Genomic DNA, 113,562 nt, shown 5'->3' on the forward strand with positions numbered 1-113,562 from the left:
AATCCTTCCCTTGTTGCTTGTATTTTAAACACTGTTACAAGTGATTTGCAGTGGCTACTGGGAGATTTTTTAAAAAATGACCAGTTCTCCAAAAAAAAAGTTTTTCCTGACATAGGTGTGGTCCTGCACATTCCCCTTTCCAACTTCCTCTAACCCCTGTGATCTCTCCACATGCAATCTTATAAACCACTGTGAGACATCATGGCGTGCAATTGCTCACTGCAGGCGACGGACAGGAAACAGCAAACACTTAAAACGCAGCTTTCTGTTACAAAGAAAACTAATCTTGAGGAAAAGAAACACAGATTGCTGAGCTGCAATCCTCTTGACAGTGGACAGATATTGTGCCTATATCAGTATTGTCTTGCCTGGATCGCATTTCCATGTTAGTGCTCTGTGTGAGTGGGTCCAGGGATCTTTCTTGTGACTAACTCCCCTGAGCTGAAACTCAGCATTTCGATTGTGGTTTTCCTGCAGCACCGGAAGACATTGGAGTAGCATTTCTTTCTTTCTGTATCATCGCTCAACAAATTGCAACTGTGACTGGGGTCTCATCTCACTCTTTCAATCTGCGCCCGCTATCTTGTGGTTTGGGAACGCTTAAGTATGTGAAGACACCATCTGCAACCCTCGGTGAATGCAAGTTTGCGCATTTTCTGCTACCCACCCCCCCTCGTCCCTCCTTCCCACAACATCACTTCCCCTCTATCCCTCCACACCACTTAACACCCTCCGGGAGCTGATCTATCAAAGGATCCTCCTCCCTGGTTAACGCTCGGAGCCTTCAGGGTTGCTCGAGATTCAGGGAGGCTCCTCTGAGAGTGACTTTGATGGAAGCTGTTGCTAAGTACGAGTTTACTGGGGCTGGTGAGAGTGAGCTGAGCTTCAGGAAGGATGACATCCTTAAGGTAAGGCAGTTCTAATTCACATGTCATTATCCTGCTTTGTTAAATTCCAAAAGAAAAATATCTTAGACTCAAAGCAGAAGGAAACACAACAGTAGAACAAGGGCTTTGGTTGATCTGGTCAATCTTAATAGGCTGGATTTATTTTGCCTTGGGAGGCTGTGATGTCTTTCAGACAGGAACCTGTGTGGAAAATATAAGCTTGGACGCATATCCTGTGTTGAAGTTGAACCGAGTTAAAAAGATTGCTTGAGTTAATGTTGGTGCGAATTCCTCTCCCAGCCGGCACTGTCTGAATTCTGAGACTTTCTGGCTAATCTTACTTATTCATCGAGGAAGGGCTCAGTCCCGAAACGTCAGTAATAGCTCTTGGCACTGAAAAGACTGGCTTAGTTTCTCCAGCATTTCGGTGTGCTTTCACAACAATCACAGCGTCCGCAGACTTTTGTGTTTCATTGAGTTAAAGTTTGCACAGCTGAATGACTAATGGTCAACGATTGAAATGTTTAATCTGTTGCCCTAATGACCTAATGTAACAGTACCATCACCAAAGAAAAAAATTCAACAAAACGTTTGAACAGAAGAATAACATGATAGAAGGTCAAATGCTTGGCCCTAGATAAAGCACAGGTCGTGGAGCATTTGTGGAAAGAGACTTCCATTAAATCAAATAGAATCAGAATCAGATTCAGAATTTATTCTCCTGAACATATCACGAAATGTGTTGGTTTGCAACAGCGTCGCAAAATGAAATAAGTAAAAATAGTGCAAGAAAAAGGCAAAGTAAGGCATTTATTGTTCAGGAATTTGACGGCGGAGGGGAAGTTCTTGTGCCGCTGAGTCCTCATCTTCAGGCTCCTGTACCTTTTCCCTGATGGTTGCAGGGTGAAGCGGGCCCGGCCTGGGTGGTGGGGGACGTCGTTGAGGATAGAGGTCGCTTTCTTAAGGCATTGCCTCATGTTGATGGGGTGAAGTCTGGTGGCCGTGATATCACAGAGCGAGTTAACAACCCTCTGGAGATCTTTTTCTTGTCCTGAGAGTTGGCGCCTCCACACCAGACAGTGAAGCAACCAGCCAGAATGCTCTCCAGGGTACATCTGTAGAAGTTTACAAGCATCTTCGGAGACATACCAAACCTCCTCAAACTGGCTTTGGAGACGGTCCAGAGAAGCGTTGATTCCTGGGATGAAGAGGTTGACTTATGATGAAAGATTAAATCATCTAGAATTGTATTCGCTCGAGTTCAGAAGAATGAAAGGAGATCTTATAGAAACATATAGGATTATGAAGGGTATGGATAGGATAGATGTAGGAAGGTTTTTTGAGCTGGCCGGGGAAACGAAAACGAGAGGACACAGTCTCAAGATTTGGGGGAGTAGATTTAGGACAGAGATGAGGAAAAATAGTTTTTCCCAGAGAGTAGTGAATGTTTGGAATTCTCTAACCAGGGAAGTGGTTGAGGCTGCCTCATTAAACATATTTAAAATTCGGTTAGATAAATTTTTACATGATAGAAGAATTAGGGGATATGGGGAGAAGGCAGGTAGATGGAGTTAGGTCATAAATTAGATCAGCCATGATCGTATTGAACGGTGGAGCAGGCTCGATGGGCCATTTTTGGCCTACTCCTGTTCCTACTTCCTATGTTCCTATGTTCCTCACAGGTATAGGCACTGACAAGCCTGCTTTGTGATTGCATCGACATGAGGCCCCAGGACAGATCCTTGGAGATGTTAACTCTCAGGAATGTGAAATTCTTGACCTTCTGCACTGCTGACCCCTCGATGAGGACTGGGTCATGTTCCCCTGACTTCCTCCTGAAGTCCACAATCATCGCCTTGGTTTTGCTAACGTTGAGTACAAGAATGTTGGTGTGACATCACTCAACTGGTTAATAGTTAGGCTCCTTGTGCTTCCAGCCTCTACGTTTTTTTTTTGCCTTTCAGCTTGGTTCAAAAGATTTTAAAGAGGGAGAGATTTAGGGATGGAACTCTAGAGCTTGGGACCCAGGCAATTAAGTCAGGGGAGCACCAGTGACTATCTGTTTTCGAATGGGCCATAATTTCACTCGATTTCTCTTTTCACTGGTGAAATTGGATGTCTGCGCCAGAGAGCCTTCAGCCTAAAAATTAACCAAGGGAAATTTTACTCCGTGATTTTGGGTGAGGTATCAGAATTAAGGATTGTGAGAAGGCACTGAAGAACAACTTATTTAAACATCTTCTCCATGCTCGTCATTTATCATTAATGGTTAGTATGTGCCTTTACAGCGGCAGCGATTGGGGCTGGATCAGGGTTCGAATCCAGCGCTGTCTGTAAGGAGTTTGTACGTCTCCCTGGGTCTGCGTGGGTTTCCTCCGGTGGCTCCAGTTTCCTCCCACCCTTCAAAAAACATACCAGGGTGGAGGTTAACGGGGTAGCATGGACTCGTAGCGCCGAACTGGCCTGTTACCGTGCTGTATGTCTATATTTTTTAAAAATTAAAATTATGATTCTCACTCAGGGCCACTAACTAGGCTCCACTTTGAAAGTGGAAGAAGCAGTACGCTAAATCAACCATTCACAATGCTCAAAGTTTACGGGTTTTGCAGTCAAGTTTAGTTGGTTCCTTCCATTCATACATTAAAAAAATAGTTGATGATCTTAGACCACAGCCCCCCCCACCCGTCCCCGAAATGTGCTGTGTGTGTGCCCCCCCCCCCCCCCAGGAGACCATGGAGAATGGCTATGCTAAATCGTTAATGAAAACAATGGAAATGCTCATCAGCTCAGGCGATATCAGTTAAAAGAACTGGCTGGAGATGGCTCTCATCACAGAGTGTTCCTCCTCTGTGGATGCTGCCTACCATCGAGGTTCCTCAACATTTCTTGATTTTATTTGAGATTTCCATTACCTGCAGATATTTAATTTTTAAAAAATTAAATCGAAAACAGGCCCTGATTTTCATTTGACTTCGTCTGAACCCCTCCAAGTCTTCGCTATCCTCTGTCTTTTGAGTTACGGCGCACCACTGACCCACCTCTCCTCTTCTCCTCTTCTCCGTATATTCGAGTCGACCCAAAACACAGAGCTCAAACTTGCCCCAGGTCCTGTTCGAGTCAAATTTATTGTCATCTGATTGCACAAGTACAACCCGACGAAACAGCGTCCTCCGGTCCTCAGTGCAGAACGTGCAAACATACAGACAAACAATATACATACAGGACAGGTATCCACATCTACAAATAAATAATTTTTTTTATGCCTATGAATAGTCTCGGAGGGTCAGTGCGAGCAGTTCCTTTGGTTTTTGTTGCTCGTTGGCAGAAGCTGTTCCTCAGCCTGTTAGGGCTGGCTCTGATCCTCCTATATCTCTTCCCTGACGGGAACAGCTCAAGATGCTGTGCACCGGGTGGAAGGGGTCCTCAATGATTTTACACCTCCTCTTCAGACAATGATCCTGGGGGGGGGGGCGGTGGTGGTGGGGAGGGAGACCCCAGTGATCCTCTCTGCTGCTCTTGTGGTCTTGTGGATTGACCTCCGATCCATTTCTCTACAGCCACCGCACACCACACGGTGATGCAGCCTGCCAGGACGTTCTCGATAGAGCTCCTGAAGAAGGTTGGCATGATGGTGGCCGGTAGTCTTGCCCGCATCAGGAGGTGCAGTCACTGTTGCGCCTTCCTGACAAGTGAGTTTCCATGATAGATCTCTAGTTAAGTGAACTCCAAGGATCTTGGTGCTCTCCACTCTCTCCACCCATCACCTCCTGCACTGATTGACCATCACTGTCTCCTGATTAAACAATATCCTTTCCATCCCAAGATCTTTCTGCTCTGCTAATTCCATCCACCTGATCATCCCCAAGCCTAATCTCTCTGTTACTGGGTATCAGAGCTCTGTAACGCACTTCTTTTCCTTTAAAGTCGCTCCTTTCCCCTTGAACGTGCTTGTGGTAATGTGTCTCAGTATCTTCTAGTGTAGCTGGGTGTCAACATTTTGTTTCCTACAATCAAAAGGGGCATCTCATTGGGCAGCATGGTTGCGGCTGCGGTTAGCGCAATGCTGTTATAGCACAAGCATCCGGGACCAAAGTTTGAATCCTGTACTGTGTCTGTACATCTCTACCCATGCCTGTGTGGGTTTTCCCCAGGGGCTCTGGTTTCTTCTCACCCTTCAAACTGTCAACTGGGCAAAATTGGGCTGCGTGTCTAAATTTATAAATTAAATTTAAGTTTAAAAAATATTAAAGGTGCTATGTAGATGCAAGTTGTTCTCATCACTGTACCGAACTCAAGATCCAGTGTGGCAATCTGAATCTAACATCTCCTCTCCCTCTGGTGTGAATAGTGGATGGGATTCGGCTTGAGACTCTTAGATCATTCTCTCTCTGACTCATTGACCAACATCCCACCAATTTTTAGTGGTCAGTGTGCGCATACATCTTCCGTGTGCAAATTTTTTTCCTGTGACAAAAGTCTGGGCTCACTGAGTGCTTGTGCAAATGTAAACTTGAAATTGTTTTAAGGCCATTTTGGCCTAGCCGGTCAATAAAGCTGTATTGGCATATTTGAATACAATACAACTATGATTGCATTCTACGAAGTAAGGTATTAAGTTAAAGATTTTATTCTATACTTTGAACTACTTTGTGTGCACATTCATTTCCTTTGTGCACTGGCTGCAAATCGTGTGTGCACAGCTTAGAGAGAACAGCGCCCATGACCTCTAGTTTCCCCTCATCCACAGGGACAATGGAATCACTGCTAATAATCTCTGGCAACTTCTTGTGGTCCAAGGCCACAATGTAAGGAAGTGCTTGGTATGAATCTGTTTGGACGCGGAGATTTTATTAGATTAATCTAACAGATCATGTTATATGGTGAGCTCTCCACTGGCCACCAAGACAGAGGTGCACCAAAGAAGAGGTACAAGGACTGCCTAAAGAAATTTCTTGGTGCCTGCCACATTGACCACCGCCAGTGGGCTGATCTCGCCTCCAACTGTGCATCTTGGCGCCTCACAGTTCGGCGGGCAGCAACCTCGTTTGAAGAAGACCACAGAGCCCACCTCACTGACAAAATTCAAAGGAGGAAAAACCCAACACCCAACCCCAACCCACCAATTTTCCCTTGCAACCGCTGCAATCGTGCCTGCCTGTCCCGCATCGGACTTGTCAGTCACCAACGAGCCTGCAGCAGACGTGAACATACCCCTCCATAAATCTTCGTCTGCGAAGCCAAGCCAAAGAAAAGAAAGAATCTAACGGAGATGGAGTCTTCATTCCATCGAGGACATCTACGAGAGGCAGTGCCTTAAGAAAGCAGGATAAACCTTCCCTTTCCCCCACCACCCAGGAAATAGTAGAAATTGAATCAGTTGTGACATTCAGAAGATATTTATGCAGGTACATGGATTGGGGAGGTTTAGAGGGACAGGCATTTGGGGATAAAAAGCAGCAATATACCAGAGCTGCTCGAAGCAAGGGGAATGTCGAGGGGAAGGACCTTTGTGGCAGGTTCGGGTAATGGCGCTGGGCCACCTTGCCAAATGTTCAGAGGAACAGACCAGAGGACGGGTTAGGAATCTACTGATCTAACAGCAAAGATGAGAATTGCCAGCCCATTTTAGCCAAACAGAATCCAGGGAAGATTCTGTTGATGATGTCCATCAACAACCCGTCAACAACACAAAGGAGCCAGGTAAAGCATCACAAGAGTATCAGCGGAATTACTTTTCTCATTACAACTTCCAAAGGTGCGGGGATGGGCCAAACCGGGAGACCCAAGAGCGCCTCGCCCACCACCCTCCATGATCAGATTCTTCCTTGTTATTGAAAGAGAAACCCAGGGGTCGCTGGGTGCTGTAAGGATGAGGAGGTTATTACCATTTGTTGCTCATCCATGATTTCTCTTTTACCTGAAAAAGAAGTGAAGAGTTGAAATCTTTGGGTGGGTTACAATTAATTTGAAAAATGTTAATAACAGCAAGTCTTATTTACAATAACCATCAACCTACGTAGTTATTTTATAAACTCATCGGGTTTGCAAAAACCTAACTATCATAGATTTGTGGTAAACATGACTGAGTGACTTGAGATCCAACAAATCCATCAGTTAAAATTTAATTAATTCGATAAATAAATGTGGAAATTAGAAAGTCTGCAGCAGATGATTGTGAAATTTTTGAATTATTGTTAGAAAAAGTTTACTCATTCATGGAACCAAAAACTGCTCTTACCTGTCCAGCCTAGATGTGATGCCAGACCCCAGCAATGTCTAACCCTTAACTATCTATCCCCTGAAATGTCTCAACAAAGAACAATATTCTATGAATCAATTAAAGGAATTCAATGTTCAGTTTAGTGTTTTTTTTCAAATAGAGATAAGGATTTGCAGAATTTCCAACTCAAAATTGCTCCAGTTTATGTGAGGCTGTGTCTTCCAGGATACAAAGATTTAGATTTGGAGGGTTGTTTCCCTATTGCCCAACAGTTTAGTCTGGAATAAATATAAAATTATAGACATGGTGATCAAAAGTTTAATCAAAGAGAGAGAGAGGGGAGTGGTAGAGTAGGGAGGGAGAGGGAGGAAGGAGGGGGGAGAGAAATGAGAGGGAGGAGAGAGAGAGAAAGAGAGAGGAGTGGGGAGAGGAAAGAAAGATAGTGGAGAGAGAGAGAGAGAGAGAGAGTGAGAGAGAGAGAGAGAGAGAGAGAGAGAGAGCGAGTTCAGAGACAAGTGAAGGCTACCAGTACTGGGATGATTTAAATAGCAGGGCAAGATTGTGGCATGGAGGTCTTGTGGGATTGTAGAACGAGAAGAGACAGGAAGGGACAAGTCCGTAGAGGGGTTAGGGTTTTTGTTTTGAAACAAATCTCTTGCATTGTATGAGGAATCGAAAGGGATAATGTGCAAAGCTAGAATCTAAGTGCCTAGGACAGAAACGTTGGAAAGACTCAACAGGTTGGGCACAACTGCGGAAGATGAAACCGTTAAGGTTCAGTGTCATTGCCAGAACTGGGAAGGAGAGAAATATACATCGCACATCTAGAAGTTGGAAGTCTGATCGATTTATCACCGGTAAGCTGTGTGTCTGGGTTTCTGATGGGTCTGTGCTTCGAGGTATATCACAGACTGCTGGTGAAGCAGCGGAGATGAGGGGTAAGCTCCTCAGAAAGACCCTCTCCCAAAACCTGAACACCAACCTTTATGTTATACGATCGGCTGCAGACTTTCTCCAGGGGATGAAACCAGGGCCCTATGAGTTCTTCTGGTGAACGTAATGTTGGCGTTCTCTTTTGCATCCGGTATTTATCCCACAACCACCGCCATTGCCATAGGGTAGATGAGGCATTGATGTTTCATATGGTGGGGGGAGTCTAGGACAAGAGGGCACAACTTAAAAACAGGCTCACGGAAAAGTTTCTTTAGCCAGGGGGGTCATGAGCCTGTGGAACTTGTTGCCACAGGCGGCTGTGGAAGTGAGGTCGTTGGGTGCATTTAAGGCAGAGATTGACAGGCATTTGATTAATCAGGGTATCAAGGGTTACGGGGAATGGGGCTGAGTGGATCAACTCATGATAAAGTGGCAGGACAGACTTGATGGGCCAATGGGCCTACTTAATATAAATAATACTATCCCACAGGCTACGAACAGTATCTTACACCGAGGATCTTTTATAATTGAAATGAGAAAATTACTCTGAAATATTGATACATATTTATATATAATTATTTGATATTATATTCTTATGTGATTGTTATGCATGTGCATCGGAGAAATGCTGTTTCATCTCATTATGTGCAGTCAGATGATAATAAACTTGAAATGGTTGTTTGATGGCTGGTAGGCAAACGATTGGGAGAAGGGGTCTTGTTTCTGTGAGAGTAAGGAGTAACTTGAAACTGAGATGACATGATGAAGCTATGGGTATTTTCTATGACCATCTTTATAAACAAATTAACTGGCATTTATTCCACCGCTGTGTATGGGAGCTTGCTGTATCTAATGCATCTATTGTGTTTCCAATACAGTAATATCGAGTGCACTTCATGCACCGTAGAGGGACTGAGAGGCTGAGAGAGGTGTGAAATGTGGTATAAAAGTCACGTCTTCATTTTAACTTTTATATCCTGATGAGAAAAGATCAACATTCTAGGGGTGAAGCAAGAAAATCTGCAGATGCTGGGGTCGAGTGCAATACCCCGCAGTGCTGGAGAAACTCAACGGGCCGCGCAGTATCCATAGGAAGTGTGGACAGCTGCTCCCGTTGGCTCCTCTGCGTCCACTGCAATTGCTTGCAGCCGCTGTACTCAGTGCACCACCACTGCGCATGTGTGAGTCCCCAACGAGGCGCGGCAGTTGAAAACGGAGCTTGGCTGATTCCAGACGCCATTACACGAAGCTCCCACTATGCATCGTGCTGTTTGAGTTTCACAACGCAGTGATGAAGACTTCAGAAGTGGGATAACGTGCATCTTAGGCCCGCAGTAGCGCTTCGGCGGGTATTGTAAGGTAAAACATCATGAGATGGGAATGTGTAAGGAGTTACCCTGTGCGGGGCTGTAACAAGATGTGAATGCATCCTTGTACTTACAAGATAAGAGAGACATTGATGGATTGAGAGGCAGGAAGCTAGCAGGGAAAGGATAGCAACAGTTTTAGTCATTGGACAAGTAATGATATGATGATGTTCTAAGCACGTATCCAAGGGTATAAAAAATCACCATTTTGCTGATAACGGCAGAATGCATTCTCCGACTAACATGGTTAGTCGCAAGTGTTACAATCCGGTAATAAAGAACAAAGAACCCTGATTTCGACTCAGTCTGGTGTTTGTCTCACTCATTCATGAACAAAGCAGACCTAACAGTATGGAGGCTGCAACGCAATTGCAGCAGGAGCAGAGCAGCCGATGGGAACGGCCGACTACATCCTCTGTCTCAAGCAACCTCCCACATACCCCAATCCATGTTGGTGATAAACATCACAATGAGCAGCCAGTCCCGATTAGTCCCGATATTTTGGGTTGGGCTTACAAATACACCCAGCGCGTGTTACATAGTAGCCACTAGTGGAAGTAGATGCTTGGGGTCCTTCAGCCTGAGAGGATGACCCCCACCCCCACCCCCGTAGTCTCAGGGGAGCGGCCACTTGTTTCATGGGTTATTCTTGTGGAATCTCTGCCTACCTCCAGGTTCAAATTCCAGATCCTGGTATCCAGTCCTGGTTTGGGATGGGGGAGGTTACAGGTAGGATGTGCCAACGATTTCTCTGATACCGGGGATGGAGGGATTTGCATATGAAGAAAGGTTGGATAGACCAGGCTTGTATTCTCTGGAATTTAGAAGATTGAGGAGGGATCTTATAGAAATATAAAATTTTTAAGGGTTTCGACAGACTAGATGCAGGAAGGTTGTTTCCAATGCTGGGAAAAACCAGAACCAGGGGTCACAATTTAAGGGTAAGGGGGAAGTTTCTTAGGACTGAGATGAGGAAAAGTTTCTTCTCTCAGAGAGTGGTAAATGTGTGGAATTCTTTACCACAGGAAGTAGTTGAGGTCGGTTCCCTGTCAATATTTAAGTGTAGGTTAGAATTGGCCCTTGTGGCCAAAGGGATTAGGGGGTATGGGGAGAAAGCAGGAACCGGGTACTGATCAGCCATGATTATAATGAATGGTGGTGTAGGCTTGAAGGGCCAAATGGCCTACTCCTGCATCTATTTTCTATGTTTCTATGTTTCCCTAAATGTTTTGGGCTTGGGCTCTTGGTCACATTTAAGCAAAACCTGGCTGGTGTGCAAATAAAAAAAATGGGGGAAGGGGGAGGAAGAAGGAGAGAGGTGGGGTATGGAGGGACCACAGGTCAAAGGTCATAGGTGGACATAGGTGGGAGGGTAGGAGAAAAAAGCTGAAAGAGAGAGAGAGGCCCTTTTTATACAAAAAAGCTGCGTCTGTGTCTCTGGAAGCTGGATTGCTTGTTCACACAGAACCAGAAAAAGCCAACATTATGAGTCAAATACGCTCCACCACTGAGAGTACCTACCTTGGCGGATCGAAGTCGAGTAAGTCTAGACCCCCAATCTGCCTTCAATACTTTCACACTGCGCTCGAAAGGCGGATAAAACCCAGCTTTGAAACACTGTGTAAAAGGGGGAAGCGAGAGATGGAAATTGGAGAAGTTGATGTTAATGGCGTCTGGTTGGAAAGTGCCAAGACAGATATAAGGTGTTGTTCCTCCAATTAGCAGATATACCCTTTTGCAGTATTTCTTGACCTGTGATTTGTGGACCACCGGGTTTGTACAAGGCGGTCTGTGGTGATGTGCCGGAGACAAATATTATTGAATCAATAAACAGGTAACATGTAAAACAAGGTTGCAAATGCAATGTAAAAACACAATGGAGGTCAGACAGTATACCTTACATAGCAAAGATAGATGCATAACCAACGTATTGGACTTGACCCCTTCATCAAGGTACGAGCAGTGACAAGAAAGAACAAAAATTCTCAAAAATGATTTTCCACCCAAGCAAAACCAAAATCTGGTTGGTGGTGTGGGGAAGGGGCTCACGTTCACCAGCACCACTGGTGATCTGTGGTACTATGTGCGGTTCCCTGTAGGCAAACAAATCTGTTAATTATGAAAGTTGAGAACCACTGGCCTAGAGTTTAGAAGGATTTTATTGAAGTTCACAAAAATTGTAAGGGCGCAGGGAGGGTAGTATTTCTCCTGAGTGAGGAAATTTGAAGCAGGACCCATCTTGTCAGTGCCAGAGAGGTCGACCCTGACCTGTTACTGAGTGGGTTTCCTTTGGGTGCTCTGTTTTCCTCCCAGATCCTAAAAAAATTTGTCCCAAGTGTGCAGCTGGGTGGTACCTTCAAGGGACAGATAATATAGTGTAAAACGCCTGGTATCCAGCACCTATAAGGATTGGGAGATGCCAGATGAGTGTATTTTCCAGTAGTTTGAGACTTAAAAGACCCCAACAATGAAGACGCTGTTTACATCCGGTACCGCACGGATGGCAGTCTCTTCAATCTGAGGCGCCTGCAAGCTCACACCAGACACAAGAGAAACTTGTCCGTGAACTACTCTTTGCAGACGATGCCGCTTTAGTTGCACATTCAGAGCCAGCTCTTCAGCGCTTGACGTCCTGCTTTGCGGAAACTGCCAAAATGTTTGGCCTGGAAGTCAGCCTGAAGAAAACTGAGGTCCTCCATCAGCCAGCTCCCCACCATGACTACCAGCCCCCCCACATCTCCATCGGGCACACAAAACTCAAAACGGTCAACCAGTTTACCTATCTCGGCTGCACCATTTCATCAGATGCAAGGATCGACAATGAGATAGACAACAGACTCGCCAAGGCAAATAGCGCCTTTGTAAGACTACACAAAAGAGTCTGGAAAAACAACCAACTGAAAAACCTCACAAAGATAAGCGTATACAGAGCCGTTGTCATACCCACACTCCTGTTCGGCTCCGAATCATGGGTCCTCTACCGGCATCACCTACAGCTCCTAGAACGCTTCCACCAGCGTTGTCTCCGCTCCATCCTCAACATCCATTGGAGCGCTTTCATCCCTAACGTCGAAGTACTCGAGATGGCAGAGGTCGACAGCATCGAGTCCACGCTGCTGAAGATCCAGCTGCGCTGGGTGGGTCACGTCTCCAGAATGGAGGACCATCGCCTTCCCAAGATCGTGTTATATGGCGAGCTCTCCACTGGCCACCGTGACAGAGGTGCACCAAAGAAAAGGTACAAGGACTGCCTAAAGAAATCTCTTGGTGCCTGCCACATTGACCACCGCCATTGGGCTGATATCGCCTCAAACCGTGCATCTTGGCGCCTCACAGTTTGGCGGGCAGCAACCTCCTTTGAAGAAGACCGCAGAGCCCACCTCACTGACAAAAGGCAAAGGAGGAAAAACCCAACACTCAACCCCAACCAACCAATTTTCCCCTGCAGCCGCTGCAACCGTGTCTGCCTGTCCCGCATCGGACTTGTCAGCCACAAACGAGCCTGCAGCAGACGTGGACTTTTACCCCCTCCATAAATCTTCGTCCGCGAAGCCAAGCCAAAGAAGAATCTAACTAATACACCTGCATTAAAAATAAACAGTTTAAAAGGCAAAACACTACACTGAACAAACTTCACTTTCATTAATATTTAAACCTTAAAACATTTGACTTTATTTTCAGTCACATTCCTTCAAAACATTTAACCGTCGCTGCATCTGTAGGTTCCTCCCCTCCATGGAGCCGCCCAAAAGACAAACAATAACTATCGATAATTAATGCCCCCCTCCCCCCAAATTTACAGATAAAGCCACTTACAAAGCAGTTGACAACCCAATGGCATAAACCAGCTCTTCACCCTGGGCTGCTGTTTCACACAACTTTATTCAAACAGCTGCTGCGAGCAAAGCCCGGCCAAGACACGAGCTGAATATAAGCTCCCCTCTTCACCAAAGGTTTATGCGTTATCTCAGGGAACACTAACTTTTACAATTTTAAATGCAGATTTTTTTGCCTTTTATTCTTATTTATATTTATTTTTAACATTTATTTTCCTTGGTTTTTTTTTGCCATTTGCTTGAATTCCAGACACCAGGGGTTTTAATGTAGTATTAATATAAATAATACTATCTTCCCACAGGCTGTGATTATCTTGTACTGTGGATCCTTTATAAATGAGAAAATTATTCTGAAACATTTTGCATAATTATTCTATATTATATTTTTATGTGCACACGGAGAAGCTGGTTTTATATATATATATATATATATATATATATATAGTCAGCTGGCAATGAAATGGTTGTTTGATGGTTGGTAGAGAAATGATAGGGAGAAGGGGTCTTGTTTTCATGCTGTCCGAATCTGAGAGGAAGAAGCCACTTGAGTCTAAGATGAAGAGTTTTCTTCACACACGTGGGAATGAAACTGTGGGAATTTTCCATGACTGTTACTGTTAAAAACAAATTACCTGGCATTTATTACACTGCTGGGTGTGGGAACCCGCTATACATAAAGCATCTGTTGTGCTTCCAATGGAGCAATACTGACGACACTTTATTCACCGTAGACTGCTTGGGAGGCTGAGGGAGGTATAAAATTCTTAATTTTTCTTTTTATTTCCTGATGAGAAAAGATCAGCATTCTAGGGGTTAAAAAAGATGCTGGGGTTGAGTGCAGTACACCGCAGTGCTGGAGAATTGCATTTTAAGGGTATATTTAATGAGCTACATAACTAGATACTGACTGTGTTAACACGTCTTCACAACAAGGACCCAAGAAACACTGCTTTGTCCAGTTGTACATATACAAGTGGATGATAATGATGAACTTGAAGCCTTGCTGCCACAATTGAGGGGAGATCTGATCAAAGTGGGAATGATCCTCACAGAGAACAGAAGCAAATCGTCAATTCCCAGGCGCCTCTGTGAACCTCGCTGCTTCCCAGAACACGCATCGTCTCTGATTTCTGCTTTTCTTGTTCCAGCCCAATCTTATTGTCGCAAAGCTGTCATTGCCTTAGAACATAGAGCAATGCAGCACAATGTAGGCCCTTCAGCCCTCGATGACCTATAAATTCCTTAAAAAAAGTCCCTATCCAGTAATCTTCTATTTTTCTTTCGTTCATGTGTTTAACAGTCTCTTAAATGCCCCCAATGTTTCAGCCTCCACCACCATCAAGGCATTCCAGTCACCCACAACTCTTTGTGTTAAAAAAACACCCCTGATGTTTCCCCTAAACTTCCCTCCCTTAACTTTGTACAGACGTCCTCTAGTGTTTACTATTCCTGCCCTGGGAAACAGGTGCTGGCTGTCCACCTGATCGATGCCTCTCATAATCTTGTAGACCTCTAACATGTCTCCTCTCATCCTTCTACACTCCAAAGTGAAAAGTCCCATCTCTGCTAACCTTGCCTTATAAAACTTATTTTCCAATCCAGGGAACATCCTGGTAAATCTCCTCTGCACCCTTTCCACAGCTTCCACATCCTTCCTGTAATGAGGTGACCAGAACTGAACACAATACTCTAAGTGTGGTCTCACCAGAGATTTGGAGAATTTCAGCATGACCTCTCGACTCCTGAACTCAATCCCTCTACTAATGAATCCAGCATCCGATAGGCTTTCTTAACTATCCTATCAACCTGAGAAGCAACCTTGAGAGATGTATGGATTTGCACCCCTCTGTTCATCCACACTCAACCATTAACCCCGTACTCAGCCTTCTCGTCAGTCCTTTCAAATTGCATCATCTCCGGTTTCCTGGTTTATCCATGTTAACTCACAATAAAATTTCTGTGACTGCTTTGCAGACAGACTTGGGCCAAGGAAGACTTGATTATTAATGTGAGAATAATATTACTCACTATTTATTCAAATATTTTAGTGATTTATGGATAACTGGTTTTGTATCCTTTAAGATTGTAGTATTCACGAGCATAAAATATAGCTCATTTTAGTCTGCAAATGTGGTGAAAAAGCAACGTGAAAATCGAGAACTAGAAGGCCTTGCATTGCCTGGGAAGACTAACTAATCAATTGGAGGAGGTGAGCCAGCCAATGAATCCGATTCCCCCCTCCCCATTTAGAACTGTCCCTCAACCCACTTTGTTCTATTTTGTTCCTTATTCTTCAATGTACTCAGCTTAAAAAAAAAACTTCAGCTGATCCTCAGCTGACAATCACTTCCAGGAAAGATTCTAGATTCTTATTGTCCTTTCTGCAGAGCAGTGTTTCCTGATTTCACTACCTTAATTTGAGAAAAATGCCGCTTTATTAAAATCTCGGAGAAGCAGGCCCTTCGGAACAATCAGTCGATACCATTGATAGGATTCTCTGCCCAAGGAAGCAGGTAGAAGCTAAATATATTTCTGATACAATTAGATTTTTTTTGCATAGTTGGAGAATTAAAGCACAGTACACCAATGTTCTAGAGAAACTCAGCAGGTCACGCAGCAGGTGACCAACATTTTGGGCCTTAGCTCTTTGTCAAGGTATGAGCAAAAAGCAGGCAAGCGTCTGAATTAAAATGGGGGAGGGGGAAATTGGGGTTATGGAGGTGGGGTGAATCCATTGCCAGATCAGCCAGGATGTTTTTTTTATACAGACATGCAGCATGGTCACAGGTCCTTCCGGCCACAAACCAGTGCCGCCCGATTACACCCAATTGATTGCCAATTCCCGGTATATTTTGAAGGGTGGGAGGAAATCGGAGCCTCCAGGGAAAACCCCCGCAGGCATGGGGACAAACTCCTTACAGACAACACTGGATTAAAACCTGGGTCGCTGGCGCTGTTACAGCACTGCAATAACTGCTGTGCTAACCGTGGAGCAGACTCGACAGGACAGAATGGCAAACTTCTGCTCTTATTTCTCATGTTCTTGCAGGTAACATCAAAGCCATTTTATTGTCCCCAGATTCCACCAACTCATCTCCACAGGTGGGACACAGTTTACAGTGGTTGATTTACCGAATGCACGTTAGGTTGTGGGAGTAAACCACATCTCCTCTGCTCCCTTCCACCGCCCCCCCCCCCCACCGTCGCGTCCACAGAGGAGAGGGTGCCAGGCGTGCGGCTGGAGTGTTTGGTGCAGCAGAGCTCTGCTCATTGCGCCATCGTGCTTCCCCTTGATTCTTCTTTCTCCCACATCAGTCAGAAGTTTCCGTTCTGCAACCTTCTTCATTTGTGCGCCTGACTCAGATCTTCCCTTCCCCCCCCCACCACCGAAGTTCAAGGGAAAATGAGTGAGCGAGGATGAGTTGGTCAGGCAGCATCCACGGAGAGAGATGGACAGTCAGCGTCTGGGTCGGGGCCCTGAGTAGAGACTAAAGGGCGACACAGTTTGCGCATCTGGCGCTGTCTGTAAGGAGTTTGCAGGTCCCCCCCCCCTCGTGGGTTTCATCTGGGGACTCCAATTTCCTCCCCCCTTCAAAAACATATGGATTTGTACGATAATTTGTGCATTTGGACCGGAAATGTCTGTTACTGTGTCGTATGTCTAAATTTAAAAAATGTGAATATAAAATGGGAAGGGGACAGCAAATAAAAAGAAATTGTGTGGTGGGGGGAGGGTTAAGGGTGGCAAAGAGGTGAAAGGATACTAGACAAATGAAGGTGGGAGAGGTGGAGAGACAAAAAGAGAAAGAATCCACTGGGAAGGGGGATGGAGGTTTGAGAGAAAAATAAGAAGGGGAGAGATGGAAACAGTGGAACTGGATCAGGCTGTAAAAGTAAAGCACGATGTTCACGCCAAAGGGGTCTATGTTTCCCAAGGAATATAACATATATGACTGTGTAGCTCAGTTCGCCAATAACTCCATCTATAAATTTGCCGACGATACCATGATAAAGGGTTTTATAAAGGAAGGGGATGAGTCTGCATGCAGGAGGAAGATTGAAAAGACCAACAACTCAATGTCACCAAAACTAAGGAGCTGATTGTTAACTTCAGGAAGGAAAAGCCAGAGGTGGATGATCTAGTTATTATTGGGGGATCAGAGGTGGAGAGGGTGAGCACATTTAGGTTCTTGGGAGTCACTATCTTGGAGGATCTTTCCTGGACCCAACTCACCAATGGCATCAGGAAGAAACCACGTCAGTGCCTCTACTTCCTCAGGAGTTTGGGAGGTTTAGTATGGCACCACAAACCCTGGCAAATTTCTACAGATGTGTGGTGAAAAGTGTGCATCATGGTCTGGTGTGGGGACACCAATATCCCTGAGTGTAAAGCCCTGCAGAAGATGGGGGGGGGGAAACACAGCCCAGGATATCACCGGCCAAACCCACCCCATTACTGAGTACATCTGCTGTCGGAGAGCAGCAGCAATTATCAAGGGTCCACACCACCCAGCACCCACTCTGCTCTCGCTGCTGCCATCAGGAAAGAGGTGTAGGAGCCACAAGTTGCGCACCTCCAGGTTCAGGAACAGCTGCTACCCCTTCACCATCAGACTCCTCAATGACAAACTCAATCATTTAAGGGACTCTTCTGCACTTTATTGATTTTTTTTTGTTCTCTCTATATTGCACAGTCACGTTGTTTACATTTGTTATCTGTTTACAGTTCTTTGCTTGTTTACACGTTTACACTGTGGACAGTTTATTTTTGTACTACCAATAAGTGGTAATTCTGCCTGGCCCACAGTTAAAATGGAAGCTCAGGGTTATATGCGATGTGTATATACTCTGACAATAAATCTGAAATCAGATAAAATGCTGCTCAATGCACAGTGCAGGAGAAATTCAGCAGGTCACGCAGCATCCAGGGGAAGCAAAAGGAAGGCCTCAGGCCTGAAATGTCAGCAATATATCTTCACCACCTATAGACTGGGTGAATTCTTCCAGGATCTCTTTGTTTTTATCAACATTTCATGCCAGGGCCCTCCGTCAGGAATTGGGTTTGAAGGAAACCTGACTGCCTGAAGGAAAAGATGAATCAGATCAAGAATGCTGCAGTTCCGAAATCTGTTTCCCACATGCTCCTTTGCTTCCTTCATTCATTAACGTTGCTGCAGCCTGTCATGTGAAGTATGGACTAACATTGGGCAAATGTGGCAGATTTCCTTCCTTCACGTATCAAAGAGTTCGCCAAAAATATGTCGGTTGTGTACCCGGAAAGGGTCCCCGACCAGATACCTTGAATGGTCACCTCTCCAATACATATCTTTCCAAAATTTCATTATCTTGTTAGCTGGGATTATTTAAACAAGAAATAGTCAAGTATCTCATTAGTGAGGCCATCAAGGATATGCAGAGAAGGCCGGAAATTGGAACTAATGTAGAGTAGCTTAGTGTAGATTTACAAAACAGACTCGATGGGCCTAGTGGTCTGCGTCTGGTCCTTTGTCTTGTGGTCTTGTGAAAATTTGCCCTTGGGAGTATTTTCACTGGATGCTAAGTTCCGGCTGACACCCAATAGATGTAATTATTCTGGTGGTAAACAAGGAATGTGAAGGCTGCTCATGTAACACTGAAGAATGGAGAGAAGCGATCATTCAAGGTGATGATACCTTGATGAAGGGCTCAAGCCTGAAGTGTTAGTTCTGTGTCTTTACCTTTGCTATATAAGGACGCTGTTTGACCAGCTGAGTTTCACCAGCATTGGGTGTTTATACTTCAATCACGGCGTCTCCAGACTTCCATATTTTACTACTGCTCACTCAAGGTATCTGGTCAGGAACCTTTTCTGAGTCATGAGCTACAACATGTTTCCTAAGGACGATCTGATTCACAAAAAAATATTTAATTTAAAAAAATTGACATGCAGGCAGTGGCTTCACTCAGAGAGTGGTGCCTGAGTGGAATGACCTTCTGGAAGAGATGGTTGCAGCAGGGTCAATTTTGTCATTTAAGAGGAAGTTGGATGATGTGAAGGGGGTTGGAGGGTTATGGGCGGGGAGCAGGTAGGTGGGACTACAGGAGTTCACTTAAATCGGTGCGGACTAGAGGGGCCGAGATGGCCTGTTTCCGTACTGTAATGGTTATATGGTTATAGCAGAGTTACAGGCCCTTCTGGCCCATGAGCCTTTGCCATCCAATTACACCCAATTAACCCACCATCCCTGAACGTTATGAATGGTGGGATGAAACTGGAGCACCTGGAGGAAACCCACGCAGACACGCAGAGAATGTACAGACAACGCCAGATTCGAACCCTCCTCACTGGCACTGTAACAGCGTTGTGCTAACAGGTGCGCTAACTGTGCTGCCCATTGTTAGCTCAAGGCCCCAATGCCTACAGTTCACCAGCTCAGTTCAACATCCGCTCTCTGCTTCCAGTCGACCTGACTAAAATAGAGGCCTGATGATGTCCAGCCCTCTGGAGTTCTAGTCAAGCGTTTGAAGCCTTGCACCAGTAGAGCTGAAACGAGATAAAAATTTGAGAGATTGAGTCATCTGGGACAGTATTCGTTTGAATTTAGAGGAATGAGAGGGGATCTTATAGAAATGTATAAAATTATTAAATTATTATTTAAGATGGAGGTAGGCAATTTGTTTCCATTGGGTGGGTGGTGGGGGGGGGAGACCAGAACTAGGGGACATAGCCTCAAGATTCAGGGTAGTAGATTTAAGATGGAGATGCGGAGGAATTGCTTTTCCCCAGAGAGTGGTGAATCTGTGGAATTTGCTGCCCATTGAAACAGTGGAGGTGACCTCAGTGAATATATTTAAGGCAAGGTTGGATAGATTTTTACATCCTAGGAGAATTAAGGGACATGGGGAAAAGGCAGATAGGTAGAGATGAGCCCATCATCAGATCAGCCAAGATCTCGTTGAATGGCGGATCAGGCTCGTTGGGCCGGATGGGCGACTCCTGCGCCTATTTCTTATGTTTTTACGTTCTTGCATCGGAGCCCAGTGGCATCTGGATACCTTCTGATCATCCTGCTCCAATAGGTGAATGAATAGGTAAAGCACAACCCCTAGGCGCCAAGTCTGGGAGAACTTTTGCCCCCGTGTTCCAGTGACAATCAGAGAACTTGGTGAGCTCGCTCCAAAGTTTACATTGTTTCATTGGCCTAGGGAAAATTTGCCATTGGCAGGATTTATATTGCATGCTAATTTACGACTGGTGCCCTACTCCCCACCCCCTACCCAGCTACAACTGCCAATCGATGAATGTATGAGTTGCAAATGTAACACTGGCAGATGTGAGCGGGCAAGGCTGACCCAGTGAGCGTGATGGACGGGAATTGTAACGTACTGATCTTTCTGATGGCTTCAGCCCGAGGTCTTGCTGATTTTCAGGGGTTGACAAATTTTCATTGGGATGACAGGCTGTCATAAGTAACATATGTCCACTGGGCACTGAAAATTCTCAGTCCACTCATTTGAATATTATATGAAGAAGCTTTTTGTATTCTCTTTAATATTATTTGCTAACCTTTTCCCTTATGAGATTTTTAGTATTTAAAAACTTCCCAGTCCTCTATCTTCCCAGTAATATTTATTTATCACCCCTCAGTGGGATGAAGAATCATAGAAATTAATTTAAAAAAAATTTAAATGTAGACATACAGCACAGTAACAGGCTATTTCGGCCCCACGAGTCCGTGCTGCCCACGTTACACCCCATTAACCTACACCCGATATGTTTGGAACAGAGGGAGGAAACAAGAACTTCCAGAGAAAATCCACACTGACATGGGGAGAACGTACAAACTCCTTACAGACAGCGTAGGATTCTAACCCTGGTCTGGACCTGATTAATGGCGCTGTAAAGGCGTTGCACTAACCGCTAGGCTAACTGTGCTGCCTGTTCCCATAAATGTCTGTTACTGAGATATAACTTCCTAGAAAAACTGCTGTCTAATGGAACCGTAGGACATTACAGCCCCTTCAGCCCTTCTAGTCAGCGCTGAACCATTTTTTTGCCAAGACCCACTGACCTGCACCCAGTCCATAGCCCTCCATACCTCTCCCATCCATTTACTTGTCCAAATTCTTCTTAAATATTTAACAATGAGCCCACATTCACCACTTTACCTGGCATCCCCCTAAACTTTTCCCCTTTCACCTTTAACTCATGTCCTCTGGTTTGTATCTCACCCGCCCTCAGTGGAAAAAGCCGTCTTACATTTACTCTGTCTCCCCCCCTCATAATTTTAAGCACCTCTATCAAATCTCCCCTCATTCTTCCACGCTCCAGGGAAGAATCTGCGGTGCGAGCAAAGTCACCAGGCGATGGCCTGATGGAAAGAACAATTAGCCTCTCATTTTATCTACTCACATTTTGCAGTGCAGTCCCAAGAACTTTGCAGTAAACAAAACAAAACTTTACAAGGTGGTAGATGTTGCTTTCATGCAAGGAAAGGCAGCAGGCAATGTGTGCAGTGTAAGATCTCACTGTGATCACATTGGCTGACTAGGGAAGTCAACGCCAACATGAAATCAACAGAGAGGGCATATACAAGGAAGCAAAAATTAGTGGGAAGAATGACGAATGGGGTTTTTAAAAGCTTAGCTAAAGAATGCATAAGGAGGGAAAAGATGAAGTATGAAAGTAGGCCAGCACATAAAATCAAAGAGTATACAAAAAGCTGCAAGTATACAAAGAAAAAAAGAGAGGTAAGGAGCAACTAGAAAAAGATGCTGGAGAAATAATAATAGGAGACAAGGGGATGGTAGAGGAACTAAACAAGTGTTTTGCATCAGTCTTCATTGTGGAAGACACCAGCAGTGTGTCAGATGTTTAAGGATACCAGCGAAGGAAAGTGAGTGCAGTTACTATTTCAAGTAAGAAGGTGCTCAGAAGAAAGCTGAATGATCTAAGGGTGGATAAGCCCCTTGGACCAGATGGATTGCACCCTGAAGTGGTAGAGATTGTGGAGGCATTGATAATGATTATTCAGGAATCAATAGATTTCAGCGTGATCCTGAAAGGTCACACAATGTAGGTTAGTCAGGAAGGTTCAGACGTTAGGTATTCATGGTGAAGTAGTGAACTGAATTTGACAATGACTGGATGGGAGAAGCCAGAGAATAATGGTGGATGATGCTTCTCAGACTGGAGACCTGTGACTAGTGGTGAGCCTCAGGGATCGCTGCTGGGACCATTGTTGTTTGTCATCTATATCAATAATCTGGATGATAATGTGGTAAATTGGATCAGCAAGTTTGCAGATGACAGCAAGATTGGAGGCATTGTAGACAACGAAGAAAGTTTTTAAAGCTTGTAGAGGGATCAGGACCAGCTGGAAAAATGTGCTGAAAAATGGCAGATGGAATTTAATGCAGACAATTGTGAGGTGAAGCATTTTGGAAGGACAAACCAGAAAAGAACTACACAGTAAGTGGTAGGGCACTGAGGAGTGCGGTAGAACAGAGGGATCTGGGAATACAGATCCATAATTCCCTGAAAGTGGTGTCACAAGTGGTTATTGGCCTTCATAAATCAAAGTATTGAGTATAGGAGTTGTGATGTTATGTTAAAGTTGTATAAAACATTGGTGAGGCCAGATTTGGAGTATTGTGTGCAGTTTTGGTCACCTAACTATAGGAAAGCTATCAATAAGATAGAAAGAGTGCAGAGAAGATTTACTAGGATGTTGCCTGGATTTCAGGAACTGAGTTACAGGGGAAGGTTAAACAAGTTAGGACTTTATTCCCTGGAGCTTAGAAGAATGAGGGGAGATTTGATTGAGGTATTTAAAATTATGAGGGGGATAGACAGAGGAAATGTAGACAGGCTTTTTCCACCGAGGATAGGTGAGCTACAAACCAGAAGACATGGGTTAAGAGTGAAAGGGGAAAGGTTTAGGAAGAACTGTGAAGGGGAACTTCACACAGAGAGCGGTGGGAGTGTGGAATGAACTTCCAGCTGAAGTGGGCTCAATTTTAATATATGAGGAATTTGGACAGGTATATGGATGGGTGGGGTGTGGAGGCTATGGAATGGGGAAAAGTCAGAGGCACTAGGCAAAAAATAATGGTTCAGCACATGAGAGGAAGAGGTCAGTACTGTAATGTTCGATGGTAAATTGCAAATGTTGCCCCTCTATTCAAGAAGGGAGGCAGGGAGAAGGAATGAAATTATAGACCGGTTATCCTGTCGTCAGTGGTTGGGGTCGACTGTTAAGGATGCCTTTATGGAGAACTTGGAGGCACATGACAGGATAGGCCAAAGCCAGCATTTCCTTTAGGGAAAATCTTTCTTGAGAAACCCATTGGAATTCTTTGAGGAAATGACAAGCCGGCTGGATAAAGGAGATGAAGTGGATGTTGTGTATTTAGATTTTCAGAAGCATTTGACAAGAGGCCACACATGAGGCTACTTAACATGGTATAACAGGAAACATACAAGCATGGGGAGAGCATTGGCTGATCGGCAGGAATACAGGGATCACATTCTGATTGGCTGCCAGTTGCTGGTGGTGTTCCACAGGGGTCCGTGTTGGGTGCCACTTCTTTTTATGTTCTATATTAATGATTTGGATTATGGAATGAACGGCTTTGTGGCCAAGTTTGCAGATAATATGAAGGTCAGTGGAGGAGCAGGTCACTTAGAGGCTGCAGAAGGACTTAAACAGATGAAGAGAACAGGCAGAGAGGTGGCAAATGAAATGTAATGTCGGAAAGTGTACGGTCATGCACTTGGGTAGAAACATTAAATGGGCAGACTATTTTTTAAATGAGGAGAAAATTGAAAATACCCAGATGAAAATGAACCTGAGAGTTCTCATGCCTGAAGGTGAACTTACAGGTTGAGGCGGTGGTGAAGAAGGCAAATGCGATGCTGGTGTTCATTTCAAGAGGACTAGAATAAAAAAGCAGGGATGTAATGTTGAGACCTCACTTGGAGATTTGTGAGCGGTTTTGGGTTCCTCATTTAAGAAAGGAGGTGCTAACATTGAAGAGGGTTCAGAGTGGGTTCATTAGGATGATTCTTGGAATGAAAAGGTTATCATATGAGGAGCGTTTGATAGTTCTTGGCTTGTATTTATTGGAATTTAATAAAATATTGAGGGGGGGATCTCATTGAAATATTTTGAACGTTGATAGGCATGGACAGAGTAGATGTAGAAAAGTTATTTCCCATGGTCAGAGAGTCTAGGACAAGAGTGCATAACTTCAAGATTGAAGGGCATCAACTTAGAACAGAAATGGGGAAGAATTTCTTCAGCCAGAGGGTGGTAAGTCTGTGGAATTTGTTGCCACAGGCAATTGGGTGATTGTCATTGGGTGTATTTAAGGGAGAGATTATCATTGTCAGGGGGTTTCACCACAATGCTCAAGGGGGGGTTCTTTTCTGTATCTTTTTCTTTCTTCCTTTTATGTTTGCAATCAAGTATTATTGTTATCACTGGATTTTATGACTTTTTTTAATAATTAAGAGGTTGGTGAAAGGCCAAGGACTGATGAGGGAGAATTATGATAAAAGGAAAGGTGGAAGAATTTTAAAAATTTCATATTGAGTAAAGGATTAGATTTTGCAAGTATTAATGTGAATGGGCTCCAAAACCCTATAAAGAGTAAAATAATTTTAACATATATAAAATAAATGAAAGTAGACGTTGCTTTCCTACAAGAAACACATCTAATTGAAAAGGAACATCAGAAATTAAAAAAGGATTGGGTTGAAATGGTAGCACTGCCACATTTTAATACAAAATCTAGAGGAGTGGCAATTTTGATAGATGAGAATCTTCCAATTAAAATACCCTGTACAAAATACAGTTTCAGATCCATTTGGTTGGTTTGAATTAATAAATTGTCAATTTTTTTTCTGAACAGTAGACATTATTGAATATCTATGCACCAAATGTGGACGAAGGTAAATTTATGCAAGAAACCTTTTTAAATAAGGGGGAAGCTAATGAAAATATTTTAGTAGGTGGAGATTTTAATTTTTGCTTTGATCCTTTATTAGACCGATCTACAAAAAGCATGTCGAAGTCAAAGGGAGGTAAAAATAATTTTGTCATTAATGCAAAAAGTGAATTTAGTTGATATTTGGAGATGGGTACATCCTTGAGAAAGGGACTATTCATTGTATTCCAATAGACATGATTCAATACTCTAGAATTGATATGCTTTTATTGTCAGCTAGGGTACAACAGGTTCAATACAAGGCAAGGCTCATATCAAATCATTCCCCTTTGTTCCTAACATTATATTTAGAAAATAAACGAGATATGAGCTTTAGAATGGAGGTTTAATAGAATGTTATTGAAAAAGAAAGATTTCTGTAAGTTTATTAGGGACCAAATAAAGCAATTTTTGGATATTAATGCTGATTCAATGGATAATAAATTTGTTCTATGGGATGCAATATACATGGACAGATAATAAGTTTCTCTTCTAAAGTTAAAAATGAATATGTCTCAAATTAATAAATCTAGAAAATGAATTACAAAAACATTGTTAGAGGAAAAGAATCCTTTTGCATAAAAAGTTGCAATACAATACATTACAATCCTATGGAATGGGGAAAAATGGTTATGAAAACTAAACAGAGATACTATGAACTGGGGGAATGGGCTCATAAAGTCTTAGCATGGCAACTGACAACAGAGCAAAAATCAAAAGCTATTATTGCAACCAGAGATGAGAAAGAACCTAAAGATATAAATAATTGTCTTGAATAATTTTATTTGAAACTATATGCAGGATGACAATAACATTGATCTATTTTTATCTCAAATTTACCTAAATTAAGTTTAAAGGAATTTCCTTTACAGTAGAAGAGTCAGAAGAGTGATAACTTCTTTGCAAAACAATAAATCTCCTGATGAAGATGGATTTACATCAGAATTTTATAAAGAATTAAAAGATGTGCTGATGATTCCTTTATTTATGAAAGCTTTAACACTAATGGAAGAAACTGGAAATCAACTGGACTCCTTTAAGACAGCAATTATAACGGTGATTTCAAAAATGGGTAAAGATCCGCTTATACCATCATCTTATTGACCAATATCTTTACTGAATGTGGATTACAAGATAGTGGCTAAATTACTGGGAAATAGTCTATACAAGATTTAAATGACTTGAACATGGAATAAAAGTTTTGGGAATTAGAATTGACAATCAATTAAAGAATCTAAAATTAACTATGGACCAGGACCATTGTTTAAGAAAATTGAAGAAGATTTTTAAAAATTGGTTGACCTACCAATCACCTTAGTTGGTTGAGTAAATTGTATTAAAATGAATATTTTTTCCATATGTGCAATATTTATTTCAGTCCTTGCCCATTGATGTTCCTAAAAAGTTTTTTTTTAAAAAGATTTAAACAAAATCATAAGGACATTTTTGTGGAAAAGAAAGATGTCGAGGATTTCTATGGACACATTAACCTGGAGATGTGAATTGGGAGGTTTATGGCTTCCAAATTTTGAGTATTATTATAAAGTGGCACAATTACGATTTGTCTCTTCTCCTTTTGAGGAAGGAGAAAAAGTGGCTTAGGTTAACATAGAAATGAATAAAATAGGTGAGAAAGAATCTGAAGAATTTCTATATAAATGGAATGACGTATTATTAACTGGAGGGACGGACATAATATAAATTTTACTAACTGGTCAAAAAAAGGAATAAAATCTATTAACGATTATTATCAAGACAGATAGTAAATGACATTTGATCAATTGAAAGTTAAATATGGAATAATATTTGGATATTATCAATTAAAGGCTTACTTACTAGAAAGACTAACTACATCCTATATTAGAAAATTATGAAATAAAAACAATAATATCAAAGCCAAATACAAAGAAATTCATATCAGTTATGAGGGGAGAAAGGAAGAAAGATTTTGATAAATCTAAACAAAGGTGGGAAATGGACCGAGGTGTAGATATAAGTGAAAGAAAATGGTCACAGATATGTTACGATAGTATGAAGAATACAATAAATATTTGATATAGAATGGTACGGTATAATTTTATGCAACAGTTATATATTACACCATAAAAACTTAATAGATTGAAGTTAGATATTTTGGTTGTGTTTTTGATGCAAACAGGATACTGGTATGTTTTTACACTCCACCTGGACATGCCCTATATTGAATTCCTTCTGGACCAGCTTAATAGATTTTCTTCAACAAGTAATAGGTTTTAAGCTTTGTCTGATGTTTCTTTTGGGAGACCTATCAAGAATTAGTCTAGATTTAAAATTAAATAGGTTTCAAAAAGAACTTATAAAGATTGTGTTAGCAGTTGCTAGGAAATGTATAGCAGTTTCATCGAAATTAGACAGATGACATTGAGAAATGTGAAGTTGTCTACCTCTGAAAAAGAATTGCATATAATCTAAAGAATAAATATGAACATTTTTGAAAATTTGGTTTCCATATATGCACAAAATTGGTGTTATAACTTTATAGGAAATTCATGACATGTTAATAGGTTAAAGTTTTGGTAGAAACTTTATCACTCCCCAGCCACACCTCATTTCATTTTATTTGATAATATTTGTGTTTTTTTAAATATATATACTCAAATTTAGAAATGTGCTATATTATACAGCAGTGTTTTACTTTTTATATAGTTTAAAGATATAACTGTAGTTGTAATTAGTTACATTTAAGCTACAATTCATTAATCAGATTATATCTAGCATTATAAAACTAGTCCATCTCTCCTTTTTTTCCTTCTTTTCCTTATTCTTTTTTCTTTGTCGCTTCTTTTTTTCTTTTTAGGGTTTTTTTTCTCTGTGGGAGGAACTGGGGGGGAGGAGAAAATGATAAGAAAGCAGGAATTGATTTTGATATACAAAAACGTCTTCATTTTGTAAGTATTTTTGATGCATGTGCTAATAAAATAAAATTTGGGAAAAAAAAGGCAGAGATTGATCAGTTATCAGGGCATCAAAAGTTATGGGGAGAAGGCCGGGCTGAATGAGAAAATGGATCAACTCCTGACTGAATGACTTGATGGGCTGTATAGCCTATTTCTCTTCCTATGTATTATGGTCTGATGGAGAAAATTTTTTTTGGTAACATAGAGAACAGCAAGAGTAGTTTGTTCAATACAATAAAAATCAATCTCAATGTTCCTGCACTCGTTTCAACTCCTTTGATACTTTCTGTCCATCTATCTTCTTCTCAAGTACAGGTTTTCTTTCAGCAGTGTTCTATGGTGTCCTTATTTCAGTCTTAACCTCCTTACCCCATATCCTGAGACTGCACCCATGGATCCTTGTCACCCCCAGCCAACCATGTCACCATCTCATCACACCCCGCCCAAATGTTGACAGCCCCAATGAGATCTCTCATTTTCCTAAACTTACAGTGAACAGAGGTCTCAATGGCCCAGTTTCTCCTCATTACAACAGATTCACCATCCCAGGGGTAAACCATGAAAGTCGGCAGATGCTGTGGTTGAAGTAAAAAACTTAACACTGGAGAAACTCTGCAGGTCAAACAGTCTCCTTTATATAGTGAGGTGAATATACACCCTCCCCTTTACTCTTTTGCACAGATGCTAGCTGACATTTTCCTGTACCTTGATGAAGAGCTCAAGCCCGAAACGACGGTTATGTATTTTTAGCTTGGCTGTATAAAAGACTCAATTTGACCTGCTGAGTTCCTCCAGTGTTATGTGTTTTCACCATCCCAGGAGTCAGTCTGGTGAATCTTTGTGGCACTCCTCGATGAAAGTGCTTCACGACCTTCTTTGTACCCAGAGAGACTGTGTTCTTTACTGATTGTGGACACCTTCTAACAAACCCACGACCACCATCAGGAGGGACGGGGAGGGGGGAAATTGGGGCTGACGAGCTTGAACCCCCCCCCCCACTCCCAAAATACCTGTGGCACCTTTGCTTCAGCTTGGTGGGAACTTTCAAATTGCTTTTTTTCGGCAAATCAACAACTTTGTTCAAGTCAAGTCAAGTTTATTCTTATCCGATTGCACAAGTACAACCCGGTGAAGCAGCGTTCTCCGGTCCTCAGTGCAAAACTCATGGACACACAACCAGACATTACACACAGACAAACAACATACATGCAGGACAACCATTGTATCTTTATAAATAAAGAAATAAATTTTGTTTTGTACATGTGAGAGTCTCAGATGGTTAGCCTGAGTGCATTAATGTTAATATGTAAATTACTGTAAGTACTTGTGGAAAAGTTGAATTTTGGAGACCATTTTTAGATGGGATTGACTGGATAGTTGAGAGTATGAAATTCACTCTAGAATCCAAAATGTCATATCAGTCGCAGATCACTAGATGAATAAAGACAAAAACACAATAAATTAAAGTAATAAAACACAAAACACACGTCCGACCACGGGAGAGGTCGAGACCGCAGAAAGTATCTGCCTGGACAGAGGGGTCGGGAGCTCTGATTGGTGGGCGGCCAGAACCAAGGCGTGAGCTTGCAACCTAGGCATCTGCTTGCGGGCAGCAGGATCTGAGGCGAGAGACTAGGGTCAACTATTACACAAGATACAAGTAAAATTCCAAACTTTTGGTGAAAAATAGGGGGTTCGACTTTTACTTCAGTAATTTTTGTTTTCACCACAAATCATCTATTACAACCCCAGTGACTACCAGGGCTCTCTGTGGGCAACTGGTACAGAATTACTGACCTGTATAATGGCAGTAATACACTCTTTCTCCTGAATTCACAAGATCTTACAAATACTGACTTTCTGAACTGAGTTGCACCTGTGCGTTTGCCCTCACCACAGGTGTACAGTTCCCCATGTAGATCAATGGTTCCTGGTAAATAATTCTCTACTTCTCATGTTTTCTTACTCAAATACATAGATCTTCATTTAGATCCATGTTACACCCCATCTATCATGAATTTCCAACTCACTCAACTTGTCTAAATTGATCCAAAGGGGCAGGGAGGAGGTTCCTGTACGGGTTACTGCTCCACACCTTCCACTTCCTTGCCCCCAGACATGCCATGGTGCTCGGTGTTTCCGTCAGGGGCGGTTGCTCTATGCAGGGATCCAGCCCTTGTACATCAGGGACCTGGGGTGGAGGGTATTACACCAAGCGGCGCCCTGCAACAAGCTTCTGAGTTGTTACCCAAATCTCCCAGCTGCGTACCCCTTCTGTGGGCTGGAGGAGACCAGGTACCAGATGTACGTTGGATGTGTGAGGTTGCAGCCCCTCGTTGCCTTTCATAAGAGGCTGTTTCTTGCATTCTGGTGTGATGTAATATTTGTAGAAGTATTTGGGAAATAAATTGGTAAAATTAGAGTAGGTTGCATACGTGCACACAAATTTTAAAAAAGATCTTATTTGAAATACTGAAGAATTCATATTCAGTAACTTTACAGTATCTATGGAAAATGCTATGCACATTACACAAGTAGGTGCTAATTGAAATGATGTCATGAAATGAATAGACCATTGTCTTGAAGGACTCAGGGGTCTGTGTTGAACATTTTTACAAGACTTCTGACCTTTCTGCAAAGTGCTCACTCAAAGATTACTCCTAAGTTCTTGTTTACCTAAAAACAACAGATGGGAGCAGAAGACTAACTCTTATTGTTTTCAGGAGAAGGAGGGGGTTTTGCAAGTGAGAGAGAGAGACTGAACAGTCACAGCTGAAACAATCAGGAGAAACTGTTTGGAACTGAAACAAAAGCTCCAGAGTGATGGATGGCTGGAAGCGCTATCTGTCTGATGTTTCTCTTGGAATAAGGGGAACAGAAAAGAACTCAATAATAGCCTGAAAGAAAGATGTTATCATCTGGAGAACCTTGATGGGGCAAGTTTCAACAGCAAGGCATTGAGGTGATTAATGGTGGCTCCTCAGTTGTAGAAATCCTGGAACATCAAATCTCTCCCAGCAAACCCTACAAGAACCTTCCTGAGTGGTAAACATTTACCTTTCAAGCACCAAAGCCTGGTGAACATGATAAATTCTGTGCACGGTATAGAATTGCCTGCAACCAGAGAACTTGGAAGAAGGAGAAGTAAGATTGAACTGTGAACCAAAGAACTTTTCTTAAATTTACACATAGATTACATACATGTGCACTTTAAGTTAGAAGGGGGTTAAGTTGGGTTAGTTAAGTTAATAGAGATGTTTAAGTTTGATTCTGTGTTCATGTTTAAAGTTAATTATAAACAATTTTTGTTTAAGTAACTACTTGTCTTGGTGAATGTCTATTGCTGGTGGGATTTGGGGTCCTTTGGGCTCATAACACTGGTTACACTTCAGCCTTTCCCTCTTTATCTTTGGCCACCCAGTGAAGAAGGGGACAGGAAAGGAGGGGGATGTTCTGGTCACCTTAGTCCTGGGCCTGGCCAAACTCTCCAACCGAGGCTCTGTCTGAGGGGCAGTACTGGGGGACCCTGCACTTTTGTGCTTCAAGTAAGACATAGAATGGATGCATTTTTGGCCTTTTAGGGACTGTATCATGGGAGTTTTTTTGTTTTAGGGTTAATCTTTTAATCTTCTATCTACCACTCACAACACACCAAACCTCCTGCAAGTTGTAGAGCATATTTTAATACTGAGTCTGCTTCATCTGAAACGCACTCAGTTCTAGGAGCGGAAAGTGCTGTGGTCAGACCTCAGCAGATTGGCAGCAACCATGTTCTTACCAGTCTACTCAGCGAGAGCTTCATTTTAACACACACTGGTATTTTCTCCTTTATCCAAGACGTCGATGTGAAAGTTGTCACCAGGAAAACAACTTGCTCTGAAGGCCAGTTAAGCTGATTTTCCTCTCCCTCCTTCTCTGAAATTGTAAATTAACTTGTATCTCTCTCGCTTTCTTGGTTCTGCCGAAGGGTCTCAGATCTGAAACTTTTCTCTTTCCAAAGATGTGGCCAAACCTTCTGAGTTCAAATTTCTGATTTTATTTTGATTTTGCAAATTTTTGTCTATATGCTTCTGGAACTAACTCATAAGCTTTCAATACTGCTTGTTTAACAATATCATAATTTGCCATTTGCTCTATAGTCAAACTAGAGGATGCAATTTGTGCTTTTCCTTTCAATACATTTTGGAGCACAAGAGGCCATTTTTCTTTTGGCCATCTTGAGCTCTCAGCAACCTTTTCAAAAAGTTGAAAATATGTATCTATATCTCCCTCATCAAAAGGAGGAATTGATTTACCTCTCTACTAGCCAAAAACCTCTCCCCAGGAGTTACAGCCTCAATTCTCTTACCTCCCTCCATCTCAAATGTGACAGGTCCAGAGGATCCCAAAACCCAGCAGCAATAGATATTCACCAGGATATTCACCAAGACAAATGGTTACTTAAACAAAGGTTATTTTTAATTTTCTTTAAATATAAAACCAGGATCAAACTTTAACTTATTACTATTAACTTAACCCCCTTCTAATTCTAAGCGCACGTGTATGTAATGTTCAGAAAAGTTCTTTGATTCACAGTGCAATCTCACTTCTCACTCCTTCAAGTTCACTGGTATCAGGCAATTCTTATACAGTGCACAGAATTGAACATTTATGAACTTCATTGGGCTTTGGTGCTTGGAAGGTAAATGGTTACTGCTCAGAAAGGTTCTTGTCGGTTTTCAGAGGGATTTATTTTTTTGCTCGTTGGACACAAACTGATTCCTTCCAATCAGCCACTTCAGTGTCTTGCCGAGAAACTTGCCCCATCAGGGTTTTCCAGTTGATAACCTTTTTCCTCCAGGTCACCACAGAGTTCCTTTCTTATTTCAAATGAAACATTATACAGCCAGCCATCTCCTCTTGTATAGACCACAAGGGCTTTGAACAGGCTGAACTAAGGTCTCACAACCCGCCTTCAAAATGGGGTTTCAAACATGCTTCCAAAAGCCACTGCAGAAAACCAGCAGTCGCTCTCTTTCCCTCTCTCTCTCTCTCTCTCCCTCTCTCTCCCTCTCTCTCTCTCTCTCACTCTCTCTCTCTCTCTCTCTCTCTCTCTCTCTCTCCCTCTCTCTCTGTCACACTCAGAAAAAAACCTGTTTGACTCTCTCTGCTTGCAAAGCCACATGACCTTTCAAAAACCCATTCAGACAGACTGTGGCACTGGACCCAATCTTTTGAGTCCGTTCATCTGTTGCTTTCCAAAATAATAATCCATTACTCCACTGCATATCCAATTAATACCTAATTTTGAAGTCTTTCAGCAAAGCAGTTTCCTTTTTTTTACAAAAGCACTGTCTGGCTTGAGCAGAGCTCTGGCATTTTAAATGAGATCTGTGTTGTGAAATATTTGTGTTTGTTTGTGACCTACTAAACATCCCCCCCACCCACAATTGATCTCCTTTAAACATATATACAATATAAAATATAACATGTAAACAACAATGAGTAAGTGTACAGGAGGGAGAAAGATCAGCTCGTTGAATGGTGTAATGACACACCTTGCACTCAATGTCAACAAAACCAAGGAGATGATTGTGGACTTCAGGAGGAAGTCAGGGGAACACGACCCGGTCCTCATTGAGAGCTCAGTAGTGGAGAGGGTCAATCACTTCACATTCCTGGGTGTCAACATCTCTGAGGATCTGTCCTGAAGTCTCCATGATGAAGAGAAAAAAAGAAGGCTCGCCAGTGGCTATACTTTATGAGGCGTCTGAGGAGATTTGGTACGTCATTAAAGACCCTTGTAAACTTCTACAGTTGTATCGTGGAGAGCATTCTGGCTGGTTGGCACAATCAGGAAGCCTTCAGAGCCTGAGGCCCTTTGGGACCCCTTTCTTGTCCACAGCATCTTTTCAAATCCCGGTTCCAATACCTGGTTCCCACGAGTCAGTTTCTAGCGGCCCATAGCCCTGAGTGGGAATTTCGTCCACAGGTCGCCAACACCTCTCATCCTGCGTGGGTCTTTCAGCCACTGAGCCCCTTGTTAGTCTACTGTTCTCATCTCACCTATGGTCCTCTTTCTCTGTGGGGAGTGCTCTCCTTGTGTACGGTGCCCTGCGCTGGTCCACTACTCCCCTGTGGTCTACAACCCCTCGTGGTACTCTGCCCAGCATAGGTGCCACCATCTTGGGCACAGACCCAGTGGTTGCAGGATTGTCAACTGAGGAAGAAATATTGTCTCAGGTGATCAGGAAGAGACTCATTTCCTAGTATTATCTTGATCTGACTGGAATAGCTGGAGAGATTCAGATCAGGGAGCATAATCTTACAGTTTGAGTCACCGCTTTGGGAAATGAATTTAGGAAGCACAGTAGCTGGTGAATGTCTCTTCCACAAGCAGTAATTGATGCTGGGGCTGGTGGTGTCTGTATCATTGATAGGGTCTTGTTAACAGGGCTTTTAGGAAAAAGGTAAGTGTATGGAGAATCAAAACAAATCTATGGTTAGGAAAGGTGGAGAAAAACATGGAGTAAATGCAGGGACTTGTTCAGAATGTCAGCTTGGATAAGGGACTGTTCCATGCTGTATGCGAGCATCTAGGCCAGATGCATCACAGTGAGATACGGTTGTTGCAGAGATATGGATCGGAGGTCAATCCACAGGACCATAAGAGTGGCAGAGAGGGTCACTGCTGTTTCTCTCTCTCCCCCCTCACCCCCACATCGACGTTATCTACTGGGATCGTTGTCTGAAGAGGGCGCACAAAATCATTGAGGACCCCTCCCACCCCGCACACGGCTGCTCCCATCAGGGAAGAGATACAGGAGGATCAGAGCCAGCACCACCAGGCTGAGGAAGAGCTTCTTCCCACGGGCAGTGAGAACACTGAACGACCAAAGGAACATCTCACACTCACCCTCCAAGACTCTCATATATTCACTAAACAATATTTATTTTTTATATCTGGATACTTGTCCCGCATATGTACTGTTTGTCAGTATGCGCATTATATCTGGTTGTGTGTCTGTGTGTTTTACACTGAGGACCAGGGAATGCTGTTTCATCGGGTTCAATCAGATGACAATAAACTTGGCTTGACTGCGATTCCAAAACAAAAACAGGAGATTCAGGGAATCTAAAATAATAATTTAAAATAAACAAAAATTGTTGAAGATACTCAGCAGGTCAGGCTCCAATGATTGGAAGAAATTGTAACGATTCAGGACAGGGATGAGGTGGGATGGAGATGGTCATTGAGCTGCCGGAAGGGTGAGGAAGGGAAACATTTCTGGCTGGGTACATCCCGGGTGGTCTTGCAAACTGATCTGGTGGATGAGTGAATGGGAGCAGTAAGAGTGTGAGAAAAGGATGTAGGAGCTGTGAAAAGCAGGGAAGATAACATAGCTGACAGGCCAGGGTGGGCATGTCTTCCGCCAACAGAGGGATAAAAGAAGAACATGGGGAAAGTTGGGACAGTATCACAGACTGAAACTGAAATTATAGAATTTAATCAGTTTACTTTATATAACAAAGAAAAAGATACATCACTGACATTTTGGGCTTGAGCCCTTCACTACGGTAGGTACCTTCATACGTTGAAGATGGGCTCAAGCCCGAAATGTCGGCGATATAAAGTAAACTGATTGACCTGCCCAGTTTCTCGAGCATAGTGTTTTTAATTCAATTGTTGTGTCTGTGGACTTCCGTGTCTTACTCCTATGGAATTCAATATTGTGTCCGGCCAGAAGATGAGGTGGTGTTCCTCAAGCGTGCATTAGGTCTCATTGCATCAATGCTGGGGTGAGGGGGGGGGGGGGTATCACAAACAGTTAGATGAGAGAGGGATGACAAGTGTTAAGTCCTGAATCTCACTGAGTTGTAGAACAGATTGAAGGTGCTCTATTACCCCTCTTGTTCTGAACTCAGAGGTTGATTTGTAACATCAGGACCTCTCAGATTACAACACTCCCTTGATAGTGCATCAGATTGCTCGGTGACTCTGGCTTGGAGACTTGAATGTCATATGGTCACAGACTTATACTGCATGGAAACAGGTCTATATACTGCCATAGCTGACGAAAAGGCCCTACCAACACTCATTCCATCTGCCAGCGTTTGGCCCATAATCCCTTGTGCAAATTCATTTATTTATCATCTGATGGCACCAGTACAACCTGACAAATCATTGTTCCTCGCTCCACAGATCAAACCTCCAAACAGCACGCATATAGGGTTTGTATGATCAGTCCATTAGTCATTCAGCGTTCTTGCTACCCGTGGGAAGAAGCTGCTCCTCAGCCTGGTGGTGCTGGCTCTGATCCTCCTGTATCTCGTCCCCAACGGGAGCAGCTGAAAGGTGCTGTGTGCGGGGTGGAAGGGGTTGTCAGTGATTTTACACGCCCTCTTCAATCAACGATCCTGGTAGATCACGTCGATTTGATGTGGAGTGGGGGGGGGGGAGGGAGACTCCAGCAATCCTCTCTGCCACACTTATAGTCGTGCGGATGGACCTTCGATCCATTTCTCTAAAGTAATTGCACCATACTGTGATGCAACCGGCCAGGAGGCTCTCGATAGAGGTCCGTAGAAGGTTGATACAATGGTGGCCGGTATCCTTGCCTACATCAGTCTTCACAGAAGGTGCAGTTACTGTTCCTGACAAGTGAGAAGATGTTGAGTGTCCACGTTAGGTCACTAGTTAATGAACTCCAAGGAACTTGGAGCTTTCTACACTCTACAATGTGTAGTGGAGGGTGGTCATTCCTGGTCCTCCTGAAGTCCACAATCTCCTTCATCTTGTCCATGTTGAGACTCAGGATGTTACTCTCACACCAGTTCATGAGATTTTCCACCTCTTCTCTGTTGCTGATGAGGCCAACGACTGTTGTGTCACCTGCCAACTTGATGACCCTGAAAGAGCTGGGTCTAGTGATGTAGTCATGGGTCAGTAGGAGTGACAGGGCTGAGCATACATCCTATCCATGTATCCATCCAAATTTTCGAGTTGTACCTGCTTCAACTGTCTCCTCCAACAGTTTACTTCCATACACCCACCACTTTGTGTAAAAATGTTACTAATGTCACATACAAGAAACTTATTAACAGCTTGCGAGATAAGAGGCCAATCTGCTCATTGTATATTCTAGCTCCTAAAGCTTTCCCATCCATCTGATTCCCCCTCATACCTCCCTATTCTCTCTCAAATGTCCATCAACTCCTACCACTTGGCTAAACCATTTAACACCGACCAATTCATCTATCTTGTGGATGTGGGAGGAAATCAGAACAACCGGAGGAGATCTACGGGGTCAAAAGGGAAGACAAGCAAACTCCACACAAACAGCACTGGAGGCCAGGTTCAAATCTGCATCACCGCTGTTGCACAATGGATGCACAGAGCCATCACATTGTTCTAAAGTCCTTAAAAAGCAAAATGATCCCCCAGGATCCTAGTTTCCTCGACCGACACTGTGTCCACTGTGTTACGAGCCCACAAGACCCCAGAACCAGCAGCAATAGAGATTCACCAAGACAAATGATTACTTAAACAAAAGTTGCTTTAAACATGAAAATAGAATCAAATTTTAACTTATCACTATTAACTTACTTTACCTAACAACCCCCTTCTAATTCTAAGTGCACATGTATGTAATGTGTGTGTAAGTTCAGAAAAGTTCTTTGGTTCACAGTCCAATCTCACTTCTCATTCCTCCAAGTTCACTGGTTGCAGGCAATTCTTAGACTGTGCACAGAATTTAACATTTATAAAGTTCACCCGGCTTTGGTGCTTGAAAGATAAAAAAAAAATCCTCAGAGATTTTAATGAAGTTCAATATAACACCAGCCCCTCCATTAAAAAAAAATTTTTTAATGGTTACCACTCAGGAAGGTTCTTGTCGGTTTTCAGAGAGAGATTTGTTGTTCCAGGACATCCACACTGATCCCTTTTTAATCAGCCACTCCAGTGTTTTGCTGACGAAACCTGCCCCTTCAGGGTTCTCCAGATGATAACCTCTTTCTTTCAGGTCACCACAGAGTTCCTTTTTGTTTCCCTTATTCCAAGTGAAACATTAGACAGCCAGTCCTCTCCTCTTGCATGAACCACAACAGCTTTGACCAGGCTGAACAAAGCATTTACAGACCTATCTTCCAAATGGGGTTTTCCACAAGCTGGCCAGCTTGTCCTGTTCCAGTCCCAGCTGCTGTTGCTGGCCGTAACACTGTAGAACTGATCTGTGTGTCTGTCTGTCTGTCTGTCTCTCTCTCTCTCTCTCTCTCTCTCTCTCTCTCAGGGAGAAAGCCTGTTTGACTCTCTCTGCTTGCAAAACCACATGACCCTCTTAGAACAGCTCCAGACAATCTTCGGCTCCAACAAGATCTTTCATCTGTTGCCTTTTTGTAAACAACAATCCATTAGTGAATTCACTTGGGTACTCTCCAAAACTCTTGCAAAGACTGTTGGCCCCAACATGTCTAACATGGGGCAGAGCTCCAGCATTTTAAATAAGATCTGTTTTAAAGTATTTGTATGTGACCTGCTCTAACAACCCTTTCCCAATGTATCTCTCAAAAACATATTTAGATACTCTGTCACAGCTGTCTCTTGGGCCTTCAGTATTTGGTATTTTCCTCACCGAGCAGGTGATTGATTCAGAGCAGGGCTGTGTCACTCTGTACCCTCAGTGTAACTAGTATCTCTGACCACCTGCATTCAGCAACAAGTGTCTATTTTTTAATGATAAAGAGTTTATCGTCACATGCAAACAAAGAGTATACGCACTGAAATTTAAATTCATAAATTCTAAATTTAGACATGCAACACGGCAACAGGTCATTTCGGCCCATGAGAATGCGCCGTCCAATTGACACCCCATTAACCTACACCCCCCGGTACGTTTTGAACAGTGGGAGGAAACCAGAGCTCCCGGGGAAAACCCACGCACACATAGGGAGAACATGTAAACTCCTTACAGACAGGATTCAAACCCGGGTCCCAATCACTGGTGCAGTAAAGATGTTGCGCTAACCGCAACCCAAACGGGCCACCCCAATTCTTACTTGCTGCAGCTAAAAAAGGTATGATTGTGAAAAATATAACTCTCATGATGTACAATAAATCATTAAAGTCAAAGTTCAGATTTCCTATCAGAGAACATACGTGGGTCACATACAACCCCGAGATTCCTTTTCCTGCTGGTGAGGCAGAATTTCTTATAGTCATTAGTACAAAAAAACTACAGCCAAGAAAAAATATGTGTACAAAAGAGAGAATGTAAACACAGAAAAAGGTCCAAACAACCTGACTGTGCACTACAGAAAATAAGTATTCAGTAATAAATAATGACCAAAGTCACAGTCCTCAAACGAGTCCCTGATTGAGTTTGCCGTTGAGGACACTGACGGTGGAGGGGGAGCAGCTGTTCCTGAACCTGGGGGTGTGAGTCTTGTGCCACCGATACCTCTTTCCTGATGGCAGCAAAGAGAACAGAGAGTGTGCTGGGTGGTGTGGACCCTTAATGATCGGTGCTACACTCCGACGGCAGCGTTCCCTGTCGATGTTCTCAATGGTGGGAAGGGTTTTGCCTAGGCTGTTGTTTCACTTTTGCAGGATTTTCCACTCAGGGGTATTGGTATTCCCACACCAGACTGTGAAGCAGCCGACCAACACACTTTCCACCACACATTTGTAGAAATTTGCCAGGGGCTGGTGTCATATTGAACTTCCACAAACTCCTGAGGAAGTAAAGGCGCTGACATGCTTTCTTCACGATGCCATTGGTGTGTTGGGTCCAGGAAAGATCTTCAAAGGTAGTGACTCCCAAGAACTTAAATCTGCTCCTCTCTCACCTCTGATCCCCCAATGATCACTGTATCATCCACCCCTGACTTTCCTTTTCTGAAGTCAATAATCAGCTCCTTAGTTTTGGTGACATTGAATGCAAGGTTGTTGTTGGTGCACCATTCATCCAATTTTCCAATCTCCCTCCTGTATTTTGACTCATCCCCCTTCCTTTATACAACCCACTACCGTGGTATCAACAGCGAATTTAAAATCAATGTGGAAAAATTAATTTAGAAGGTTGTGAGTCTGTGGAACTTGTTATTTAAATATAAATATTTATAAATATAAGAATTATGAAGAATATTCTTATGTTTTCCTATTCTTGGAGCTTTCTTTTGCTATATTATTTCTTGATCTGTGCAATTTAGGTTTATAGATTCATATTCAAAGCTACACACCACAGAAACATCTGCACAAATACCGCTTGCCTGTGTTCAACTGTATTCCTCTACACTTTTCCTATTTATATATCTAATGAAGCATAGCACATTACAGCAAACAAAACAGGCTCCTTTGGCCCTTCTAGTCTGTGCTGAACCATTAATCTGCCTAGTCCCATTGGCCTGCACCCAGCCCATAGCCTTCCATATCCCTTCCATCCATGTACCTGTCCCAATTTTTCTTAAATGTTAAAATTGCATTCACCACTTCAGCGGGAAGCTCATTCCACACTCTCCCACCACTCTCTCTCTCTGTAAAGCAGTTCCCCCGAATGTTCTATTCCCTTGCAGACATGTCTGTCTCGTGCATTTCCAGACTGAGACCAACCGCAACTTGGAGGAACAAACACCTCACCAACCCTCCAACTGCATGGCATTAACATAGACTTCTCCAGTTTCCATTAAACACCCCTCCCTCCTGTCGCATTTCCCCCAGCTCTGTCTGACTATCTATCCTTTCCAATTAAAAAAAAATTTAGACATACAGCATGGTAACAGTCCCTTCTGCTCAATTGCATCCAATTGGCCTACAACCCCCAATACGTTTTTTTGAAGGGGTGGGAGGAAACCGGTGTCCCTGGGGAAACCCCACATAGATACGGAAAGAAGGTACAAACTCCTTAGAGCCAACGCCGGATTCGAACCCCTGGTCCTGATTGCTGCTGCTGTAACAGTGTTTGCACTAACTGTTACGCCAACTGTTCTGTCCCTCTGTCTCCTTTCACAGAGCCAAAACTCAATCCTCACCTCTCCTCTTATAATAACCTTTTGTTGGTCTGGACTCCTCCCCACTGCCCCTCCCTCCCCGGCTAGTCCTTATTTGGACACCTTCCTAGTCTTTGCTTATACGTTGAAGAAGGGTTCAGGCCAGAAACTTCAGGGATACATCTTTACCTCCTATGGATCGGCTGAGTTCCTCCAGCATTTCTGTGCGTTGTTAACACTGATGTTCTCTCTAGGTTAAATGTAGCCGATTCCAACCATTTGATCCCAAGCTGCCCAATTACACCCAAATTAACCTATTCAAGTTTTGAAGGGTGGGAGGAAATGTACGCCGACACGGGGAGAATGTACAAGTTCCTTACAGACAGCGCCGGATTTGAACCTGCTGTAACAGCATTGCGCTAACTGCCACACTATGTTAGGGAAGATATATTCTTGCCATATAATGATACAATGGCTTGGTTCAGCATCATGCTGAAGAAGATTGAAAAGCCATGAAAGACCCCAACAATGAAGACGCTGTTTACATCCGGTACCGCACGGATGGCAGTCTCTTCAATCTGAGGCGCCTGCAAGCTCACACCAAGACACAAGAGAAACTTGTCCGTGAACTACTCTTTGCAGATGATGCCGCTTTAGTTGCCCATTCAGAGCCAGCTCTTCAGCGCTTGACGTCCTGCTTTGCGGAAACTGCCAAAATGTTTGGCCTGGAAGTCAGCCTGAAGAAAACTGAGGTCCTCCATCAGCCAGCTCCCCACCATGACTACCAGCCCCCCCACATCTCCATCGGGCACACAAAACTCAAAACGGTCAACCAGTTTACCTATCTCGGCTGCACCATTTCATCAGATGCAAGGATCGACAATGAGATAGACAACAGACTCGCCAAGGCAAATAGCGCCTTTGGAAGACTACACAAAAGAGTCTGGAAAAACAACCAACTGAAAAACCTCACAAAGATAAGCGTATACAGAGCCGTTGTCATACCCACACTCCTGTTCGGCTCCGAATCATGGGTCCTCTACCGGCACCACCTACGGCTCCTAGAACGCTTCCACCAGCGTTGTCTCCGCTCCATCCTCAACATCCATTGGAGCGCTCACACCCCTAACGTCGAGGTACTCGAGATGGCAGAGGTCGACAGCATCGAGTCCACGCTGCTGAAGATCCAGCTGCGCTGGATGGGTCACGTCTCCAGAATGGAGGACCATCGCCTTCCCAAGATCGTATTATATGGCGAGCTCTCCACTGGCCACCGTGACAGAGGTGCACCAAAGAAAAGGTACAAGGACTGCCTAAAGAAATCTCTTGGTGCCTGCCACATTGACCACCGCCAGTGGGCTGATAACGCCTCAAACCGTGCATCTTGGCGCCTCACAGTTTGGCGGGCAGCAGCCTCCTTTGAAGAAGACCGCAGAGCCCACCTCACTGACAAAAGGCAAAGGAGGAAAAACCCAACACCCAACCCCAACCAACCAATTTTCCCTTGCAACCGCTGCAATCGTGTCTGCCTGTCCCGCATCGGACTGGTCAGCCACAAACGAGCCTGCAGCTGACGTGGACTTTTTTACCCCCTCCATAAATCTTCGTCCGCGAAGCCAAGCCAAAGAAAGAAGAAGAAGAATGATACAAACCCAAGATCCCATTCCCATTCGATCCCATGCAATTTCACTGCAGCCCTTGGACAGACCTATCATCCTTGATAGGAGCGCACGCTCAGGTTGAACGCTGGCCTTCCATGCTGGAAGGATTGAATTTAAGAGTTTGCTGCAACTATGCAGGGTGCTCCTGGAAGGCAATGTACAGTTCTGGTCTCCTTACTTTAGAAATGCTGGATATGACAGAAGGTGTGCAAAGTGAGAGGCCTTCCTGACTGCCAATAGAAATGCCTTCACCACATGCCGACGTGCATGGAGAGGTGCCAACACCACCAACTGAAGAAATACCTTCGAGAGGAGGACATGAAACCAGAGACCAGGCGAGCAACCTTCTGGATTTTCACATCCCAACTCTGAAAAGGTTGTCAAGATCATCTTCTCCACCCCCTAATTATATCCCAACTGTTGAACCAGAATAGACCATGCCTAGAGAAGCCTTTACAACAACAAAGATTTCCGACCAATGCCATCCCACTTCGTAGATCCAAATGAAACATACACCCACCAGAACAATTCAAAGACTATGTGGAGGAGATGGAAGAGCTTTGGATGTGACACTATCATGTGTATTTGATGACGTGGGGAACTGATGTATATGCATGCCTGGTCTACTCCATTTTTAGTATGTAGTTTAGTAATGAATCAACCTACACCAGTCTGTGGATGTCGTCAGGGCCCCCAACATATCAAGAAATGATAAACTGGAGCACTGCAGCAGTCCATTGTTCCTCCAGTGTTCAGGACAGCCACCATTATCCCAGTACCAAGAGGGCGATAATAACAGATCTCAATGACCTCCGCCCTGTGAAATGTCGAGTGTCTGATGATGGAACGCATCAAAACGCCACCTCCCAGAGATTCTGGACCCATTTGCCTATAGCCTATAGCAGAAACTGTTCCAAAGAGGATGCTGTAGCCTTGTTGCTTCACACTCTGTCTTGGTCCACCTGGAGAACGATGCCTCATATGCCAGACTTCAGCTCGGCCTTTAATGCGATCATTCCCAAGAGACTGGTGGAGAAGATGTCCTCACTGGGACTACACCCCTCTCTGGAATTGGATCCTGGACTTCCTGACGGAAAGACCACAGACTATTTGGGTTGAGCGCCGTCACACTGTGCTCAGCCCGGCTCCTGTTCTCGCTACTGACCCATGATTGCATCACCAGATTCAGCTCCAATAGGGCCGTCAAGTTTGCAGATGACACAACAGCTGATGGCTTCATTGGCAACAACAATGGGTCGCACTACAGAGAAGAGGTGGGAAACCCTGTGAACTGGTGCGAGAGGAACAATCTGAGTCTCAATGTAGACAAGACAAAGGAGATGATCGTGGACTTTAGGAGGACCAGGAACGACCACCCTCCGCTACACATCAACAACTCTGTAGTGGAGACAGTGGAGAGCACCAAATACCTTGGAGTTCACTTAATGAGTGACCCATCGTGGACACTCAACATCTCCTCACTTATCAGGAAGGTGCAACAGTAACTGCATTTCCCAAGAAGACTAATGCGGGCAAGGCTACCGGCCACCAATATGTCAACCTTCTACATGAGCTCTTTTAAGAGGGTCCTGCCCCCCCACACCCCCCCCACCCCATCGACGTGATCTACCAGGATCGTTTCCACCCCACATACAGCATCTTTCAGCTGCTCCCATCGGGGAAAAGATCCAGGAGGATCAGAGCCAGCACCACCAGGCTGAGGAACAGCTTCTTCCCACGGGCAGTGAGAATGCTGAACGACCAAAGGAGCTGCTCGCACTCACCCTCCGAGACTCTCATATTCACAAAGCAATATTTATTTATTTGTGTCTGACTGTGAAGTCGGCGCAGAGGTCCTTCACCAGGATGATTCCATTAGTGACGCCTGGTTCTCTCTTACTGTAGGGTGCCCTAATGGCGACTGTTCATCTGCTTTGTTTAGTCCTTTATTTGCATCATAGCAACATGAAGGAAAAGATTCTTAAACTCATTCTGAAGGTGTTTTCTCCTTACATTGGAAGCTCTGTGGCTGAACAAAGGTATTGAAATTGAATTGTATTTAAAAAAAAAGGTCACTGACATAAAGGTGGTTCTTGTCATAAGCAAAACACAACAGGTCAGGCCACGTCCACAGAGGGAAATGGACAGTCGGTCTTTCAGGTTGAAACCCTGCTTTTCTCATGTTCCATTCTGGGCGAAACCCACCAGCACTGAGTCCCTGATCATCAGAGCCAGATGCGGTGGGTGGGACACGTCATCAAAATGGACAACCACCGTATGCCTCGCCAGCTGCCCTATAGTGAACAGGAGACCTCAAGGTTTCCCACGCAAGCACTTTAAAGACGTTGTGAAGGAAACCCTACGCTACTGTGACATCCAGTCAAGAGGACAAGAACCTGCGGATGCTGACAAAACCCGTTGGCGAGCCCTGTGTGATGAAGCCTACACCGGTTTCGAAGGCAGGCACTGCCAAAAACCAGTGGAAGGCCATGAATGGCACCGCAGAGCAGCGGCCACAGTTATTACAACAATGGGCTTCTAGTGCCCGCATTGCGCAAGGCTCTGCGCTTCCAGACTGGGACTGCAGTCACCTTCATGTCCGCAGGTGAACTGCACAACAACGTGCCTTCTTTGAACTGAAAGACTGCCAATAATAATAATATTCGGGTCGTTTGTGACCGAGATCTCCGCTTAACTTTCCATCGGCTGTCGGTATTGAAGTGAATCGCTGTGATTTGGAGCCAAATCTCTGGGACGCCGTGGTCAGCATATCAGGTGATGCGGCGCTACTACAGCACCAGAGACCCAGGATTCGAATCTGCTGCTGTCTGCAAGGAGTGCATACGTTCTCCCTGCATCTGGGGCATGCTCCAGTCTCTCCCCACCCTCCAAAACATAGCGGGGGTTGAGGGTTAATCAGGGTACTTTGGCGGCACAGGCTCGTGGACTGAAGGGGCCTGTTAGCGCACTGCATGTCAAAATAAAAATTTTGAAAACATCACCTTATCAGGAAATCCGCGATCTCTTGATGATTCTGAAGGGACTTTGTTTCTCTTTCTGTCGTACTGTAAGGGGTGCCGGGCAATACTGAATGTTGTGTACTGTTACAATCAAGGGATCTTTTATCTTGAAATGATGGGGTGAACCAATGTGGAGAGATTGAGCCACCTGGGACTACACCTGCTAGGATTCAGAAACATGAGAGAAGACCTTGTATAACAGTATGAACAGGACAGAAGATACAGTAGATGGTCCCACTGGTGACTACAACTAGGGGGCATAATCTCAAGATTTGGGAATGAGGAGGAACTGCTTTTCCCAAACTGTCGAAGATCTGTGGAATTCTACGCCCAAGGAAGTGGTAGATTAAATATACATATTTAGGTGAGGTGGATTTTTGAATACCTGGGAAACTAAGGGTTTTAGGGAAAAGACCACGGCCAGATTGGGCAGGCTTGATGGGCTGAATAGCGAATCTCTACTTCTTACGTTCTCATTCTGTTCCCCTGTAACCCTCTGACCCCTCCTTTTAACCAAATTCCTCATCTGTTGTCAAAGCCTGTCTGCAACAATGCCAGGGTAAGAGAATGTGGCCTCAAAAGACCGAGGTTGTGCAAACTGATGGGCTTTTATTAGCTACAGAACGAAGGCACGCCCGTGCTGCTCGACTGTCCTGCACTGGGGAAGGGACTGTGGGGCAGTCACCTTTATTCAGGAGCCTGCGCAAGGGACCACAAATACAGTGGGTGTGCCCCGACAGATCAATATATACATATTTACCATGTGGGTGTGGGAATTCAAACACTTTCTGGCCCATACCCGATTTTCAACAATAAAAAGTCTGACAGGTACTATTCTTCTCCCCCCTCTGGGTGGGGTCCATCATTTTAGGGCTCTCCTGAGAATACAGTGTCCCTGTTCCATCATCATGACCCTTGCATCCACAGTAAACAGGGACTACTCTCTGTGCTCAGGGTCTAGCACCTCATCCCCCTTTCCAATAGTAGCCCCTACCCCCAAGACTCTGGTGAAGGGGTGGGGGGGGGTGGCTGGGCACAGGGAGTCCATTATCACAACTTGCAACCTGAAAATCTTCCCCTTCCTGGTCTCACTCCTTCTGACCTCTGCAACCTTTACCAACCCCCCCTTCAGATCTTTTCCTCTTTCTCCCGTTCTTGGCTCTGGCCTCTAATCATCTCACCAATATCAGACATATATTCGACCAGCCAGAACCTCATCTCTGGAGTTCCCTCTCTAAACCACTCTCTCTCTCTCTCTCTCTTTCTCTTCCCTCTTTCCACCTCCCTTTCTCCCCCCTCTCTCTCCCCTCCCCCCTCTTCCCCTCTCTCTCTCTCTCTTCCTATCTCCCTCCACTATCTCCTCCCCCTCTCCCTTCTCTCCCCTCCCCATCTCCCCTCTACTCCTCTCTCCCCTCCCCCTCTCTCCCCTCTCTATCTTCCATCTCCCTTTTCACTATCTCCTCCCCCTCTCACCTCCTCTCTCTTCCTCTCTCCCCTTCCCCCTCTCCTTCTCTCCCCTCTCTATCTCCCTCCACTCTCTCCTCCTCCCCATCCCCCTCTCCTCCTCCCCTGCTCCCCCTCTCTCCATCTCTATCTTCCTCTCCCCCCTCTCTTTCTCACATTCTCTCTCCCTCCACCTCCCTCTCTCACTCTCTCTCCTTCCCCCATTCCTCTCACCCCTCCCCCTCTCTCTTCCCCTCCCCTCCCCTCTCCCCTTTCTTCTCTCTCTCTCACCTCCCTCTCACCCTCTCTCGCTCCCTCTATCTCTTTCTGTTGTCTCTCCCTCTCTTCTCCCCCTCTCATACCCTCTCTCTTTCTCCCCCATCCCCTCCCCTCTCCCCTCTCTCTCCCTCCCCATTACCCTCTCCCCTCTCCCTCCCTCTCTCTCTCTTTCCCCCTTTTCCCCTCCCTCTCACCCCTCCCCTTCCCCTCTCTGCCTTCTCCCTCTCCCTCACCTCCCTCTCTCTCCCCTTCTCTCTCTCCCTCTATCGCTCTTTCTTTCATCTCTCCCTCTCTCCTCTCCCCCTCACCCCATATCTCCTCCTCTCCTCTCTCTTCCCCTCCCCCCTCTCTCTCTCTCTCTCTTTCTCTTGTTCTTTCCCCACCTTTAAATGGACCCTAAATTCAGTCTCTGGCTGGCTTTATTCATTGCTCTTTGGTTTTATTGATGTTCAATCTCCTTTGGTTCCTCTGACTTTATCTTGTTTGAAAACCTGAAGAAATGCTTTGGGATGTTGCTCTATGTTAAAAGTGCTGTACAAATACAAGCATAAACTCTCTGCACCTTGTACCTCTGATAGAGAGGTCCCTCAATTTTTCAGGGCTGATCTTAATCCAAAATAATTTCTCTAAGATTAAAATGTATTTGTATTTCATATTGCTAAAATATGGTCACCAGGAAGAGGCAGTGAGCAGACAGTGTGTTTGTTCCCATACACACAGCCTTATGCAGGTGACCTTCTAAAGTTGGCATCTTTAACAAGTTCTGCAAACTGCTGTAGAAACTAACTTTCTGAAGCTGTTTCACCTTCTGAACTGAAACACCAGGTCTTGCAAAACAAAAGGCTGTTGTACTCATTTTCTCTGCAACCACTCTTGATGGAACAGACACGAAGTTAGCCCCACCAAAGCACTTTTGCCTGTGATGTCACACTTCTTTCCCAATCTCTCCTCATTGGCCCCATCTCCATTCAAAACTCTGCATATCTTCCCGTTGGCCTTCATACCAGTCCACTGCTCCAAAATCTTTGATTTACTCTGTGCTAAACCTAATCTAGAACAGTACCAAATGCGAGAGGACTTCTGTTTAAGCTGAGGGTAGGAGAGTGTAAGAGAAGAAGTAAGTTTTGTATACAGAGACTGGTGGGCGCTGGGAATGCCTTGCAGGGTCGTGGAGGAGATGGTACAAATTGTAGACCTACAGCACGGTAACAGGCCCTTCCGGCCCATAAGCCTGCGCCGCCCAACCCCCCCCCACCCCGTATGTTTTTAATAATAATAATAATAATGATAATGATAATAATAATAAGCTTTTTATTGTCATTGTACAAGTTATACAACGAGATTTATGACAGCAGTACAAGGTTACCAATGCAGCGACGCAACCACAGGCAGCACCACAGAAGTTAAATAAAAATTTAATTTACAGTGCCGTATATGTCCTTTATGTGAATGGAGGGGGGGTGTCGGCTGTATGTATAATAGATGTGGAGGACAGAGAGGGGAATTTGTGGATATGTATATTCAGTATAGTGACAGCCTGGGGGAAAAAGCTGTTTCTGAGTCTGTTTGTTCTTGTCTTAATTGACCTGAAGCGTCTGCCAGAGGGTAGTAGGTCAAACAGATGCAGGGCAGGGTGGGTGGGATCCTTTATTATTGCTTGTGCTCTACTGAGGCAACGAGAGGTGTTGAGATCCTTCAGGGAGGGTAGGGGACATCCAATTATCTTTTCTGCTGCCCTCACCACCCGTTGAAGTCTTTGCCGCTCTTCTTCAGTGCAATGGGAGAACCATACTGTGCTGCAGTACAGCAGGATGCTCTGTATGGTGGAACTGTAGAAGGTAATCAACAGCTTCTGACCCACCTTGCTCTTTTTGAGCATTCTCAGGAAGTACAGGCGCTTCTGGGCCTTTTTGATGACTGCTGAAGTGTTTACAGTCCAGGAGAGGTCGTCTGAGATATTGATGCCCAGGAGGGTGAAGCTGTGGACCCTCGTCACACAGTAGAGGGGGAGCGGGTCAGACCTGTGCTTCCTGAAGTCCAGAATGATTTCCTTTGTTTTTGTGGTGTTTAGGATCAGGTTATGAGCCCGGCACCATTTGGTCAAATTCAGGATTTCATTCCTGTAGGCAGACTCATCTCCCCCTGTGATCAACCCCACCACCGTGGTGTCATCTGCAAACTTCGCCACAGTGTTACTGGCATGGACAGGTTTTCAAGGGTGGGAGGGAACCGGAGCCCCCAGGAAAAACCCACGCAGTCATGGGGAGAATGTACAGCACTGGATTCAAATCCCGCTCCAAATCGCTGGCGCTGTTACAACATGGCGCCAACCAGGCTGCCCAAGAGGGACATTCAAAAGATTCTTAGATAGACACATGGATGTCAGGAAAATAGAGGGTTAGACCATGTCATTTGAGCAGAAACAGGCTATTCAGCCCATCTTCCCATTCAACTCCACTGCCAGGCCTTCTCCCCATAACCTTTGATGCCTTGGCCAATCAAGAGCCTATCAATCTCTGACCCAGAGATTGACACCCAGTGACCTGGCCTCTGCAACCGTCCGTGTCAACAAATTCCACAGGTTTACCACCCTCTGGCCGTAGAAATTCCTCCGCATCTCTGTTTCAAATGGACACCCTTCGATCATTAAGTTGACCTAGGCTCTCCCACCATTTGGGGAAACAACGAGTGCAGGCCAAGAGCTGTCAAAGACTCCTATCATGTTATCATGTTATCATGTGATCGACAGTTTCATTTCTGGAAACCTTCTCTGGGTTATGGGTGTGAGGTAGGGGAAAAGTTAGATTGTTGCGGGGTAGGTTTACATGGGTCAGCACAACATCGTGGGCTGAAAGGCCTGTACCGTGCTGTAATGTTCTATGTTAAATATAATTGCACTGCCTCCACTCTCTCCCGAAACTCCAAACTCAATGCCCTGTTCTCTTCCTGTAGTCCTGTGTCCTACTGCCCCCTCTCACCCCCATCCCCTCATTCAGTCCACCCTGAATCCCAGTGGCTCACTCTCTCCCCATAGCTTAACAGTTTAGCTGCTCAATGGCTATTGCTTCCCAAGTTCCCACACCAGAGATAGTAAAGCTTGGCCCATTCATGCTCATCTTGCCTAACACTCCACAAACCATCCAGTTGTAAGAAAGATGACCACAGGATTCAATCCACTATGGTTAAAGTCAGGTAAAGGTTGCATTATTTTCGCGTAATACTGCACTTAGAGCGTAGCAGATATGAAATTCTTTGAACGTAAGGCAGACAGAGAGTCGCCACTTTGCCCAGCGCCCTTCTCAGAAACCCACAGCACCTGGTGCTCCCAGGTGGTCTCCCCTCCAAATACCAATGAGTCCTGTGCCTGCTTAGCTTCTGAGATCAGACCACCTAGGAACGCCAGGTGCTGCAGGGCCTCAGGGAGTATGAGTGGAGGATGTTTGCTCTCTCTCGAATAAAAATGAAATGGACGGAAATCTAAAATAGGAACTGAATTTTCTTTCTCTCTGAGAAGTCTGAGGAGATTTGGCTTCTGGCCAAATACCCTCAGAAGCAGAGGCACCATGGAAAGTGCACTAACTGGTTTGCGTTGCAGCTCACTTTGGTGATTCGAGTGCCCAACAATGCAGAAGGTAATCAACCCAGCCAGGTCCATCACCGGCTCCAATCTCCCAGCCATTGCAGACATCGATGGGAGGCGCTGCCTCAGAAGGAACCCTCACCACAACCTCTTCTCGCTGCTAAATCTGGGAAGCCTGGGGCCCACCACCTCTCAAGTTCAAGAACAGGTTCCCCCCCCCCCCCCCCCCAGTGGCTAGAACCTCCCTCATCTTAAGCTCCATCAGTACAAAAAGACCTGTCTGTACTATCGAGATGTCTCGTTATTTTCTTGCATTAACTATAACTGTGAACACCTATTACTTACCCATATTTTATGTGAATGATCATTTTCTGTACAATAATGTTGTTTGCTTTATTTTTACAAAATACCTGTTTGGTTGCAGCAAATATGAATTTCAGGGGATGTGCCCACTGCACCTGTGTGCATGACAAGAAACCCATTAACATTGGACACATTTGCAGGTCAAGGAGGCACCTGGGGCAAGAGAAACAGACTTTAATGTTTCAGGTCATTTGGAGGTTGCAGAATTCTTGTAAAGGGTGCAGAGATGAGGGAGAAATGCATCTCACCAGTAGTCACGTTGCAATACACGTAATCTGCTCAGCAGTGGCATTGTGCATCTCTGGATACACTCAGAGCAAGACGTGCAGTCAGCTCTGCAAAGCACCTCGAAGGTAGGAGAGTCCTTGTGGTGTGTGAGGAGAGGTCATCAAGGTAAAGCAGATTACACTTGGCTGCTCTGTGCCCCAACTTACACTGATTCCTACCCTTGGCTTCGCTGACAACAGGTGCTCCAAGAATAGAAATGTACTGTGTAGTGTATGTGTGTGTGAGTATGTGTTTGAGTGTGCGTATACGGGTGTGTGAGTGAGTGTATGCACGTGTGTGTGATTGTGTGAGTGAGTGTATGCACGTGTGTGTGATTGTGTGTGTGTATATGCCCCTCTGACAGCGCAGCACTCCCTCAATACTTCCCTCCCAAAGTGCAACACTCCCTCTCTTCAATTCCTTTTTAAGTCCTTAAACTCCCTCAGGTTTGTGTGTGTGTGTGTGTGTGTGTGTGTGTGTGTGTGTGTGTGTGTGTGTGTGTGTGTGTGTGTGTGTGTGTGTGTGTGTGTGTGCGCGCGTGGGTGTGCTCGTGCGTGTGTGCTTGTGTGCATAGGTGTATGTTTGTATGTGTATGCCTGCATGCATGCATGTGCGTGTGTGTGTATGTGAGAGTGTGTGTGCGCACATGTGTGTTTATGTGTGTGTGAATGTGTACACGTGGCAACATTCACTACCTCCTGTGTTGTAGCAGAAATGACCCAACCGCGGATACTGTTATTCTGGAGAGTTTCTCCCCGCCACACCCTTTCTTCTGGTGGGTAATCCGGTTCGGTGTAGGGAATAACAAGAGCAGAGGGTTGAGTACTAAAACATGTTTCCTTCATTCACTGCCATCTGAAAAAAATACTCACTCCTGACCTAGTTAAACCCTCTTGATGTCAGTTTTGAAAGTAGAACATGTTGAAAAATCTCGTCCCAAATGGCCACATTCTCTTTCCCCTCCTCCTTCAGGAAGATGATTCATGAGTGTGAGATCACACCCCACAAGATTCAAGCACAGTTTCTTTCCCACTGCTATCAGACTCCCTAACTAAGCCCTCAGTTCCCTTCGTTCTGCACCATCTGATCTCTCCCTGTAACTGCGTTCTTTGTGTTTTGACTGCTGTACTGCATGGCTGTCAAGGTGGATTTCTGGCTAAACAAATGTTCTCATTCTATCTCAGTACATGTGACAATAAACATGAACTTACTTTAATTGCTCTTTGTATTTTACTACCTGTCAACTGTGACTACATGTTGAAAGTCACTCAATGGGATGTTGTGGTATGGTTGCTGTAGAGAATTGGATCGGAGGTCAATCCACAAGACCATAAGAGCAGCAGAGCGTCTCCCTCCCTCTATTGACATGATCTACCAGGATTGTGGCCTGAAGAGGGCGCGCAAAATTATCGAGGACCCCTTCCACCCCACATACGGCATCCTCCAGCTACTCCCATCGGGGAAGAGATACAGGAGGATCAGAGCCAGCACCACCAGGCTGAGGATCAGCTTCTTCCCACGGGCAGTGAGAATGCTGAACGACCAAAGGAACTGCTCACACTGACCCTCCGAGACTCTCTTATTCACGAAACAATATTCATTTATTTATTTATTTATTTGTATCTGAATACTTGACCTGCATGTGTTTTGTTTGTCTGTATGTGCGTTCTGTTTGGTTGTGTGTCTGTGTGTTTTGCACCGAGCACCGGAGAACGCTGTTTTGTCAGGGTGTACGATCAGATGACAATAAACTCGACTTAAAATGCTTTGCTCCTGGAGAAAGGTGCTGAAGAAATGCTCCCATCTATGCTGATATGTGGGAAGTGATGGTGGGATGGAAGGTGTTTGCAGATGATGAAAATCTGAAATAAAAAACAGTTAACTCTTGATAGCACTCAGTAGATTGGGCAGCCTCTAAGGAGAAAGTAAATGGACAGTAAATACTGGAGGAACTCAGCCAGTCTCACAGCATCCATAGGAGGTAAATATACATAACCGACACGCTGCCAAGGTCTTAAGCCTGAAATGTCGTTAATATATCTTTACTTTCTATGGACACTGCGAGACCGGCTGAGTTTCTCCAGTATTTCAGTGAATGCAAATTGTGTTTCACTCCACTTATGGAGAAAGAAACCAAGGCCTTTCATTCAACATGAATTCTCCCCTTTTCACAGATGCTGTCTGACCTGCTGAAGATTTTCCAGTATTTTCTGATTTTGCTCCTATATTCAATATTCTTTGACTTTATTTGCAGAGGACACCTTGCATTTCTGTAGTGCCTTTTAACTTACCCACCAAGGCATTGCAAAATGAAGATGTTTTGACTTCCAGTCATATTATGGAAATGTGTGCACCCAATTTGCAAGCAAGTAGCTCGATTTGTCAACCATGCGCCTGCTAGAATGGGCAAGTGTTCTGTTTCCACATTCTGTGTGGCAGGATAGGACCATAGAACAATTACAGGACAGAAACAGGCGTCTTCGGCCCTCTAGTCTGTGCCAAACTATTTTTTTGTTGCCAAGTCCCACTGATCTGCACCCAGACCATGCACCTGCCCAAATTCTTCTTAAATGTTAAAAATTGAGCCCACATTCACCACCTCAGTTGGAAACTCGCTCCTCACCCCCACCGCTCTCTGTGTGAAGAAATTCCCCTTATGCTCCCCCTAAACTTTTCCCCTTTTGCCCTTAACACAGCTCTCAAGCCAGTGTGAAATGGTCTGTGTCAAAGCAAACATTGACACACACACTGGACAAGACCACAGGTTAGTTTCTTTCAAGAATGGGGGTGGATGATTGTCACTAAAGCAAACTGCAAAACTGACTAAGTTTTGCAGCTTCTGTTTGTGAAACCCAATCAACCTCAGATGTGCAAATTAACCTCTCACTTCACCTTTCCTGAGCTCAACCCCCTCCCCTTCCCTTCAATGACATCAACCACAGACCACTGCCACTGGCGGTGAAACCTGTCAGACCCTCTCGTTCCCATCACTGAGTTGTACAGCACAGAAAAGGGCCCTTCAGCCCCACTCCTCCATTCTGACCTGAGCTAGTCCCATTTGCTTGCATTTGGCCCAGCTCCCTCTAACCCATTTTCTCTCCATGTACCTGTCCAAATGTCTTTTAAATGTCGCATTTCTTTCCATCTCTTGGCTCTTTTCACATTCTGTGTGAAAAAGGACCCTGTAAAATGTATTTTTAAAATTGTAAATTTAGGACTACATACTACAGGCCCTTTCAACTCCCCAGTCCGTGCTGCCCAATTACACCCAATTAACCTACAACCCCCTGTATGTTTTGAACAGTGGGAGTAGAGGAATAACAGAGCAGACTCGATTGGCCCATTGACTTCTGCTCCTATATCTTGTGATCTTATGATTAAAAACAAATGAACTGAATTGTTATTATGGTGCCGTTGTGGGAGTTTGACCAGAACTGTAGTCAATACCTTGTTTCCAAGTGAGGTCTGACCAATGTCTTGTCCAGTTAGAACATTGGTGACCTGGCCTGAGGCACAACAATTCTCATTGGTCAGGACACTTGTAACATCGAGGTCAGAGTTCATTTACCTTGATCTACACTGGATTGGCCAGCTTATATTGAAATGATGACATTAAATTGTGCTGAGGGTATGGGTGAGGATATGCAGGGACTGCAAAGAGATAAGTGAGTGGGCAAGGGTCTTGTAAATGGAGTACAATATTAGAAAGTGTGAAGTCATCCTCTTTGGAAGGAAAAATAGAAGATCAGATCGTTAGGAACATTGTTGGCCATGGTTACGTAAATGGCACTGTCGGATTTAGAATCTTGCTTCAAAGAATATAATTTACACCCGAAGATATTGTTAAAAATTACTGTCAAGAGGAGGAGAAATGCTATTTTCTAATTCTATCCAAACCAACCTACTTTTTTGTCACCTTGTTGTTCCCTATGTTTTCCTCGTCATTCACTAATACCACCACCTGGTCTTCAGCCTCCTTAGGAGTGTGTGTGTGTGTGTGTGTGTGTGTGTGTGTGTGTGTGTGTGTGTGTGTGTGTGCACGTGTGTGTGTGTGTGTGTGTGTGTGTGTGTGTGTGTGTGTGTGTGTGTCTGTCTGTCTGTCTGTCTGTCTGTCTGTCTGTCTTGGGTTCCTGTATTGTTATATACTTGGCAAATTAATGCACATCTACCATGTAAAGATCATACATACACTACTTTCAAAGAAGGTCACACATAAAGACACGAGTGTGCTCACACACATGTGCATTCATGCATGCACACACACACACACATACACGCACACACACATACACACACTCACACACACACACGCACACACACAAACATACACACACACTCACACACACACGCACACACACGCGCACACACACACAAACACATACACACACATTCACACACACATACACACACACTCACACACACACATGCGCGCACACATACACATACATACACACACACTCACACACACACACACACACACTCACAAACACAACACACACACACAAACACACACACACACACACACACACACACACACTCATTCACTCTCAGGGATATCTCAAGCAAAGTAAAAAGAAATGTGCTGGTTTATTAAGTTAATTTGCGAATTTAGAGAACTGTGGATTTTATAATCTAGCCTTTTTAATTTAATTGTTTTCAAAGTGAGGATGAAATACCATATTCCATTTAATGGCCGCGGACATTCTATGGGAAAGTATAAAGGTTGGGGCAGGACAGGTAGTTTCACATTCAGGAGACGATCCCCATCACATCTAAACCTTGTGAAGAAGCCCCTCTATAGATTGATGACATTGTGGAATGCACACATCTATCAGCCCATTTGCTGGCAGGATCATTACTGATGTTTAACAGTTTTGCATTGTACAAGTTATGTGTTTCAACAGCATTTAGCAGCATTGTTCACTTAAAATCCATTACGAGAAAGTAAGGTGTAAAGTCATCTTGCGTCAAATATGGGTCAAGACTCAAAATCAGTAATCAGTGAGCAATAATTTTTTGGCATTTCAGGGGGTAAAAAAAAATCAGTCATTATCTTTCAGCAAGACCCAAACATGCTGGAGAAACTCAGCAGGCCACACAGCATTCAAAGGATGTAAAGGGGAATAGACAAATCAGTTCTGGTCAGGAAGGATGTGGAAGCTATGGAGCAAGGGCAGAGGAGATCCAGGATGTTGCCTGGATTGGAAAGTAATTCTTACGAGGCAAGGTTTGCAGAGCTGGGACTTTTTTCTTTGGAGCATAGAAAGATGAGAGGAGTCTTGATAGAGGTCCACAAGATTCTGAGAGGCATAGATATGGTAGACAGTCAGCGCCTTTTTTTCCAGGGCAAGAGTAGCAAACACTAGAGGACATGTACAAAGTTAAGGGAGAGAAGTTTAGGGAGGACAGAGTTGTGGGGGCCCAGAATGCCTTTCTGGGGATGGTGGTAGAGGCTGAAACATTAGGGATATTTAAGAGACTCCTGGACAGGCTCATGGATGGCGTGGCTTAATTGTTTTTTACTGAATATATGGGTTGGTACAACATTGAGGGCTGAAAGGCCTGTATTGCACTGCAGTGTTCTATGTTCTAAATGTTTGTGAACTGGGACCTTCATCGTTAGCTTCCTGTTTCTATATATGCTCTCTAAAATTATGTGGTTTCGTGGAACTATATTGGAATCATTCATTCTTGCTCAATATAATCAGTTGATGGAATCATGTAAGTTACTGAGATAAGGCAACAGCAAGGCTGTCTTATCTTGTGCCATCTCTGATAGCAACAGTCAATGCAGTCAATTAGCCCTGGGATCTCTCTAGTGTGAGAGTATTGGTTGGGGCAGGACAGAGGGAACTTTACATCTAGACCTATTGTGGTGGAACATGGAGGTGCAGGTGTGACCCTGCTTGTCTGTACAGGCTTGCCCTGTAACTCCTCCCGATAAGATTCCCAATGAAGTCTATAATCTGCTCCCTCCTTACCAGTGTTGGATCTGGGCCAGCAGCATGTAAAGACGTGCCTGGCATTTCAGGTTATTAAAGCCTTTAATCACACCCTTCAAACCAGCTTGTGGTCATTGATCGCGCTACACCTATACTTTCCCTGTCCTGAGGTACACTAATTACCACAGTATTAGGACACTGTATGACAGAGGGATTTTTATGCCAGTCCTTGAAATATTTAATGGGGTCTTTATCTAACCCATACTCTCCCTGTCCTGGGAGAATTTAATAGCACAGTGGGGAAGGAGCTTCACATCTAACTTTATATACCCTCCATGCTTGATGGGTTTGGAGGGTATTTCGTTCCGAATACATAATGAAGTCATGAATTTTTAAATTTTATTTAGACATAGAGCGTGGTAACAGGCCATTCGGCCCACAAGTCTGTGCCATCCAATTCACTCCCAATAGACCAACACCCCCGGTACATTTTTGAAGAACAGGAGGAAACCGGAGCCCCCCCCCCAGGAGAACCTACACAGACACGGGGAGGGCGTGCACACTCCTTACAGACAGCGCGGGATCCAAATCCTGGTCCCGATCACTGGTGCTGTGCTTAGGAATGTATCACCCAATTCTGAGAAAGTGATTTGAAGATTTCTGCAAATTAGCTCAATTGTATTCAAGGAACTAACTCTGTGTAAGAGATGGTACACATGAGGTCAGGATTGAACCCAGGTTTCAGGTGCAACAAGGCAGCACCTTATCTCTCTGTGCTTCTTGTAAGACGCGTTTGCTGATTAAACACTGATTACTGATTTGCTGATTACTGTCTGCCCCCTCCCCCCCACCCACGTCCTGCCCTAGGCTGTACAGCTCCAGGCTCCAGGGTAAGGAGATGTACACTTTACATACATCGCCAACATTCTTAGTCGCTGCAGCCGAACGGATGCTTGTAAAGAAAAACCATAATAGTAAGCTAATTGAATTAAAAAGGACAATGCATACATTTAGGGCGAGACACGGTTAGCATAGCAGCCAGTGCCAGTGACTGGGGCTTGAATTCGGCGCTGTCTGTAAGGAGTATGTATGTTCATCCGTGCCTGTGTGTGTTTCCTCCTGGTTCTCCGGTTTCCTCCCACCCTCCAAACATGTATGGGGGTTGTAAGCTAATAGGTGTAATTGGGCAGCATGGGCTCGTGGGGTGGAAGGGCCTGTAACCATGCTGTTTGTCTAAATTTTAAAAAAATACATAAGGTAGGTGATCAATATTTACAGTAATCCTAGTGCAAAAACAAGTGATTTGCAAAGTGCAGATAGTCCTCTATTAAGTCAAGTTGATTGTCATCTGTTGTACGAGTAGAACCCTATGAAACAGTGTTCTCCGGTCCTCAGTGCAAAACACGCAGACACAAAACCAGACAAAACACACATGCAGGCAAACAATACACATGCAGAACAGGTATTCATATATATATATATATACAAATAAATTAATAATTATTTTTGTGAATACGAGAGTCTTGGAGGGTCATTTGTCGTTCTCACTGGGAAGAAGCTGTTCCTCAGCCTGGTGGTGCTGGCTCTTAACCTCCTGTATCTCTTTTTCGATCAAAGCAGTTGAAAGAAGCTATGTGCTGGATGGAAGGAATGATTTATGCGCCATCTTCATTCAACAATCCTGGTAGAACCTATCAATGGGGGGGGGGGCAAAGAAGTGATCCTCTCTGATACTCTTATTGGACCTGTAGATTGACCTCCAATCCATTTCTCTGCAGCAACTGTTCCACACTGTGATGCAGCCGGCCAGGACACTCTCGATAGAGCTCCTGTTGACATGATGGTGGCCAGTAGCCTTGCCCGCTTTGGTCTTCTCAGGAAGTGAAGTCACTGTTTCGCCTTCCTGACAACTGAGGAGAAATTGAGTGTTCACAATAGGTCACTAGTTAAGTGAACTCCAAGGAGCTTGGTAATCTCCACTCTCTCCACCACAGAGTTGTAGATGAGCGTGGTCATCCATAGTTCTGAAGTCCTCGATCACCTCATTCGCCTTGTCCGTGGTAAGAGGGGCACTATGGATTATTTATTTTGATGATGGCATGTGGGCAAAGCTGGCACTTATCATTCACATGGCCATTCAGATGATGGTGAGCCAGCTCTGCTGTGTGGGTCAAAGTGATCCAACAGCAAGAAGGCCAAGCTTTAGACCAGTGGTTCTCAACCTTTTTTCTTTCCACTCACATACCACAGGAAATAATCCCTAAGCCATTAGTGATTAGTAAGGGATTACTTCAGGTGGTACGTGAGTGGGGAGAAAAAAAGGTTGAGAATCTCTGCTCTAGACCCAATAGTTTGAAATATTTTGCTTGAGAAAAATTGTCATTGGCTCATTCTCTTTGGAGTAATGAAACCATGCACATAACGAGTCAATTAGGTACAATTAAAACAGTAGTTTTCAAATTTTTTCTTTCCCCCACATCCCACCTTAAGCAATCCTTTACTAATCACAGAGCACCGATGGCATTAGACTTTAGACCCAAGGACAATGAAGGAATGGGGAGATATGGAGACACTGTTGGGCTTGTACATAGAACATTTCAGCACAGTACAGGCCCTTCAGCTTTGTGCCAACCTACGTAAAACTATGAAACTGTCGAAGTCTTTCCATATTTCACTGCCTTTGTCCTTCAGATTGAGACAGGTTATGGATGTAAGAGGGGCTGTGAATCTAATAGGTGGCACATATTGTAACATAGTGGAGGGAGATCATTTTTAAGTTACTGTAGAGGGCACCAGTCAAATGCATCTCTGAGATTGCATTGATGTCTTTGAATGTTCCTCATCTAGGCAAGTAGAGATTATTCCTCCACACACTAAGATGAAGCAAAATGACAGTAGCCCTCAGCAGATGAGGGAGCGTTCGTGAAGAGAGAAGTAGGCGAGGGGCTGCCCAGTGGTGCAGTGAATAGTGATGCACCCTCCCTGGTTTGATTCCGACCTGTGTGGAGTTTGCACGTGACTGGGTCGTGTTCCCTGGGCACTCTAGTTTCCACCCACATTTGCAGGAGGTTGTGGGGGTTTGGGTGAGGGCTGGTAGGTAGATAAATTGGCCACTCTACATTGCCTCGAGTAAAAGCAAGGACTATAATCTGGAGAGAGTTGATAAGAATGTGGGAAGAACGGATGGATTTTGGCACTGGATATCGAACTTGGATAACTTTCCAAGTTCTAGTATTTCCCAATTTCAAAACGTGTCATCTTCAAGGAAATGTGGGGATGATATTCTGAATTACTATCTTATTCATCTAATAAATCAAACTTTGTTGATGAAGCTTTAAGTAGCTTTAATTCATTGATAAAACAAATAAACCTTTTGCATAACTTCACATTGAGATGTTCATAACAATGAGAAACAATATACTGGATAATGATAACAATATTCAACTTTAAACATATAAAAGAAATATACAAAATAAAATGAAATTAAGATAAATTCAAAGCAGAGTATCTCAAGCTTACATTTCCTTCATGATTCTTGGAAGAATGAGATACAAACTTTTGGATATTATGACATACGACACCATAGTAACTATGTGTAGAGCTCGTCGAAAGAATCAAAGACTTGTTGATCCAAACCAAGGCTTTTATTAGCAAAAGACAGGAGCTCTTCACAGGTGGCCGACCAGTCCGGAAACCAAGGCTTTTATTAGCAAAAGACAGGAGCTCTTCACAGGTGGCCGACCAGTCCGGAATGATCCGACCTAGCTAGGGACAGAACCCTTTAAGGCCCAAACAGTAGGCGTGGCTTAGCTCTCAGCACAATCTAGATACTGTAACTATATACATTATATACATTGGTGATAGATCTGTACTATCACACTATGGCAACACTATAAACAACATTTTTTATTAAAGAGATAGGCACAAAATTAACAAAAGGTTTTAAACTTTACACTGGACAATGAAGATTCCTGAACACTTTTGGGTTCATTGTATAAATTTTGGGCTGTTGATCACAAAAATTACCGTAACATTTTCCTATCACATATTGTTTTTCTTTCTTTTTCAATGTTTTTATTGACATTAAAATTGAAATTCCACTTTGAAAAATAGAGAGTACATAAGGATACATGCTAAGAAATACATGAAGTTTAAATCATATCACTACATCCTAGGTACCCACATTCTCAAACGACAGATTATATTATACTTATATTTCATTATTTTATTATATTAAAAAAAGAAAATCTAAACCCACTACCAAGAAAGAAGTTGTCTGGAAAAAAGAGGAAAAAGTAATTTCTTATCAAAGGAATAAAATGCCTCATTAGTCAATACCTCTAAATTCATATCAAATCAAAGATTATGGAAATAATTCAAAAAGGGACCCCACAGTGCTTGAAAATTTAAATTCAAATCAGAAATTGAGCATTGAATCTTCTCTAAATTTAAACATGGAATGATGTGACGTAGCCATTGAGCATGGGTGGGGGGGTGTAATGTCCCTCCATCTGAGCAACACCGCCTGCCTGGCCATAAGTAAGTAAAAGCTAATGCCTGCAGATCAGATGCCGTTAAGTTTATATCATCCAACAATACCAAACAAGGCAGTTAAAGGTTTAGGCTTAAAATTAACTTTAAAAAGTACAGAAAAGGTTTGAAATACTTCTTTCCAGTATTTATCAAGACTCAGCATATGAAGCATCATCGTTTTATTTTTAGATATAACTGACTTTTGTGATTTCCTGCCCTATCTTAAAGTCCACTTCAAACATACAAAACCATGAAGGTCATTGAAATTTCATTTTCTGCATTTGCACTTGAACTTCTTCCCTCCTGATCTTGGCGCCGACAGTGACAAACAGAGTTAAAGGTTTCACCAGGATGTTGCAACCATGGACAAAGAGGTATCAGAGTAACTGAATCCATCAGTGCCGGCTGACTATTGTTGGACACTGACATGAGAGGCATCAGATGCTGAGTACAAATGAAAATCAGCGGCAAAACATTTTTAGGTCAGTTGAACAAACGCAATGTGTCAGCATCACGAAGCGATTAAACATACTCAATTCAATAAAAGTTAATTGAATGTTGCTCCAAATTCCTACATGATACAGCAAATCTGAAATTATCTTTGTGTTCATCTTAAAATTGTTCATCATAATCCCAATTTTTTTTTTTCAGGAAGCAAACCCTTTGAAAAAATATGTTGTCCAGTGTAGGTTGGTGCAATTTTGGTGGGATCAAGGATATGTATTCCATTACAACAAATTTAATTCCAGCCAAAATAATGCTACCTCCTGACATGTAGATAGATTATAATCACAGAGAACATAGTAAACACATGACCAGGCCCTTCGGCCACAATATCTGTGCTGATCACAATGCCCCTCCATATGTCCCTCCACTCCCTGTGTCTGTCTAAACACCTCGTCAACACAACTCAGAGTCAATGCTTTTTGTGAGAATCCTTCATTGGAAATGATCTCCAGTTTCTCACACCCAACATTTCTTTCTTACTTATTGATTGGACGTGGGGAAGACCATGACCTGTAGGCCAGCTCTAAATGCCCAGGAATGGTTTTAGATGCACTCCTGTCTGTTGTATCATTGCTTCCATTTCAGTTATTTCCTGTCCAGATGCACCATTGTGTGTGGATGGTACCAAAGCATCGGACTGGAAGATCAACAAAAATAGCTGGGAGTATCAACAAAATGGCTGAGAAGATCATTGGAGCTTCCCTTTCTTCCATTAATGACATTCACCAGGAGCTTAAATAGAGCTCAAAGAATTATTGAGGACTCTTTCCATCCAGTGCACAGGACCTTTGACCCACGACCATCAGGAAGGAGGTATAGGAGCATCAAAATCAGGATGGCCAGGCCGGGGAATAGCTTCTTCTGACAGGCTGTGAGATAGAAGAAGAGTATACTGTAACTATCATCTTCAGCATGATGCTGAAACAAGCCATGAAAGACCTCAACACTGTTTACATCCGGTACCGCACGGATGGCAGTCTCTTCAATCTGAGGTGCCTGCAAGCTCACACCAAGACACAAGAGAAACTTGTCCGTGAACTACTCTTTGCAGATGATGCCGCTTTAATTGCCCATTCAGAGCCAGCTCTCCAGCGCATGACGTCCTGTTTTGCGGAAACTGCCAAAATGTTTGGCCTGGAAGTCAGCCTGAAGAAAACTGAGGTCCTCCATCAGCCAGCTCCCCACCATGACTACCAGCCCACCCCCACATCTCCATCGGGCACACAGAACACAAAACGGTCAACCAGTTAACTACCTCGGCTGCACCATTTCATCTGATGCAAGGATCGACAAAGAGATAGACAACAGACTCGCCAAGGCAAATAGTGCCTTTGGAAGACTACACAAAAGAGTCTGAAAAAACAACCACCTGAAGAAACACACAAATATCAGCGTATACAGAGCCGTTGTCATACCCACACTCCTGTTCGGCTCTGAATCATGGGTCCTCTACCGGCATCACCTACGGCTCCTAGAACGCTTCCACCAGCATTGTCTCCGCTCCATCCTCAACATTCATTGGAGTGACTTCATCTCCAACATCGAAGTACTCGAGATGGCAGAGGCCAACTGCATCGAATCCACGCTGCTGAAGATCAAACTGCGCTTGGTAGGTCACGTCTCCAGAATGGAGGACCATTGCCTTCCTAAGATCGTGTTATATAACATAACATAACATAACAATTACAGCACGGAAACAGGCCATTAGGCCCTTCTAGTCCGCACCGAACCAAACACCCCTCTCTAGTCCCACCTCCCTGCACAATGCCCATAACCCTCCCTCTTCTTCTCATCCATATACCTGTCCAACCTTTTCTTAAATAATACAATTGACTCCGCCGCCACTAATTCTCCCGGATGCTCATTCCACACGGCTACCACTCTCTGAGTAAAGAAGTTCCCCCTCATGTTACCTCTAAACCTCTGCCCCTTAATTCTTAACTCATGTCCTCTTGTTTTAATCTTTCCTCCTCTTAACGGAAATAGTCTATCCACATCCACTCTGTCTATCCCTTTCATAATCTGAAATACTTCTATCAAATCCCCTCTCAACCTTCTACGCTCCAAAGAATAAAGACCTAATCTGTCCAATCTCTCCCTATACTCTAGATGCTTAAACCCAGGTAACATTCTGGTAAACCTTCTCTGCACTCTCTCCACTCTGTTTATATCCTTCCTATAATTAGGCGACCAGAACTGCACACAGAACTCCAAATTAGGCCGCACCAACGTCATATACAATCTCAACATCACCTCCCAACTCCTATATTCCATGCAATGATTGATAAAGGCCAGCATACTAAAAGCCTTCTTCACCACCCTATTCACGTGAGTTTCTACCTTCAGGGAACGATGTACCGTTACTCCTAAATCTTTCTGCTCTTCTGTATTCATCAATGCTCTCCCATTTACCACGTATGTCCTATTCTGATTCTTCTTACCAAAATGAAGCACCTCACACTTATCAGCATTAAATTCCATCTGCCATTTTTCAGCCCACTTTTCTAAGCAGCCCAAATCCCTCTGCAATCCTTGAAAACCTTCTTCATTATCCACTATTCCACCTATCTTAGTATCGTCTGCATATTTACTAATCCAATTCACCACCCCATCATCTAGATCATTAATGTATATAACGAACAACAATGGGCCCAATACAGATCCTTGAGGCACACCACTGGTCACTGGCCTCCAACCTGACAGACAATTATCCACTACCACTCTCTGGTCTCTCCCTTTCAGCCAATGTTCAATCCATTTGACTATCTCAAAATTTATACCTAAAGACTGCACCTTCCTAACTAACCTTCCATGTGGTACCTTATCGAAGGCCTTACTGAAGTCCATATAGACAACATCCACTGCGCTACCCTCATCCACATTCCTAGTCACCTCTTCAAAAAATTCAATCAGATTGGTCAAACATGACCTTCCTCCCACAAATCCATGTTGAGTGCTCCTGATCAGACCCTGTCTATCCAGATGTTTATAAGTACTATCTCTAAGAATTTTCTCCATTAATTTACCTACCACAGACGTCAAACTTACAGGCCGATAGTTGCCAGGTTTCCTCCTTGAACCCTTTTTAAATAACGGAACCACATGCCTATCCTCCGGCACTATCCCCATATCTAATGACATTTGGAAAATTACCGCCAGAGCCTCTGCTATTTCCTCCTTCACTTCTCTCAATGTCCTGGGGAAGATCCTGTCTGGTCCCGGAGACTTATCCACCTTTATATTCTTCAAAAGCCTTAAAACTACACCTTTTGTAATCTCTATATTCCCCATATTTACCCAATTTGCTTTTTTATCTCACATCTCCCAATATCCTTCTCCTTAGTGAATACCGAAGAAAAGAAACTGTTCAATATCTCCCCCATTTCTCTAGGCTCCACACACAGTTTTCCGCTCTGATTTTCTAAGGGACCAATTTTGTCTCTAGCTTTCCTCTTACCATTAACATATTTGTAGAACTCTTTTGGATTAGTTTTCACCCTGCTTGCCATAGTTTCCTCGTACATTCTTTTAGCTTTCCTAATTCCTCTCTTAAGATTCCTCTTACATTCAATGTATCTTTCAAACATCTCCTTAACTCCATGCTTCTTATATCTAATGTACGCCTCCCTTTTTCTTCGAACCAAGTTTCCAATATTCCTTGAAAACCACGGCTCTCTCAAACCTTTTGCCCCTCCTTTTAACCTAACAGGAACATAAAACTTTTGCACTCTCAAAATCTGATCTTTAAAAGACTTCCATCTCTCTACTACATCCTGCCCATAAAACAAATTGTCCCAATCCACACCCTGCAAGTCCTTTCGCATCTCCTCAAATCTAGCTTTTCCCCAATCAAAAACCTCAACCCTTGGCCCTGACTTCTCTCTTTCCATAATGACATTGAAGCTGATGGAATTATGATCACTGGACCCGAAGTGCTCGCCAACACTAACCTCCGTCACTTGACCCATCCCATTTGCCAACAGTAGATCTAACACTGCTCCTTCTCTGGTTGGCACCTCTACATATTGTTGTAAAAAACTATCTTGCACACATTTCACAAACTCTAACCCATCCAGTCCTTTCATAGAATGTGTTTCCCAATCTATATGTGGAAAATTAAAATCTCCCATAATTACAGCCCTGTGCTTATCACAAATATCTACTATCTCCCTACAGATTTGCTCCTCTAGGTCTCGGTCCCCTCTGGGTGGTCTATAATACATCCCTACAAGTGTAACCTCTCCTTTCCTACTCCTCAGTTCCACCCAAATAGCCTCCGTGGATGTGCCCTCTAATCTATCCTTCCTAGGCACCCCTGTAATATTTTCCCTGACAAGCAATGCAACCCCACCTCCTCTTGCCCCTCCGACTCTATCACACCTAAAACAACGAAACCCAGGGATATTCAGTTGCCAATCACATCCCTCCTGCAACCATGTCTCACTAATCGCTACCACATCATACTTCCAAGTATCAATCCATACCTTCAGCTCATCCACCTTTTTTACAATACTCCTGGCATTAAAATATATGAATTTCAGAGATTTCCCAATTTTTAATCCCTGTTTTCCCTCATCTTTAATAACAACATTATTTACTTTTCCTCCCAATTGCCCTTCATCTTCTTCCAGAGCATTTCCCTTCTCTATCACCTGCCCATCCATATTCAAATACTTACTACAAACTTTCTTTGTTTGCATTCTAACCTTCTCCTTACTGCTCTGTACTATTTTGTTCCCTCCCCCCAACCATTCTAGTTTAAAGGATCCTGAGTAGCCCTAGCAAATACCTCTGCCAGGATTCTGGTCCCCCTGGGATTTAAGTGTAACCCGTCCTTACTGTACAGGTCACATCTCCCCCAAAAAAGGTCCCAGTTATCCAGAAACTTAAAACCCTGCCCCTTACTCCACCCCTTCAGCCACGTGTTAATCCTCCACCTCATTCTATTTCTATTCACACTGTCACGTGGCACAGGGAGTAATCCAGAGATTACCCCCTTTGCGGTCCTTCTTTTTAACTCCCTACCTAATTGCCTGTACTCACTTTTTAGGACCTCTTCTCTATTTCTCCCTATGTCATTGGTACCTACATGTACCACGACCTCTGGCTCCTGTCCCTCCCACTTTAGGATATCTGGGACACGAGCAGCAACATCCCGGACCCTGGCACCAGGGAGGCAAACCACCATCCGGTTCTCCTTGCTGCGTCCGCAGAATCCCCTATCCATCCTCTTAACTATGGAGTCTCCTACCACAATTGCCCTCCTCTTCCTTTCCCTCCCTTTCTGAGCTACAGGGGCCAACCTCATGCCAGAGGCACAGCCACTGTCGCTCCCCCCAACCTTGATGTCCCCCTCAACAGTGCTCAAAGAGGTGTACTTATTGCTGAGGGTTACATTTACAGGGCTCCTCTCTGGCACCTTACTTTTTTTTGTCCCTCTCCTAACAGTTACCCACCTTTCATCCTCCCGTGGCCCTGGCGTGACCACCTGGCTGTAACTCCTGTCTATGACTTCCTCTGTTTCCCTAACCAGCCTGAGGTCATCGAGCTGCAGCTCTAGTTCCCTAACATGGTCCCTGAGAATCTGCAGCTCGACACACCTAGTGCAGATATGGACATCCGGGAGTCTGGAAGACTCCAGGACCTCCCACATCCGGCACTCCTGACAACACACAGCCTTAACACTCATCCCTTACCCCAATGAAGTAGTAATAAAGACTATCTTAGCTTTCTCTCCGCCTGCTTTCGCCGAAGCCTGATGAGCCAAAGCCTGGAAGTCCCATTCCTTCACTGGGCCACTCACTTGCTGGGCCGCTCGCTGTCCCTCTTATTTATTGGCCTTTTACCAATTAACCCCTACACACTCTCCTGCACGCTCGCTCGACCAATGGCCGCCTCCGACGCCGACTCCTCCCCACAGACCCTGGTAAGAGACTTTTTAAAAAGTTTTCTTACCTGCCCCGGACTCTTTTCTTTTCTGTCCTTCTCCTCTCTCCTTTTCTCTCCTTTTCTCTTCTCTCCTCTCCTCTCCTCTCCCTACTGCTAGGCTCTGTCCCCAGTAAGAGTCTTTAAAAAGACCTTACCTTCCTGTCACACTCTCCTGTACGCTCACTCGACCAATGGCCGCCTCCGACGCCGACTCCTCCCCGCAGACCCTGGTAAGAGACTTTTTAAAAAGTTTTCTTACCTGCCCCAGACTCTTTTCTTTTCTGTCCTTCTCCTCTCTCCTTTTCTCTCCTTTTCTCGAACTCTCCACTGGCCACCGAGACAGAGGTGCACCAAAGAAGAGGTACAAGGACTGCTTAAAGAAATCTCTTGGTGCCTGTCACACTGACCACCACCAGTGGGCTGATATCGCCTCCAACCGTGCATCTTGGCGCCTCACAGTTCGGCCACGAGCAACCTCCTTTGAAGAAGACCGCAGAGCCCACCTCACTGACAAAAGACAAAGGAGGAAAACCCAACACCCAATCCCAACCAACCAATTTTTCCTTGCAACCGCTGCAACCATGACTGCCTGTCCCGCATCGGACTTGTCAGTCACCAACGAGCCTGCAGCAGACGTGGACCTACCCCTCCATAAATCTTCGTCCACGAAGCCAAGCCAAAGAAAGAAAGAAAGATACTGTAACTGTGACAATCATCCCAAATATTTATGTATTTATTTTGATTATTAATTTTATTCACTGTTTATGGTGTACTTCTGTGTGTGCACCGTAACCAAATATTCAAATTTCTGGGGGTCAATATCTCTGAAGGTCTATCCTGGGGCTTTCATGTCTATGCAATCATGAAGGAGGCTCGTCAGCAGCTGTTCGTCATAAGGAGTTTGAGGAGATTCAGTAGGTCACCAAAGACACTCGTAAAGTTCTACAGATTGTACCATAGAGAGCATTCTGACCAGGTGCATCACTGTCTGTGTGGAGGTGGCAACACAGAGGCTGCAGCGAGTTGTGGACTTGCCCTGCAACATCACAGGCAACAGTCTCCACCCCATCGAAGGTGTCGACATGAGGCGGTGTCTCAAGAAAGCAGCCTCTATCCTCAAGGACCCCCCCCACCACCACCCAGGCCAGGCCCTCTTCACTCTGCCACCATTGGGGGAAAGGTACAGGAGCCTAAAGACGAGCACTCAGTGGCACAAAGACAGCTTCTTTCCCAATTGCTGTCAGATTCCTGAATGATCAGTGAACCACAGACGCAGCCTCACTTTGATAGTTTTCTTGCACTATTATTTATTTATTTTGAAATATTATTTATAGAAATGTTTGCTCTCTGACGCTGCCACAAAACCACAAATTTCATGGCAATAAATTCTGATTCTGAGTAAATCATCCCAAAATGTGTGTGCCTGCATGCTTGCATGCGTGTGTGTGTGTGTGTGTGTGTGTGTGTGTGTGTGTGTGTGTGTGTGTGTGTGTGTGTGTGTGTGTGTGTGTGTGTGTGTGTGTGTGTGCGTGCGCGCGCGCGCGTGCACCATGGTCCAGAGAAAGGCTGTTTTGTCGCATTGTATATGTACAGTCGGATGATAATAAACTTGGACTAGGTAACTAGGTAACAGGAAAACATTGGGTTTGATCATAGTTAAGGAATAAGTTTTGCAGCAGAGAGGGAGATGTTTAAAATTCAGGACCTGGCAGTTGTGCACTGCTTGTCAGAGATAAAAGTACTGATAAAAGGGAGTGTTCTGTCAGTTGCTTTGGTATCAGATGGTGCCAGGAACCAGAGAGAGACATCGAAGGGCTTTGGTGTGCAGAGCTGACACCTGCTTTGCTCTTTGAGACGCACAGGTGCACTCCAAGGCTGGCTCTGTGGCTTAATCTGCAGAAGACGACCCTCAGAACGCTCTCGTAATGGCGAAACGCTAGGGTGCTGCATCCTGGGAGCTTGTGGAACCTCTCTGAGATGGCAAAGCGGGTTATCCAGCCCAACAATATTCAGCCTGAGAAAATGGTGGGCAATTCTGGTCGCCCCATTACAGAAGAGCTTTGGAAAGGCCACAGAATGTTGCCTGGTTTGGAGGGCACGAGCTATAAAGAGAGTTCGATTGTCCAACTTGCAGTGTTGGAGGCTGAGAGGAGATGGAAATTCATAAAAATTATGAGAGGCATCGACAGAGTAGGCATTACCAAGGTAAAAAAGTCACATATCAGACCAGTGGTTTTCAAACTTTTCTTTCCACTCACGTCCCAGTAATCCCTATGCCATCGGTGCTCTGTGATCAGTAAGGAATTGCTTAAGGTGGGATGTGGGTGAAAAGAACGTTTGAAAACCACTGTTTTAATTGACCCTCGTTGACTCATTACGTGCACAGTTTCAGAACTCCAAAGGAAATGGGCCATTGACAATTTTTCTCAAGCAAAATATTTCAGTCACTATTGGGTCCAGAGCAGTCCCCTACTAATCACAGGGCACCGATGGCATAGAGTGGGATATGAGGGGAAAGAGAAAGGTTGAAAACCTCTGTATTAAAGATATGCATTTCAAATGGGGGTGTGGTGGAAATATTTTTACACGTAGAGTGGTGGGTGCTGGAACGGTCTGCCAGGAGTTGTGGTGGAATCCGATATGATTGTAGGGTTCAGGAGTCTTCTAGATAGACATTGAATATTCAGGGAATAGAGGGATATTTATCACGTGGAAGCAGACAAATTTTAGTATGGGCACGAGGGCACAAGGGCCTGTACCTGCAGAGTACTGCTCTATGTTCCAAGATGCCTGTGTTGTCCCTTTGGTGAGTTCTCCAATTCGTCCCGCACTATCCACCATTTTTATTTGCCCCTAAAACTTGACCAGGTTTTGGGACGTTTCCCCTGTCAGTTCTGACACTGCTCCTGAGAAGTATTCTTGGATGTTCATCCATGCCAATCCAAGTCAAGTCAAGTCACCTTTATTTAACGGTAAAGATGAGTTAGTGTTTCTCTAGGACCACGTAGCAGATTTACATAAATATAAGTTAGACACATTAAATATTAAAACGTATAGAATAGAATTCCACGGTACATTACCTACAAATGTTCTGGGAATTCAGGAGCCTGATGGCTTGGGGGAATACTGTTGCCCAATCTGGACATTAGGGCCCGAGTGCTACGGTCCCTCCTACCAGATGGCAGAAGGGAGAACAGTTTATTTGAGGAGTGTGTGGAAACAATGTTTATTGCCTTTCACCTGCATCATGTGTTGTCGATGGTCCGTCATGTTAGGAAGAGAGCCCCCGGTGATCTTTTCCGGTGACTTCATTAACCTCTGCAGGGTCTTGTGGACCGAGGAGGTACAGCTTCCAAACCAGGTAGTGATGCAGTTGCACAGGATGCTCTCGATACATCCTCTGCAGAAAGTAGTGAGGATGGAGGGTGGGAGATGGACTTTCCTCAGCCTTTGAAGGAGGTAGAGACACTGCTAGGCTTTCTTGGCTATGGAGCTGGTGTTAAGGGACCAGGTGAGATTCTCCGCCAAGTGAACTCCAAGGAACTTAATACTCTTGATGGCCTCAATGGTCAGCGGAGTGTGGTCCCCCCCCCCCCCCAAGGCCCTCCTGAAGTCGACAACTATCTCTTTTGTTTTATTAATGTTCAGATACAGGTTGTTGGCTCTGCACCGGTCCGTTAGTGATCAGACCCATCACAGTCATGTCGTCAGCGAATTTGACGTGGAATCCAAGCTGTGTTTGGCTGCACAGTTCTGGGTCAACAGAGTGAACAGCAGTGGATTCATCACGCAGCCCTGGGCCCCCCCCCCCCCACCCCACCCCCATGCTCAGTGTGATGGTCTTGGAAGAGCTATTACTGACCTGGACTGTTTGAGGTCTTCCCGATGGGAAGTCGAGAATCCAATTTCCGGGAATGTTATCTGGTCCAGCAGCTTTCCGTGGGTTGACCTTGCCTCTCTCTCTTGCCTCTCTCTTCACATCGGCCACTGCAAGACACAGCGCCTGGTCATTTGGAGGAGTGGTGGTCTTCTTCGCTGCCATGCTGTGCGTAGAAGTTGTTCAGTTCATCTGGGAGGGAGGCGTCACCAGCACAGGCAGATGGTGTAGCCTTGAGGTTGGTGATATCTTGGATGCCCTTCCAAGTGCTCCATGGGTGCTGGCTGTCTAGGAAGTGACTGCGAATCTACTGGGCCTGCGCACGCTTTGCTTCCCCAATGGCCTTAGATAACTTGGCTTTGGCAGTAGCTAGGGCTGCCTTATCATCTGGTCTGTAGGCAGCACCATGGTTCCTGAGCAGCTCACACACCTCCGCTGTCATGCCTGGCATCTGCCTGGATTTAGTAATGGGCACAGTGACGTTGTCAGAACACTTACTAATGTATATGGTTACTGTTACTGTATACTTCTCCAGATTGATGCAGTCGCCATCAGTGGCTGCTTCCTTGAACGTGTTCCAGTCAATGGGCTCAAAGCAGTCTCGAATGTCAATGTATGAACAATGAGCAGACAGGGTGCAGAGTTGGGTGGCAGATGGAGTTCAATCCGGATACGTGTGAGGTGAAGGCAGAGTACATGGTTAATGGAAGGATTCTCAACAGTGCGGATAAGGTATGGCAGCCTTCATTAGTCAGGGGGGATTGAGTGCAAGAGCTGTGAGGTAATGTAGCAGCTCAATAAAACTCCAGTTAGACCACACTTGGGAGTATTGGGTTCAGTCTGGTCACCTCATTACAGGAAGGACATAGGTGCTTAAGAGAGGGAGCAGAGATTTGTCAGGGCGCCGCCTGGATTGGAAAACTTGCCTTATGAAGCAAGGTTGACCAGAGTTCAGGCTTTTCTCTTGGGAACGACAGAGGATGCTTGATAAGATTATGAGGGGCTTAGACAGGATAGACAGACACCACCTTTTTCCCCGAGGTGACAACAGCAAATAACTTTTCTTTTGAAACTTTATTTATAATATAAAAAATACAGATATGTATATTAAAAAAACCCTAGCATATCATCAATAAAATACCATAAAAAATATTATAACACTACCCCCCTCACCCAACCACCACACTACAAAAAAAACCCAAACTACCCCTAACCCTTCATAATAATGGAGCCTTTTACATAAATAAATATGAACCTCATTTTAGCATATATAAAAAATAGTTAGTATATATTCATACCCATACACTTTAAATATGGATCCCACATTTTAGTTAAAAAAATAGTTATTGTACAAACTCTGTGTTATTTTGTCTAAAGGAATACACATTTTCAATTCATTATGCCATTTCTGAATACTTATTTCTACATCATCCTTCAAATGCTACACATTTTCTTGCCACAGCTAGAGCCAAGTGAATAAAAGCAAATTGATTTTCATTCAATTTTAATCCCTCTTTTAGACCCTTCTAAAAACCCAGTGGAAAAACTAATGGATCAATTAATAAATGAATATTCTACAATTGGTTTAAAAATTCTCTAACTTTCAACCAAAAATTAAACACCTTTTCACAATGCGAAAAAGTCCCTACCACAGCAAATACATGAGGAAATCTTTGAAGGAAGAGAGTTGGCAAAGGTAAATTGTTTTTTTACACACAAAGAGTTGTGAGTGCATGGAATTCATTGCCGGGGGCAGTGGCGGAGGCTGGTACAATAGGGACCCTTGGACAGGCACATGGGCGTAAGGAAGATAGAGGGTTATGGATGCGGGGTCGGGAAGGATTAGATAGCTGTGGAGTAGGTTTGCATGGGTCGGCACAACATCATGGCTGAAAGGCCTGTGCTGGGGTGTAATGTTCTATGTTAAGTTGTCTGCAGTTAACCAGGGAGTTAGCAGTGATTCTGGGCCATCTTTGGCAGCATGGATGTGAAAGGATGTTCCCTCTTACGAGAGAACCCAGAACTGAGACTTCACTGCTTAGAAATACAGGATCGCCCATTTGAGAGGTGAAACGTTCTCTCAGAGGGTTGAAAGTGCTTGAAACCCTCTTCCTTAAGGTCAGTGGAAACTGAAATCAAAGGTTCTTGTTAAGCAAGGGTGCTGACAGCTTACCAGAGGAAAGCAGGAGTGGGGAGTTAAGGTAACAACTTGATGCTCACACTGAATAGCTGGGCAGGTACGGGGCCATGAGCTTCACCTGCTCCTAATTCACACAAACCGAAATATATAAGACAGCAGGAGAGGAGGCCACTTGGTCCATTGAACCTGCCCCACCATTCAATAGGATCGTAGCTGATCCGACTCAGGTCTCCTTTGGTACCTTCCCTCATTACAGGATGGATGTGGACGGAGATGAGGAGGAAATTGCTGGTGAATGTGTGGAATTCACTGTCCATTGAAGCAGTGGAGACGACCTCAGTAAATATATTTAAGACACGGTCTTAGAGGAATTAAGGGATACGGCGAAAAGGCAAGTAGATGGAGATGAGCCGTTCATCAGATCAGCCGTGATCTCATTGAATGGCGGAGCTGGCTTGACAGGCCGAATGATCGACTCCTGCTCCTATTTCTTATGTTTGGAGAGGGGGCAGAGGAGATTTACCAGGATGTTGCCTGGATTGGAGAACATGTTTTACAAGGCAAGGTTAGCAGAGCTGGGGGCCTTTCTTGTCAGAGGAAAAAAAGATGAGAGGTCTACAAGATTAGGAGAGGCACATATAGGGTGCAGAGGCAGTACCTCTTTCCCAGGACAACAGCAGCAAACACCAGATGCCATCTGTATAAGGTGAGGGAAGGAAAATTCAGGGGTCACATCAGGGGCAAGTTTTTTTACACAGAGATTGGTGGGTGCTGGAGGCTGGTATGATGGGGACCTTCAAAAGACTCTTAGACAGCCACGTGATGTAAGAAAAATAGAGGGTTATGGGTGTGTGTGGTAGGGAAAGTTTGGATTGTTGAGTAGGTTGGTATAAGTCTGCATAACATGGTGGGCTGAGGGTATGTACTGTGCTGTAATGCTCTATGTTCTAAATCTCCCAATCTTTCAATACCCCCTGTGATCATGCCTCCACAACCACCCCGCCCCCACTTCCCGGACAGAGAGTTCAGTGATTTGCTGCATTCTGCGAGAAGAAATGGATCAGGATCTGACTTGGAGTAGCAGTTGGCACAACGTTGTTGCAGCGACCCAGGTTCGAATCTGGCGCTATGTGTCAGGAGTTTGTGCATCGTCCAGTTTCCTCTGAGTGCTCCGGTTTCCTCCACACTCCCAAAGAGTATGGGCATCATTGGATGGCACAGGCTTGAAGGGCCTGTTGCTGTGCTGTGTGTCTGAAAAAAGAACCAAGTGCAGAAGGGTGGGAGTCTCTTAACTTTTTCTCTGATGCAGTTGTGGTGCTAATGTTGTTGATCTAATCCACTTTGCTGATTATGTCAACCACATCCTCACAGCGCATCATCTCAGATCTCTCTCAGAGGGCCACAAGTCTTTGGAACTCTCTGCTTCGAAGGAAGGCGGAAGCGAAGATTATGAATATTTTTTAACGTGAGGCTCTTTCTTGCAAAAAGGTGAAAGGTTACTGGGTGCAGGAAGGTAGTGGAGCAGAGGTTACAATTGGATCCTCCGTGGTCTTAATGAGCGTCAGATCTCTCCGAAGGGGTCAGGTAGATGTGCACATTCTCATCCTTTACCCTCTCAGTAGCTGGATGAGAGTTCCAACCGGCAGGTATCCTCCCTGGGGTCTTCTGTCTGAACTTTGCGATCTCACCCCTCAGGTCCTGGGCACTGACGAAGACTGGTACAAGGCTGAGCTCTGCGGACGGGAAGGACTCATACCAAAGAACTACATTGAAATGAATGTTCCAAGGTTAGTGCCCGCAGTGCTCAATGGCCTAGGGCGTCGGCACGGTCATTGTAGTGGTTAGCAATGCTGTTACAGCACCAACGACATGAGTTTGAATCCAGCGCTGTCCATAAGTACATTCTTCCCCCGTGTTTGCGTAGGTATCCCCTGGGTGCTCCAGTTTCCTCTCACATTCTTAAGACACGAAAGGTTAGTATCTTAATTGGTGTATTTGTGTGGTGCGGACTCATAGGCTGGTTGGGCCTGTTTACTGTACTGTCTGTCTAAATTAACAATTAAATTAAAAATTGTTTTAAGTGCAGCAGGTCACATACCACAGCACAATGCCAAATTAAGTCATTGCTAAATGAATTTAAAGCAGTATGTATGGAATAGCAGTGTCTCTGTATATTTAAGTCAGTAACACCTGTGTTGTGAATCAGGTAGCTCCTGAATGCGTTATCAATGCCAGGATGTTATGGTAAAGTTGTGTAAGACCAAATGTGGAGTATTGTGTGCAGTTTTGGTCACCTAACTACAGGAAAGATATCAATTAGATAGAAAGAGTGCAGAGAAGATTTACTGGGATGTTGCCTGAACTTCAGGAACTGAGGTGCAGGTGAGGTTTGGACTTTATTCCCTGCAGAATAGAAGAATGAGGGGAGATTTGAGGGAGGTGTTTAAAATTATGGGGGAGAGACAGAATAAATGTAGATAGGCTTTTTCCACTGAGGGAAGGTGAGATACAAACCAGAGGTTAAAGGTGAGGGGGAAAGGTTTAATTTTTTATAGCATTTAGACATACAACACTCTAATAGGCCAATTTGGGGGAATGTCTTCACACAAGCTGCTTTCAGGTGGCCGTAATACCCCAACGTAAAGCCGCCTAAAATACCCGAATGCAGCAGTTGGGAGGCCACCTGAAAGCGGAGATCCCTGACCCAAGGAGTACTTACCCAACCTTCCTCGGGTAGATGTATTCTCTGCTTCCGAACGCTCCCCCTAGGCACCTAAAAACAAGCAGGACTATGGCCACAGTCAACAGGAACCGGTGTTTGCTCCATAGCGCCTCTCCCTGCTGCGAGCCTTTCAGGTGCCAGAACGGCACCTTCAGCGCTGCCACCTGAATGTCGCTTTGCCCACATCCGCAGCCGGCTCCGGAGCCGCATTCTCCCAGCTATTCCACCTGAAAATGGTGGAGGGTGTGGAACGAGCTGTCAACTGAAGTGGTGAATGCGGGCTCAATTTTGGATGGGAGGGGTTTGGAAAGGTATGGACTAGGTGCAGATCAGTGGGGCTTGGCAGAATAAAGGTTCAGCACAGACTAGAAAAGCCAAAGGTGCCTGCTTCTGTGCTGCAATGTTCTACATTGTCCTTCCTGTGTTAGAGGCAACAGGCTGCTCCTCTGCGTGTCACAAAAATTACCAGGACCCCCATATACAGGAAGTCCCCTGGTATCCAGCACCTATGGGGATAGGTAGATCCCAGATGACAGAGTATTCCACAGGTCTACAACTCTCTGGGTGAAAAAGTTTTTTTTCTCAATTCTGTTCAAATTGGCCTACCCCTTATTCTTAAACTAATTGGATTCCCCCAACATCAGGAACATGTTTCCTGCCTCTAGCGTGTCCAATCCTTTAATAATCTTGTATGTTTCAATCAGATCCTTCTAAATTCCATTGTCAAACGGGGCTTTGGAAGAAGATTCTCCAGGAACTTCCAAAGAAAGGAATTGGATAAATATTTTGGGAAAAGCTAAGTTGTGAGTTGTTGGGAATTGGTAAAGGAAAGGAACTAATCAGAGAACTCATTCCAAGTATTAGCATACCGCATTTGTCGGTGTAAAAGATGGAATTTGAACCTTAAAAATGTCATCCCAAAACCAGGGGTCATCTTATACACCGTCTAAAATCTGCACCTTGGTGTCTGGAGATGGAGAACAGCATAAAACCCTGGCAGGACTCCTGCAGTCCTGCCACTAAATATTTTTCTACTGAAACTTGTACATTTGGGAAGTCGGGTTAACAGTGATAATAATGCATATTAAAATTATAAAAATGTGTTATAATCCAGTCTAACATACCTTAAAATATCAGGAAAGGAAGCTGACAGCATGCCCCAGTCACCATTCACAACAGCTGACCAACAGCGAAATCTCAGCATTCCCCCAGGAGGTCCATCCACCCAGTCCGACCACTGTCAGCCCTGTCACAGGCTTAAAACGGCCTGTATGTCCAAATATGCTCATAAAATTTAAACCTGTACTGGGGTCATTTGCTTTTAAAATATTGTGACAGCGTCACTCCACTGGTCAGTGGGAAAAGGATGACTGGGGCAGAGAGCTTGGGGATTATTTTATACAGCAAGTATAGCAAAACCTACGTGCAAGTGGAAATTCTGGGTCGTCTTATTCGCTGACAAATACGGTCAAGGCCTTCTTTGCTACTGTATAATTCCCATCGACCAGGTGAGACAGTAGTGGAACCTTTGCTTTGTGCTGGAGTTGAGTAGCGACTGTGGTTGGGAAAGTGGGCTCCTATCACCTTAACTCATGAAGATACCTTCGTCCAATACTATATTCTCAAACAGCTGGTTCTACGGTGGGATTAGCCGGAGTGAAGCAGAGACGGTTCTTTTGGAGCAAGATGTTGGATCCTTCCTTATCAGAGCCAGTCAGAGCTGCAAGAACGAATTCTCCATCTCAGTCAGGTATGGAGGTCAAATCTCCCCCTAGAGATTTGCTGTTGGCAGGGACAGGTTCATGCAGCACTGAACCAGGCCTTCCAGCTCACTGTGTGCGTGCGCGCGCCTTACCCCAGCGCCCCCTCACCACTCGCGGGTCGACTCCATCTGCAGAAATGCAGCCAACCTCCAAAAGGGCTCGCCCCACCTTGGCCATACTCTCCTCTCCCTTCTCCCATTGGGAAGATGGTTTAGGGGTGGGAAATCATGCCCGTCCAGATTCTTTCCCACTACCATCGGGTGACTGAGTCAAACGTCACACTAGTTAAATGATGTGGCCCTCCTCTTGCTGTGACCCCAGTCTCTGCACTTTATTCTACTGAACTTACAGATGGATAGATCTCCTGGATAGCACGCAAAAGATGCCCTTTCACTTTACCTTGGTGCAGAGAACGTGACACACTATAGCACAGTACAAGCCCTTTTGCCCTTGACGTTGTGCTGACTTTTTAAACCTTCCAAAAATACCCGAAACCCTTCAAAACCCTCTATTTTTCTTCCATCCATCGGCCTGTCTAAGAGTCTCGTAAATGCCCCTATTATTCCAGCCTTCACCACCACCACCCCTTGGCAAGGCATTTCAGACCCCCACAACTCTCTGTGTAAAAAAAAACATCCCTGTTGTCCCGCCTAAACTTCCCTCCCTTCACTTTGTACACACGACCTCTGGTGTTTGTTATTCTTGCCCTGGGACAAAGGTGCTGACTGTCCACCTTATCCAGGCCTCTCAGAATCTTGTCAACCTCTATTAAGTTTCTTCTCATCCTTCTATGTTCCAAAGTGAAAAGTCCCAGCTCTGCTAACCTGCCTCATAAGACATATTTTCCAATCCAGGCAACATCCTGGTAAACCCTCCTCTGCACCCTCTCCATAGCTTCCACATCCTTCCTGTAATGAGGTGACCACAATACTCTTAACTGAGGTCTCACCAGAGATTTATCGAGCTGCAACCTTACCTCAATCCCCGACTAATGAAATCCAGTATCCCATAGGCCTTCTTAACTATCCTATCTACTTGCTTGGCAACCTTTGGAGATCCATGGATTTGGACCCCAAGGTCCCTCTGTTCTTCCACACTATTAAGTATCTGACCATTAATTTATTGTTTATTACCATTGTAATAATACAGGTTTGGATCATTTATTCAGTTCATTTAATTTTGACCAGATACCTCCGGAGTTAGCAAGGACATTGCAGGTACATATTCAGCTCGCCCTGGCCGGAAGGGTATGGCGCCTGCGTCGAGACTGTAAGCAAAGACAGGGGAAGCACAAAGGCCTGTGTTCTAGGCTAAGACTAAATCCACTCCGCCCAGCATCAGCTAGCATCTTCAGTCTTTGACCAACAAGCCAGATGAATTAAGGATTTGGACCCTCACACAAAGAAGGCTATGGATCGCCACATTGTGTTTTTAATAGAGATGTTGCTAAACAACGACATACCTAGCAACGTGATGGTACTGGAAGGGGCACACAATCTACAGGGCTGACAGAGCGGCAGTAGTGACGAGTAAAAGTAGAAGGGTGGTTAATGCATCTATGTGAATGGATCATGGTTCACTAACTCGACCATTGCTGGATACCTATTGCTCTGTGGATCTGGAATACCCGATCATTAAGTGTAGACCTTTTTCATCAACCATGAGAGTTTACATGTATCATTGCTGTTGCAGTTTAAGTAGCCATGAAAGACCTCTGCTGCTATCGGCAAGCTGCAGACGTTGCGTCCAGACGGAGCCTTTATTGTGGCTGGGGACTTTAATCTTCACAATCTACGTTCCGTACTTCCAAGATGATACCAAAATGTATCATGTACCACGAGGGGAAATAAAACTTTAGATCAGGTTTACATAAATGTGGCTGATGCATACAAAACCACTTCCCTCCCTCACCTGGGACAGTCCAACTGTCTTTCACTGTTTCCGTTTCCCAAGTGCAGTCCACTCATTAACGTGTAAAGCCCACAATGAAGGCTATTAAGATCTAGCTTGAGGGAGCTGACTTTGTTCTTCAATAGACAGATTGGAGTGTGCTGCCGGCTCTCAGATTGAGAGCAGTTATTGAACCATTGCTGTCCTCGAGCACATCAACAAGAGTGACATCACAAAAACAAATACAAATATTTGCTAATCAAAAACCATAGATGAACAGTGATGTTCACCGTCTGCTCAAAGACAAGAGGTTTAGCCTTCAGATCTAGAGATTGGGAGACTTACAGCTCAGCCAGGGCCAGCCTAAGGAGGGGAATTTCTCAGCCTAAACATACATACAAACAAAAGATTGAAGAGCATTTCAACTCCTCGGACCCCCGGCGCGTGTGGCATGGCCTACAGATCATTACAGGCTATAAACCATCTGGTACTGCGCCCCCTTCCATCTCTGCCTCCCTCTTGGAGGAGCTTAATTATTTCTACACTCACTTTGATCGAGGCCACCTTCAAAGTGGATCTTCCACCTGGTGAACTGCCTCTCTCTCTTTCCATTGCCCTGGGTCGCCCTGAGAGTCGGGTGAATGTGTGGAAGGCAGCTGGTCCAGATGGTGTACCTGGCCGTGTGCTCAAAGTCTGTGCAGAACAGTTGGCTGGGGTCTTCACGGACATTTTCAATTTGTCCCAGGCCCAGGCAGTTGTTCCTATGAGCTTCAAGATTACCACCATCGTGCCCGTGCTGAAGCGTCCCACTGCTACGAGTCTGAATGACTCCCGCCCAGTTGGACTCACCCCCATCATTGCCAAGTGCTTTGAGAGAATGGTTTGAACATTTCACATTTGAAATCCTGTTTGTCCATCACATGGACTCTCAATAATTTGCCTATCATATCAACAAGTCCACTGAGGATGCCATCTCAATGGCATTTCACTCTGCCCTGACCCACTTGGACAGCTCCATCTCTCATATCAGAATGCTATTCATTGACTTTAGTTCAGCATTCAATACTGTGATTCCCTCCAAACTGATCGCCAAACTTCGCCAGCTTGGTATCAGCTCATCCCTCTGTAACCAGATCTTGGACTTTCTGACCAACAGACCCCAGTCTGTTAAGTTAGGCAATCTCTTCTCTTCCATTCTCACCTTGAGCCCCGGTGTGGCCCAGGGCCATGTACTGAGCCCTCTCCTCTATTCCTTTTCACCCACGACTGCATTCCTGTATATGGTTCTAAATCCATAATCAGGTTCGTAGACGACACCACGGTGGTCGGCCTGATCAGAGGGGACGATAAGGTGGCCTATAGAGATGAGGTCCAGAACTTGGCCGCATGATGTGCCAACAACAACTTGGTCCTTAACACTCAGCAGACCAAGGAGATCACTGTGGGCTCAGGAAGCCACACTCATGCCCCTATTTACATCAATGGAGTTGTAGTGAAACGTGTTCAAGCTTCGAATTCCTTGGTGTCCATATTTCCGATGGTCCTGGTCTGTGAACTTCTCTGTCCTGATCAAAAAGGTACAACAGCGTCTTTATTTCCTGTGGAGCTTGAAGAAAGTTCATCGCTGTCCCAGGATATTGATGGAATTTTCCCTCTGTACCATTGGGAACCTACTCACCTACAGAATCTCAGTGTGGTACGGCAACGATCTCGATTCGGATGGTGAAGCACTCCAGAGGGTGGTGAAAACTGCCCAGTAGATTATCGGCACCCAATTGCCTGCCATTGAGAACATCTATCAGGAATGCTGTCTGGACAGGGCAAAGAGCATCATCAAGGATGCATCTCACCCTAACTATGGACATTTTACTCTTTTCCCATCCGGTAGGTGCTACAGGAGCCTCCGTTCCCGAACCAGCCGGCTTAGGAAGAGCTTTTTCCCCTGAGGCTGTCACCCTGATGAACCTTAAACCCCAGCACTGTTGGACTGTCAGTACTTTTAGAATTGTTTTCTTGCTGAATGCACTGGTTTTTATTTGCACGTAGTTATTTGTGTAGAGCACTATTTTATAACTTCTGATTGGATGCTAATCGTATTTCACTGGGTTTGTATTTTACTGGCACAATCACAATAAAGTTGAATCTAATCTAATCGAATATATTCAGCCTTGTGGGTTGTCCTTCCAAAATGCATCACCTCACTCTTATCTGGATTGAACTCCATCTGCCACTTCTCCGCCCAACTCTACATCCTGTCCATATCCTGCTGTTACCTACGACAGCCTTCAGCACTATTCACAACACCTCCAACCTTCGTATCATCCGCAAACTTACTGACCCATCCCTCTTCATGTTCCTCTTGGTCATTTATAAAAATTGCAAAGAGCAGGAGGGCTCAGAACAGTTCCCTGCGAAACTCCACTAGTCGCTGACCACCAGGCAGAATACTTTCAGTCCATTGCTAGTCTCTGCTTTCAGGCAAGCCAACTCTGAATCCACACACTTTCTGAATGAGACTCCCATGGGGGACCTTGTCGAATGCTTTACTAAAATCCATCTACCGCCCTACCCTCATCAATTTAATTGTGGGAACAACAAATGCATCAGACTTTCTGCACTCTCTGACACCTCCACCTGTCCTGTTTCACATTTTCACACTTACATTAGCCTCCTCCGTGACACTGCCAACCCCCCTACCCCCCACCCCCCCCACTTCTTGCCAGACTACTTTAATTGCACCTGAATAACACTGGCAAACCTCTCAGGCAGAACATAGGTGCCCTTCCAGTTCAAGTACCACCCATGCCTTTTGTATGTCCCGCATTCCTTGAAAGAGGGTCCAGTCCAAACATTTGAAGTCTTTGTCCCCTGCACTAACCCCCCCCCCCCCCCCACTTCACTTGTGCTATCTTTAAGCATCGATCAACCGTGATCTTGTTAAATTTAAATTTAGACATTCAGCACGGTGAAAGACCTTTCGGCCCACGAGTCCGTGCGCCAAATTTACACCCAATTAACCTATACCCCCAGTACGTTTCAAACAGTGGGAGGAAACCGGGGCCCCCGGGGAAAACCCACACAGACACGGGCTGAAGGTACAAACTCCTTACAGACGGGGAGGGATTTGAACCCTAGTCCTGACCACTGGCGCTGTAAAGGCATTGCACTAACCGCTAAGCCAACCTTGCCAATGTTACGGATGCAATAGGTTGAATGGATTCCTCCTGTCCCATCTAGACTTCTCTTTATGACTGATTCCAAGCTCGTGTTGCCTCACCTCTCATCCTGTGCCCAGGTTCTCAAACGTTCAAAAATTCCAGAACTGTAATTGATGCTCAGATGTTGATCTTTTCTCTCCTCAGACACCAGGAAGATGTCCAACATTTCAAGGTCTTGCGAGACGGCAAAGGGTGCTATTTCCTGTGGACAGAGAAATTCGAGTCTTTGAATAAGCTGGTGGAACATTATAAAACCAGTTCAATCTCCAAAACCACACAGATCTACCTGAGGGATGGCAAGAAGGAAACAAAGGTGAAATAAAAGAGCCAATTGTAGTTCCACAATATTCTGAGAGGTGTAGATCAGGTGGACACCCAGCTCCTTTTACCCAGGGCAGGAGTAGCCAACACCAGAGGACACCTGTACAAAGTGAAGGGAGAAAAATTTAGGGGAGACATCAGGGGTATGTTTTTAACACAGAGTTGTAGGGGCCTGGAATGCCTTACTGGGGGGGGGGGGGGGGAGGTGGTAGTGGAGGCTGGAACATGAAGGGCACTTCAGAGACTCTTAGACAGATGGATGAAAGAAAAATCGAGGGTTACGAGGCAGTGATGGTTTAATCTTTTCGGTCGGTACAACATTGTGGGCTGAAGGGTCTGCACTGTTCTATGTTCCGTGTAGCACTCTAGGTTCGGAGTCATGAAGTTGTGTATTCAAACGTCACTCCATATACTTACATGGGCGTTGCTGTCCAGAACTAAGGGAGCGCTCCACATTTATGAGACCAGTAGGTGGGAGTGCAGCACTGTCAGGGATAACGCTGAGGGAGTGCTGCACTGTTGGGGAAGGCAGGGCAGTATGGGCCTGCTGTGTTATAAAAGGGGCATTAGACAGCAAGTCGCACATGACTGGACTAGGACTGTGCATTGCTGAACTTCCAGGGAGAAATGCTGCAGTATGTGGAAGGGTTATTAAATTTTGTTGCAACCGCTGCAACCGTGTCTGCCTGTCCCGCATCGGACTTGTCAGCCACAATCGAGCCTGCAGCTGACGTGGATTTTTACCCCCTCCATAAATCTTCGTCCGCGAAGCCAAGCCAAAGAAGAAATTTAGATATACATACGGTATGGTAACAGGCCATTTTGGCCCATGAATCTGTCCTGCCCAATTACAACCCCTGGTACTTTCTGAATGGTGGGAGGAAACCGGAGCCCCTGCGGAAAACAGACATAGGGAGAACGCATAAACTCCTTTGTAATGGGGTATATTATACTTTATATATAAATATGCTTTTAAAAAAGATAGATTGTGGGGTGTTTAGTGCTGGTCACTTCACAAACAGTGTAACACTTCACATCTCATTTAAAATGCAAGAGCCTGGCTAAAGCCAGACTTGCAGGCACCGGTGGCTTTGCAAAAGATGGTGGAACTGCTTTGGAAGGAACTTCAAGAAGCAGATGCAAATGGATCGAAGTCCAGTCTCAAAGTGCTGATAAGATCTTTCAAGGATTGGGTTAGCCCTGCAAGAAGGTCTGTTTTTTACAAGCAGAGAGAGAGGAAAGAACCAGCAGGATTTTTCAGAGAGAGAGGGAGGGGGTGGGGGGGAGGGAGGGAGAGGGAAAACAGTTTTGCAGTGCCTTTTTGAGGCTGCAACCTGGCAAGTTGGCAGCTTGTTGAAAACACCATTTTAAAGACAAGTTGAGTTCTGAGTTCAGCCTGTTCAAAACCCTTGTATTCCTCACAAGAGGAAATGGCCGGCTAGAGTGTTTCTCCTGAAATAAGGGAAACAAGAGGAAATCTGTGATGACCTGGAAGAAGAGGTTATCATTTGGAAAACTCATGATGGGGCTAATTTCTTCAGCAAGACACTGAAGTGGCTGATTGTTGGAAATCAGTTTGTGGGTATCCAACGAACAACAAATCTCTCTCTGAAAACCAACAAGAACCTTCCTAAGCTGTAACCAGAGCCTGGTGAAAATTCATAAATGTTAAATTCAGTATGAATTGCCTGATACCAGTGAACTTGGAGGTGTGAGAAGTGAGATTGGACTGTGAATGAAAGAACTTTATGGAACATACACACATTACATACACGTGCGCTTTGAATTAGAAGGGGGTTAAGTTAGGTTAAGTTAATAGTAATAAGTTAAAGTTTGATCTTGTTTTTATGTTTAAAGAATTTTAAAAGCAACTTTTATTTTTAAGTAACCATTTGTCTTGGTGAATTTCTATTGCTGCTGGGTTTTGGGGTCCTCTGGACTTGTAACACCAGACCTTACTCCATCGAGGGATTCGAAGTCCAGTCCTGGTTGCTGGTGTTGTAAAGGCATTGTGCTAACAGCTACACCAACCATTCCCCCTGACTCAGTTGTTCTATGGATCCAGATTTAAGAAGAATTTGGACAGGTACATGGATGAGAAGGGTATGGAGGGTGCAAGTCAGAAGGACAAGGCAGAATAATAATTTGGCTAGAAGGGCCAAAGGGTCTGTTTCTGTGCTGTAATATTCTACCTTCGATGTGTTAAACCAGACTCTTGACTTCGTGGACCATCCCAGCCAGGGTCCTTTCTGATGAATATGACTGAAGGATGTTTCTCATTCACCTGAGAGGAAAGTGTCACTGTCATCAGGAAGTTTGAGAAGGAAAGATCTGGTCCTGCCAGGTGCAGATACTAAGTCAGCTGGAAACCTGCAGAACTGGTGAAACAAACTTGGATGCATTCAAATCCTTTCAATGTAAATGTTGACTTTGAATTGTTCCTGCGCAGACAGCCTCTGGGCTTTTTGTGTGAGATAGGAGAACTGAGTCTCCAACCTGTGACTGTGAGGGTTGAGGGGCTGGAAGGGTTTGGTGCATGAGGAGAGAGAGTGGGTGCACGCTGTTGTCAGAGTGAATCAATATGAATTGTTTTAGAAACTGATTCAGAATTTATTGCCGAGAACAAGGCACAAAATTCGGTGTTTTGCAGTCGCATCATAAAGCAAACATTCATATGACAACCACCTTTCAGCATTACTATAAAAAAATTTAAATAATAATGCACGACAAGTAAGGCCGTGTCTTGGTTCATTGATTACTCGGGAATCTAATGGCAGCAGGGAAGAAGCTGTCCTTGTGCTCGTCTTTAGGCTCCTGTACCTTTTCCCCAATGGTAGCCGAGTGAAGAGGACATGGCCTGGGTGGTGGGGGGTCTTTGAGGGGAGAGGCTGCTTTTTTTAAGACACTGCCTCATGTAGTTGTCCTCAATGGAGTAAGGTCTGGTGCCTGTGATGTCTCAGGCTGAGTTAACAACCCTCTGGAGTTTATTCCTGTCCTGAGAGTTGGCACCTCCATACCAAGCAGTGATGCAACCAGTCAGAATGCTCTCCATGGTACACCTGTAGACATTTACGAGGGTCTTCAGTGACGTACTGAATCTCCTCATATACCTCACAAAGTATAGCCGCTGGTGAGCCTTCATTGTTATTGCATCGATGTGGAGGCTCCAGGACAGATCCTCGGAGATGTTGATACCCAGGAATTTGAAGTTCTTGTCCCTCTCCATTACTGAACCCTCAATGAGGACTGGGTGGTGTTCCCCAGACTTCCTCCTGAAGTCCACAATCATCTCTTTGGTTTTGCTGACATTGAGTACAAGGTTGTTGTCATTACACTGTTCAACGAGCTGATCCATCTCCCTCCTGTCCGCTTCCTCGTTGCCGTTTGTGATTCTGCCGACAACTGTGGTGCCATCAGCAAACTTGTAGATGGCTTGTGCCTGGCCACAGAATCGTGGGTGAATAATGAGTAGAGCAGAGAGCTAAGCACACATCCTTGGGGTACACCTGTGTTAATGATCAGTGAGGAGAAAATGTTGGTTCCAATTCATACTGACCATGGTCTCCAAAGTGGAAGTCAAGGATCCAGTTGCAGGGGGAGGGGGGAGTACAGAGGCCTAGAGTTTGAGCTTCTTGACCAGCACTGAGGAAATTATAGTACTGAAGGCCGAGCTGTAGTCATTGAAGAGCAATCGTGTGTATAAGTTGCTGTTTTCGAGGTGACCCAGAGCTGAGTGGAGAGCCAGCGATACTGCATCTGCTGTGGGGCGATTGTGGCCATGTGTACGAAGATGCAGTAAAAAAGCATTCTATTGAGGTAGGTTATCTCAAGCAGGCAACGACCAATCAATAAATAGACAACGAGGTCCTAAGTGGTGTTGCAATACACCAAAATATGCAGGGCATAGAGAAAAAGGCACTGAAAAATAATACAAGCAGGGCACAGTTAGAGTAGCGGTTAGTGCAACTGGGTTTTGAATCCCGCACCATCTGTAAGGAGTTTGTATGTTCTCCCCGTGTCTGTGTGGGTTTTTCCCGGCTGCTTCGGTTTCCTCCCACCCTTCAAAAATGTAATTTAATGGGGTGTAAATTGGGTGGCATAGGCTTGTGGGATTAAAGGATCTGTTATCGTGCTGTATGTCTTCATGTATAAGTTAATATAAATGATTTTAAAAGATATTTAAAGGGCATCATCATTTGCCAGTGAGAGGCTAAAACGACACAGTTAATGGAGCCAACGCATGGCGGCTGGGTGGACCTAGAAGAGCGGAGTGCAGAGACACTACGCTGCTCCAAAGGGTTCAACCGCTTGGTCCTAATGCTGGCAGCTCTGTTCTGGTGTTAAACGGCCTGTTGGAGGATCCAACAATGTTTTTCAACTAACATTCTGCAACCACGAGGTCTGTGCCCAAGAGGGGTTGCAGATTCCGGACCAGAAATGGGGAGGACACCCCTCGTTGGGAAGAGGTAGCAGAGGAGATGACCCTACAGGATGGGGACCGCAGCGGCGGGACCAGTGAGAGGGCACAGCGGTTGAAGGGGATCTACACGGGCTGCTGGAGACAGGCTCAGGCGGAACGAGGTGTCGGAGATGGGACTCGAGAGGGAGCTGAGGGCCAGAAGGGCTCTTGAAGGGGCCTCAGGCGATGAAGGCTTCCTGATCGCATCGGAGGTTGGGACCTGAAGCTCGGGTCGCCGATGGACACTCAGAGCTCTCATTTGTTTCTCTTTCTCTTGTACGGGCACCAAGTGATGCTAAAGGTGACTCTCTGTCTGCTTACAACAACCAGAAGGCAATTTCGTGTAAAATTACATGTACTGTACTGTTACATACAATAAAAGAATCTTGAATTACGGTGCCAGCAACCAGCGTTCAAATCCCGCGCTGTCTGTAAGGAGTTTGCACGCTCACCCCGTGTCTCCATGGGTTTTCCCTGGGGGGTTCCTGTCTCCTCCCACTCTACAAAAACGTACCAGGGGTTGTAATTGGGTGCTACGGGCTTATGGGCTGGAAGGTCTGTGATATTTAGAAAGAGACTGTACTTGAACCAGCAAGTTCGCGTGTTCAAGCACAAGCGTCTTCTGCCTGATAGTGCGGGCAGGGTGGGACGGGTCCTTTTATATGTTAGTGGGTGCTATGGATGGAGTCGATGGAGGGGGAGTTTGATCTGTGTTCACAACTCACTGCAGATTCTTGTGTTCTTGGACAGAGCTGTTTCTGCCCCAGGCTGCGACATATCCGGACAGGATTGTTTGTATGGTGTTTTTATGTATCTATAAAATTTGGAAGGAAACCACTGGGACATACCGGACTTTCTTCAGCTTCTAAGTCTTTGGTGAGCTCTCTTGGTTGTAAGACCGAGGTGAGCAGGTGGTTGTGATATGTACTCCTGAGATCTTGAGCTCTCCACCATCACTGGCCCATCTCCTCCATGCTGAACAACCTGCCAGCATTTTGGCCCATCTCCCTCTCATGTGACCACAAGGATTATGGGCGGCAATGTTAGCAATGCCTGTGGCTATGGCTCAAATTCCTCACTGTCTATAAGGAGTTTACACATTCTCCCCATTTCTGTGCGGGCTTCGGTTTCCTCCCACCTTCCAAAATGTACTGGGGGTTGTCGATTAATTGGGTGTAAATTGGGCGGCCTGTTACCGTGCTGTATGTCTAAATATGTTGCCGGGCCTGTTAAACTTTGAGCCGTTGTCATCAAGTCATGAGGTGATGCAGCAAAGGCCCTTTAAGTCCTTGCACCTCACCTCTCCCCATACATTCCTGTCATCTCTCCCCCGATTCTACCCTTCACCCACACTATGGTGGCAATTTACAGCAGCCAATGAACTTTGGGCTGTGGGGGGAGGAGCCGGAGCAGCCCTCAGAAACTCGCACTGTAATGGGGGTACGTGCAAACTCCACACAGACAGCAATGGAGGTCATGAGGGAACCCTGGTCTCTGGAGCTGGGAGGCAGCTACTCTGCAAATGACATCATTGTGGATAACAGTCAATGGAAGGAAGCTCTAGCCAACACTTCTAGGTTCCCCATGCAAGTGTAAACGTCATTTCTATGAAGCACTAAACCGGATGCCTCCCAGCAGTGCGATCAAACACAACAGAGATGGACTGAGTCACTTCTCATCCTAGTGAAAGGAATGTGGAGAGAGAGAGGGAGACAGAGAGAGTGAGTGAGACAGAGACAGAGATAGAGAGATGGAGAGAAAGAGATAGAGATAGAGAGGGAGAGAAAGAGAGAGAAGGAAAGAGGGGAGAATGCAGGGGAAAGAGAAAAGAAAGATGGAAAGAGAAAATGAAGTGAGAGGAAAGAGCAACAGAGAGAGGGAAAGAGAGACAGTGAGGGAGAGAGATGGATAGAGGAGAAAGATGGAGAGTAAGAGAAAGAGAGAGAGAGGGGGTAAGAGAGAGAAAAGGAGAGCAAGAAAGAGTGGGAGAGAAGAGAGAGAGGGAAAGAGGAGAGGAGAGAAGAGGAAAAGAGAGAGGGAAAGTGCAAGAGAGGGAACAAGGGAGAGATGCAGAAAGAGAGAAGGAGAGAGAGACAGAGTCTGAGGCAGAGAGAGGCAGACAGAAAGTCGTTTAGGGAAGGAATTCCAGAGCTGTGGAACCAGGCTGCTGAAGGCTAGACTGAAAATGTTGGAGTAGTGAAAACGCAGGGAATTGTCCTGTGGCCAATGGAGTATTGCTGAGAGCTTGCCTGGCGGTCCCATTGGAGGAGTCTACAGAGAATAAACAGAGAGACCAGGGAATTTGTAAATAGGAGCGAAACGTTTCAGCATATGAACTGGGAGTCAATAGAGGACAGGATTGGCAGAAGGTGACTGCAGTCAAATACTGGGTCAGTCAGAGCTCAGTTTTAATGGTGTGGAGCTGAAAGAGGAAACCCATAATCGCTCCACATCGCCTCCTACTGGTGGATGTGGAGAACTGTGGCTGGGGGGGCAATTCCACGAAATAGTGTCACTGAATCTTTTATCTGCACCTGGTCCATGTTTATCGCTCATTGTTAAATCGCAAAAATTTTACTATCACAAGAAGTCGCAGCTCTCTGGAACGTTCTAGGTTTTAAAAATTACAGAAGGCCAGGTGGCAAAAATAAAATCACAAAATTATTCATGGCCATGGTGTGTTAATGAGTGTGTACGTTGGAGGGACCTATCTATGTTTATGAGTGTGTGTGTGTCTGGGCGTGGGTGTGTGTGTGTGCATGTGCGTACGTGTGTGCGTGTATGTGCATGGGTGTGTGTGTGCATGTAAGTACGTGTGTCCGTGTGTGTGTGGGTGGGTGGGTGCATGTATGTATATGTGTTGTGTGTGTTTATGTGGTGTGTGTGTCTGAGGGCATTTGTTGTGTGCTTGTGTGTGGGCTTGAGTGTGTGCTTGTGTGTGCACGTGTGTGTGCGCAGAAATATATATATATGCATGCATGTGCATATGCATGTGTGTCGTGCATGTGTGTGTGCGCGCGCGTGTGTGTGTGTGTGTGTGTGTGTGTGTGTGTGTGTGTGTGTGTGTGTGTGTGTGTGTGTGTGTGCACGTAAGTATGATAGAGGGGCAGTACTATGCAGACCCATGAGGAAAGCAAATGCTGATGGAATCAGACACATGGAGGGGTGGGGAGTGGAAGGGTTGGTGGGAAATGAAGGACTGGAAGATTTAGATGACGTGAAGCAGAATGTAACTTTAAGATGTGTTTTTATTTTACAGGGAAGCTTCAGCTATCCTGACCCACGAATGATGGGCTCTCGAATGCCTGATCCCCGAGTGGCTGACTCTCGAATGCCTGATCCCCGATTGGCTGACTCACGAATGTCTGATTCTCGATTGGCTGACTCACGAATGTCTGATCCCCGATTGGCTGACTCACGAATGTCTGACCCCCGAATGGCTGACTCCCGAAAGTCCGATTCTCGATTGGCTGACTCCCGAATGCTGGGCTCCCGAATGCTAGGTTCCCGAGCACCAGATCCGCAAATGATGATGTCTCGACTGCCGGAACCCCGAGCTGATTCCAGAATGTCAAATTCCCGGATGACCAATTCCCGAATGCCAAATTCTTGGATGCCTAATCCCCGAATGCCAGAACCTCGGCTGGCATCCTCACCTGGCGCAAATTTCAACGAGCATTCAATTCGGAGAGCCTGCAACCCACATCCATCATTCAAAGAAGCACCACCACATTTCAGGCAGTCCAGCAGCCCACAACCGCCCTTCCATGAGGGCCCACCGGTAGCCAGAAAGGCCAGTGAGTGTCCGTCCATGCAGGTACGTCTGACTGAGGTCATGAATGATAAATCCCTATGTAGCACCCATGGAGGAAATAGACTTACATTTGTGCTTTGCCTTCCTCATCACCCCTGGGCACTTCAGAGCCAGTGATTTTTAACTCATGTAAGACATAGGAGCAGAAATAGGCTATTCAGCCCATCGAGTCTGCCCCACCATTTAATCATGAGCTGACCCATTTTCCCACTCAGCCCCACTGCCCAGCCTTCTACCTGTAACCTTTGATGACCTGGTTAATCAAGAATCTCTCAATCTCTCCCTTGAATACACCCAGTGACCTGGCATCCACAAATATCACAGATTTGCCACCCTCTGGCTAAAGAATTTGTCCGCATCTCTGTTCTAAGTGGATGCCCTTCAATCCTGAAGTTGTGTCCTGGATTCTCTCACCTTGGGAAACAACCTTTCTACATCTACTCTGCCCACGCCTTTCATCATTCGAGATGTTTCAGAGATTTCCCCCTCCAATGAATACAGGCCAAGAGCTGTCAAATGGTCCTCATATGACAACCCTTTCCATCTCGGAATCATCCTAGTGAACCTCCTCTGAACCATCTCCAACATCAGCACATCTTTTCTTAAATGTGGAACCCAAAACTGCTCACAAACCTCCAAGTGAGTTCTCACCAGTGCCATAAACCCTCAACATCCCATCCCTGCTCTTATATTCTATTCCTCTTGAAATGAATGCCAGCATCGCATTTGCCTTCTTCACCACCACTTCAAGTTCACCTTCAGGCACGAGGACTCCCAGGTCCCTTTGCATCTGGGAACTTTCAATTCTCTCCCCATTTAAAAACAAATCTGCCTGTTTATTTTTTCTACTCAAATGCACGACCGTTCACTTTCCGACGTTATATTTCATTTGCCACCTCTCTGCCCGTTCTCCTAATCTGTCTCAGTCCTTCCGCAGCCTCCGAGTTTCCTCCATGTGACCCGCTCCTCCACCGACCTTCATATCATCTGCAAACTTGGCCACAAAGCAGTTCATTCCATAATCCCGATCATTAACATAGAACCTAAAAAGTAGCCCCAACATGGACCCCTGTGGAACACCACTAGCAACTGGCAGCCAATCAGAATGTGATCCCTGTAGTCCGACTCTCTGCTTCCTGCCGATTAGCCAATGCTCTCCCAACGCTAATACATTTCCTGTTATACCATGGGCTCTTACCTTGTTAAGTAGCCTCATGCCTGATGCCTTCTGAAAATCCAAGCACTCAACATCCACTGCTTCTCCCTTATCCAGCCAGCTTGTCATGTCCTCAAAGAATTCCAATAGGTTTCACCATACTTGATGGTGACCAGATTATTTCCTTCTGATATAATAGCTCTTCAACACAATGGACACGTACGATTGAAGAACCCATCACACCCCTCCCTCCACCTGTTGCAGGGTGTGGGGGTGGGAGAGGAGGACGAGTATCAAGGCTGAAAGACAGTTTCTCTGCCGTAACTGTCCATCTCCTGAATGAACCCCATACCAGAACCTTGCTTGGTACTGAGTGGTCTTTCTTTTCATTGCCACCTGACACCCTGTCATTATGTTCTTTACACAAATGTTAGAGATAACATGCTTGGCTACTGGCAGAAGAACCCATTCACTGTTCCAGGTATTTTGTGAGAAAAAACTACCCATCGGATCAGGAAGGAGCTGAGTTGAAGTTGATGGTAGTCTTGTGGAGTCCAGGATTCCCTCACTACTATTTAAGCAAGTTTTATAGAACCATAGAACACTACAGCACAGAAACAGGCCCTTTGGCCCATCTAGTCTGTGCCAAACTATTATTCTGCCTCTTCCCACTGTCCTGCACCCAGTCCATAGTCTTTCATATCACCCAGTCCAAATTTTCCTTAAATGCCAATAATGAGCCCACATTCACCACTTTAGCTGGTAGCTCATTCCACACTCTACCACTCTCTGTGCGATGAAGTTCCCCATAAACTTTTCCCCTTTCACCTTTAACCCTCTGGTTTGTATCTCACCTACCCCCAGTGGGAAAAGCCCACCTACATTTACTCTGTCTATCCCCTCACAACTGTGCATTCCTCTGTCAAATCACCCTCACAACAGAGCTACCTTAGGGCATAGAACCATAGGACCGTCCAGCACAGAAACAGATCCTTTGGCCCATCTAGTCTGTGCCAAATTATTATTCTGCCTAATCCCATTGACCTCCACCTGGACCATATCCCTCTATATCCCTCCTGTCCACGTTCCTGACCAAATGTTTCTTAAACGTTTCTCAACTCAACGTTAGCAAAACCAAGGAGATGTTTGTGGACTTTAGGAGGAAGTCAGGAGAACACAAACCAGACCTCGTCGAGGACTCAGCAGTGGAGAGGGTCAAGAGCTTCAAATTTCTGGGTGTCAACATCTCTGAAGATCTGTCAGGGGCCTCCATATTGATGCAATCAGGAAGAAGGCTCGCCAGCGGCTATACTTTGTGAAGTGCTTGAGGCGATTTGATACGTCAAAGACTTTCAGAAACTTCTATAGGTGGACCATGGAGAGCATTCCGACTGGCTGCATCATTTTTGGGAATGGAGGTGCCAACGCACAGGGCAAGAATAAACTCCAGAGGGTGGTTAACTCGGCCGGCGACATCATGGGCACCAGACCTCACTCCATGAGCTGGTGTCTTATGAAAGCAGCCTCTCTCCTCTAAGACCCTACCACCCTCTTCACTCTGGTACCATCAGGGAAAAGGTCCAGGAGCCTGAAGATGAGCACTCAGTGGCACAAGAACAGCTTCTTCCCCTCCGCCGTCAGATTCCTGAATGATCAATGAACCAGAGACGCTGCCTCACATTTTGTGCTCTTAATGAATCTCCTCACAAAGTATTACCGTTTTGCCAACATTGAGTGCAAGGTTGGTTATACCACTCAATGAGCTTTAAAGCATCTCAATCCAATTTGACACAAGCGCTTTATAAAGCCACTTGACACTGAGTCACGGGGGAGACATTTGGATGGGTATCATTGGTCTGTTAAAAGACCACCCAAAAAATGGTTAAACAGAGAGACAAGCAGAAAGATTTAGGGAGGGAAGGTATAGGCACCATTCGTGAGATGTCACGTTCTACATTCATTTGTGGAATGATTAAATTAGGCAAAGTCTAGCTTGGTACGACAATAACACCATCTGCAAATTTGCTGACGATACCACAGTCGTAGGTTGTATAAAGGAAGGGGGATGAGTCAGGGTACGGGAGGGAGTTGAAAACTTGGCTGAATGGTGCACCAACGACAACCTTGCACTCAATGTCACCAAAACTAAGGAGCTGATGGTCGACTCCAGGAAGGGAAAGCCAGAGGTGGACAATCGAGTGATCAATGGAGGATCAGAGGTGGAGAGGGGGAGAAAATTTAGGTTCCTGGGAATCACTCTCACGGAGGATCTTTCCTGGACCCAACACACTAAAGGCCTCATGAAGAACAGCTGCTCCCCCTCCACCATCAGCCTCCTCAACAACAAACTCAATCAGGGACCCATTTAAGGACTCTTACTTGTGCACTTTATTGATTTTCTTTTTTTTCCCCCTGTATTGCACAGTCAGTTTGTTTACTTTCATTATCTCTTTACAGTTCTTTTAATGTTTACCTGTTCATGCTGGGTACAGGTTTATTTTGCACTACCAGTTAGTGGTGATTCTGCCACGCCTGCAGGAGAAAGGAATCTCAGGGTTTTATGTGCTCTGACAATAAATCTGAATCTGAAGTCAGGATTGGACGGCTGGAAATGTGGTCGGCTGGGAAGGTGACAGAGAAAAGGAAGGCAAGGCACTGGAGTTTTGTGGGTGGGCGCTCCTCTCGAAAGCCATTGCTCACCCCAGGTTTCCTCTCCACAGAAGGCCAGGCGGGTTCGGGCCCTGTTCGATTTCACAGCTGAGGCGTATGATGAGCTGGACTTCAAGTGCGGAGACATCATTGAGGTCCTGGACACCACAGACTCCTCATGGTGGAAAGGGAGTTTATGGGGACGTATCGGCTTGTTCCCAAGTAATTACGTCTCATTAATCAACCGGTGACACTCCACCTGATGGTGGAAAATCATCCTTACCCTTCCCCCACCCCCTCAAGGCTGCAGTCAATAAAATATTTGCGCTTTAATGAACTTTGTAAGTCTGATTCTCTGAATCATAGAACCTATTGACAACTTCACTAATTTAGTCATTGTATAAAGTTGGGAATCCTCAACTAGGGCTGGTCAATCTCACACACATGGGTATTTTTCTTGAAAGGAGATTGCGACAGATTCACCCAGATAGTTTCAGGATACCTTGAGAGGTAGCTGAGCTCTCCACTGAGAATCTCTGACCCTGGTGCAGTCGTGTGATTGCCTCTGAGTCGGGACATCACAGGTTCAACCCACTCCAGAGATCTCGAGGCACATGGGAGGGCCATTGGTTCCCAACACCCAGAGGCCTGGGTTCGACCCTGACCTCCTGCCTTTGAATAGTTTGCATCCTTTCGTCGTGACCACCTGCACTCCAGTTCCATCCCACATCTCAAAGGCATAAGCTGGCAGGTTAATTATCCGCAGAAGAATCCCCCGGAGTGTTGGCGAAGTGTAGAACCTGGGGCAAGATAAAGGGAATGTGGGGTGAAATTCAAAAATGGGATTTGTGTAAATGGGTGGTTGATTGTGAGTTAAAGGGCCTGTACCCATTCTGTATCCTTCTTCCATTAGCCATCCTGTCTTCAAAATATAGTAAAATCCCTGGTAGATGCCGGGTAAGTGTATTTTCCGGTTGTTTGAGACTTACTCTTACAACGCTTATCTAATAGATCTGCATTTCGAATAAAAGGTTTAAAAGACAAAAATATTACACTGTACTTGCATTGAACAAGATTCACTTGCATGAATATATAAACTTAAAGCATTTTACTTTATTTTCAGTCTCATTCTTTGAAAACATTTAACCATTGCTGCATCTACAGGTTCCTTCCTCTCCATGGAGCTGCCTGAAAGATGAGCAAAAAACATCAAAGATAATTTACCCCCCCTCCCCCAAGTTTCAGCCTCTGACCGGGACAATCCTTATGAAGCAGGGATAAGGAGACGAGCGGCGTCAACCAGCTTTTCATCCTGGGCAAAGCCATCGCTGTTTATTCATACAGCTGTTACGAGTAAAGCCCAACCAGGGAACTGGCTTAATATCGGCTTCCATCTTCACCAAAGATTTATGTCATACTTCATTGACTTTTACAATTTTAAACGCGGCTTTTTTTTGTCTATTATTTTATTCTTAATTACTTTAATTTTTTTAATTTATTTTCCTTGATTTTTTTTGCCGGTTGCTTGATGCCTCCAGTTGTTTGAATTCCAGATACCAGGGGTTTTACTGTATATCAATCTCCTTTCATTATTGCCCAAATCTGGAACTTGTAATCGAAAAAAAATGTGGGTGCACCTTCACTTGCAAAGTTCAAGAAAGTAGATTAGGGTTGGGGGTTAGGCCTAACTCTAACCAATGTTTTCAAACACACTTGGGGACACAGGCGACTGCAGACGGCTGGCAGAACTCTGTCAGTATCTGTGGAGGCAGAGGCATGGTCGGCATTTCAGACTGAGCCCTGCATCAGCTTGGGGACCTTGCCAGTGGCATTTCCTTGAACCATTTTAAAGCAGCCCAAGCTGGGACCCTGTCAGGTGGAGAGTCATGTGACCCCCTCCTGCAGGTACCTGGTTGGAATTCACCAGATCTATCAATCAAGGTCAAGACCACCCTCAGCGAGCACACACATTGTCAATGGCTCCTTTGAAGAAATACACACCTCGTGTGTGAGTGTGTGTGTGTGTGTGTGTGTGTGTGTGTGTGTGTGTGTGTGTGTGTATGTGTGTGTATGTGTGTGTGTGCACGCGCGCGTGTGTGTGTGTGTGTGTGTATGTGTACGCGTGTATATATGTGTGTCTGTCTGTGTGTGTACGCATGTGCTCTGTGTATGTGTGTCCGTGTGCGTGTATATAGGCACACATGTCTGTGTATGTGTGTGTGCACCCACGCGGATGTCTATGTGTGTGTGTGTGTGCGTACGCATGTGTGTGTCTGTGTGTGTATCTCTGTCTCTGTGTGTGTCTCCATGTCTGTGTGTTTGTGCCTGTGTGTGTATGTATGTGTGCACGCGTGTATATATGTGTGTCTGTCTGTGTGTGTACGCATGTGCTCTGTGTGTGTATGTGTGTCCGTGTGCATGTATATAGGCACACATGTCTGTGTATGTGTGTGTGCACCCACACGTATGTCTATGTGTGTGTGTGTGCGTACGCATGTGTGTGTCTGTGTGTGTGTCTCTGTCTCTGTGTGTGTCTCCATGTCTGTGTGTTTGTGCCTGTGTGTGTATGTATGTGTGCACGCGTGTATATATGTGTGTCTGTCTGTGTGTGTATGCACTTGTGTGTCTGTGTACCCACATGTATGTCTGTGTGTGTGTGTGTGTGTGTGTGTGTGTGCCTGTGTGTGTGTGTGTGTGTGTGTGTGTGTGTGTGTGTGTGTGTGTGTGTTTTCAATCCCTGATGCAACCTTCCCTCCTGGGCAAATAAAGATCTTGTGGTCAGACTCGTTGCTTCTCAGGTCTGCCGAACTTGTATTTCTCATCGTGGACCTTCAGCAGAAGAAAAAAAATACAGCAGTCAACTGAACTGCAGCATTAACCTGTTCCCCAGGTGATGAATGTAAAACACCCGTGTTTGTGGGGTCTCACTGTTGCCCCAAATAAATGTTCAGTGTCACTCCTCCGACATTGGGAAGCATCTCTGTTATGTCAGCCACAGACGCAGCTTAAGCTTCCAGAGTCATAGAGCATGGAAACAGGTCGTTCGGCCCACAGTGTCACTGCTATCAATGGCTTATTTACACAAATCCTACTTTATTCTCCCTATCGTCCCATCAACTGCTCCCAGACTCCACTGCGCACCAGGAACAAATTTATAGCTGACCATCTCCCTGTCCCTCGGGGAATCCACCCACCTCATCACTGCCCCACAGGAAATCCCTCCACCTCATCACTGCCCCACGGGAATCCCTCCACCTCACCATTACCCCTTGGGGAATTCCCCTACCTCATCACTGCCCCACAGGGAATTCCCCACACCTCATCACTGCCCCACGGGGAATCCCTCCACTCATCACTGCCCCACGTGGAATCCCTCCATCACCATTGCCCCTCGGGGAATCCCCCCACCTCATCACTGCCCCTCGGGGAATCCATCCAACTCATTATCCTGTCCCACAGGGAATCACCCCACCTCATCCCTGCCCCATGGGTAATGCCACCACCTCACCATTGCCCCTCGGGGAATCTCCCCACCTCATCACTGCCCCATGGAGAATCCCCCCACCTCATCACTGATCCACGGGGAATCCCTCCACCTCATCACTGCCCCACGTGGAATCCCTCCACCTCATCATTGCCCCTCGGGGAATCCCCACCTCATCACTGCCCCATGGGGAATCCCTCCACCTCACCATTGCCTCTCGGGGAATCCTCCCACCTCATCACTGCCCCATGGGGAATCCCTTCACCACATCACCCTGTTGCACGGGGAAATCACCCCACCTCATTACCCCACGGGGAGTCCCTCCACCTCACAATTGTCCCTTGGTAACCTCCACCTCATTAATGCCCCAAAGGGAATCCTTCCATCTCACCATTGCCTCACGGAGAATCCCGCCAGCTCATCACTGCCCCACGGGGAATCTCTCCACCTCATCACCTTGTCCCACAGGGAATTACCCCACTTCATCACTGCCCTACAAGGAATTCTGGGATACCTGAATAGAGTGAAAATAAAGTCTAGGGCCTTTATGACTGACAAAGTGGATGTATCTGGACATGGGATGACGAACGGGAAGCAGGAGTACTCAGCAATGATGGAGAGGAAGAAAGTGTTCCCATCCATGGAGGGAAGAGGTCCCTTAAAATTGATGCTGAGCCATTCGAAGGGCCTTGATGACTTGATCAGGTGCGCCTTTGTAGGGCGGTAGAAGTGCGGCTTGCACTCCGCGCAGACCTGGCAAGACCTACTAATTTTCCTGACGTCTTCCATGGAGTAGGGCAGTCATAACATTGGAGCTGGAGCCTCTGTCATCTGGCTACTGCCTTGCTGAGGTTCTTTTTCTGCATGTGTTCCAGCAGGCGATGATCACTCTCTACCACAAACTGTGGAATTTTTCACATCCTTATACAACTGCCAACAGCTCCCTTTTGGTATTGTCGTATCAGGTCTCTGCTGTTGTCAGGGCCTATGAGGCAAAGGATATCGGTTTTCCTTACTGCACAAATGCTGCCCCGAGGCCTCTGATGGAAGTATCTACTTCTAATGTGACAGCTTTTTTTCTGTCACAGTAGCTCAGTTCTATTTCACTGCAGACCACTTCCTTTAGCTTGTCGAAATCTCGCTGATGTGACCACTGAAACTCCATATCCTCTTTCAGTACTCTCTGAGGTTGGCTGAGGGATCTGACATGTGTGGGGTGAAGCAACTCGTACTGGACCAGAATGAGGAAGCTTCTTAGTTCCTTTATGTCCTTTGGGTGGTCCATTTCAGCACTGGTTGTTACCTTCCCCGGGCTTGGCCTGACCCCCTTCAGGAGGGTCCACCATTCCACAGAATTGGCCCTCTTCCCCTTAATAGTGCATTTCTCTGCACTGAGTTTGATGCCGGCCTCTCTTGTTCTCTCCAAGCCCTCATGTAGGTGGAGATCGTGGGTTTTCCCATCTCTACCAAAGATTTGGATGTCATCTTACTCAGTGATGGATCACGGAGATGGGGGGGAGATGAACCATGTTAAACAGAGATGGAACACGGACACAGAGGGGAGATGAACCAGGTTACACAGTGAGGGAACACGGATACAGGGTGGGAGATGAACCATGTTACACAGTGATGATTCACTAACACAGGGTGGGAGTTGAACCATGTTGCACAGTGATGGAACACGGACACAGGGTGGGAGATGAACCATGTTACACAGTGATGGAACACGGACACAGGATGGGAGATGAACCATGTTACACAGTGACGGATCACTGACACAGGGTGAGAGATGAACCATGTTACACAGTGATGGATCACTGACACAGGGTGGGAGATGAACCATGTTACACAGTGAAGGATCACTGACACAGGGTGGGAGATGTAATGTTACACAGTGATGGAACACTGACACAGGGTGGGCGATGAACTATGTTACACAGAGTCGGATCACTGACACAGGATGGCAGATGAACCATGTTACTCAGCGATAGATCACGGACACAGGGTGGGAGATGAACCATGTAACACAGTGAAGGATCACTGACACAGGGTGGGAGATGAACCATGTTACACAGTGATGGATCACGGACACAGGGTGGGTGATGAACCATGTTACACAGTGATGAAACACAGACAGGGTGGGCAATGAACTATGTTACACAGTGACGGATCACTGACTCAGGGTGGGAGATGTAATGTTACAGTGTGATGGAACACGGACACAGGGTGGGCAATGAACTATGTTACACAGTAACAGATCACTGACTCAGGGTTGGAGATGAACCATGTTACACAGTGATGGAACACGGACACAGGGTGGGCAATGAACTATATTACACAATGACGGATTACTGACTCAGGGTGGAAGATGAACCATGTTACACAGTGATGGAACTCGGACACAGGGTGGGCAATGAACTATGTTACACAGTGACGGATCACTGACTCAGGGTGGGAGATGAACCATGTTACACAGTGATGGATCACTGACACAGGGTGCGAGATGAACCATGTTACTCAGAGATGGATCACTGACACAAGGTGGGAGATGAACCATGTTACACAGTGACGGATCACTGACACAGGGTGGATGATGAACCATGTTACACAGTGATGAAACACGGACAGGGTGGGCAATGAACTATGCTACACAGTGAAGGATCACTGACACAGGGTGGGAGATGTAATGTTACACAGTGATGGAACACTGACACAGGGTGGGCGATGAACTATGTTACACAGTGTCGGATCACTGACACAGGATGGCAGATGAACCATGTTACTCAGCGATAGATCACGGACACAGGGTGGGAGATGAACCATGTAACACAGTGAAGGATCACTGACACAGGGTGGGAGATGAACCATGTTACACAGTGATGGATCACGGACACAGGGTGGGTGATGAACCATGTTACACAGTGATGAAACACGGACAGGGTGGGCAATGAACTATGTTACACAGTGACGGATCACTGACTCAGGGTGGGAGATGTAATGTTACAGTGTGATGGAACACGGACACAGGGTGGGCAATGAACTATGTTACACAGTAACAGATCACTGACTCAGGGTTGGAGATGAACCATGTTACACAGTGATGGAACACGGACACAGGGTGGGCAATGAACTATATTACACAGTGACGGATTACTGACTCAGGGTGGAAGATGAACCATGTTACACAGTGATGGAACTCGGACACAGGGTGGGCAATGAACTATGTTACACAGTGTCGGATCACTGACACAGGATGGCAGATGAACCATGTTACTCAGCGATAGATCACGGACACAGGGTGGGAGATGAACCATGTAACACAGTGAAGGATCACTGACACAGGGTGGGAGATGAACCATGTTACACAGTGATGGATCACGGACACAGGGTGGGTGATGAACCATGTTACACAGTGATGAAACACGGACAGGGTGGGCAATGAACTATGTTACACAGTGACGGATCACTGACTCAGGGTGGGAGATGTAATGTTACAGTGTGATGGAACACGGACACAGGGTGGGCAATGAACTATGTTACACAGTAACAGATCACTGACTCAGGGTTGGAGATGAACCATGTTACACAGTGATGGAACACGGACACAGGGTGGGCAATGAACTATATTACACAGTGACGGATTACTGACTCAGGGTGGAAGATGAACCATGTTACACAGTGATGGAACTCGGACACAGGGTGGGCAATGAACTATGTTACACAGTGACGGATCACTGACTCAGGGTGGGAGATGAACCATGTTACACAGTGATGGATCACTGACACTGGGTGCGAGATGAACCATGTTATTCAGAGATGGATCACTGACACAAGGTGGGAGATGAACCATGTTACACAGTGACGGATCACTGACACAGGGTGGATGATGAACCATGTTACACAGTGATGAAACACGGACAGGGTGGGCAATGAACTATGTTACACAGTGACGGATCACTGACTCAGGGTGGGAGATGTAATGTTACACTGTGATGGAACACGGACACAGGGTGGGCAATGAACTATGTTACACAGTAACAGATCACTGACTCAGGGTTGGAGATGAACCACGTTACACAGTGATGGAACACGGACACAGGGTGGGCAATGAACTATATTACACAGTGATGGATCACTGACTCAGGGTGGAAGATGAACCATGTTACACAGTGATGGAACTCGGACACAGGGTGGGCAATGAACTATGTTACACAGTGACGGATCACTGACTCAGGGTCGGAGATGAACCATGTTACACAGTGATGGATCACTGACACAGGGTGCGAGATGAACCATGTTACTCAGAGATGGATCACTGACACAAGGTGGGAGATGAACCATGTTACACAGTGATGGAACACTGACACAGGGTGGGAAATGAACCATGTTACACAGTGAGGATCACGGACACAGGGTGGGAGATGAACCATGTTACACAGTGACGGATCACTGACACAGGGTGGGAGTTGAACCATGTTACACTGTGACGAATCACTGACACAGGGTGGGAGATGAACCATGTTACACAGTGACGGATCACTGACACAGGGTGGGAGATGAACCATGTTACACAGTTTCACAGCAATTCTTCCTTATCTCTGCACACCAAATCTTGAGGCTGTTGCTTATTTCTGGTATCAACTGAATCGCAGAACATAACTAGTCCCCTGTAACAGGGGTGGAGTGCCAATTTTTTAGGTGCCTGAACGCACAAAATCTGTGACACGGAGGTGCCAGAGCTGCCCCAGGAGATGTGGGAGCTTCCCCCTGAGGTGCTAGAATACTGATCTTGTAGCACTGCACCCCTACCCTGCAATACAGAATTTAATTTGTCCCCTGCATTACAAAATGTAATTGTTCAAATGCATAACAGAATGTAATTTGTCCCCTGCTTTTCATAGTGTAATTTCCCCTGCATGACAGAATGTAACATGTCCTCAACATTAGAGAATGGAATTGTTCTCCTGCATTACAGAATGTAATTTAACATGCATTCAAAATATAATTGTTCTGCTTTACAGAATGTATTTTGTCCCTAGCATTACAGAATGTAATTTCCCCTGCATGAGAGAATGTAATTTGTTCCCAGAATTTCAGAATGTAATTTCGCCTGCATGAGAGAATTTGTCCCCTGCATTAGAGAATGTAACATGTCCCCATCATTACAGAATGTAATTTTCCTTGCACAACAGAATGTAAATGTGACCCTTCATTACAGAATGTAATTGTTCTCCTGCATTACAGAATGTAGTTCCCCCTGCATTACAGAATGTAATTTGTCCCCATCATTACAGAATGTAACCTGTCCCCAACATTACAGAATGTAATTGTTCTCCTGCATTACAGAATGCAATTGTTCTCCTGCATTACAGAATGTAATTTACCCTGCATTACAGAATGTAATTTGTCCCCTGCATTACAGAATGTAGTATGTCATCAACATTACAGAATGTAATTGTTCCTCTGCATTACAGAATGTAATTGTTCCCCTGCATTACAAAATGTAATTTGTCCCCTGTACTACTGAATGTAATTCTTCTCCTGCATTACAGAATGTAATTTGTCCCCTGCATTAGAGAATGTATTTTCCCTTGCATGACAGTATGTAATATTTCCCCTGCATTACAGAATGTAACATGTCCCTAACATTACAGAATGTAATTGTTTCCCTGCGTGACACAATGTAATTTCCCCTGCATGACAGAATGTAATTGCTCCACTGCATGACAGAATTTAATTTGTCCCCTGCATTTCAGAATGTATTTTGCCTTGCATGACACTATCTAATATGTCCCCTGCATTACAGAATGTAACATGTCCCCAACATTACAAAATGTAATTGTTTTCCTGCATTACAGAATGTAATTTGCCCTGCATTACAAAATGTAATTGTTCTCCTGCATTACAGAATGCAATATGTCCCCAACATTACAGAATGTAATTTCCCCTGCATGACAGAATGTAATTTCCCTTGCATTACAGAATGTAATTTCCCCTGCATTACAGAATGTCATTGTTCCCCTGGATGACAGAATGTAATTTCACCTGCACTTCAGAATGTAATTGTTCCCCTGCATTACAGAATGTAATTGTTCTCCAGCATTACAGAATGTAATTTATCCTGCATTACAAAATGTAATTGTTCTGCATTACAGAATTTAATTTGTCCACAGCATTACAGAATGTAATTTCACCTGCATTACAGAATGTAATTGTTCCCCTGCATGACATAATGTAATTTCTCCTGCATGACAGAATGTAATTTCCCCTGCAATAGAGGATGTAATTCCCCCTGCATTACAGAATGTAATTGTTCCCCTGCACTACAGAATGTAATTGTTCCCCTGCATTACGGAATGTAATTTTTCTCCTGCATTACAGAATGTAAGATGTCCTTAACATTACAGAATGTAATTGTTCCCAAGCGGGACAGAATGTAATTACCATTGCAGTGCAGAATGTAATTGCTCCCCTGCATGACAGAATGTAATTTGTCCCCTGCATTACAGAACGTATTTTGACCCTGCATTACAGAATGTATTTTGTCCCCTGCATGACAGAATGTAATTTCTCCTGCATGACAGAATGTAATTAGCCCTGCATTACAAAATGTAATTGTTTTCCTGCATTACAGAATGTAATTTGTCCCCTGCATGACAGAATCTAATTGTTCCCCTGCATTACAGAATGCAATTTCCCCTGCATTACAGAATGTAATTGTTTTCTTGCATTACAGAATGCAATTTCCCATGTATTACAGAATGTTATTTCCCCTGTATTACAGAATGAAATTGTTCCCCTGCATGACAGAATATAATTGTTCCCCTGCATTACAGAATGTAATTTCCCCTACATAAAAGAATGCAATTTCCACTGCATTACAGAATGTAATTTCCCCTGCATTACAGAATGTAATTGTTCCCCTGCACTACAGAATGTAATTGTTCCCCTGCATTACGGAATGTAATTTTTCTCCTGCATTACAGAATGTAAGATGTCCTTAACATTACAGAATGTAATTGTTCCCAAGCGGGACAGAATGTAATTACCATTGCAGTACAGAATGTAATTGCTCCCCTGCATGACAGAATGTAATTTGTCTCCTGCATTACACAATGTATTTTGACCCTGCATTACAGAATGTATTTTGTCCCCTGCATGACAGAATTTAATTTCCCCTGCATGACAGAATGTAATTTCTCCTGCATGACAGAATGTAATTAGCCCTGCATTACAAAATGTAATTGTTTTCCTGCATTACAGAATGTAATATGTCCCCATCATTACAGAATGTAATTGTTCCCCTGCATGACATAATGTAGTTTTTCCTGCATGACAGAATGTAATTTCCCCTGCATGACAGAATGTAATTTGTCCCCATCATTACAGAATGTAATTACCCCTGCATGACAGAATGCAATTGTTACCCTGCATTGCAGAATGTAATTGTTCTCCTGCAGTACAGAATGTAACATGTCCCCAACATTACAGAATGTAATAGTTCCCCTGCTTTATTGAATGTAATTTCCCCTGCATTTCAGAATGTAATTGTTCCCCTGGATGACAGAATGTAATTTCCCCTGCATTACAGAATGTAATTGTTTTCTTGGATTACAGAATGCAATTTCCCATGTATTACAGAATGTTATTTCCCCTGTATAACAGAAATAAATTGTAACCCTGCATTGCAGAATGTAATTGTTCCCCTGCATTACAGAATGTAATTTCCCCTACATAAAAGAAAGTAATTTTCACTGCATTACTGAATGTAATTTCCCCTGCATTACAGAGTTGGAGGCGGCGGCCCCGGTCCGGGCACAGGGGGAGCAGCGGTGGCCCCGGCCCCGGTCCGGGCAGAGGGTAGGCAGCGGCGGCCCCGATCCGGGCAGGAGCAAGGGGGAGTCGGCGGCCCCGGCCACGGTCAAGTGAGGCAGGCGGAGGCCCCGGTCTGGGCAGAGAGTTGGAGGCGACGGCCCCGATCCGGGCAAAAGCAAGGGGGAGGCGGCAGCCCCGGCCTCGGCCGAGTGAGGCAGGCGGAGGCCCCGGTCCGGGCAGAGAGTTGGAGGCGACGGCCCCGATCCGGGCAAAAGCAAGGGGGAGGCGGCAGCCCCAGCCTCGGCCGAGTGAGGCAGGCGGAGGCCCCGGTCCGGGCAGAGAGTTGGAGGCAGTGGCCCCGGTCCGAGCACAGGGAGAGCAGCAGCGGCCCCGGCCCGGTTCCGGGCAGAGGGTAGGCGGCGGCGGCCCCGATCCGGGCAGGAGCAAGGGAGAGGCAACGGCCCTGGCCTCGGTCGAGTGAGGCAGGCAGAGGCCCCGGTCTGGGCAGAGAGTTAGAGGCGGTGGCCCCAGTCCGGGCACAGGGAGAGCAGCGGTGGCCTTGGCCCCGGTCCGGGCAGTATGGACCGACCTAAGAGGGGAGGCAGGCCCCTCCAGTCCGGGTAAGAAACCTGCATTGGAGAAGGCCACTCCAATATAAAACCTACGACCCAAGGACCTCGCTGCCACATCCCAGCTTGCTTGGCCACGGCACACGAACCATGGGTGTAAAGGGTGGACTGCACTCCACCTAAAAGCTCCTTTGCGCAGGCCCGAGGACAGGTCCACGTCCTCCCCCTTCACGTCCTCCCCCTCAAAAGATGCTCACAAACTCAAGCTAGCATGCTGGAACATCAGAACCATGCTAGACAAGGCTTACAGCCACCGACCTGAACGTCGGTCTGCCCTCATTGCACATGAACTCCTCAGACTTGACATTGACATAGCCGCTCTCAGTGAAGTCCGCCTGACAGATGTAGGCAGCCTCCAAGAATGCGGCGCAGGCTACACACTCTACTGGTCTGGCAAGCCTTTGGATGAACGACGCCTATCTGGTGTAGGCTTCATGGTCAAGAACTCCATTGCCTCCAAACTCGAAAACCTCCCGACAGGCCACTCGGACCGGATCATGTCCATGCAACTCCCCCTTCAAAACAAGTGTCGCATCACCCTCATCAGTGTCTATGCTCCAACCCTCCAGGCAGAACCAGCAGAAAAGGACAAGTTCTACACTGACCTGCGCAACCTCATTCAACGCACCCCTACAGCCGACAAGGTTGTCATCCTTGGCGACTTCAATGCTCGCATCGGCAAAGACTCAAAAACCTGGCCAGGAATCCTGGGCAAGCATGGTGTCGGCAAGTGCAACGACAATGGGCGCCTCCTGTTGGAGCTCTGCGCAGAACAGCGGCTTGTCATTACAAACACCCTTTTTCAGTAGAGGGACAGCCTGAAGACTACCTGGATGTATCCCCGATCCAAACACTGGCACCTCCTGGACTACGTCCTGGTGCGAGAAAGAGACAAACGAGATGTGCTCCAAATCCACACCAGGGTCATGCCCAGCGCGGAATGCAACACTGACCACTGGCTTGTTCGCTGCAAGCTCAACCTTCACTTCAAGCCAAAGCCCAGGAACAGTAAAGCCCCCAGAAAGAGGTTCAATGTTGGAAACCTGCAGTCAGACGAAGTGAGAGGAATCTTCCAGGCAAACCTCAAAGCAAAGATCGACGATGCAATCCGCCTCATGGACTCGTCCCCTGAAACCCTCTTGGATCAGCTGAAGACTACCATACTGCAATCCACTGAAGAGGTACTGGGCTTCTCCTCCAGGAAAAACAAGGACTCTTTCGACGATAACAGCCAGGAAATCCAGGAGCTGCTGGCAAAGAAGCGAGCTGCCCACCAGGCTCACCTTACAAAGCCGTCCTGTCCAGAGAAGAAACAAGCCTTCCGTCGCGCATGCAGCCATCTTCAGCGCAAACTCCGAGAGATCCAAAATGAGTGGTGGACTAGCCTCGCCAAGCGAACCCAACTCAGCGCGGACATTGGCGACTTCAGGGGTTTCTACGAGGCTCTAAAGGCTGTGTTCGGCCCCTCACCCCAAGTCCAAAGCCCGCTGCGCAGCTCAAACGGCAAAGTCCTCCTCAGCGACAAGATCTCCATCCTCAACCGATGGTCAGAACACTTCCAATCTCTTTTCAATGCCAACCACTCAGTCAAAGATTCCACCCTGCTCCAGCTCCCTCAACAGCCCCTAAGGCTAGAGCTGGATGAGGTCCTCACCCAGAATGAGACATATAAGGCAAATGAACAACTGAAAATCGGCAGAGCAGCAGGTATGGATGGAATCCCCCCAGAGGTTTGGAAGGCTGGCGGCAAAACTCTGCATGTCAAACTGCATGAGTTTTTCAAGTTTTGTTGGGACCAAGGAAAACTGCCTCAGGACCTTCGTGATGCCATCATCATCACCCTGTACAAAAACAAAGGCGAGAAATCAGACTGCTCAAACTACAGGGGAATCACGCTGCTCACCATTACAGGCAAAATCTTCGCTAGGATTCTCCTAAATAGAATAATACCTAGTGTCGCCGAGAATATTCTCCCAGAATCACAGTGCGGCTTTCGCGCAAACAGAGGAACTACTGACATGGTTTTTGCCCTCAGACAGCTCCAAGAAAAGTGCAGAGAACAAAACAAAGGACTCTACATCACCTTTGTTGACCTCACCAAAGCCTTCGACACCGTGAGCGGGAAAGGGCTTTGGCAAATACTAGAGCGCATCGGATGCCCCCCAAAGTTCCTCAGCATGATTATCCAACTGCACGAAAACCAACAAGGTCGGGTCAGATACAGCAATGAGCTCTCTGAACCCTTCTCCATTAACAATGGCGTGAAGCAAGCCTGTGATGACAACCTTGTCGGCTGTAGGGGTGCGTTGAATGAGGTTGCGCAGGTCAGTGTAGAACTTGTCCTTTTCTGCTGGTTCTCCATTGGGCACACAAAACTCAAAACGGTTAACCAGTTTACCTATCTCGGCTGCACCATTTCATCAGATGCAAGGATCGACAACGAGATAGACAACAGACTCGCCAAGGCAAATAGCGCCTTTGGAAGACTACACAAAAGAGTCTGGAAAAACAACCAAATGAAAAACCTCACAAAGATAAGCGTATACAGAGCCGTTGTCATACCCACACTCCTGTTCGGCTCCGAATCATGGGTCCTCTACCGGCATCACCTACGGCTCCTAGAACGCTTCCACCAGCGTTGTCTCTGCTCCATCCTCAACATTCATTGGAGCGTCTTCATCCCTAACATCGAAGTACTCGAGATGGCAGAGGCCGACAGCATCGAGTCCACGCTGATGAAGATCCAGCTGCGCTGGGTGGGTCACGTCTCCAGAATGGAGGACCATCGCCTTCCCAAGATCGTGTTATATGGCGAGCTCTCCACTGGCCACCGAGACAGAGGTGCACCAAAGAAGAGGTACAAGGACTGCCTAAAGAAATCTCTTGGTGCCTGCCACATTGGCCACCGCCAGTGGGCTGATATCGCCTCAAACCGTGCATCTTGGCGCCTCACAGTTCGGCGGGCAGCAACCTCCTTTGAAGAAGACCGCAGAGCCCACCTCACTGACAAAAGACAAAGGAGGAAAACCCCAACACCCAACCCCAACCAACCAATTTTCCCCTGCAACCGCTGCAACCGTGTCTGCCTGTCCCGCATCGGACTTGTCAGCCACAATCGAGCCTGCAGATGACGTGGACATTTACCCCCTCCATAAATCTTCGTCCGCGAAGCCAAGCCAAAGAAAGAAAGACAGAATATAATTATTCCCCTGCATGACAGAATGTAATTTGTCCCCTTCATTATTGTAATGGAAGATTTAAACTGTGTTTTTTTACTTTTGCAGCCTTTGCTTCTACAAGGCTGAGAACCTGCTTGTGTTTTAGAATCAACAGATATAAGCTAAATTCCACCGATGGGCTGGAGATGCTGTTATTTGATGAAAGGACATCTGTGTATCAAGAACATTTTATCTTCCTGCTTGTTTTGGTCACAGACTGTCAGAGGTCTAGCCTTTATGCAAAATAAACCATTGTATTCAAAATGATAAGCTGAAAATTATATTATTTGATAGAAGGCTAGCATGCTAGCTTGCTTGCTTATCTTTCTTGCTGTGCTGGGAATAGGAGTTTTGGTAAGCAGTTTTTGGGGAATATAAGCCATGGTCCCGCTGCTGAAGTTTGAGACTCTCCGAGAGGTGGCAACATCTCTCAGCAAGAAGAAGAACTTCTAGAGTCCAGTCAATGTCCCAGTCGGGGAAGGTGGAGAAGCTGCTACCAGCGCCCTGACAACCTACTACAAGTGTGCAGTCGTTGCCTCGCTTCGGCAGTTGGGACCAGTCCAAGCATTGATAAGTATAGTTGGGAAGGGCTAGCATATTGTAGTTTGAAATCAGCTTATGAATTTGTAATAAACATTTGTATAAACTGAACTTCTCTCGGTGTGTGTGTCTATTTTCTTTCGGTAGCTCAAACACTGTGACCAATCTAAAACGAACAAAGTGAGAGGTACAAATTTACTCAAGACAATTACAGAATGTAATATGTCCCGTGCATGACAGAATGTAATTTGTCCCCTGCATTACAGAATGTAATTTCCCCTGCATGACAGAATGTAATTTGTCCCCTGCATTACAGAATGTAATTGTTCTCTTGCATCACAGAATGTAATTTGTCCCCATCATTACAGAATGTAATTTGTCCCCTGCATGACAGAATGTAATTGTTCCCCTGTATGACAGAATGTAATAGTTCCCCTGCATGACAGAATGTAATTTCCCCTGCATGACAGAATGTAATTTGTCCCCAACATTACAGAATGTAATTATTCCCCTGCATTACAGAATGTAATATGTCCCCAACATTACAGAATGTAATTTCCACAGCATTAAAGAATGTAATTGCTACCCTGCATTACAGAATGTAATTTCCCCTGAATTGCCAAATGTAATTGTTCTCGTGCATTATACCATGTAATTATTCTCCTTGCCCCTTTCTTATGAATCGGAATTTACTGTTAAGAACATGTCACGAAATTCGTTGCTTTGCAGCAGCGTCGCGGTGGAAACATTACATAAACTTCTGTACAAAATAAATAAAAATAGTGCAAGAAAAAGAAAAAAGTCAAAGTGAGGCAGTGTCTGTAGCGCATTGATTATTCAGGAATCAGATGGCAGCGGGGAAGAAGCTGTCCTTGTGCTGCTGAGGGCTCGTCTTCAGGCTCCTGTACCTTTCCCCCGATGGTAGCAGAGTGAGGAGCCTGGGTGGTGGGGGTCTTTAAGGATGCATCCTTCAGATGCCACCTCTTGTAAATGTCCTTGCTGGGGTGGAGACTGTGCCCAATTCTATTTACAGAGGCCTCTATCTCTTTCTATATATAAATATATGTGATATGCCAGCTCTCTTATTGTTCATTGATGATGCCTGGTTTGCTAAAAGTGGCCAGTTGTTCCTGCCCATATTTAAACTTTTAAAAATGAGTTTTTCTCATACAAAAAACTGAGTTTTTCTTGTGCTTGGTTTTGTCTGATTCAGCTGTGAATGATTAGTC

General features: G+C 45.3%; 1 protein-coding gene across 4 annotated transcripts; it reads left to right on the forward strand.

The window, feature by feature from the left end:
- The first annotated feature begins 298 nt into the window (after window positions 1-298).
- Window positions 299-96,980, forward strand: LOC138748966 (GRB2-related adaptor protein 2-like). Of its 4 annotated transcripts, none has more exons than XM_069909942.1 (6): window positions 319-908; window positions 76,351-76,442; window positions 79,008-79,127; window positions 84,393-84,561; window positions 92,288-92,845; window positions 96,719-96,980. In XM_069909942.1, the coding sequence occupies exons 1-6, from the start codon at window positions 831-833 to the stop codon at window positions 96,896-96,898; spliced, it is 1,197 nt and encodes a 398-aa protein (XP_069766043.1). In that variant the 5' UTR covers window positions 319-830; the 3' UTR covers window positions 96,899-96,980. The 4 variants fall into 4 exon arrangements, with proteins under 4 accessions (XP_069766044.1, XP_069766043.1, XP_069766045.1 ...); XM_069909944.1 differs by having other exon boundaries at window positions 326-633; XM_069909945.1 differs by having other exon boundaries at window positions 326-604.
- Window positions 96,981-113,562: the final 16,582 nt, after the last annotated feature.

The sequence above is a fragment of the Narcine bancroftii genome, chromosome 13 (assembly GCF_036971445.1).
Source record: "Narcine bancroftii isolate sNarBan1 chromosome 13, sNarBan1.hap1, whole genome shotgun sequence".
NCBI lineage: Eukaryota > Metazoa > Chordata > Chondrichthyes > Torpediniformes > Narcinidae > Narcine > Narcine bancroftii.

Coding starts and splice junctions, on each gene's coding strand:
- LOC138748966 (XM_069909942.1), top strand. CDS start 831: ATGGAAGCTGTTGCTAAGTACGAGTTTACTGGGGCTGGTGAGAGTGAG. Junction 909..76,350: donor GGAAGGATGACATCCTTAAG/GTAAGGCAGTTC, acceptor CTCACCCCTCAG/GTCCTGGGCACTGACGAAGA. Junction 79,128..84,392: donor GAATTCTCCATCTCAGTCAG/GTATGGAGGTCA, acceptor TTCTCTCCTCAG/ACACCAGGAAGATGTCCAAC.